This window comes from Talpa europaea (assembly GCF_964194135.1).
Source record: "Talpa europaea genome assembly, chromosome: 6".
NCBI classification, from domain to species: Eukaryota; Metazoa; Chordata; class Mammalia; order Eulipotyphla; family Talpidae; genus Talpa; species Talpa europaea.
This window is the reverse complement of record NC_140072.1, coordinates 42335203-42454496: the sequence shown is the minus strand read 5'-3', so window position 1 is coordinate 42454496 and position 119294 is coordinate 42335203. Positions and strand designations below refer to the sequence as shown.

At 42.3% G+C, this 119294-nt stretch overlaps 1 protein-coding gene across 1 annotated transcript; it reads right to left on the bottom strand.

Moving 5' to 3' along the window:
* Positions 1–435: 435 nt before the first annotated feature.
* Positions 436–100302, bottom strand: MERTK (MER proto-oncogene, tyrosine kinase; the record flags this gene model as incomplete). Its single annotated transcript, XM_084234324.1, has 19 exons — positions 436–943; positions 7295–7431; positions 8152–8311; positions 9840–9949; positions 21294–21412; positions 22728–22820; positions 25726–25806; positions 26197–26292; positions 29471–29556; positions 32329–32482; positions 35191–35344; positions 44582–44733; positions 47483–47666; positions 53128–53243; positions 55726–55812; positions 68366–68539; positions 70383–70483; positions 78377–78797; positions 100242–100302. 19 exons carry the CDS (start codon positions 100300–100302, stop codon positions 436–438), a joined length of 2994 nt encoding a protein of 997 aa, XP_084090450.1.
* Between the last annotated feature and the right edge of the window lie 18992 nt (positions 100303–119294).

Here is a 119294-nt window from a genome sequence, read left to right as displayed (position 1 = left end):
AGTCAAATATGGCATTTATTTTAAAAATAATTTCACACTTAATAGTCATGAAAAAGGGAAGTACTTAAAAAAAACAATTATGACTCTGCAAATGTTAACATCAAAGAATAGCTATAGAGACAAGACTTCAAGATTAAATTTTAAGATCAGCAAGATAAGTGAAATGGAATAAATCTTCTTTTATTAAAATATAAAATAAAAATCTGTGTCCACCATATATACACACACATATATTTCTCTTTCAATAAATATATATTAGGTATTTTTAATGATGACTGACTTGATAACATTCATTTGGTGCTTTGGGACCTTAGTGCTTGCTTAGCAGGGAAGACAAATACAAAAAACACCAAGAGCACACGGATTCTCCTAAAGCAGAACAAGTTGCTTGGTGGGGAACGTCTCTCAGCTTCCTCTCCTCAGAAGTCTGTCTCCTCAGACTTCTGAGTCTTCTGTGGAGTCATCAGCATACAGAAGTTCATCCGGGGATGGACTCCTCAAAGGCAGCGTGCTGGCTTGGGACCAGGAGGCCCCACTCCTCATGGGTCTGTCTTCTGGTCCAACACGTTCCTTTCCCGCTGTGTCTGTGGCTTGGGCAGCGGAGACCATCTCTTCCCACTCTTCACTACCCCCATTCAGAATGTATCTTCCTTCATGAAGTGTGTTCTCGTGAACTTCAGCTGTGACCACACTGATGGCAGCGCTGGGTGTGCAAGAAGCAATGATAGAGTCAGGGTCGATGTCCATGTCCAGCTGGGAAAGTGCAGGGTCTGCTGTTAGGTTCTCACAGCTCTCTGGAAACTGAGTGTTGATGTAAATGATATCTGCTTTGTCCTCAACTTTGGGTAGAAGTTCCAAAAGCTTTTCTAGCTGCAGTTTCAACACTGAAAAGGTGGGTCGGTCCAAGGGCTCAGCGCTCCAGCAGGAGTGCATTATTTCATACCTACGAAGAAAGAAGAGAGAGTTATCTCCTGGCCCCACACCCAGGTCCCTTCGTACAAGCCAGGCCTTGCTCTCACTTAAGTTTTGATTTTACCACATTTTTGTCTGTTCTCATTCCACTTTTTGGAATTTTTTTTTTTAAAGATTTATTTATTTATACAAGAACTGGGGTACAGGCCAGAGGCGTGGGGGGGTGAGAGAATTCACCGAGACAGATTGGGGAGAACAGGCAGATGGACTGAAAAACACTGCTGAAGGGAGCAGAGGGCGAGACAGGAGAGGTCTGCCACACCATGTGGGTATCTCCCTGGCTGGCCGGGAATCGAACCCGCACTGCAGAGGCTGCGGACAGCTTCACAGTGCGGCGCTCAACCTGCTGCACCACCTGGGAGGCCCCAACTTTTTGGAAGTTTTTTACTGAGGTTTTTCTTGTGGCATAATATTTAACTTTTATAAATGTTCCATGGGTATGTGGCAAGTGATCCTGTCTCTAGGAATAAAGAACATATGTGACAATTATATCTACCTTGGCAAAGAAGTGGTACTTTAGATCGTTTTCCTTAGCCCAGAGGTTGGCCAACTATGGCCCACAGGCCAAACCCAGTCCACCATCTGTTCCTTGCAAAACTGAAAAAATCTGGGACTTTACAGAAAAAGTGAGCTGTTCTATGCCATCAAATTGGGTTTGTTACAAGGAGAGCTGAGTTTGGAGGGCCCTGGGGCAAGAGCTAAGGAGGCTAGCCTTTGGGGAGAGGGGAAAGATTAAGAATGACTGCATCACTATGCTGGGTGTTTTGTGTGTGTCACTGTATCTAATCTCAACAGCCCTGTCATTGTGGTTTTGTAAGAAAAATGAGAGCAGACTCAGGGGCATCACAGAACATGCCATGGCTATGGGAAAGCAGGGGACAATATGAGACCTTCCCAGGTGTTCCTCATGACCCCTGCTGCTATGTTATGGAGGGAGGACCCTCTCTTCCAAGTGGTTTCTTTTTTCTTTTTTTTAAATTTATTGATGCATACAAGAGCTGGGGTGTAGGCCAAAGGTGTGAGGGGGGGGGGGTAGGAGGGTGAGAGGATTCACCAGAGATAGAGTGGGGAACAGAACAGGGGGATTGACTGAAATACACTGCTGAGGGGAGCAGTGGGGGAGATAGGAGAGGTCTGCTGCACCATGTGGGTAGCTCCCTGGCTGGGGATCAAACTCTTGCTGCAGTGGCTGCCAATAGCTTCATAGTACTGAATTAACTCCTTGCACCACCAGGGAGGCCCCTCTTCCAGGTAGTTTCTTCATGTCCAGTGTCCAATATAGTGACAGTGGACATTTATGTTAATACAATAAAACAGAGATGACTGAATTAGGAATGACTTGACAGAGATGAAGTGTGAGGTATACCATTATTTCATTTGGATTCTTTCCTGTTTGGAGAAGCTGATATTATGTCACTGGATAAGAAAATGACCCATTTAATCATCAGACACATATAGAAGATTGCTGATAGCTTATGAATGTAAACATACAGTGCCCATATTTACATTTAATTACATCATGTAGGTTTTTTGGCTAATTCTAACAAGGTATGTGATACATTTATTTACTTTTCCAGCATCTGTCAGCACTTGCACATGTTCTGGAAGGTGGAGATTTGTAAATCTAATGTGATGACCACGAACACGGGTCATGTTTCCCCATCTCATAATCCTGATTCTCACCTGGACTGCAGACTTAGCAGTTCTTTTAGCTTCATTAGATGATCATTAACTAACACTTGGCAAGCAATTTCTGTTTCTAAATTTTGAGGTTTTCATGGTATAAATTAATTTGCATGACTTCCTTTTTCTCTACAGGGACTTGATTGTTCTCCGTCTGAGATGAGCTTTGAGAAGTTCGGTCCTTAGAAACTCTCCTTTCATTATTCCATCAATATGCTGTGCTAGTTAACTTACTTCCATTTACTCTGAGTCTTAGGAGAAAGCATTGAAATAATCTTTTTTGTGTGTGTAACATAGTAACAATATAACCTTGGAATTTATTTTTCTCTTTATTTTCAATATTTATGAATGGGAGAATGTGGTAGTTGCCTTTGTCAGTAGTCATTTTGATTTTCTGTTGAGATTTTATATAAGATGTAATCATAAAGTCATAAGGGACAGGGGGAGGTGTTTCATAGGGACAGTTTCCGGTTTATAGGCTAAAGAGTCATGAGGATGGAAGGGATGGTGGCTGCACAAATGATGTGAATGTGCTTAAGACCACGGAACATAGAAATGGTTAAGATGGTACATTTTATCTTATGTCATTTTATCATAATTGTTTAAAAGATATAATCATACAATTTATAAATGCATGAATGTACCCATATTGGCCAAGCATTGGCTCTACACCCAGCTCTGCAGAGGGCCGTGTGTAGCGCTGCAGGTATGCCTGGTGGGGGAGCCACGTAGCTGGGCGTCTCTACAGTGCTAGTCAGGGCCTGAGCGCAGCTCTGCCACTCAGCCAAGGAGACTCTCTCCTTTTCTCAGCTGGGCTACCTTGGTGGGAAGTGGAGGGACTGATCAATGAGTGGAGTAGGGTTTCTGAGGGGGAAAGTGGATGAGCGCTATTGTCTTCAGAGCAGACAGGAGTCAGGATGGGCCTTGGGAGGCCATCGTGCATGAAATCGCAAGGCTGGTGTGGGTGTGGTCAGGTGTGTGTGTGTGTGGAGGCCAGATGGAGGGGGCATCTGGCATGGGGGTGGTCAGGTATGGGTGGGGAGTTGCCAGGTGGAGGTTGGTCAGGTTTGGGGGTGGTCAGGCATGAGAACAAAAAGGGCGGTACTACGACATGGCAGGTGAGCCTTGGCCTGTGGGAGCCCCCGACTCTGGGCACACAGCGGCTGTGTGTAGCCTGCTGTGACTCAGCCACTTGAGATTGCTTAACCAACAGCAGCTCCATGAAGGAAGAGATGCATTCCTCTCCCAGATAGGGCTGCTGAAGCTCAGAGAAAAGAGGGACTGATTTAAGTCCCACTAACTCTCAGTGGCAGCATCTGTGAGACCCCTGCTCTTGTCTGTGACCTCCACTGAAAAAAATAATGGCCAACCTTTTGCTTGGGTTTCCTAATTGATAGCCATCACATGAGGTATTTTATAGGTGGAACTTGCTCAGTCAGCATACCAGGCTCACCATACAGGTACTGCTATTCCCTTTTATAGAAGATGACCCTGAGAGGGGATTCTTTTTTATTTTTTTAAAAATAAAATGAATTATTTTATTTTATATAATTCTTACATCATTTTTCATTTTTGCATAATGTATGCATGTTCATTTTGGTTATATTCCCCATACAATTCCCACCCCATTTTTCTGACCCTAATCCCTTTTCTCCTTCCCCTACCCCCCACTGTAGTGTGTCTCTGGTCTATGGTTGCTTGTTGATTTTGATTTTTGCTTTATTGCAATTAGTCTTTTTCCTGGTCCCTTACTTAGGTTTTCTAAATTCCTGCTATGAGTGAGACCATCCGGTATTTTTCTTTTTCTTTCTGGCTTATTTCGCTGAGCATGATCCCTTCCAACTCCATCCATGTTGCTGCAGATTGCATGAGGGGATTCTTTGCCCCAGGATGAGGGCCATGCCAAGCACCAAACCAGGGTGTCTTGCATCATAGCCAGTGTTCTTAACTACTCAGCTGCCCTGCCTGCCAAGGGTCAGATCCGGATGGGTTTGGTTGGTATGGTCAATGAGGAATCATAGAAAGATTATCTTTAACTACATCCTATGATCAGACTCTAGAAAAATGGTTTTGGTTGTCACCCAACCAAACTTGGGAATAAGGAGAGCATGAGAGGAGACAAAAGGGCCACGTATCACTATTTTGTAGGAAACAGCACTAGCTTTGACCTGCCCATTCACCTATGTACACTGTGATGCCATTGCTATATCTTGTTGTATGTGATGGTGGGGTGGGAAGGTGACTCCAAGCCCTGCCCCACTCTGGGCTCTGGGGTTGGATGATTTTAGGGATTGGACAAGGGGCTGGGGACTGCTGAAGGATATATCTATTGGCTGATGGGACCCAAATGAACAAAAAAAGAAGGTGGATCCCAAATGGCACACTGAGTGAGAACCGGTGCTGTGAATGGTCAGCTGGTGAGGCGTATCTTGAGGGCTACAGCTGGGAGACCGTGTGAGCTGAGACAATGGCCCATGCTGGCAACAGGGGCATCACACAGAGCAGCCTCTTGGGCATGGTTGTTTAGAGGTGGGGGTGAGACCGTGAGATGACGTGGCCCTCAGAGCGGCAGGACTGGAGCAAAGGGCACCAGGTACTCTGTCATTTAAAGGTTCTTAAAGTTGACTTAAAAAAGCTGGAGTGGCAATTAAATACAGGAGTGAACTCGTCCGAACTAAACGTAGACAGCAAACATACATGAGAACCCAAAAGTATCTGTTTCTTATCTAAAAATTTGGAAACACAGGGGCCTTCTGTGGGAGTCTGCTGTTCACCAGTCCCTGTGTGAGAGGGGGTGGGCAGAAGGTCTGGCTCACCACAGCCCACTATGCAGGGAGCAGTCCAGTGTGTGGGGAACAGGCCTGACCACTTCTCCACCCACACACCATGCGCTGACACGGCGACTCTTTTACAGAAAACAGAGTCAGCATTCTCTCCTTTGGACACTGTGTGAAATATCTAAAAACCACAATGTGACACAGCTTAGACCTCGGTAAGACCCACGATGATCACTGCAAACATCAACTTCTTTTGGTGCACAAGAGAAGCTACGAAAGAAATGGCAACAAAGCACTGCGAAATTCAATATTGCTTGGTTGAAATTGCTTTCTCATGTTCAAAGCAAGCATTTCATTTATGTGGTCCTTTTAAAAACTACCATGAAACCCCAGGTCTAATTTAATAAAGGGCTTACATTAATTTTTCTGTTCTTAATGTTATAGCTGTATAACCACAACCACCGCTGTAATGAGTGTGCATGTGTGTTGTATGTGTGTATGTGTGCATGTGCGTGTGCGCATGACAGTCCTGCATGTGCCTCAACACTCCAGCTTGAACCTGGGAGGGCACATAGCACTGAAATGTTCTTGCTGAATACGGTGAAAATCATGCTCTCCAAGTCCACCATCTCTGTCATGTTGGGCAGAGACTCCCTATTTGAAAGGTTCAAATCACCAAGCCAGCGGTCGCACCACACAACATTATTTTTAAAAGGTCAGCCAGATGCCTGGGGGAGATCGATCTACAATACTCCATTATTAACTTGTGCTCTTATGTGAGCACTTACTCTGCATGTCTACTACTGGCTGAGAACCCCACACTCCTTCTTTAATTCCTCCAATGCCTCTGTGTATAATTCAGGCCACATATATTTTTTTGGTGGCTGCTAACAAGGCAGGGAGAGGTCAAATCAGTTGTGAGGATCTTGCATGTGGCTCGTTAGGCAGCAGAGCCTGGCATGTCAGGCTCTAAGGTCCGGGCTCTCCCCATACTGCCCACACTGGACAGAGAAGGTCTGTCAGGACGGGCTGTGCACTGGGATCCTGTGCACCCTGGGAGTTAGGGACTCTCTGCCTGGCTGAGCCTAGGGAGCATTTTTAAAACATCCATTTCTGGGTCCACTGTGTACTAACATAACCAGACAACGCCCCCAGCCTCCAGCAATTCTGAAGACCAGCCTGATCTCAAAGTCCCTGGCTTAGATATCTAAATGTTCTGATTCAAGATATTACTGTGGGGCCTCCCCGGTGGCGCAGCGGTTGAGCGCTGGGTTGCGAAGCTGCCCGCGGCCTCTGCGGCGCCGGTTCGATCCCCGGCTGCTCCCCGGCCACCGGAGGAGGGTCCCACATGGCGCGCAGACCTCTCCTGCCGCCGGCTGCTCCCCTCAGCAGTGTACTTCGGTCCTTCTGCCTGCTCTGCTCCCCGCTCTGGCTCTGGTGAATTCTCTCACCCTCCCGTGCTTCTGACTGTACCCAGTGCATGTATAAACAAAACAAACAAAAACCAGCAAACAAATAAATAAAGCATGCCTCTATAAAAAAAAAAAAAGATATTACTGTGATTGCTGTGTTTGAACTGCTGTATACAGAAAGAGGATAATTGCAGCAGAAGATAATAGGTGCTCACTCAGTCATTTCATGCACTATAAAGTCAGAGGTGCTTAAAGAACTTCAGCCTATGTGCCGTTACCTTGTTCAACAGAGCCCCTCCACTGAGGCTAAGGCCTTCGGATGTCTGCATGTCTGCACAGGCCGCCTTCCTTGACCCTCGCCCTGCCTGGCTGAGAGTATCCCCCTGCCCCGGACTGTGCCCCCAGACCTCTGCAGAGCCAACTAACTGAGCCAAGGCACAGCTCACTCACAGTTCATCCAGGCAGTCCTCGGGCTGCTTCAGCCTATGGCCATGGAGAAGATAGTCATACATCTCGTGGTTCTGGACGCCAGGGTAGGGAGTCATTCCCCGTGTTGCTATTTCCCACATGGTCACGCCAAATGCCCACTATGAACAAAGCAACAACGAGTCAGGATGTGAATCTTTTCAGAAAGCCTGAATGGACTTTTTCATTGAGAAAGGTCATTTCCTTAAAGTCCTAATGATCTTGCACAAAGCTGACAATTATGTCTGAAATACACTGCTTTCCCCACCCGACAATAACATGGGGTCGGAGAATCTCAGTCCCCCATTTTTATTAAAGCTGTTTCGGGAAATTTGACAAAGGCAGATAGAGCCTTCTCTTACATCAACACTGTTTAATGCTCTGTTCCATCATCGTCAAGTGTTTTCTCCTTCCAATCTCTGGTGAAGGGTATAATTACACAACATTGTTTAATTAGCATCTTGGTTCCAAAGAGTCATCAGATCAACTAATTCAATATAATACAAATATTAAGGATCTTTGCTGTAGTGATAGTCACCATTTTATAACAAAGAAAAATGGGGATAAATAAGGAGATATAGCTCTATCTATCTATCTATCTATCTATCTATCTATCTATCTATCTATGCAAAGCTCGGATCTTCTGAATGTAAAGATGCTCCACCAGAGAGCAGTGTTCCACCTGCACCAAATATCCAGTGATAAATAAAAAAGGTGTGTGCATGCTTTTAATCCTGAGTCTGCCAAAGAGTAAAATGTTTTGCAAGAGCAACTTCAGTCCCTTCTTTCAGCATACTTTTATCTGCACACTGTGGGACTCCAAATGAAAATTATGTACATACCACGTCACTTTTACTTGTGTAGACTCTGTCCGCAAGGCTCTCTAGGGCAATCCATTTCACAGGCATCTTAGCAATGCGGCCTTGGCGGTAGTAATCGCCACTGTAAATCTTCTTAGAGAGACCAAAGTCTGCGACACACACCGTCATGTCATCTCGCAACCTGCAAAGAGGGAGTTCATGTCCTTAGCCCTCCAAGGGAAAACTTTATTTATTTATTTTTGAGTTACAAAGGAATCTTTTTTGTAGGTGAAAGTACACACTCAAGAGTGAGTATGGGCAGTGTCAGAAAAGAATTGTCTCAGAGGCAAAAGTTTTAAATCATAGGCCTACCTCAGACTCAGCTGAAAACAAATATGATAAGTAAGCAAAAGATATGTAGATCCCATCAGCCTGTGAGGGCCCTGCTTTGGGATGAACGACAAAGCAAATGAGAGGGAGCCAGAAGGGGTATAACTTGCATCTCTTTGGGCTGTACGGGGACACGTACCAGCAGGGGCATCTGTGCACAGAGGGTGGAGATATGTGGCAGCCTCAGAGGTCTAGAAGCAGGCAGAGCACCAGCTCAAAACCAGGACTCAAAACCAGCACCCCAGTGGCCTTCCTGCCTGGTATTTGGAAGCAATAGCACGGCTCTGTGGATTAAATAAGCCTCCTCGGAGTTTGGGAAAGATATATATGCTATAAGAGGAAGATGCTGGACTTTCTAAAAGATGGGTAAGTGGTACTCGAGGAATTAATTGGAAAAAGCAAGGGATAGCCCCAACTATTAAAACATATTCTAGACAAGCAGGAGGACTAGGGTGGGCTGGAGGTAAGGTCACTATCTTGTCCCTGTCTGCCTGACATTGACCTTAAAAACTGAGACATGTCCTGAAGGGAAAACCCACCAGTGCAGGGCAAATTGGATCTTTAGCCACTGTACATGGTGGAAAAACATGGAGGAAATATTTAGAGGGGACATAGTGTTTCATGATTTTCTCTCCATTATAAAAAAATTTCTAAATAAAAAACAAAAAAATTCCTTCTGGATTATAAATATAAGGTGAAAGTAACAGGGGACATGGGAAGAGTGAGGTTGGTTAGGAGGAATAAAAAACTAATATCACATGTTTAATGAACACTCTCTTTTTTCCTAATAGTAAACTTAAAATCAAGAAATAGTTACTTTTGAAGATTCACAGCAGACAGTGGATCTGGTGAGGTAGGGTAAAGAGATGGGGAGAGGGGCTTAAGTTCAAAGTTCTTGTATAAGTCCTTGTCTCTGCTACAAAAGCAAAGTTTCAATGTAGCCACACACCCAACTTTACAAGGCAGCCCCATGAAAACTTAGGGAAAAATCTTTAAGATTTTTGTTATTTTGCATGATCAGCAGACTTACATACAACTCTGGGTCCAAATTAGCTGATGGCAGGAAGGAAGGGTCACACAGATCACCCCAGCACTCCTAGCAGAGTGAGAGTGTGAAACAAAAAAGCAATCCCGAGAGAAAATTTAGGGGCTAACCAGACTCTTGGAGGCAGATGAAGTGAAACCCCAACAAAACCCAGACATACATCAGCTTATCTCCAAAGCCAGCCACACAGTTCCCTCCCAAAGCTAGCTCTCAATATTTTAATAACAATGGGCCACCCTAACAAATATCAACCACCATGAGGTCCAACCCTTCCAGAATGGGTTAGGACTCTTACATGCAATTTCGAGCAGCTAAATCTCGATGAAGAAAATTCCTGTTGCTTAGATACTCCATTCCCTGGGCAATGTCCACCATGAACTTCAACAGTATCTGCAGAGGAACATGCTAGGGGGTAGAAGAAACAAGAAACGAGGTTAGTTTTTTAAAAGAAAAACCTGGCAAGTTGTATTTTTCTGAGGGGGTAAATGGTGTTTGTATTTCTTAAAGGGGTGGTAGTGAAACAAGGAAGCGAGTCTCTCATATCTGTGTCACTAATATCACAAAAAAGGTTTTGAAAAAAGTAATGAAAAACATATCCTAAAGCTTAGCAATAGCATATTCTCTTCTCCCCAGTGATAGAGATTAGGATTTTTTTTTTTTGCAAGTTACCAAGGCAAATGTAACACCCCTCTCCATCCTAAGTGGAATGGAGCACCCGTGCCATGCAAAGAGGCGATAAAAGGGTAATCTGGCACCAGTGGTGGCAAAGCATGTGGGGCCAGGGGTGAGGGGGAGTGCTAGTATTTTGGAGGCAACAAGTCCACTTGCAAGGATTGATTTCCAATTATGCACCCACATCTGCTATCATTTTAGAAAGGTGGAACAATTTTAGATACTTGATGGTATTGTCGAGGATAAAATTGGTAACTATGGAGCTCTCCTAACTCTGGGTTTTATCACATAAGGACCTTTATCTCCTTTTGGGAGGACATTTTGAGTTAGGTTTTATATTACATGCAGGTAATATAAATATAAATCTGAATCTGAATCTGTTGAGAATCTGTTACAGATTCTCAAAATTTGATCCCAGCTTATCTTTCCTGCTTTGTCACCCCACACCCTGCATTGTTTTGCTTTTGACGCACAAGGCAACCTGTTTTTTGCTAAGCATGAGTGTTTCAGATACCTCAGTCTTTGTTCATTCTGATCTTTCCTGTATACTTCTCCAAATTTGCCATATCATTCCTACCTTTTCTTGGAGGACAGCCATGATGGCAGTAAGGGATATTTTGAAAATTTCTCCATTCAGAATTCTTAAATGAAGTTCTAGAACAGTATGCTCCTATAATGCTTGATTTACACTTTCTGCCTTCCTTTGTACTGTCCACACCCATGAGAATGGGGTATTTGAGGGTCTGTCCTGTCATCTGCATGTTTGCCCTGCACACCTTTAGGTTCAAAAGAAGACAACATGGCACCCAGCACCCAGCACTTTGACCCTTCAGGAAAGCACATTTATATAACTAAGACCTAGTCTTGGGCCACACTAACAGGAACAAAATGTTTTTTTCCCCAAAGGAATTTGCTGAATAGGCAGAAAGAAAAGATTTGAATAAAAGCTTGATTTTCCAGTTGGCCTGTATTTTTTGACTTTTAGCTTTACTGGTGGCTACAAAGTATCAAAATATTAAAATACTTTCCTTTTTATATTATAAAACCTGGGAGTTAGTTTCCATCATTAAGATATACTTATGTTTTTGCAAATAGAAACTATTCATTAATCAGTAAGATGCTGGGTACTGTTTTTCCTCATTGTTATTTTGTTTAAAAGAACACAAAAATGATAGCAGTACTTTCAGCTGACACAGAGAAGCAGATTCCAAAATTTATATGGAAGGCAGCAAAGCTAGAATAGCTAAACCAATCCTGGAAAAGTTGAATAAAGTTGGAAGAACACGTTAACCTGATTTTAAAACTTATACTAATCAAGACAATGTGGTAGGAGCAAAGGAACAGAATAGAATGGAACAGAAGAGAAAACTAAAAAAGAGATCCATACATGCATAGCTAAGTGATTTTTGACAAAGTTACAAAAGCAATTAAATAGATTGTGGATAGTCTTGACAAATGATATTGGTCATCAATATGCAAAAAGCAAATATTAAAATTCATACTTTGCACAACAAATTAATTAAAAATGGGCCATAGATGTAAGTGTAAGACATAAAATCAAAGAATGTTTAGAAGAAAACAGGAGAAAATCTTTTTATCTGCAGTTTGGCAGATTTCTTAGACATGGCTGCAGCCATGATCTACAAAAGGAAAAACTATTATATTGCACTTTATAAAAATTCAATTATTTTTGACTCTTGTTAAGAGAATACAAAGACAAGAGAATTGGGAGAAAAATCTTTGCAAATCACACAGTCCACAAAGAACTTGTATCTAGGCTATAAAAAACTCTCAAAACTCAACAGTAAGAAAACCAATAGCTTAGTTAAAAATTAAACAAGCGGAGCAACATGGCGGCGAGGAGACGCTGCGAGTAAGATCTCCCATTAAAAAAAGTTAATAGGGAGGAAAAGCGGCAGGTCCCAGTGAGAACTGGGACACGGAAGATAAACGGACGACTCCAGCAAACTACCCAAAGAAGAAAGTTGCCATAAAAGAGGACCAGAAGGGAGAGAAGCGCAGAACCCTGCTCCCCTCCCCCGCCCACAAAGTCGCACTCTCCGACCGGCAGAGAGGAGGGAAACAACAAACCAAAACGGCCAACAAGAAAAACGGACGCAGCAAGTGGGACTGTGAGTGGAAAGGAACTATTGCAGCCAACACACCCCGTGAACGGGAGCTGTGGAGAACCCTGCAGGACCCGCCGCGGAGGTGAGCTCCAGGCGCCATTAAAGAGAGCCCCGCCCCCCAGGAGGAGACCAGCACCAGCACACAGCCCCGGCCACCCGGTAAGCTTGCGCGGAAAGCGGCGCGCTGATCCGATCGGATCACAGCTGCCCAGGTCCCCGCGCCTGCGACCTAGGCTTGCGGGGAGACCTCGGAGGCCCTCCCTGAGTGAGCAGGAACAAGGCGCCCAGGCAGGGAAGCGGGATTCAAAAGGCGCCATTCCCGCGCCACTGATCTGGGCTACAGCCCGCGTCCTGGAACTGAGGGCTTTGGAACTGAGACCCGGGGCACGAAATTAGGGGCGTGGGTTCCCCACGACGGTGGGGCACAAGGCAGACACAGCACCCCAAAGCCGTTGAGGTGTACCCTACCATCCCCGCTCTGCTCCCTGTCCCACGGGGTGGAAAATCAGCTCCCCAAGGGCTCTAGGAGAGATCTCTGGCGCCACCTAGCGACTTGAAGCCAGCACAGGCTCCTGAAGGAGCTAGTGGCCAGCTGGGGAGTTAGCCCACACCGGGCCCCTTCCAAACAAGTAGTCTGAGCCCACAGGGAGAGCGAGCACCCACAGCCGGGGCAGACCAGGCGCGCAGAAGAGTGTGCCTGAGACCAGACACGCAGGGAGTGTGTCCCACATCACCATTTTAGAACAGGGACATTTCTTCAGTAAAGACTACCTGCAGAAGGCTTCCTCAGGAGCCAGAGGTGAGCGGGGGAAGTTCGCCCACACCAGACCCCCTCTGGCCTGCAGTCCAAGCCCAGAGGGGGAGCAGGAACCCACCGCCGGGGCAGACCAGGCGCACAGGGGAGTGTGTCCCCACACCGGCATTTTAGAACAGGGACCTTTCTCCAGTAAAGACTGCTTGAAACTGACAGATGACTCCTGGAGGAACCAGAGGGGAGCAGAGAAGCCCACCCAAGATGCCGGCCAGTCCCAACAACACAGTGTCCCAACGCATACGGCAAATTAGAAAACAGACAGTAGGGAGGAGAAGAACCACACGCAACCTAGCAACTCTCCAGAGAAAAAGCACACCACAAAAAGAAAACCAGCCCCCAGATTGCAACGACAATAACTTGGAAGAATTTCTGAGCCTTCCAGAAAGAGAATTTAAAATTGCCGTGATTAAAAAATTGACAGAAGTCATAAAGGAAAACAATGATAAGGGAAAAATAATCAACGATCAGAAGAATGCAATTGAGTCCCTAGAGAGGGAAAACAATGGTCAGAAGAAAGAAATTGAGTCCCTAAAGAGGGAAGTAAAAGAAATGCAGGAGATCAAAGAATTAATGGAAGAACTAAAGAATTCTGGGAAAAGCAATGAAAGCAGAATAGATGAAATGGAAGAACGAATAAGTAATCTTGAAGACACAGAAATAAAAAGAACCAAAACAGAAAAGGAAAGAGAAGTACGAAGGAAAAAGAACGAGGAAAGACTTCGGGAACTATCTGACTCCATGAGGAAAGGAAATATAAGAGTTATAGGAATACCAGAAGGAGAGGAGAGAGATGTAGGAACAGAGAAAATATTCAAAGAGATAATTGAAGAGAACTTCCCAAATGTGAAGAAGGAGCTGAAAATTGATATACAAGAAGCAAGAAGAACACCAAACTTCCACGACGAAAGGAAAAATACAGCAAGACACATAATAGTAAAGCTCCCAAGAATCCAGGACAAGGAAAAAATAATGAAGCTGGCAAGAGGGAAGAAACAGATAACATTCAAAGGAAAGCCAATCAGGCTGACATCAGACTTCTCCGAAGAAACACTACGGGCAAGGAGAGAGTGGAGGGACATAGTCAACAGACTCCAAGAAAACAGATGCCAACCAAGAATACTCTATCCCGCAAAGCTCTCCTTCCTCTTTGAAGAAAGAATATGGACCTTCCCAGACAAACAGAAACTCCGGAATTTCATTGCAACTAAACCCCCACTCCAAAAAATACTACAAGGAGTCCTAAAGCCAGAACCTCAGAGGGATGAATAACAATGAAAGAAGGCCAAAAAAAAAAAAAGTTATTAAAAGAATAAATAAATAAAATCAAAGGAAAGACAAACACAATGGCAAATACAGATGTTAACATATCAATATTAACTCTAAATGTAAATGGACTAAACTCTTCAATAAAAAGACACAGAGTTGCAGCCTGGATTAAGAAACAAAACCCAACCTTTTGCTGTCTCCAGGAAACACATTTAGCTACAAAAGATAAAAATAGGCTCAAAGTTAAAGGATGGAAAACAATCCTACAAGCAAATGGACCAAAAAAGAAAGCAGGAACAGCTATACTTATATCAGATAAAACAGATTTCAAACTCAAAAAGATAAAAAGAGACCCCAATGGTCACTACATTATGATCAAGGGGACAATACTTCAAGAAGAAATAACACTCATTAACATATACTCACCAAACGAAGGAGCACCAAAATATATCAGACAACTGTTGTCCTCTCTGAAAACAGACATCAGAGAAAACACATACGTAGTGGGAGACTTCAACACACCACTATCAACAATGGATAGATCAACAAGACAAAAAATAAGTAAAGAAACCAAAGCTCTAAATAAGGACCTAGAGCAATTGGGCTTAACAGACATCTATAGAACACTAAACCCCAAAAAAACGGAGTACACATTTTTCTCAAGCGCACACGGATCATTCTCCAGGATCGATCACATACTGGGGCACAAGACAAACATCAACAGATACACCAAGATTGAAATCATATCAACCATCTTTTCTGACCATGAAGGCATCAAACTAGAAATAAACCATAAAAAGAAGGCAAGGAACTTTCCTACCTCATGGAGATTAAAAACCACACTACTGGAAGACCATTGGACTAATGAGGAGATCAAAGAAGAAATTAAAAAATTTTTTGAATTGAACGACAAGGAGGACACCAATATCCTAAATGTATGGGATGCAGCAAAAGCAGTAATAAGAGGAAAATATATAGCAATAGAAGCTCACATCAAGAAACAAGAAAGAACGCAAAGAAACAACCTAATCTCGAAGCTCAAAGATCTAGAAAAAGAACAACAAAAAAACCCCAAAACCAGTAGAAGAAAAGAAATAATAAAAACCAAAGCAGAAATAAATGAAATTGAAACTAAGAAAACAATCCAAAAGATCAATGAAACCAAGAGCTGGTTCTTTGAAAAAATCAATAAAATAGACAAACCCCTAGCCAGGCTCACAAAGGAAAAAAGGGAGAAAGCACAAATAAACAGGATCATCAATGAAAGAGGAGAAATCACAACGGACACAGCAGAAATCAAAAGAATAATCAGTAACTACTATGAACAGTTATATGGAAACAAGTTTAACAATCTAGAGGAGATGGACAAATTCCTACAACTCTACAATCACCCAAAGCTAGATAAAGAAGAAATAGAACACCTAAACAGACCAATTACAATTAGCGAAATTGAAATGGTAATCAAAAACCTCCCCAAAAACAAAAGCCCAGGACCTGATGGATTTACAAATGAATTCTACCAAACATTCAGAGACGAATTAGTGCCTATCCTTCACAAACTCTTCCAAAAAATTGAGAAGGAAGGGACAATACCAAACACGTTTTATGAAGCCAACATTACACTAATACCAAAACCGAACAAGGACAACACAAAAAAGGAAAACTACAGGCCAATCTCCTTAATGAACACTGATGCAAAAATCCTCAATAAAATTTTAGCTATCAGAATCCAACAATGTATCCATAAGATAATTCACCACGACCAAGTAGGATTCATTCCAGGGACACAAGGATGGTTTAACATCCGAAAATCAATCAACATTATCCAACACATCAACAAAAAGAAATATAAAAACCATATGATAATATCAATAGATGCTGAGAAAGCTTTCGACAAAGTGCAACACCCATTCATGATAAAAGCCCTTGAAATTCTTGGGATACAAGGAACATACCTCAACATCATAAAGGCCATCTATGACAAGCCAACAGCCAGTATCATTCTCAATGGTGAAAAGCTGAAAGCAATTCCATTAAGATCTGGAACAAGACAAGGATGTCCACTCTCACCACTGCTTTTCAATATAATACTGGAAGTCCTAGCCAGGGCAATAAGACAAGAGAAAGACATCCAAGGAATCCAAATAGGAAAAGAAGAAGTCAAACTATCACTATTTGCAGATGATATGATATTATACATAGAGAACCCCAAAAACTCCACAGAAAAGCTAATTCAACTCATCAATCAGTTCAGTAAAGTGGCAGGATACAAAATCTACACGCAAAAGTCAGTAGCCTTCCTATACACAAACAATAAATCTGAAGAAGAAGAAATCAAAAAAACCATCCCTTTTGTTATTGAAACAAAAAAAATCAAATATTTGGGAATAAATCTAACAAAAGAGGTAAAGGACCTATACAAAGAAAACTATAAAACACTGTTAAAAGAAATAGAAGAAGACACAAAGAAATGGAGAGACATCCCCTGCTCATGGATTGGAAGAATAAACAGACCAATGGAATCGAATAGAAAATCCAGAAATAAACCCACAGATTTATGGTCAACTAATCTTTGACAAAGGAGCAAAGAATATGCATTGGAGCAAAGAAAGTTTGTTCAATAAATGGTGCTGGGAAAACTGGGTCGCTACATGCAAAAGAATGAAGCTTGACCACTACCTCACACCATACACAAAAATCAACTCAAAATGGATTAAAGAACTAGACATAAGACCTGAAACCATAAAATATATAGAAGGAAATATAGGCAAAACACTACGTGATTTGCACATCAAAGACATCTTTACAGACACATCACCCAAAGCAGTGATAGTGAAGGCAAAGATAAACAGCTGGGACTACATCAAATTAAAGAGCTTTTGCACAGCAAAAGAGACAATAACAAAAACAAAGAGAAACCCCACTGACTGGGAGAACATTTTTGCACCCAACACTAATGATAAAGGACTGATCACAAAAATCTGCAAAGAGCTGATGAGACTCAACAACAACAAAGAAAATAATCCAGTCAAAAAATGGGCAGAAGAGCTAAAAAGAAACTTCTCTGAAGAGGAAATGCAAATGGCCAACAGGCATATGAAAAAATGTTCAGCTTCACTTGTCATCAGGGAAATGCAAATCAAAACTACCATGAGATACCATCTTACACCAGTGAGAATGGCACATATTAAAAAAACTAGCAACAACAAATGTTGGCGAGGGTGTGGAGAAAAAGGAACTCTTCTGCACTGTTGGTGGGAGTGCAAACTGGTCCAACCACTGTGGAAAGCTGTGTGGAGATTTCTGGACCTACTAAACATAGAGCTTCCATATGATCCAGCAATTCCACTCCTAGGTATTTACCCAAAGGACACAGAAACATCAATTCCAAAGAACACCTGCACCCCTATGTTTATAGCAGCACTGTTTACAATAGCTAAGCTTTGGAAACAACCCAAATGCCCAAAAATAGATGACTGGATCAAGAAGATGTGGTACATATATACCATGGAATATTACTCAGCATTCAAAAAAGATAAACACATGCAATTTGCAGCAACATGGATGGCGCTGGAAGGGATCATGCTCAGCGAAATAAGCCAAAAAGAAAAAGAAAAATACCGGATGGTCTCACTCATAGCAGGAATCTAGAAAACTTAAATAAGGGACCAGGAAAATGAATATAAGAAAGTGAAAATCAAAATCAACAAAAAACTATGAACCAGAGACACTTTTAGGGGGGCGGGGGCGGGAGGGGAGGGATTGGGGTCAGAATGGGGGGGGCTGCAATTGTATGGGGAATATAACAATAAAATTTATAAAAAAAAAAAAAAGAAAAAAAAAAGAAAAAGAAAAATTAAACAAAAATCTTGAACACTTGCCAAAGAGGATATAAATGTTTGTTTATACAAAACAGGATATTTAACAAAATTAATCAGAAATGAAAAAAAGAAAACTATGATGAGATGTCATTACACATATATCCAAACAGCTAAAACCAAAATACCATCCTCAAACAAAACTATTGTTAATACCAAGTGTTAACAACAATCCAGACCAACTAACTCTTTATATATTGCTGGTAGAAATGTACAATAGTACAGCCACTCTGGAAAACTGTTCAGCAGTAATTTATAAAGTTAAACATGTACTTTCCATGTGACCTAGCATTAGCCTAGAGAAATGAAAGGCTGTGTTCACAGAAAAGCATAGCCATGCAATTTACAGCAACTTCACTAATAATAACCAGAAACTAGAAACAACTTATCTGTCTCTCAACAGGTGAATGGATAAGCTCACTGTGGTATATCCATACAGCAAAGGACTACACACTAATAAAAGAGGAATGAACTGTTGATGTACACCACAACTTGAACGGATCCCAAAAGCATCATGCTGAATGAAGGAAGCTAGTTAAAAACTGTGTTTTGGGCCTCAATGGTGGTGCAGGGGTTAAAGACACAGTACTATCAAGCTGTCACCAGCCACTGCAGCACAAGTTTAATCTCCAGGCAGCTAACTCACATGGCACAGCAAACCTCTCCTGTCTCGCCCACTGTTCCCCTCAGCAGTGTGTTTCAGTAGATCTGCCTGTTCTGCTCCTCACTTTATCTCTTGTGAATCCTCTCACCCCCCAGCACCTTTGGCCTACACCACTGTTCCTCTATGCATAAATAAACAAATCTTTTTTAAAAAAACAACAAAAAACGGTGTTTCTATTCTCAAAAAAGACAAAACTACAGTGATGGAGAACAGATCCCATGGTCATCAGGAACAGTATGAGGCATTGCATGTGACCTCAAACCAAAGGGGTAGCAAGAGAAGGCCTTTTTGGGTAATGAAATTGTTCTGTGTCCTAAATGTGATGGTGGGAGCGTGAGTCTACACATTTTTAAAATCATAGATAGACCTGTACACCTAAAAGGAAAAAGATGTTAATTTTATTCTATAATTTAACAAGTGTTTTTATAAAGAAAATAAATGATCTCTTTACTTCTCTACAAAAATTCAAGAGAAACCTCCATGGCGAGGCTTACTACAATCGCATAAAGATCCAAAAAAGGGAGCAGAACTGAGCTTCACAAGTAAAAATAGATGATTCTTGGCCATCAAACAGCCCCATGTATTTTTTTTAACTACAGAACTCACTCTTGTGCCACATGAAATCCCCATGCCTTCCAATATTATTAGAAAAAATCATTCAACATACCAGAAAATTAAATGTGAGTAAAATTGTTCATTAACATTAAACAAAAATCCAGTCAAGAGGATGTTGTACCTCCACTCACAGCCACCTGTCTGGATGCTGTCAGGGCATCAGGCCGAGGCAATCAGAGCCCCTGAGGCCACAGGTTCTCCAGCCCAGGGCCAGTCCTGATCTGTGCCTCAGTTTCCTCACCTGAGATTCTTTTCACAATTACTTCCTGGAGTGGTTGTGCCATTTATGCATTTATATATATATATATATATATATATATATATATATATATATATATATATGTATATATAGGCTGACCTTTGCTAAATGCTTCAAGAATGTCAGCCAATATTGTTGACCAGCCTGGGAAATACTAGGTGTGGAGTAAGCAGTTGGGATGTGAATGTGTGAAGATGCCAATGACTGTTCTGAAGACTGGGAAACTGGGTAATTTTTTTCTTCTTTTCCAGGCTTCTTATAAGATTATTGTCTTTTTTTCATTGAAGGGAAAACTCGCAGTCTTGCTGAGTCCTCTGCTTGAAATTAGGCCCTTGCCCTCTTTTGGAGGAGCCTCAGTGATTTTATAATAACTCTGTGATGTGGCTACAATTTCCTGTCTCTGGTTAGTATTTGTGCTGGTGAACAACTTAAAAGAAGCCACAAGGAAGGGAGCAAAAATACATCTGAGCATGGACCACAGGGGGACCTGGAAGAAGAAAGGGGTTATGCTCCTGTTTAGATCACTTACCTTCCCTGGGAAGAAATGAATAAATGAAGAAAAAAAGAAAAGAAAAAATTTCCTCCGTCTATAACATACAAGATTATTGCATTCCAGAATATGATTACCCTGAGTTCAGTCTCTTTTTTTTTTTCAGTTTTTTTTTCAATTGCCTTATCAAATTAAACAAAAAATAGCTCTTCCTACCGATTTAACTCTTTTAGGATGGGGACTGTTTTGTTTTTTTTTTAAGTTCACTTTGCCTGTCAAGCCCGTCATCCATCTTGTGAACATTGTTTCATCACATCCCTATAAATCACCTGTGACCTCAGGGCCACCCATTGCTTGGATTGGAAACATCACTTGAAGGTTTTAATTTCAGTTTGTATTGTGTGGGTTCAGGGCAGGGTTTGACCTGCAGGGTCACTGTCCCTCTTAAGGATACCGTTGAAGGAAAGCATGCTGGCCCCCCAGTTCCCAATATGCTTTCTGTTCTGAGGATGGATGGGCTCATGGTAAAGAGAAAGATGAATGGACTGAATTCACCCTCAGCATCTCTGAAAAAGAGCTTGTGCAACTTCCCTCCGGGAACTTAAACAAAACCTGCATCCAGGGATTTCATAGTGAATGGGCCAAAGAGAGGAAACTTCAAAAGAACGAGGTCACTCTGATAATATGAGGGACCCTTGGCTGCACTGAAGTGAGGCCATGAGACTATGCTCCCAGATAGGTTCTTCCTCTTCCTCCATTAAAAGGGAATAAATAATACGACCAATGAGCAGGCCTGCTATGAGGAAAGATATATTTAAGCCTAGGATGCACAGTGAGGACTGAAAAAAGGTCAAAGTCCCTTCTCTCCCTCCTTCCCATCGTTGCCCTTCCGTAGGTGCTAATGTGGGCTAGATTGTAGCATAAGCCTGAGAGCTGGTAAGTGGTAACACACAGGTTATTACCTTTGGTCCTGTCTCTAGTCGGGAATAGAGTAGGTAGGTATGTAGATCACCATATTTCATGAAGGGTAAAATCACCATGGGCTTTGGGATGCCTTGAGAGCTCATTTCTATACACACGCCTGAAATTAAAAACAGAGTAAGTTACAAAGACCCCTTGTTATATGTGACCAGCAAGGCAGGCAGGGGCACTGGCCAAATTAAAACCATGTGCTCCCGAATGAACAGTTAAAAAAACAAAACAAAACAAAGGCCCATAACTCACATACTGTGTTTCACAATATAGAACACACTCTGTGTCCACTTCTAGGTAATTTTTTCCCTTTCAGATTCCCTGTTGCATGAAAACTCTCAAAAATTCATCCAAAATAAATATAGCCATTCGAGAAACCAATGGAGTTTTCTTATACTGAGTCTAAGTTAGGGGTAGCTGTTGCCTTAGAATTCAAGTGCAAACTAGTTTCATGTGACAGTTAAATACTTAATCATGTGAAGAAGTCCTCTGCAACCAAATGCTTAAAAAGATGAAAAGAATTTTGAAAGTCGGTAGGTGAAATCCACATCCCTCATTTTTTAACAGGAAAAAGCTTCAATGCCATTTATCATGGAATTCTAGAGCTAAAGTGTCTGTCACCTGATACAGGCTTGCAAAGCTCTTACACATTGTGGGGCACTTACAAAGTCCGATTGTTCTCAGTCAGCTAAAGTGAATAGTTGCAAAAGTTTAACAGTTGCTTCTCGGACATAATATTGTATCCAAACATTAGTTTTCACATTTCTGTGGAGTATCATAATCATATTAAAACATTAAAAGTTCCCAGATGAATTTAGCATTTTTCAAGTCATAAGACAAGAGCAACAAAAAATATGGCCAGAATATCCTATCATTCTTTCAGGTTTTCTCTCTTGAAATAGTATCACTTACATGGAGACCACACATTACCTGGTTTCTCCTTTTATATTTTTTAGCTAACAGAGCTACAAAGCCAAATTCTGACTGTTAAACCATAGCTCATGAAATTATTAATGGAGAAGACATTAGTGCTTTAAAATATGTTAATGAATTGGAATTTGTTTACTTTTCCACTTTTAGTTTATTGGTACTAGATATATGGATAATCTTAAATCAATAAAAATTATAAGCTCTCATGACTTGCCTTTGAGTGACTGGAGTCCCTTTTAATTCACCCTCACCTTGTACTCTGGGGCCACTCTAAATACTCCTGAGCACACTGGTGTCCGGGCAATCAGACCCACATTCACTCTCAGCTACTAAATGTAATAGCAGAAGTCTTTTGAGTGAAAAACTGAATGTTATAAATTACTTTTGAGGCACACAAAGTGCAAACTACTCTGAGCCAGAGATTTTTCCCTTTGGCACAGAGTGGATCTAGCTGAGTCCCCCTGGCCACCCGAAGCTGCGTTTCTCTGTGGTACCTAGGAGTCGGATGACGTTTGGGTGGTTGAAGTCCTTCATGCACGCTGCCTCACTGAGAAACTCTTCTATCTCTCGCTGAGAAAAGTTGTCCACTAGAGGAAAAGATGGAAAATGTTAGGTACAATTAATTTACCCAATGAAGGGAAATAGTATTTCTGTTCTCTGAAAGTAAAATCAGGAAAAGGCAAAACGATTAACAGATGAGTGGTCGTCAGGGATGGGTGGGGGTAGGCAAGCAGAGAGGTGAATGAGTGGTGTTCAGGGGAGTGTGGACCGTGAGACTCTTGTCAGATGCCGGAGCGGTGGATACGTGACATTATGCGTTTGACAAAACTCAGAAAACTTCAGCATAGCGTGAACTTCAGTGTAACTTACAGATAACTTCAACTAGCTAATAGTATATGTTCATCAACTGTAAAATCTGTAGCAGGATGTTAATAACGGGAAATACGAGGGAGAGGGACACATGGGAACCCAGGACCCTGCCTATTGTTCTGCCATCTAAAACTATTCTAGCAATGAAGCTATTTTAGTTTAAAAAAAAAAAAAGCTAAAATGAAATCCAATCAATCTGTTGCAGTTATTTTTGTCTTAAAAAAAAAAGAAAACATGCTTTCCCTTTCTATCAGCACTGATCTTACAAATTTAGTTGCTTAGTTACACCTTGTTAACTGGAAATACTTTCATACCTAGTTTATAGACTTAAGCCAGTTTAAAAGAGATTTAAAATTTTATATTATATGAAGTGAAGTAAGGCAGTCACAAGATTCCACTTATATGAGGCACTTAGAATAGTTGAATTTGTATAAACAGAAAGCAGAATGGTGGGTGTAGGAGGTGGGGGTGAAGGGTGGGAGGGGACTGGGGAGCTGTTGCACGGAGGACAGTTTCACCTGAGCAGTATGAAAAAAGCTCTGGAGGTAGGTGGTGGTGATAGCGGCACACAGCAATGTGCATGTGGCTCAGTGTCACTGAACTTGAAAATGATTAATATGGTTTTATGTTCTGTGTTTTATGACAATTAAACAGACCAAGTCTCAGGTGTTTTCTTTAACAGGGTATAAATACTGACTCAAATCAGATATGAGATCATCTAGCACAGTGTCTATACATCCTACTAAGGCAAATTTAAGAAAAAAATTTTTTGATTCTATGGACTTGCAGCATATCTGCCAATGTCACCCTCAACCTATTCCCCTTGTTGGAAACAACCAAGTTGTGGAAAAGAAGCAGGGAGGGTCTGCTGACAAACCCTCCCCCAAGGGGCCAACCTCCAGGTGATGAGCATGGGGTGTGAGGCTGGAAACTTTAAACCTTTGATAATTAGCTATTAATATGCAAGTGATTCTGATTAAAGAACAGCAGAGTCAAGGCCAAAAGGAAGCTTCCAGACCAGGTCCTTTCACAGGGTCCCCTCAACCTCTGCCTCATCCTTGGTAAGTGGGACAATGGCACACACACAATGTGAGGTGCAAATAGAATACAACATAAGCAGCAGGAATGATGTTGAGTGTGGTTTTGTACCAGGTTGGTTCGTATGGCGTCAGCTCATAGTGACAACTGTAACTTCACTGTGACTTTGTTGGGGGGGTTGGGGGGGTTGGGGGTGATAACAATCACTCAGCTGCACTGATTTCCTGTTTCTGTTGCACTGAAGAAACGTGGGAATAACAGGAGTGTCCTTTGCCACATAGTGAGTATTACATAAGTATGGCCCACGAACATATACGTAAGAGGCTTTAGAAAGCAAAAGGTCCATGTTAATTGTTGATTGTTACATAATCCTTTTTATAATGGACCTAAAACTCCAGCCACCAGCATTGGTTATAATTGAAGCAGCTCTGGTTATAATCTATAAACTCATACTTGTAATCTAGTTTGTTCTTGAATGCTCAGTAAACAGTGGGTTTCAATTTTATGAAGAAACCACTTTTATTTTACTCCTTGATCAAAAATAATACTAAACATATAGATGGGCTTAGTGAGAAAGCCAGTTAAGAATATTACCAAACCAAGCATCAAATAACCTCCATCCACATGAACTGTGATGAGAAGCACAGATGAAACACCACATAATCACGGTTCATTGTATGTATGACCAAGTGGGCACCTGAAGAATCAAACATAGACAATTGTGTGTGTCTAGGCCTTGGAAATGCACTTTTGGAGACAGGTATGAAGAAAATGCTACTGCAGCCAACCCTTTCTAGCTCTTAGACAAGTCACTTGTCTCTGAGCCTTACTTTCCTTACCTAGATGAATAGCTGCAGATTCTAGAGTGCCACTGTTTTTGTCAATGCTGTAATTCATTCTCCTCCACACTGCCATGGAAGTGAACTTTCTAGAACGAATCTGTTCTTTGTTCCTTATTTGGCTTAAGACACATAAAAACCCTGTAGTACTTGCAGCATAAAAACAGATTCTTTGTTAGGACTTAGAAGGTTCTTCCTGACTCAGCTGTAGGCTCTTTTCTCTCATCTTGCTTGGAAGTTCTAGCTTATGCTTACAGCTCTTCATAGGCTTTTGACCACAGAGTATTTCTTCTTTCCGCTGGGACATTGACTTTCCAGGCAGCCCATTGCTTCCTGAGGACCACACAATCATCCTTAAGGGAGAAATGGCCCTACCAAGCTAGCCAGATCAGCCACAAGGCCAACCCCTGTGGCCAGGTGCTGCCACCAAGTCAGCCCTGCCTTGGACACGATGCCTTATTTTGGGGTCATCAGATGAGAGAGGGGGTTTTTTAGGAGAGGCAGAGAGTGAGAGAGTGAGAAAGAGTACTCAAGAGCAGTGTTACTGTCTTGAGTGTAAAGAATTTATGAAGCAGGTATGAAGAGTTCATCACAGTTACTTTCCTTCAGTGACCTCTGGGTGGCCTTGTGACACATCAGAGACTGAGCTCTTGATACATGAGCTTCATCACTGACCTCATGGAGTACCAGGCACCGAAGCAGCTACCCACACCCAGAAGAGTAGGTGGAATCAGTGATAACTCACATTTCATGGTCTTCACTGCCACTTTCTGAGAGGTGCCATCTTGCTGATTAAGGTTGCCTTCCATTACAGACCCAAACTCACCTGTAAAGTCAAACAACATCTACACTGAGTCTATGCAAAATCTCCCCCAATGCAAAAAATGCTGGCATGTCAGAGCTATGTGTCAGATGGGCTGACAGCTGCCCATCTGCTGGCAGCAGGGGATGGGGCACCCATGCAGGCCACCCATGCCTGAGGACCAGAGTGCAGGTGGGCACCAGCCTCCTGCTGTCACAAGTTTGGTTGGCTCACACTTAGCTCATCACTCTATAAGGTGATAAAATAATTCCATTTTAGTTATAAAATAGGACAATTTGTATTATAACTTAAATCTACAAAATAGTGGTTTTTTTCCATAAATACACATTGTTAAAAATTACTGTAAACTGCTTACTTTTTTTACCTCAACTTTAAAAGGACTAAATTGCTCACCTTCGCCTAGAATTTTTCCAAGAATGAGAAGATTTCTGTCAATCACAACATCTTCTAGTTTATTTTGCAGTTCCTGGCTGACGCCCAAACTGCTCACTGTAGAGGAAAGGGAAGGTATGAGAATCATTCGTGCTGCCTTTTATTTGAATATAATTAAAATTATGTATAAAGCCCTATGAAATGGTTAAACATTGTTTCATATGGTATGCATAGCTCTTCCCCCAAAATGCCAGTAGTAAAATATCACAGTTAATTAGCTTCTATGATTAAAGTGAGTAAAATGAACGCTTCAGGGCAAGATTCGTTCTGAAAGATTATAAAAACCATAACCATCTCTCTCTCCCCAGTGTGTAGCAGCAGCAGGCAGCAAGCAGACTTAGGTAGCAGAGCTTTGTCCTGGACATTAGGAGGTAGGAAGACTAGTAATCGGTCCTTTCTAGTGGAGTATTTACTATTAGGTGCCTGACTACTGTATATAGAAGAGGACTAGGACCAGGACACCTCTTGCTGCCCTTCCCTGTCAGAATGGGAGGCACAAGAACCACAGGAAACAGAGAACCCATCACTCTTCCACATATGGTACATGGAACTTCATCATAATGACATCGAAAGTGCTAAATCGGGTACTCTGGAGGGGAAATAGGATCTATAACAAAGTATAGATATGCACCTCCAACAAATGTTACCCATAAGAGGCATTAGCCAGAGAGAGAGACCAATTCACTAACCAGTCAGCAAATGATTGATTTTGTGCCATAGTAGGCACATGAGCAAGTCTTTAAAAGAAAAAAATGCAGGGGGCCTCCCTGGTGGCACAGGGGTTGAGCATAGCACTGTGGGGCTGTCTGCAGACTTTGCAGTGTAAGTTTGATGCCTGGCTGGCCAGGGAAGTACCCACATGGCCCAGCAGACCTCTCCTGTCTCACTTGCTACTCCCCTCAGCAGTGTACTTTGGTCAATCTGCCTGTTCTGTTCCCCACTCTGTCTCTCACCCCCCCCCCATACCTCTGGCCTATACCCCAGTTCTTGCATGCATAAATAAATAAATCTTTTTAAAAAAGGAAAAAGAAAAAAATGCAGCTAACTAGAAACATTAGCTCTTAGAGAAAACATTTTACCCTGTGGCCCCACCAATAAAGGAATGAAAGCAATCCAAAAGAAGAGTATTTTAAACTTAAATACATAGAAGGAAACAGGCAAAACACTACATGATATGCACATCAAAGACATCTTTACAGACACATCACCCAAAGCAGTGATAGTGAAGGCAAAGATCAACAGCTGGGACTACATCAAATTAAAGAGCTTCTGCACAGCAAAAGAGACAATAACAAAAACAAAGAGAAACCCCACCGACTGGGAGAAAATTTCTGCACACAACACTAATGATAAAGGACTGATCACAAAAATCTACAAAGAGCTGATGAGACTCAACAAAAATAAAGAAAATAATCCAGTAAAAAAATGGGCAGGGGCCTCCCCGGTGGCGCAGCGGTTGAGCACTGGGTTGCGAGGCTGCCTGCGGCCTCTGCGGTGCCGGTTCGATCCCCGGCTGCTCCCCGGCCACCGGAGGAGGGTCCCACATGGCGCGCGGACCTCTCCTGCTGCCCGCTGCTCCCCTCAGCAGTGTACTTCGATCCTTCTGCCTGCTCTGCTCCCCGCTCTGGCTCTGGTGAATTCTCTCACCCTCCCGCGCTTCTGACTGTACCCAGTGCATGTATAAACAAAACAGGCAAACAAATATATAAATAAATAAATAAAAACATGCCTCTAAAAAAAAAAATGGGCAGAAGAGCTAAAAAGAAACTTCTCTGAAGAGGAAATGCAAATGGCCAAAAGGCATATGAAAAACATTCAAAGTCACTTGTAATCAGGGAAACGCAAATCAAAACTACAATGAGATACCATCTCACACCAGTGAGAATGGCACATATTAAAAAAACTAGCAACAACAAATGTTGGCGAGGATGTGGAGAAAAAGGAACTCTCCTGCACTGCTGGTGGGAGTGCAAACTGGTCCAACCACTATGGAGAGCTGTGTGGAGATTTCTGGACCTACTAAACATAGAGCTTCCATACAATCCAGCAATTTCACTCCTAGGTATTTACCCAAAGGACACAGAAACATCAATTCCAAAGAGCACCTGCACCCCTATGTTTATAGCAGCACTGTTTACAATAGCTAAGCTTTGGAAACAACCCAAATGCCCAAAAATAGATGACTGGATCAAGAAGATGTGGTACATATACACCATGGAATATTACTCAGCATTCAAAAAAAGATAAACACATGCAATTTGCAGCAACATGGATGGAGCTGGAATGGATCATGCTCAGTGAAATAAGCCAGAAAGAAAAAGAAAAATACTGGATGGTCTCACTCATAGCAGGAATCTAGAAAACTTAAATAAGGGACCAGGAAAAAGAATAACTATAAGAAAGAAAATATCAAAATCAACAAACAACTATGAACCAGAGACACTCTATGGGGGGTGGGGGGGGGAAGGAGAGCTTGGGGTCAAAATACGTGGGTTGTAATTATATGGGGAATATAAAAAATAAAATTTAAATAAAATGTGAAAAAAAGAGTATTTTAAACTTAAGAGCAGAGACTTCAGTAAGTCAAAACTTCTAGATCAGAATAACAACAATCCACATCAAATGGATTCACAGCAACTTGTATTCCATCATTCTTGTGTTTATTTTGCTATTGGTAATGTTTTTGGCTTTTTGGCAAACATCCCTAAACATGAATTTGCTAATATTTGTACATACTTTCTACACTGTTTCGGAAAGTATTCAAGAACACAGTTATCCGTTTAGTCCCACTCTTCAAAGTAGAAGATTCTGTTCTCTGATTCAGCAAAACTCAAACCATAATTGTTATAAAGTATGTTGGCATATTGGTCGCTGAGCTGGTTGCCAGGAAAAAAACAGGAAATGAGCCTGACTTTAAGTCAGATGCTTTGCTGTTTCTTTTACACCTCTGACCTCTATCCACATCTTCTCCTATCACTTCATTAGAGTTTGTGGCTAATGAGTCCTTAATCCCAGCTACTTAGCCTCATGTCCGGTTCTAGATTTCCAGCAAACTGGCAGACATGGATGGATATGGCAATGTCTGACATGTATTTGCCCGTTTCTGAAGACATTTTGGACATTAAAAATATCCATTTCATCTCCTTTGACTTTTATTAGAAATCTCAATTTGCTCTTTCTTTGCTCTCAACTACTATAGTTTTTGCCAAAAAGGTAGAAATAAAAATCAACTTACAGGTGAGTTCAATAGCTCGCCGACAGAAGGATTTTTTTGCTCTGTAATCGACCACTAATTCTGAATCCTCCTCTGTGAAGGCATTCCTGGGTAAATGAAAACAAAGACTCATGCTGTAGAGATAGGGTTGCAAAGCAGGTGCTGATTTCCTAAGGGTTCCCATAAAAGGGCTCTTTTATGATAAAGACATTTCCTAGCTGGAGAAATATCAAAATCTATTTTAGTAAGCTTACTTAGCTATATACGTAGACATATGTGTAGATGTGTGTGTATATATACCCTCTCTCTATACACACACTATATATACTATATATGTATTTATATATACTGCATATAGTATATAGAGTATATAACACTATATAATATGTACTTATATATAATATATATACACTATATATACACACATATATAAAACATCTGTTTTATACCATCAAACAAAGATGAATCATCAAAAGCATAGAATAACTGAGAAGCTCTGAATGGCCAAAGCTGTAACAATCTGAGCAAAAAATTTAAGTAGTATTGGATTATAACCAAAGTATAAAATGAATATCCAAAGCCTCTCTTTCTCTACACACACACACACACACACACATATACACACATATATGTACACACACATACATATGGTCACAGGCTCCCTGGGGGTTCAGGAGCTTTGGCCTTCATTTTCTTGGTTCTGTTTTACTGAGCCTATATGCTAGGTGATCTTAAGCAAATAAATCTATGAATTGTTCTATATTAATTACTGTTTCAACAAAGCTAACCATGAATTCCTAATTAATGCTATAAACCGCATCTACTATTAATTTTTAAGGATATCAGCAAATTAGACTCAGCACCTCTTAATTACTAAGTTGAAAGTCTCCATTCAGAATCATAGAATTTGGAATTGTAGTGACTTTGGATATCATTTAAAAATAGATAATACAAGGAAGACTGAAAAAGTTAAAAGGCTTGTTTATGTGACAGAATTAAAGCTGGAACCCAGGTGTCTTATCTTTTTTTTTTTTTGGCTTTTTTTTTTTTTGTCTTATCTTTTAATCCAGTGCCTTCCCTTCTGTATGTCAGGCTTTCTGCAACCAAAGGGCCCTTGCATAAACTTTTCTTTCTGGCTGGAATACTCTTCCCCATCTCTTTCACCTAACCATGATGCACATTTTATATTTATATACTTATATAATTATATAAGTAATTTATATATTATTACATATAATATTAATTATATAAATTTATGTTTATATACTTTCTCTTTGCTGTATTTTCATCTTTGCTCACTATCTCTTTTAATTATCCACTTTCAAAATATACTAGTCACATGGGTTAGTCATTGGGAGACAAAGAGGCAATATAGCCATTATTTTGTTAGATGAGTGTGAACTGACAGACTTTGAAAGAGGTATAGCAATTGGTTATAACCATGATGCACATTTTCTATTTATTTGTGTGATTACTATCTGATTTGTCATTAACTGAGCAAGAGCAGTGGTTGCTTTTGTTCACTGTATCCTGGGGCTCACAGATGCCTAGCAGCACCTGGTCTTCAAAACATATTAATGAGCTACTCAAGCCACTTCTTTAAGGGCTCTGTGCACTTACTCCATAGTGTGTCCACACACCACACCTAGACTCTGGGATATGTTTTAGTCAACTATATACTCTGAATTTGGAACAGATTTTGTTATTTAAAATATTCATTCTTAGAATTCACAGTAAGTTATAATAATTACAAGGATAGAGTTGTAAACATAGAAAAGACCCAAGTCCTAAGAATGGAACAGACACAAATACAGGACAGTTTAGCTTCCATTCTTAAGCCCCTTCTCCGTGTCCATGGGAAGTTTTGAAATGAGTGGAGGGTCTAACAATAAGAGAAGGCTGCTTAGTTTCCTCAAAAATACTGTCACCGGCCCCTCCTTCATTTTTTTCCCATTCCAAACTGTTAACACTTTGTCTCTTCCAAAATACTTTCGCTGCTCCATGAGTGATAAACTAGACTTCATGGAAATCCAAACTCACTGCAGAGGCACTGGAATACAAAACTTGAGTTCCAGAGACAACTTTCACCTGCATAATCTTTTCATAGGTTGCTGAAATGTGGCTTCCCAATTTTGTTGCTATTTAACCGCTATTTGGTTATAAAAGTCAGGTGTACAGACAATAAAAAAGTTTCTTTTGAATGTGAAAATACAGTTATTTTCTATTAGAAAAATATGAATTTTCATTATAGAAAATGTGTAGAGTACAGCAAAAAACCCACAGATCTAGCTATAATTACATGATTTAGAATTGCTAATAGTTTGTGAATTTTCTTCTAGTATTTTTATCTGTATATATACTTCCTTTAAAAAAGATAATTAGTAATACAAAGTAAAATCAAAATCAACAAGCAACTATAAACCAGAGACACACTATGGGGGGGAGAGGCGGGGAGAGGAAAGACTAGGGTCAAAATATTCCCCATACAATGTATGGGGAATACAATATATGGGGAACATAACCAAAATGAAAATGCATACATTGTGCAAAAATGAAAAATGATGTAAGAATTATATAAAATTAAAAAAAGATAATTAGGATAATTTTTAAGACTTCTAATAAAAATCCTTATTTATTAGCAACTCATTTTGAGTAGGGAAAGCACATTGGTACCCCTCTCTAGAAGTGAGCCCCCTTCACTGTTGGCTGTCTTTGTAGGTGCTGGCCTGAGTAAGGAAGTTGCTGGAACCAGGATATGCATAAAACAGGGTACTGAGCTGGGTACAACGGGAGGAGCAGGGCCAACAGGAGAGATATTATCACCTGGCATAACGATCTTATCAGTACCACTGGGTAACACTTTTAACTGGGAAACTTACCCAAACCTTGTCTCCTGGCATCTTTTTCTGATGGCCAGAGAAATATATAAAATTGACCCAATCAAAACAAATCCACAAAAGCAGCCAAGGAGGATGACCACAGGATCTGTGTTGCCTGGTGCTGGGGTTGATGAGGGGGCAAAATCTACCCAACCTGGAAAAATAGCAATAGAATCAGTTCAAAACATCTCTTTGGGAAAAAGAAACTCTCCTGCACTGCTGGTGGGAGTGCAAACTGGTCCAACCACTATAGAGAGCTGTGTGGAGATTTCTTGACCTACTATGTTTAATAGAGCTTCCATATAATCCAGCAATTCCACTCCTAGGTATTTACCCAAATGACACAGAAACAGTAATTCCAAAGGGCACCTGCATGCCTATGTTTACGGCAGCACTATTTACAATAGCTAAGATATGGAAACAACCCAAATGCCCAAAAATAGATGACTGGATCAAGAAGATATGGTACATATATACACTGGAATATTACTCAGCAATCAAAAAAGATAAACACATGCAGTTTGCAGCAACATGGATGGAGCTAGAAGGGATCATGCTCAGCAAAATAAGTCATAAAGAGAAAGAAAAATACTGGATGGTCTCACTCATAGCAGGAATTTAGAAAACCTAAATAAGAGACCAGGAAAAAGACTAATCAATGCAAAGTAATAATCAAAATCAACAAGCAACTATAAACCAGAGACATACTATGGGGGGGGGGGAATTAGGAAAGGGCAGGGTGAGTAAGAACTAGAGTCAAAAAGGGGGGGGGTGCAATTGTATGGGGAATATAACCAAAATGAAAAAGCATACATTGTACAAAGATGAAAAATGATGTAAGAATTATATAAAATAAAAATATTAAAAATTAAAAAACAAAACATCTCTTTGGGTTTGGAAATACATAAGTAGGGAAGAATAGAGAGTCAAAAGTTTTAGAACTTAGCCCTATCATATTTTGTGATCTACTAATGCAAGGAATTCTTACATTGATGGTGCCAACTGAGACTCTGGAGAGCGGCCCAAATAACCAATGAGAAACTCTCCTCACTTCAGTTATAAATGTAGAAGGAATTGAAACAATGATAAAACCAATACTTACCTGGTACACTGAAATTAAAAGCACTAGAAACACTGAGAGTTAAATGTTTTCTTTGTAACACTCTTCAATGAAAAGTAGTTTGAACAGTGCTTGCCTTTTGTAGTCATAACTTGTGATACAGAGAGAATACATTTCCCATGCCCTGGAGAATTGTTTGGAGCAGCTTTCAATGTTTTTATCCTTTGTGTTTTCGATGTTATAAACTATCTCTGAGAATTCCTTTGTGTGAAGATTTTTGGGGTGACTTCTGCTGGGACATCGTCATACTTTATGGAGCATCACTTCACTGCTGTGAGTAACTCAAGTAACTCACCTTCAGGGGCTTCTGTAACTGCATATCTACTTCCATCAAATGGCAGGAGTAGAGACATTGCCTCAAACAGCTATTTCCCCCACAACTCCACATATTTTCAGTTTAAATTTCACTTCCAACACTCACTGTTTCTCACTGTTTCTCTTTGTTGCAATTTCATCTTTGCTCACTACCACTTTCGAAATACATGGGTTTGTCACTGGGTGACAAGGAGGCAATAAAGCCACTGCTTTGTTATAAGAGTGTGAACTGACAGACTTTGAAATAAGTGTAGTGATTGGTACACATCTGTTACTTATATAGTGATTTACAGACAAAAGAGGTAGCAGCAAAATTTATGTTTATGCAGTTACAGTTAATAAATGATGATAACTCAAATTCAAACCATATTCTTGGGAAACTGGTATTATTATATATTTAACTCAATACTGAAACTGAAGTGTGTGCATATTGGAACTGTGTAAAGCATGGAATGCCAGCGCAGCAAAGATTTTTTAAATGTTGACAGTTTTTTTTGTGAGTATGAGGAAGAATGCTCTGTAATCTTCAACTCTGAGTTTTTATATGTGACTTAGAATTAGAAATTTATGTCTGAATATCTACCAGATAGACATGCCTTGTGCCCCATTATCAGTTGTTAATGTCTCCCAGGGACGGTCCCTGGGCTGCAGGAACTCTAATGTGACTCCAGTTCAGCAAGAAAAGGGAGAGCATGTTTGAGGGTCACTGACAGATGGACAGAAACTTAGTGATCTGCTCACAAGTCCAATCTGCATTGGGTACAAATGCCATTTTGGCAAGCATTTATAACTGTACAAGTCACACTGATATAGATACCCAGGCAGGGAGTTTATGAGTTATTTGAATCAAGGGGAGTAGAATAAAGGCCACTCCAGGTGTCTATGGAAGCACGTACAGCATTTGGACCACTTGGGCCAGTGTGATAGCACCTGCCAAAGCTCCCTCCAACATGCAAAAACCAGCAGGCAGAACTGGGTGTTTAGCTCAGCAAGACCAGCACTGTCTGAGGACAGCTTCTGGAGGACACAACTTCCTATTCTGTACTGATCAGTCACTAAGCACTTTACCAAAGGCTTGAGTGGGTAACAACAGGAAAAGCAGCACCAGAAAGCTAAGGAACACCCATACCACTGACCTGAAATTCAGTCATGTACATGTCACTGAAACTAAGTTCAATAGGCCAAGCCAAGCTTAGTATTCTGAAAGACCACTTTTCCTAGTAAGTTATTACTATTGATAGTAATAGTAGTGGGTATTGGTCACTCTGACATGTGTCATCATATCAACTACCTTTATTGTTGAAAAGATCCCTTTTGGTCTTTATTTTTCATTCTTAAACCAGCTTCTATCCCACAAATCACCCTTGCACAATCTGGGCATTGCCTGGGCCGACAGGTTTTATCAGTGATAAGGACCCCCCTCTTACCATGTGCAGGGATGAATATTTTCACCGGGTCACTGAAAGGCCCAACTCCCCCTTTTGTGACAGCTGCGATCCTCACTGTGCACGTGGCGTTGTGGACTTGAATGGAAATCTGAGCCTGGCTGTCGTTCCGGCCGACTTCTTCAGAGAGCTCTTTCTGGGGGCAGAGAGGAAAGGGAAGGAAATGAAATACTGAGGTGCCAGGGTACATTGCTTGCTCCCTACAGCTCCTCGGAGGGAGCTGTTCCATACACATCCTAGGGGAGCACAACCACATTTCCACATATCCCTTCTCATTCAGGCCACAGCCCATAGAACTCGAAGGCAGGCGAGAGTCAGCACCAGCTGGCAGCCACTGCACTGGGGGCCTCGGCCCAGTGGGCCTGGGAGGGCAAAGCACCTAAAGTGGTCAACTATGACGCCTCTGGAGAGAGGATGCAGGTAGCTGATGTGCCCAGGCTGATGAGAGTAATGCTGGCTCCTCCAGACCCCCTTTGCAGCCCCTGCATGTGATGGCCAAGAGCCATCCTGTACCTTGACACTGCCCGCTGCCACCCTCTCCTGACCCAGCCTGAGTGGGCCCCTGCTCCTTGCAGTTATAAGAATTTTGACTAAATTCTACACTTAGGAGGTGCTGACACTAGTTATTTTCTCCCCGTGAGACACGTGCTTGGTTTGCTCAGTTTTTGCTTAAATGTGGAAGATAAAGAAACAAAACAAAACAAAAACAAACTCTCACAGTGTTATAAACCAATGTTATTCTGATTACGAAAATAGGGGGAAATTTATTTTTGAACAATACCCAGAGCTAAGAGTTTTTTACACTTTCCTCTTTGTTTCTAAACCTGGACTATAATGATATTCTCTAGAGTAGGAAACTAATTTCGCGTTGGGGGTGGGCTTTTCCAGTGGGCACTGTAGAGGCTGAGAGGGCTGAAATGGCACCCTTGGAACATGTCTTTTCTTTGAATTCCTGAGATGTGATTACATACAGAGAGAAATGTCACACCATGTGGAACACAGTGGTCACGGATCACCAGCGACAGGAGGGGCCTGGCTTTGAGTGGTAACTCTAGTTCTAAACTAGAGTAACTAGGTAACTCTAGAACCTAGTAACGAGGTAACTCTAGAACCAAACACTAGTTTGCTCCTCAGTCTCACGTTGGTCACTTCTAATACTGGTACTGGGAGCTCAGCCTTTATGGAGAGGGCAGGATACAGACACAGATGATGTCACCTCCCTGGTGGGAGCTGATCTGACCTGGGACACACACACAGGCCAACCGCCTATTTCTCATTCAGCGAGTTTTCATTTTTACCAATACAGGCCCATATCCCCGAGGATTTAAAGTCTAAGAGCATTTTCAGGTAATGAAATCAGATTATAATATGTCATTTGATTACTACTTTACTGGCAAAGAAAACATGTTGGGCCTTATCTGTTGCTTAAAGTAATAACACATCTGTGGAAATGCAATTTCTGTTTTCACATGTAGCATCAGAGTTAGGCAACACAGTGATATTTATTTTCAGTGATCAAAAGACTTTACTATCTCCAACTCTGTAACAACTCACAAATAAGTGGTAAGTGTATTTAAGAATATGACCCATTTTATTGCCTCAAAGAACAGTAACACTCAATGGGAACAAAGTAGGTTTCTGTTCTGTTACAACATGGTAACTTGTCCAAAATGATTTCAAATTCACAGGCTTGGTTGCAAAACTCTCACATCCTCTCTGCTGACATGTCTTGTTCTTATTTCTTTCTTCTAAGAGGTTACACCATGGAATCTGAATGAGAGATGATGTATGATAAAGAGAGCCAGGGCATCTGGGAAAGAGTCGTGGGGTTCTGAGAAGGACTGGCTCAGGAATCAGCCAGACCCAGGTAGTTATCCCAGTGCCGCTATGTCCAAGCTCTGTAACTCTGAGCAAGTTACTCAACATCCCTGAACTTCAATTTTATCAAATGCAAATTGGGAATAATAATACCTTTCTTACAGTGTTTTTGTAAAGTTTAAATGAGGTCTTTATGCAGAACACTTTGTTCATATTCTGGCCACTGTAAGTAACCAATTCTGGCTATTAGTAATGTCCATAGCCCTACTGCACCTAGAAGGGGCTATATTTGGGCCTTTTTTTCTGTACATTTAAAACCCTTTTACAGAGTTGAACTTGTAGTACTGTTCATGTCTTGGTATGCTGACAAAATAATTAAACTGTCTAGTTACCAAAGAAGAAGCTTATTTGACCCATTAATGCAGCTCACTTTCTTTGTAGATTTCTTCTCCAGGCAAAAAATAGCATCTTTGGATTTCAGAAGTATTTCAGACCCCTAGATGGCTGATTTCTTTTTCCTCAAAATGACATCAGCTCAAATGTTCTGTTCTCTTCTGATAGTGAGTAGAGGGAGGAAGGAGGAAAGGAGGAGGTAACCTCATAGCTTGTCTGGAAGCAAAGTCTAGCCCAAAGAATCCTTGAGTTCACTATGATTTTCCTGGCTCTTTAAGGAAGTTGATTCTACATGTCATGCTGTCACTTGGTCCATAATAATCTGCTATGAAACTTTCTCCTCATTTAAGATCTCTAATCTTTCCAAACACAGTTAAGCCAGCATTAGAGCCACAGTGCCCAAACAAGGAGCTCTAAAAAAACGACACATAATTTATCTCTGTGTAGTGTTTGGCAATTCTGGGTCAAAGTAAACAGAACATTGAAGAGCCTTGAACTTGCTAGTATACACTCTGATCTTCAAGAAAGGCTAAAAAAATACCCAATATATTGTAAACTTATTTGCTCATGAATTCTTTTCTCACAAGTCTACTGAATGTATGGGAATGAAAAATACTAGCTACACTTATCAAAGACCATGCCATTCGGAGAGAAACTCTCTAGCTGGTTTAGATGTTCAACATTGAGTCCATAGTGTCATAAATGTCACTATATTCAAAGTTGTGTATTCAGATGGAAAAAAAGGAGAGCAGACACAGGTCCAACTTCAAGGAGAACGGATTGTACTTGCTCTGACCTTTGGATTTTGAGCCTTGATTTAGAAAGCAAGGGACATCAAGAAAAATAGAACAACAACAACAAAAAAAAAAAACCAAACCCCACCACCAACATCTTCAAGACATAGTAAATGTCCACAGAGCAAATATCAGGAGTTTTAGCCTGAAAGTGTATTGTAACAGTTGTGGGATAACAAAAGTATAAACTTTGAAAACTAGGTTTTCAATGTAATTGCAATAACCCATCAAAGTCTGCTTTAAAAATTTTTCTGATATTACTCAAAACACCATTATTAGAGGAATAAGTAGGAATAGCTTTCAAAAGTACCCAAGCTTTGAATAAAGATGTAGCTTTAGTAGCATTTTTTCAAAAAACAAATAAAAAGGCAACTTCAAGAGGTATAGTTGTGCCTTGTTCATAACCTTCCCAAACGAAAGGAGTTCAGGAAATTGAGGTGATGGGTGCAGAAATCATCTCAAATTTCACTTTGGGCACAGGTTCCCCCCAGGGTTGGCTTTTCTTCAATGTTTATATTTGCTTCCACTTGTGGCTCATGAGCTTGAAGTTTAGCTGCATCAGAGAATGTTATCCAAAGTCAAGTTGGCCACTAAGCCTTTTGTTGTCACAAGACCTCGATGATGCACAATGCACAGCCCAAGTACAGTGCAATGACCTTCTCACTGGGATGACCCAGCATCTCCAAGGAGGTAATGCCTGGAAAGGTCACAGCCCTCACTGTGGCCCTATTGTTCTCACCACAGACGGGATCGTTCTGAACAAAGGGCACCGAGCATGAACAGCACGGCTGAGTGTTGATGACTTTCAGTGTAGTAGGCTCTCCGGCTGCATCATTCATTAGGTTTCCTCGCTCCCACCCTTCAGCGTGCCTTAGCGCAAGAGGCCATTTGAAAGCAATGACTTCATCCACGCCAGGGGAGAAGTAGAATGACCCACAGCTATTTAAACAAACCGTTTTTTTTTTTTTATAACACTCAAGTGATGCTCATAATCACTATCTTCTGCCAACCAGAGAAGATAAAATGCTACCAAACTAGAACATAGTTATCGAACCTTCATGCATTTATACTAAGAATTTAACCTTGTGAAACAGAGCTTTGTTCTAAGAAAGACATTTGATTCCCTTGACTCAGTTAATGTGGGGATGCAGTTGGTCAGTAGACACCTTGCACAAATGCCTTGAGATAAAGACCAGGAAATGAGAGACCTCTAGAGTTACAATTCTTAAGCAGGGTTTTGACTGGTACAAATAACCTGTTATCATTTATTATGAGACAGAGGGACTGTGGCATTCTAGCTCTCATCTTTTTCTTATACTTCCATCAGCTGCTGCTTTCAACATCCTGCTTCCTGATGGGTAAACTGAGGCAAGGAAAGAAGAAAAATAATCCCAATTATCCTTTCAAAAAACATAAGTTTTAATAAAAACTGGGTGATGTGAGTTTGAAAATGGCCACACCAGCTTGGATGCCAATAGTGAGTACAGTAGATCACCTTCCTGCCAAGAAGCTGTGTTCCTTCGCATGCTAGCCCATACAAGAGCTACCAGGATGCTAAGATCTGATCTGTCACCAGGGCACATCAATTAAGAGTGTGACAACACAAAAGAAACACGCTTCCTATGATGGTGGAAAAGAACATAGCCGAGAGAAGAGCAGTGTACCCACACTCCATGTCACAAAGAAATTAGTGCACTTCAATCCTCTTCTTTTCCCAAGTAGGAAGGGGACCTGTCTGGGTGCTCCCCACCCAACCACACTCAGGCATCATCACCCAGCTGTTTGCCCTATCATGTCTTGGGCCCAGTGTTCATATCATAAGAATGATCTTTAAAACCTCATTGCAATTAAAGTTGGACATCCTCCTGAGCTTGACTAGAGTCATACCTAATCAAGTCATACCCACTGGAAGGGCACTGACTGGTGCTTAGGGAGGTAGCTCTTTTCTTGGCTCAGTTTACCCATCAGGAAGCAGACTGTTGAAAGAAGCAGGTGATGGAAATATCTGCTATATGGAAATACCCACTGTGCTTCTTATTTGATGTTGTGAAATAGCAGAGTTCTACATTAAAGAGTCACATTAGGGCCTCCCCTGGTGGCGCAGGCGGTTGAGCGTAGTGCTGTGAAGCTGTCCAAAGCCTCTGCAGCGCCGGTTCGATCCTGGCTGGCAGGTGAGGGTCCCACATGGTGCAATAGACCTCTCCTATCGCACTCGCTGCTTCCCTCAGCAGTGTATTTCAGTCAGTCTGCCTGTTCTGTCCCCTGCTCTGTCTCTGGTGAATCCTCTCACGCTCCTGTGAATCTGGCCTGTACTCCAGTTTTTGTATAAATAAATAAATAAATAAATAAATCTTTAAAAAAATGTTAAAAAAAAATAGTCACATTAGTGGGCCTCCCTGGTGGCGCAAGGGGTTAAGACGCAACCTATGAAGATATCACCAGCCATTGCAGCATGAGTTCAATCCCCGGCCAGGGAGCTACCCACATGGCACAGCAGACCTCTCTTGTCTTGCCCACTGCTCCTCTCAGCAGTGTATTTTAGTCAATCTGCCTGTTCTGTTCCCCATTGCTGTCTCTGGTGAATCCTTTCACCCCCCACACCTCTGGCCTGTACCCCAGTTCTTGTATGCATAAATAAATAAGTCTTTTAAAAAAAGAGTTACATTAGTAATATACTAATTTACATTAGAAAGTCCTTACTGAATACGACTGATATTCAATATACATTTGTTGACAATTGTGATTGTTAATTTTATGTGTCAACTTGCCTCAGTCATGGTACCCAAGTTTCTTGTCAAACATGAGTTTAGATGTTGCTATGAAGGTATTTGTAAGGTGAGAGTAACATTAAAAGTAGTATATTTTGAGTAAAGCAGATGAGTCTCTATAATGTATTTAGGCCTCATCTCATCCACTCACTAAAAGGTTTTAAGAGAAAAAGACTTGAGGTACCTGAGCAAGACAAGCTCTGCCAGCAGAGGTGCATCATCAACTCTTGCCTGTCTCTCAACCTGCTGGCCTCGTCTGCAGATCAACACCATGAGCCAATTTCTTAAAATAAATCTCTCTGCCTCCAATTCTTTCTCTAGACATACATAAAACCCCCTCTTACTCCAACTTCTTCTTCTATGTTCCTCTGGAAAATCCTGATTGACTAATATGCCAATAATGTAAGTGGCATGGTGGGTCACTGATCTTCTGGACTTCGCAGCCACAGCTCCTCTTTTCTAGCACTATCACCTTGATTTTCCTTGGGAACTTCCCTCCCCAAATCTCAGTCCAAGTGGGGTCTCTGACTGTGAACTAAGTGTACAATAAGAACCAATTAGAAAGGGAGATACCAAACTCTGATGATGTCATAAGTGTACCTGGATTCAGGTGGCCTGAAAGCCAGCCCGACACAGGAGTTCCAGGCATGGGAGTGACTTCCAGTATGTATCTATTCTTGCCTGTGTGGCTTTTTTTTTAAAGATTTATTTATTTATGCATACAAGACCCGGAGTGTAGACCATAGGTGTGGGGGTGAGAAGATACACCAGAGAGAGTAGGGAGCAGAACAGGCAGATCGACTGAAATACACCGCTGAGGGGACCAGTGGGAGAGACAGAAGAGGTCTTCTGCACCATGTGGGTCACCTTCCCTGGCCAGGGATTGAACTTATGCTGTGCTAGCTGGCTGTGCTGTGTAACTGTGCTACTGGCTGGTGCTAGCTAGCTTGATAGCGCTGTCTTTAACCTCTGCACCACCAGAGAGGGCCCCTGTGTTGTTTTTTGTGGGGTAGGGAGAGTATAGCTTGGTGATGGCAGAACCAGTTGCTGTTCTGGATATGGACACAAAGGTCTAAACCGAAATACCCAAGAGGTAACTCATAATCCTTACTTCTGAAGATATCATAAAGAATTTACTCCTTCTCAGGTACACAGTTCTCTGAATAGACATCAAATAAATACATTTTATGATATATTTTTAGTTAGAAGCCAAACTTTCAAAATGGCCAAATAGCTAGTGTTGCTATTAATCTGTCAGTGAAATAGACCTTAGGAAGGAAGTGATTTCCACTCAGGCTTTTATAGAGATAAGCTATGTTCTAGAGGCAGTTCCCAGCTTTTATGGCCAGAGCACAGTGCCACATGTGCACTCAGGGTATATGGCACATTGCTTTCTAGGTCCACACCATGGCTGACCCCGGATATATATGTGAGAAAATGATTAGGGATCATTCTAAATCAGGTGGTCTATTTCCTCAAAAGTTAAAGAAATATAGAGCCCTAAAATATTTTTCTTCAAAGGGCCATTTTGTCCATGGGGGTAAGTTGGGGAAATAAGTTTACCTAAGAAGGTCTTGAACAAGAAATACTTAGCTCCCTGCTGATTTCTACTGATGAAGCCCATGGGTGACAGCAGGCTGTCTTCAGGGCTGAGGCTGCCTCTCATGTCACCCTAGATATCTTATCACAATCAGTGCACTTCTCTTTGGAAAATACAGGTTTTCACTAAAGTGCACTGATTATCTTAATATGTACTGGGCTTATTATTACCCTTTTAAAATGAACTAATGTATAACTATTTTAATTTTGAATATGGAAAATATGAACAGATATACCCATATCAATCAAAGCTGAGAGACTCAATAACATTTTTTAAAATCAAGGTGATATTGACTTATAACACTGTGTGGGTCAGGGGTACAGCTTCTCACCTCAGCAATTGCACGTACAAACCATGCGTATCCCCAAATGTCCAGTCACTATTCACTATTCACCACCCAATCCCTTCTACTTGTCTGATTACCCCCTTCTCCTCTGGTTGCCACCACTCTGTTGTCAGGAGATGCAATGATTTTTAAGAGAGTGACAGGGTCCTGTGACAAAAAAAGTCTGATGACTGTTGCCAAACGTGATGTCAAGCAAAATGGAATTAAATTCTTTCTTAAATTAAAAGAATGGCCAATCATATTATGGGGATGGTGGGGGTGCTATCCAGGCCAGCATCTTCTATACATCCTCAGGGCACTTTTCAGAGAGTGGCAGGAGCAAGCTGCTGAGCTACCTGGGCAGCTGGCTATATGCCTGGGTGGCCAAAAGGCAGATGTGAAGGTTACACTTCTCAATAAATTTAATTTTCTCATTTGTAAAAGAATAAAATTAATAAGTCATCTTCATAACAGCTAACTTTCAAATGGTACTCCTGGGTTCAAGATTTTTACTGGCTCCCTGCCATCTGCCAAATTCTCCCTGACATCTTGGCCTGACTTTCAGATCCTGGCATACTTGGCCCATGACTCATGTTCCAGGCCTTTGACTGAGTCACATTCCCCCAAAACTGTTAAATTACGCCATCTCACATTATCATTTCCCATCTGAAATGCCTCAACCTTTACCTGTTCAAATTATTCCAAGCCCAGGTCAAGCACAGGCAGTCTGCCATGGGCCCAAGCATCGTATGCAGCCTGGCTAAGCATGCAAAACAGCCAGGCCTGTCCATCCCCTGAGCCTGAGCCACTTGTGGGCTGGTCACAAAGGCATGAAGTCTGTCAAGTGGCTGCAGCAGGAACACCATGTACCCACACAGAGCCCAGGCTTGTGGGTCAGGGGTGCAGCTTCTCACCTCAGCACCTGCACGGACACACCACGCCTATCCCCACCGCCCCCAAATTGCAAATTTGCTCCTTGCTGCGTAAGGGCCAAGTTTTTGGTTCTGAGACCCTCAGAGGTACAATAAACTAACTGGACTCATTGCATAGCATCGTGGAGCCTGCGGACAGGGAACTTGTGCCACAGGCTGATGCCCTTGAGGTCTGCCATGCAGGGGCTGGTAAACAGCCTTATTCTGGTCCATTGAGTGTTGTCCTTGTGTCCGATTTTTGGCCACTATGTTGCCGCACCAACAAGCCTTCCTGCTTGCTTGCTTAGCCCTCTGCTTTGGACACTGGTTGCTTCTTGCCATTTTCTCTTAGGCTGAGGTTCTTCAGAAAACCATCCTCTGAAGTTTCCAAGAGGCTATCAATTGCTGGACTGCTAAACCCTGTAGTCCCTTGCTCTTTTCTGGTTATCTGGGTAGTACACATTGTCTTCTTACAAAAGTCTGTTTCCTGAAGGCAGGAACCAGGTGATAACAGAGGATAAGTTCTCTACACATTCACTGGATAAGTAAATGAATGGATGGATGAGTGAGTGGAGAAAGTCCCAAAGGATCCTTGGAACTTTGTGGCTGACAGGGATTGCTATTTTTCATATTTTTCGTATTCCCTGAAAGGTGCTTGCCTAACTCAGTCTTACCAGGTTTTTTCACCACAAACTGAAAGCTTCTGAAACAGTCTTAAATCATCAAATCAAAGCAAAGACACAGCCTTTGGGATTTAGACTTACGGAAGTCTCTGCACTCTGCCACATGTGGGATATCCGGTAGCCCACCAGCTCCCCCTCCTGCCGCTTAATTGGAGGCTGGATCCATCTGACATCCAACTTATCACTAGATTCATTCAGAAACATAGTGATGTTCGAAGGTGCTGCTGATGGGGCTACAAAAGAAAAAGGAGGGAAGGCTGAAGCACCCAGAGAAAAACACACAGAGATTTGTTTTCTTCCTGGTTTTGAATGTCTGGTTTTTGAACATTCTGTGAAAAATCACTCAAATGACTCTGAGATTAGTAGCATATTTTCACTCTGTTTTCAATTTAAGACCAGTGAGGTTTTTGTTTGTTTGTTTGTTTGTATAAGTAAGCACTTTTCAAACTGAAATCACAAATAAGAGGAAGGGAGGGAAGAAGGTGGGTGAAATTCATGGACTCCTGTTAGGGAAGCAAAGCAGACACAGCTTCAACAGGGTTTCCCAATAGAAACCAAATATGGGATGGTTTCACGTAGAGCAGGAATATAGGGGAAACAAATAAAAAAAATGACAGTACAAAACACAACAAAGCAAAAACAGACAATTATAAATCAGAAACATCCTGCAGGGGAGGAGGAGGAAGAGGAATCAGAGGAGGGACGGAGGGAGGAGCACAGAGGACTGAGGTGATGGTGCACGGGTGCATTGGTGAAGGAAACTCTATGGGGACGACACCTGAGGGGGTGGGGGAAGCAAATATTGTTTAAAAATGAACAATGATGTAAAAAATAAAAATAAATAAAATTGAACTGAATAAAAAAAATGTTATAACCAAGGGGGGAAAAAAAAAAGAAACCCTTGGGGTAGAGAGTTCAACAAGGCTGAGGAGATTGGTTCTATGTGTTTGAGATGTCCAAGCAGGGAACAATCAATCAATCATTCACTGTTATTTCATTATTGAAGATCAGAGGGTCAAATGTTAATTACTTATTGAGATGGCAAAATGTAGAATACTATTCTTAAAATTAACAATATGAAAAGCAAAATAAAATATTAATAAAGTTAGAAGATAAACTCTAGTTTATAGTAAATTCTACACAAGTCATGTACCCCTTTATGTCAAAATGGCAAAAAATACCCTCATAAGGTCACAGGAACAGCACTCAAGAAAAAGAGTGTATATATGAATGTACATATGTATGTATGTATTTCCATAAAATAATTTGGGAAACTAGTCAACGTCATGGTACTTTCTTATCTGGGAAGAAGGAATTTGACTATTCCATTAAAACTGAAAATAATATGCTCTTTTATTTTGTATTTTATTTATAAAGATTTATAAGGATTTTTTGTCCTTAAAGCATAATAGCAACAAAAAGGAATAAATGTGATAGCCAAAAATCATCATATATTTTGATACATTTTCCAATGCAATACTAACAGTGAAAAGAACTAAGTAGATTAGGTATTTTGATATGAAAAATATCTACTGGGGGAAAAACCAAATTGCAAAAAAGGATATAATTGTGATCCATTTTAGAAATGAAAAAATAAGTATTTGATATTTAGAAGAAATTAAAACACTTGTGATAATGCACAAGTGCCTGTAGTTGTATTTAGGGGAGGTTTCAGGAACAGCAATCATGATGTTAAATGAATTTCAGCTTAGGGAATGTCATATAGGTAAAGTTGTGCCTATGAGTCATATACTTTGTAATCTGTTGTAGAATTTTTGAGTAAACAAAGCCAACTCAATGTGTCTTTATATTCTAAGAATTTCAAGAAAACTCTTGAAAATTGCAATATGATTAGTAAAATAAAATATTCATTAGAATTAGAAATAAATCAAGTAAATCTCTAAGAAAGTAGAATAAAAAGTCAAAGAGGTCAGTTTGAAAAAAGAAAATTGAGAAAGCAATTGAAGAGGTCCATCAGCTGTTTAATATAATTTCTGAAAAGAAAAATATGGAACATTTTCAAAGAAGAAAATGCATAAGAGAAATTTTCAAAACAGAAGCACTTGTTTCTTTCCAGGTTGAAAAGGCCACTGATCACCCATGATAATGACTGAAACAAATTCCACTTCATAGCTCATTACAACACTATGATTATAAAAGATATCTTTAGAAACTAAAAAGTAGTTCACCTAGAAAATACAAGCACCAGAGTTCTTCAGAATTCTCAAAACTATGAAGTTAAAAATCAATGCAGAAATGCTTTTAGAATCTTGAGGGAAAATAATTTCCAATGTAAAATTCTATACTAGGAAAAATTATCAGTCCAGTATCACACAATAACATGTAAGTTGTGACAGTTTGTATTTTTTTACACATGTTCTCTCAGGAGCCAATTGAGGATGTTTTTCATGCAAATGAGGGAGTAAAGCAAGAAAGACAATGCTCAGAAGACAATGGAATCACTAGATGATTCTGGAGGAAAACAGGAAAAGAACCACCTGAAAGAACTAGAGATAATTCTTTATTTCTAGTGTGTGAGCCTCAGTCAGGGCTCAGAATAGTTCTCTAACCTATTCTAATCAATCAGACTGGGAAGTCTAATGATTTCTCTGGCACACAGTAGGTTCTTGCCGAAGTTTAGTCACCTTCACAAGGAGGACTGGGTATAGAACACATAGTAGCATCATCCTTCCTAGTGTGGGCTTCCCTCATGCATGAGCTTTTAATAAACTTTGCCTGGTTCACCCAAAACACCCTGATGAATTCTTTCTTCTAGAAGGTCTCTGGACCCACATATTTTGGGAGCTCTGAAACAGAAGGAATTATCTTCTTTTTCATTTTCATTAACCACCTCAATAAGTTTCTCCTCCAGAGACAAAGACCAAGCAAAGCAAAACTCAAATCTCTAAACCAGACCATTGGGAAGGATTTGTTTAGTTAACATGTCATCAGGGCAATATTCATTCTAACCCCAGGAATTACCTCCTTCAGTCGTGGTGGCCAGAATCCAAGGGCTCAGTGTAGACCATCCGATTTCATTCATGCAGGAAACACTGATGCTATAATTGGCCAGAGCTTGCAGCTGTTCAATTTGATAGAATTGTGGTGAAGCTGAGGTGTTAAAAATCATGACTGAGCCATTAGTCAGCGGGTCTACTTCCTTGGCCTACATTAAGAGTAAATTGTGGACAAAGCATTAGTAAGGTGGCGGGATGTAGCTGTGGGCACTCACGTATTCAGTGCACGTGGTCCTTCCTCTCCACTAGGGAGGCGGGGAAGTACCTATTTCCTCTCAGGTCACACACAGATTTTCCTACCAGCATTACTGTGTGTGTGTTATTCATGCTACTTGAGCAACAGTTGAGGACCTGAGGAAAATACTTCAAATTAATGTTCTCACTATGGCAAGTTACAGCAAATAATTGTAATAATTATAATTTGTAACATCATATTAAAAAATAAATTAAAGTAGCCTTTCCTCTCTCAGAACCACCTCAGTTCTTGATTTGTTTCACAGAATATTTAACAAAGACAATAGATATTATAGGGGGTGGCAAAGTCTAAGATATTTACTATCTGGTCCCTTCAAGAAACCATTTCTCGGGGCCTCCCTGGTGGTGCAAAGGGTAAAGCACCGCACTATGAAGCAACCCGCAGCCTCCGTAGCACAAGTTCAGTCCCCGGCCGGCCAGGGAACAACCCACATGGCACAGCAGACCTCTCCTGTCTTGCCCGCTGCTCGCCTCAGCAGTGTATTTCAGACAATCTTCCTGTTCTGTTCTCCACTCTGTCTCTGGTGAATCCTCTCACCACCCCATCTCTGGCCTGTACCCCAGCTCTAGTATTCATAAATAAATAAATCTAAAAAAAAAAAACATTTCTCCTTTGTAGATGGGATACTTGATTTTTCCCCAAATCTGCATTCTTTTCATTATTTAACAGGAGGAACTTTTCTCATCTTGATGCTGATTTTTGCATGTCCTTTATTCTTACCTACCACATCCACCTCAATATAAATTCAAAAGCAGACACAGAAAATATACATGCTATGACATTTTTTTGATAGGAAGATGTAGAAAGGAATCATTTGCCTCTCACCCAATAAACTTCTCCAAATCTCTTTAAAACATATCAGCGCTCTCCTGAGTTCTCATTTTTCCCTCCATAAATTCCATCAGTCTCTCCACACCCCTCTCTAGATATCCCTTGTGTGCACAAGCAAGAGGGAGATTCCCAGCAAAACTTTAGTCTAGGTCAAACTTGCCACCCTTTTCTTTATGCACACCTCCTATCTGGGAGTGGGGATGAAGGAGAGTTGTTTTCCTTTTACTCCACTACATTTTTAAAATTCAGAATTTAAATTTAAAATTTTCTGTATTATATACTTATAAAATCAGAAATAACTAAATAGTTTTGGACAAAACAGAAGCAACCAAAAACAATTTGGGGGAAAAAAAGTCTTAAACCCACAAATTATGTTCCTGATAATAATGGACTTGCAATTATGGGATATGGGTAGACAATGCTGTCATTTCAGGAGAGATGTGTTTGAAATTTAGGGCTTGGGGCCACAAATAAATAGTTTGGAATTTCTATCCCCCTAGTGCTTATCACAAGGTGATGTTAAGGCCCGGTCTCATGTCTTAGATCCAGCAGACCACACTGAGTGACAAGACAGCACCTACTGCCTTGAGGAGCCACCAGAGGAAAAACAAAAAACTGTGTGCGTATCTGTTGGGGGGGGGGGCGGGGGGGGCGGTTGTTGGCAGACATTACTTTTTGTTTCTTTAGACTATGCACCTACTTCCTGGTGACCAACCATTGAAACTGGGGTCAAGGAAACATTTTGCTCTCCATCCCCCTCTAATTTCTGGAGCATTTCCAGCCAGAGGGACACTCCTTAAGAGCATGCTCCTGGAAGAAGACAGGGTTTCTATAACAGTCCTTCTCAGTGGGTCCTAGGGGAAAAGAGGGCATGAAATGGCTAGAAGTATGTGGGAGAGTTAAAAATAGAAATGGAGTATGTAGTCCAAAAGTGGGTGAAGAAAGGAACTACCAGGACCAAAGGAAATGAGAGGGTGTGTCCTATTAGTGCATAGATTTGGAGCTTGTCCAAAGCATTCATTTGTTACCAAGTCAGAGTTAAAAATTGTAATGAACTGGGCACCTGCTATGAAACCTTTCTTAGTCCCTTCAAAAATAGGGAATACAGTTTATGAACAGAATATAGAAGTATAACTTCTAGAGCCAGCCCTTACTAACTCCACTAGAACTGTCAGGAAAAAACAAAGCACACCCAATTATACTTGAATTTCAGGAAAAAACCAAATAATTACATGTATAGGTATGTCACAAAATTACTCATGTAATTTAATTTGTAAACAACTATTCTTATTCTTATTTTAAATGAGTGAAGGAAGGTTGAGGTGGGGCAAAGAGAGAATAACCATGTCTGACTATAAGATCCTATTTTCCAATCACAGGATGACTTTTCACATGAGCCAGAGCCATCCAGCAAGGAAAAGGAAAAGAGAGCAGGCTAAGGAAGTTTGTATGTGATCACCTTTCACCGTCAGGGGCAACCCGCTGTTCTGAGATCTACCGACCATCCTACTCACATCTACATCACCTCACATGTACCCTGAGATCCACTCTGCAGGTGGGGGAGCACTTTCCCTCGTTTTCTTTGACATGAACTATCTTCATGTGGAAAAGAGTTTCATGTCCTCTTGGACTCCTCAAGCAGCTTAGCAACTGTTTTTAAAAGGGCCGGTCCATTTCATTTATGTCCATATACAGGGATAGTTATGTCCATATATAGGGAAATAAGCCCTAGTTGTTCCCAGCGACAGTCTTGAAATACATGAAGCAAAACAGTTGATACCTTAATTCCCCTCTTTTAATAACTAGAATCACCAGCCAGAAGACCAACAAGAAAACAAAAGATGTGAACAAAAGTATAAACTGTCTGACCTAACTGACATATAGGACAATCTACACAATCATATCCAAATACACCTTTGTCCTCAAATGCACAGGAAACATTCTTCAAGATATAACATATATTAGGCTATAAGAAGATGTAAGACTATATTAACTATATTCTCCAAATACACTGGAATAATATTATATATTAACAAGCAATAAAATTTGAGAAATTTATAACTATGTGAAAACTGAACGACACACTCTGTATAATCATAGGACAAGCAAGAAATCACAAGGAAAATGACAAAAATCTTAAGATGAATAAAGAAAATATTCAAAATACCAAAATTTATGGGATGCAGCGAAGTTGCAAAAGCTCAAGCTAAGAAGAAAATGTAAAGTATAAATGCCTTTTTAAAAAAGAAGAAATTTCAACTCAATTACCTAATCTGTCACCTTAAGAAGCCTTGAAAAAAGCAAACTAAGACAGAGCAAAAAGAAGAAAGGAAATAAAGACTAAAGCAGAAATGAATGAAAAGGTGAAAAAAATCATAACAGCAAAAGTTTATTATTCATAAAATGAGCAATAAAATTGGCAAATATGCAACTAGACTGACCAAAAAAAAATTACAGAAGACAAAAATTATTAAAATCAGGAATGAAAGAAGATACATTACTACTAACCTCAAAGGAAAAAAGAGGTTATAATGGAATATTATAAACAAATATATTCCAACAAAGTAGATAAGAGGAAATGGTCAAATTCCTAGAAACACACAAACTACCGAAACTGACTCAAGAAGAAATAGAAAATCCGAGTAGCTATATATCAAATACAAAGATTGAACTAGTATTGAAAAAACTTTCCACAAAGAAAGTTCAGGAGTAGATGATTTTGCCACTGAATTCTACTAAATATTTAAAGAGTTGACATCAATCTTTCACAAACTTTTCCAAGAAACAGAAGAGGAAGGAACACTTCCCCATACATTCTGTAAGAGCAGCATCATCCTGATGCCAGAAGCAAAAAAAGCTCACACAAGAAAAATACACTCGCGTATCATTTACAAACACAGACACAATTATGTAATGGTGATGGTTGCGTAAGTCCACTAAAAACCACTGAATATGTTAAAAACTGAATATGTTAAAAAGAGGGTACTTTAAATGAGTGAATATTATTGTATGAAAGGTCTCCCAAAAAGCTGTTTTGTTTTTTATTTTTAAAAAATGATGGCCTCCATTGAGGAATTTATAGACATAATAAGAATTTCTAACACTTACCAGTACTCGGAAGGTTTGTACATAAAGTTCGGCAAGAATGAAGTAAGACTATGGGTGGCAGGGTAAGTTAAGGGTGGAGGCTATTTAGGGGATAATACATGTTTTACTCTTCAGAGAAGGAACAGTTCTTAGATGAGAGTAGGAGGCAACAAGAGCCAAGAAATCAATCCCATTTGGTATTAAAAACATCTGGTTGTCAATACATAAAATTCTTTGGAAGTCACTTTTCTCATTTGAGTTGGCATGACTGTCCTGAGTTGGGTTAGCATGTTTTAAACTAATAAGACTGGACATTTATTTAATTAAAAAAATTTATTTTTCATAGAAGAACTGGGATGTAGGTCAAGGGTGTGTGTGGGGGGGTGGTGGTGAGAGGATTCACCAGAGACAGAGTGGGGAGCAGAACAGGCAGATCTACTGAAATACACTGCTGAGGGGAGCAGCAGGTGAGACAGGAGAGGTCTGCTGTGCCGTGTGGATTAGATCTCTTGCTGTAGTGGTAATAGCTCTGAGACTTGACCTCTAGGCCCCCAGAGAAGCCCCAGACTCAACATTTATGTAACTGAGAACAATTCCTGACTGTACTGTGTGATAGAGTACAGGGCAGAATGTATTCATGTTTCTAGCATATGATCCAGTGTTCAGTTACCTGCTTCCACTTGCAAGGACTCTCCTGAGACACAGGAGCAGATGGTCCTAAGTAAGTTTTTTGGATTTGAATTCTGGTTCTGCCTTTCACAGGCTACATGAATGCTCTGCTCTGAGCCTGCAGTACTGCTATGAGTTTTAAGTAAAATGATGTCTGCTAATATGGGCATTCATTAATCAGTAATGTTACTGCTATCCTTTCCATTTCATGAAATGAATACTCAGAGCAGAGTTTACATCATGACAACGTCACATTTTAGGATGGCTAATCTATATTTCCTATAGCACTATTCTATGCCAATTTTAGTCATTTATTAAGAATGGGTAAAGACTGCAAAACTTGTAATCTCCAGGTCTCCCTGGGAGCCATGGGCCAAGGTGCTACTTTCAACAGCAAAGATAACCCATCTTGAGCTTGCCCATTTTCCTTCGTGGTCACCAGCGCAGAAGGAGACAGACTGGCTTTCTGAATTCCTGCTCACAAGCCAGTCCTCATTTAGAGACGTGTTTTGTATTTTAAGAATTAATTCTCCCTGGTCTTAGATGTTATAACTTTAGTCCTGGACTATGTACAGGGTGGAGGCAGCATCCTGGGCGCAGAACACCCTCAGTGGGTTCATGAGTGTTGGGCAATGAGCAGGGAGTAAGTTAAAGGACTCTGAACAGAGGTGCTGAACACGCTCAGTGCCCATACTCAGGAGGTAGAGAAATCAAGTAGACCCACACAGCACTGAACAGCCACTCTCCCCTTCACCCTGGAGGTTTACCTGAACACTGCAATTCTTGAATGGGGAGTATCCATCAAAACCTGGGACCCAGGAGACCAGGATGCTGTGTGCTGTAGTGTTGTAGACTCTGACTTCAGCTGGTGGGGAGGGGATCACTGTGAAAATAAACGCATACACCCCAATACAATTATATGCCACAGGAGGCCACAGCTACCAAACAAATGTATTAATACCAAGCCCGTTTCCATTTCTTAGAGTGGTAAAACCAAACACAAATTTTAAAGACAAGGCATCCTGTCTATCCAGGGATTGGAGAGCCCTCCTGGGTCAGAGGTGTGGAACACAGACCTGCTTTCCAGGCCACTACGAAGTGAGAATTTAGCTGAAAGAGGATGCAGAGCTGTGCCTGTCTTTCCCTGAGCTCATGTTCACAGTGCTTCTGTGTGCAGGCACCTTGCTTTGTGCTAGTGCCACAAATGGGGACAGAAAGTCTTGGTCCTGCACTTTTGGAGCTCTGAGTGAATGGCTGTGTGGGGGAGACCCATTTTAAATGTGAGTTATGCTGACAAGAGTGGGGTGTCATGGGAGAAAACACACGTGTGTGAATAGCTTTTCAGGTTAAGAAAACAGGTGAAAGTCAGTTCATGTAAAGGAACCACCTGAATGTGCTTCAGGGATGGGAGGGGCTCCTGTAGAGAGTGTTTAATGACCTTGGCTACATATGGGATGAGGACAGCTATTTCAATTAGAATCTAAGATCCGAAGTTTGGGGAGCTTATTTTCTGGTGCTAATTTAATTCTCACTACATAGCAATGATACACATATTAAGAAATGACTTTTTTTTTTTTTTTGGTGGGACCCTCGCTGGCGGCCGGGGAACGAACCGGCACTGCAGAGGCTGTGGGCAGCCTCGCAGCCCAGCGCTCAACAGCTGTGCCATCAGGGGAGGCCCAAAAAATGACTATTATTTTTGTGTGCTTATGATGTGCTTGCATTTTTTGTACTTTGTTTAATAATTATTATAATCCTATCAGGGAATGGGGATAAACTCAGGTCTCTCTGATCCCAGAGCTCATGTCCCTCAACAGGACACTGGAGTTTGGCTGGGGGGTGGCTGTCTGGCACCAGGCATAGTTAATGCCCTCTCCAAATCCAGTTCCCACTTCTATTAATGAGGATGGCAATAGCACTGTTCCATGGGGCTGCAGGAAGGACTCAATGTGTATGTAATTTGTGGAGGTGTGGTGGTGGTGCAGGATGGGTTGGGGAGGCGGGCCAGGACTATATTAAGCACCCACTGGGTACCGTATTTAGAAGTTTCGGTTTTACTAGGAGACACATAGCTTGTTGAATGGGAAGGATTCAGCATTTTGTTTAACTCACTTCCCTAAAGAGCTTATTTGTAGAATAGTGCTAAAATAGCAACCTTTCCAGATCAAAATTTGGCCACAGATACTTTCGTTAATAACAGATTAGAAGAAAAGGATCTTGGTTGATTGGATATAAAGTGAAAGCCACAGCAGGTTTGGAAATAGGATTTGTTTTAAAAAAATCTTAGCTGAGATTCTTTGTGAAGAACAAAATCAAAGAAGTGCATCTCACTTTATAGATTTTTAAATTTTAAAATGTTTATTCTTTATGGAAATGTCTTTCTAAATTTACGCCCACTCGTGAATTCCTGAAATTCCCAACATTGCTTTTGAAAATAGTAATAATGGGATTAGTAATGAAGGAAGTTATACAGTTCCTCCAGTAATAACTTTTCACTTACTCATTTTTTTTCCAATGAACTTTTAGGAAATGCCCTCTTATACCCTTTAATCTAGTTGATATGCTAATACTAAATATCAGTATCTTTTTAAAGTATAACTTCTGTAATTTTGAGATCCCTACCATAGATTATCCAACCTTTAGTTCATTATTAAATATGTTCTGCTTTTTCCCTTGTGATGTTTCCTCCAAAATAAGACAACAGGGAATATGGTTTGATATTTGATTCTCAATATCTGAATTAAGAACAAATACTAACACATAAAATATTCTTGAATTTCTATGAGAGAGGGAAAAGAAGATGATTTGAAAGGAATGAAAAAGATAATATTTCCTTTCAGTTTTCCTTTCTTTTCAAGTTTTAGATCTAAATACTTTTGATCCCATAAAAGAATATCTCCACTAGCCCAGGGAACCTCCAAACTACATGCCTCCAAACACATGTAACATCTGTTACAGCCCACTTCAGAGAAACCAGTTGAGGGCGGTTACAAGGAGCGATGGGAGCATGGGACCTGGGAGGACAGTGTCTCTGACCTGCTCTTCCCTTTTGTGCCTCTTTTCTTCTCAGACCAAGTAGAACTAAACTAGATGATGTTGACCAAAGACATGTGCCAGGCACGTTGTGAGTGCCTTTATTTTCCTCATCTCATTTAACCTTCAAATATTGGTAGGTTCTATAATTATCCTCATTTGACAGAGGGCAGAACTGAAGCCAAAAGAGGTTAAGTGTTACATCCAAGGTCGCAAAGGAAGTCAATGGGGGGGGTTCAGGGCTGAAACCCAAGCAGCTAGCTGCTGAGCTCAGGCTGTGTCCCCCCACCAGCTCCCACAACACAAGCAAAGGACCTGGCTTTGCTACTCACCTTTGATGTTGATCTGCACGCCCTTGGACACGGTCAGCCCTTTGTCATTGTGGGCTTCACAGCTGAAGATCGCTGTCTCGGTCAGTCCTGGAATGGAAGGAGACCGTGAGCCAAGCCACAGAGAACCCTGCTGTTGTCTCACCCCTCTTTCATGCTGGATTTGTGGCTTCAAGGCATAATGCAAAGTTAATTCTTAAAGTGTGCTGGTGTTTGGGAAACAAACCTGGTATTAAACCTTAGCTGTCAGGCATGAGACAACCATGGACCTAAATAGCTGCTGATTTTTCATACAAATCCTTGATTGACTGATTGATTGATTTATATGAGATTTTTTTTTTTTTTTTTTTGGTGAGATGTTAGGTAGTAAAGCAGTATCATTTGGATTCTTAAAGGGGATTGCTGGCCCCAATATCAAGAAAAGTAGTTTCTGAGGCTGAACCTAAGCCCCTGTTGTTTAGTGCCCCAGGATGTACTACGTCACGCACTATAGACATTTCAAAATACCAGAAATAGAAGGAAAAAAGTCACAGCTTAAATTTTCAGATAATATGTGATAATGAATCCACTTGGAATAGTAAAAATTAGGCAATTCACATATTATACAAATATAGGACATGATTATTGCTCAAAGGGACACTAGAAGTAAGTGAAGAAAAAAAGTATCATTTCAGAGGTTTGAAGAGTTCTTAAAAATAAAACAAATATATAGTTGATTCATTCATTTTGAATAGAAAGTAAGAGAATTAATCCAGATCTTGATTTATGATACCATTCTCCAAAAAAAGGAACCAGAGCACTTAAAGAAATAGCTGATTCTTAGATTAAGGTAGGGAACATAAACAATGAGCCTGGAGCAAAACACAACAGAAAAAGCATAACACACACACACCCCCACACAGTGACAGGGGCAAGGCAAAGAGACACAGGAGCAAACTGAAAGAGTTCCTAATGGCTGACACTGGAATTATTTGAGCAAGAAAATAAATGAAGTAGCATTGGATTATAACCCAAAATATAAATAACTATCCATGAGTCTATACCACTATAAATGATGAATAAATAAACGGGGGAGAATAGACAAATCTGCCCAGAATTCCAAATAAATTGCATGGATGCTCTGCCTTCAAGAAGATGGAACATAACTCTCAACTCAAGCACCATGTGCTGTGCCTAGTGACTTCTTTACAAATTGGACAGGACAGAAAGAGGGAAAAAGAAAAACCTTAGAGTGGAGAAACTGACAAATACTACCTCAGCCAGATGATCAAGGCCAAGGGATAAGTTATGTTGTCAGAATGTACCCATGATATGATGTGATAAAAGTGGCACTTTTTCTCTCCCGTCTTCCACCCAAAACCATATCACCCAATTCTAATCATGAGAAAAACATTAGACAGGTCCAGTGTGGGACATTCTGCAAAAAGCCTGATCAGTACTCCTCACTATTGCCAAGGTCATAATAACCAAGGAAAGTTTGAAAAATTGTCACATCCAGGAGAAACCTAAAGAAACATGAAAACTAAATCCAGGGTGAAATCCTGGCACTGTTAAAAGGGTATTAGGTAAACACTAAGGAAATGTGAATAAAGTATGAACTTTAATAAGATTTTTTCCTTTCATAATTTATTTTAGTTTAAAAATATATTTATTTATTTTTGTCTTTGTTCATTTTTGTACAATTTGATTTCTCCCTTTAGGTGTAATCCCCATAAGGTAAGTTGTTATTAATAGAGGAATGTGGGGGTGGGGTTTATGGGAATTCTCTGTACTATCTCCACAGTTTTTCTGTAAACCTAAAACTATTCTGAAATTTTAAAAAAGGTTATCTTTAAAAGGCACAGCCACATATCCCATCTAGTTGCAACTGGAAATGTCTGTACCCCTGGCACACATGAGCATCATCCAGTGCACGGTTTCCATCACATACTGGACAAAGATAAAATTATTGAAAATACGCCCCTGTTTGCTTCTTGCCTGAAGAGTTTGTTATGTTGTCTTCACCCATCTATTTATGTAGGAAATTTTCCATCTGTTGCTTTTAAAATTCAGAACTTGGCATTAACAGAGTAGTTAAAGATTTGAAAAATTAGGAGGAGCCCGCTGCTACGTGAAGCCCAGCCAGGCATGAGCAAGGAAGCCTGAGTCATGTGGATGCCTCCTGGCAAATGCCACAAGGAGGCTGGGCCATGTGGCCAGAGGACGGTGTCTGCAAGATGTTCTAGAAAGAAACACAGTCTGATCCAAATTTTGTTAGTACTTCTCCTGAAGGACTGGATGTGCACAGAAAAAAGGCCATGCTGAAGGTGTTTTATACTTTTCCATTCAGATAGAAGTTTGTCTTGGTGTCTGAGTTTTTTATCTGAGGGAAAAAAGAAGCTGTACACCTGAGCCACAATTCTGCAGTGACCTGTATTACTCTCAAAGAATGTGACAGACACTTCAGGTATTTTAATCTTCCAAGAGGAGGAGAATTTCCATGAGACAGGAGGGAAATCCTAAATTGGACTGCTTGATTAAGACTGTTTTGATGAGCGCAACTGCTAAAAAGTGAGATGTCAGGAATAAGCCTTCACACATCTTGGTCACCTCCCTCGAGTGAAAGATAAAACTGCCACTAGTCTGTGTGATGACTTGGAAAACATTTATTTCACTCAAGAGGAGCATTTGTCTCAAACCCACTAGTCACAGCTATATGAGGGCACCTGTGAATACCTTACCTCATGGGTATTTATTTCTTAGCCTATCGCTCATTTTGAGGTTTGTAGCTGAGTATAATTTTTTCTTTTTGGTTTTGCTTTGTTGTAGTTTTTGCAATAATCTCTACAAAGAATGTAATTTCAGTGTTCTGCATATACTGATATTTTAAAGTGAAACGCCTTTTTAAAGGGTCTTGAAGTGTGTAATATACACACTACAGGGTTGGGGACCTTCTCACCCACTGAAATAATTCCCCATCAGCAGTCAGATGTTTGTCATTAGGACTTTTCAACTTCCCCTGCAGCATTTTATCTTAATGGCATTGGTACCTGTGTTTGAAAGTCATTGACTTTCAAATATTGAAATATTGAAACTGGGGAAATTTTTTTCTTCTAGATTGATCATCCTTGCAATTATTATTAAGGAACAAATGATGAAAACACTATATATAATCTTTAAATATAAATTTTACTAGAGGGCAACTCCTTTGCTGGACAAAATTTGGAATTTTCCATGTGATCGTCTGGAAATTTCTTAGCCTCAAGCCAGCACAAGCAAGTACAAGCAGCTGTTCTCAAAGGGAGATCTAGAGACTCCTGTGTATCCCAGAAACCATTTTAGGTGTGCTCAAAAGTAAAAACTATTCTTGTGATAATAATACGCTTTATTTGCCATTTCCATTCTCATGCTCTCAGGAATGAATGATGGAATTTTCCAGAGGTTGTGTTATGTATTATGATGTCACTAGCTCTAGTAGCTATTGGAATATGGACCTGTGTATTCTTCTGTTTTAAGTTTTCCATTTTGATTTCTAATTCAATAGATCTAACGCACATAAACCAAACTTACTTGGTTCTCAATAACTTTTAAAGGCTGTAAAGGGATCTTGAGACCAAAACATTTGAGAACTGATGCCCCAGAGAATCTCCAGGTAAGTCAGAGGGGTGTTTGTTTTCTTCTATGAAATGAGAGAGGAATGTGGAGTGGTGGGAAGCAGAAGGTAGAACAGAAGAATTGGTATAGTATCTGGCCTGGGGGCACATTGTTAGGCACTGATTTTAGTAAAGAACACATATACTGGACGAGGACCAAGACCCTGACCCCTCTTTTATAGTCAGGCCTGTGACATGGGTTTTCACACTCAGTTATCACTTCTAATTTTCCAGGTCATAAGCTCCCAAATGGGATGCCCATTACACTGAGCTCCATGAACTTGCAAAACATTGACTTGTATTTAGGAAAATCATTTTTTGGCTCAATTGTATAGCAACAATTTATATATTTAAGCAGATATTTACAGATTAAGATTGACTTCAGTTACTCTCAAAACTCTTGGGAAACTCTTGAGTACAAACTACAATCACATTTTAAACAATCCCAAGGGAAAAAGCTGACCTTGATATAAAAGAAGAGGATGGATTTATTTCATTGAAATCGGTTATCCAGATAGAGATACCAAAGTAAGACGGTTCGGGTCCACCCTTGCAAAATTCTGCAAGGTTTATCAATGCTGAAAGTGAAACTGTTTATCATAGACATGATTTTAAGGGAAACAGGAAGTCATATTTCCTCTCTGTGTTCCTTTCAAAGTGCATACAAAGTCAGAAAAAACAATGTGTAGCAAATTCCCCAGCACAAGGGAACTCACACCAATTCAGAATTGCTCCAAGTACTCGAACCACCTATTACAACAGTTTTCCCTATGGGCTGAGGTGGTTAATGCCCACAGGCCAAAGGGATGCCAGCAGAGACTAGTGGAAACCAGTACAAACCAAAGTTAATTTTCTCCAAAACTAGATGCGCTCTTAAGGTCAAATATAGCCTTCCATGCTTAATGTACTCAATTGCACTTTTTGGTTAATGGCACCAGTTTCTCAACTGGAGACTCAATTATAAACCGAGGTTGAATATAGCAATGGGACTGCACTAGTAAAGATTGTTCCCTCTAACTTTTCTGTTTTCCCTCTGGATAATTGATAGCCGTCTGACTAGAATAGATCTTGAAGTTTTATAGCCCAAACTCTTGTGGCTTTCCAGGGAGAAAATCATCTACCCCCTCAAAGTCTCCACCTACCACCCACTCTCTCCCAAGTGGCCCTGGCACCCGAGTCTCCGTGTCTCTCTGAGCCGCATGCTTTTTCCATGGGCCAACCCCTTTACTCCATTACATCTTACTTAACTCCATTGTGATGCTTCATGCCCCTCTTGCTTGGTCTGCTGCCAAAAGACCTCTTTCAGAGAGAGCCTCTGATAAAAGATCTGAAAGATATTTTAAGGAACATTCGGTAACAGGATGTTCCCTTGAGGGAAGGACCTTCAGAAGCAACTTCTAGGAGCACAGTTAGACCAATTCTTTGAGTTTTGGATTAAACAATCTTATTCATTTTTTTTTTTTGTCCAGTGTCCGTCTTCCTACCCAAAGAGGCAACAAATAGAAGAATAGCCTATATAAATGAAGGAGCTTATTAACTTGGAACTCACTCTCTGTCCTGAGTTCATTCATTCACTCAACAAATATTTACTGAGTACTTACTATGTGCCAGACATTTTTCCAGGCTCTTGGAAATATATCCATGAAAAAAAACAAAAATCTTGTTTTACAGAATTCACATTCTCATGGAAGGAAGTAGACAAGAACAAATAACCTTAATTAATAAGTAAACTGCATGCTCTATCAGAAGCTGATTAGTACTAGGGAAAAAGCCAGAAGACGTGCAGATGGCCTAGGAAGGCCGGGGAAGTAGGCTGTAATTTTAAATATGGGGGTTAGAGATTGCTTCTTGAGATATGGGCTGAGGAAAGACTTGAGGTGAGGTACAGAGCCAAGTGGATGGGTTTTTGCTTTTCCCCCTGAATGGGTGGGAACTTGAAGAAGGTGCAGATGACCTAATTTGTGATTTATGGGGATTGCTCCAGCTGCCATCTAGAGACTAGTGCTTAAGCAAGTAGGTCCCGTAATCATTCCACATTTTTTCTTAATCTGCATAGTCAGTACCAATAATGTCTATATTATTGTCTAGCTATATCACAACTTGTTATGAGGTTCAAAGTAATCTGTACCAAAATACTATGAGAAATATGAACTAAAATTTTTATTATTGGTACCATTTTTGTTATAATGAATATTAAAAAATATATCCAATTAACTAAAACAAAAACTAGCTTAGCTATTTTCTAAATGTAGATTTAAATATAAAATGAACACTTTTAATTTTATTTTTAATAATTATTTTATTTTTTTAATTTTAATTATTTTTCAATTTTTTACATCATTCTTCATTTTTATGCAATATTTTCTTCCCACCACCCCTTCAGGTATAGTCCCCATAGAGTTTCCTTCACCAATGCACCCGTGCACCATCACCTCAGTCCCCTATGCTCCTCTCTCCCTCCCTCTGATCCCTCTCCCTCCTCCTCCTCCCCTGCAGTATGTCTCTGATTTATAATTGTCTGTTTTTGCTTTGTTGTGTTTTGTACTGTTATTATTTTTTACACTGATGTCGTATTTGGTTCCCCCATATTCCTGCTATAAGTGAAGCCATCCAATATTTCTCTTTTTCCTTCTGGCTTATAAAATGAGCACCTTTTAAAAATAAAACAAAGCTCAGCATAAGCCCAATACTTTTAATAGAAAGGTAGCTCAAAACAGACAATGTATTAATTGCATGTAAAAATAACACAAAAAAATTGTAACAGCACTTGAGTCATTCCTATAGGTTGCCTTGTACTGAGGGCTTTATAGTCACTACTTTCCTGGATCCTTATAAATGTCTTTTGAAGTATTATTATTCCAATCTATCCCTGTTATTATTCTTATTTTTATAAAGAAGTTGCCTGGGGGCACAAAATGCGGAAGTCTATATTGTAAAGCAAGTGATCTTAACCATTCCATCATTAAACACCAAGCATCAATGCTTCTTGCAATTCTGCTCTTTGGATTGAAATTTGATTTTGCCCATGACAAAGTGCTTTCTTTAAAAATAATTACAATAACTTGTTCTGAAATAATTTCCAGTTCACAAGTAGATGCAGAAATAGTTTAGAGGTGGGGCCTCCCTGGTGGCGCAAGGGGTTAAGGCATAACCAGTGATGCTATCTGCAGCCACTGCAGCACAAGTTCGATCCCTGGCCAGGGAGGTGACCCACATGGTGCAGCAGACCTCTCCTGAGTCATCCGCTGCTCCCCTCAGCAGTGTATTTCAGTCAGTCTGCCTGTTCTATTCCCCGCTCTGTCTCTGGTAAATCCTTACCCCCTGCAACTCTGGCCTGTACCCCGGTTCTCATATGCATAAATAAATACATCTTTAAAAAAAAAAAAAGAAATAGTTTAGAGGCCCTGGGCATCCTTCACCCAGCTTCCCCTAGTGATAAAATCTTATGTAATCACAACACAATGATCAATAATACAAGGAAAATGACTTAGGTATAAGGTACATAGGTACATATAACTATAATGTACATCGTATTCATATTTCACCAGGTTGTTTTTTTCTTTCACTTTATTTTGAGATGGGGAGGAGTGTCAGTTCTATGAAATTTTTTTACAAATACAGATTTGTGGGGACAAACACAGAACTGTTCCATTACAAAAAGGAGCTCCCTCATGCTACTCTTTTTAGGAAAATCCTACCCTAAACCTAAGCCCTAACAAGGGCTCATCTGTTCACCATCATTATAATTTAGTCATTTTGAGAATGTCATATAAATGGAATCGTATAACATGCAACCTTTGAGATTGGTTTTGTCGACTCAGAATAATGTCCTTAAAACAAATTACTTCTTTGCTCATGTCTATTAAAAGACAACTCTACGTCACAGAAGGGGAAAAAAACACAAAAACTGGTATCAGGAGGGAAAAAGTGCATGACCTTCCTGTTTACTCAAAGCAGTCTCAACAATCAGGGCTTCTTTTGAATTACTGCTCTATTAACATTTGTTCAGTGGAAGGGATCAAAAAGTTACTTTGGAATTGTTAGGGGGAAATGATGTCCTGAGCTAATCCTATACAGGCTTTGTGGACCCCACCCCCACTCCCAGGGTTGCTCTACAACAGGATCAATGTCAAGATAAAATGGCGTCTTTCTGCAAATGCTCCTGATGTTACATCAGCTTGTGATGTGCAGTTTGGGAACAGTTCCCCCAAAGGCATCTCAGGTCAGATTGACCTCAGTACTTAGCTCCCCAAACATAAATTCCTAGGAGTGCTCAGGTGTCAGGGGGAATATAGTCTCCAGACCACAAGAAGTTACAGACTCCAGGAACTTTATGGGTGTCTTTTCAAAGTAACAACGTTATTAAGTTCTTTTAGAAAACAGAGGAGGTGGGAACACTTCCCAATCCTAATTGTTTAAAAGTTTATAAGTTTTTGATACCAAAAACTCACTACAAAAACAGAATTATAGAACAATATCTCTCATGAACATTGTATAATAAGGAATTTGGCTGACTTTTGTCCCTTTTGATTTCTTGAGAGACAGGAGTGGCTTTGTTGTGCTAAGGAGGTGACTCATGATAGGTCCTAGACAACTTCAGGATGGGGACTGGTTACCAAAGTGATCAACCATCTCATTAGAGGTTGGGGCTTTGAGCCTTGGGATAGTAACCTGACCTCCTGACCTCTAGGGAGGGGACAGAAGCCTGGGGGTTGTACTCAAATTCATGGCCAATAATTCAGACAATGAAACCCCATTAAAAACCATGGACCCTGAATCTCAGTTGTTTCCTGTTCTGTGAGCACCAGGACAGTAACACACCCTAATTCCATGATAAGAGGGCATGGAAATGTGAGTATTCTTTGTAATACAATGTATTCCTAAGTAGAGCCTTTTCTTGAGTTCTATGAGTTATTCTCCCAAACTATGGAAGTGAAAGGGGGGACCTTCATATTTATAGCCCATCAGTAAAATGTGCATTTGACACAGGCCTCCTGCCCTTGATTTGTGGCTGGCCTCTGAAGTGAGAGTAGTATTGTGACAGATTTTGTCCTTTTAAGCTGTGAGATCTGCACTAACTGTGGGTAATTAGTACAGAATTGCGTTGTAATATCCTTGGTGAAATTCCAGACATATGGTGAAACAGAATAAGTATGAATGCAAAAATCATTAACTAAATATCAGTAAAGTGAATGCACTATCATGATGAACTAGAGTTTATTTCAGGATGCAAAATTGCTTTAGTATTGGAAAGTCAAGCCAATGTACTTTGCCATAGTAAGAGAATAATGGAGAAAAACCATATGATCGTCTCAGAAAACAAACTGTCAAATTTTCAGCTAAGTGGGAAAACAAGAAGCTTCTTCAATCTGATGAAGGGCGTCTACAAAAAAACCTATGGTGATGGAAACAGACATATCCACTTGCACCACTTCTATTCAGGACTGTACTACAGTCCTAACCAGTGAAATAAGGAAAGGAACAGAGATAAAAGGATAACAATTGGAAAGGTTAAAAGCAAACTTGTCTCATTTGCAGGTGACATTATTGTCTACATAGAAAATCCAAGGAATCTATACCAACAACAAACACTCTTAGAATTAATAGGTGGATTTAGTTATTTATTTTATACTTTTTTTTACATCATTTTTCATTTTTGCACAATGTATGCATTTTCATCTTGGTTATAGTCCCCATACAATTCCCACCCCCCTTGTTTTGATCCTACTTCTTCCTCCTAACCCCCCACCCCGTAGTGTGTCTGGTTTATAGTTGCTTGTTGATTTTGATTTTTACTTTATTATAATTAGGTTAATAGGTGGATTTAGCAAGGTTGTAGGATTATAAGATCAACATACAGAAATCCACTTATGTTCTATATAATAATAGTAAACAACTCGGAAGTAAAATTAAATATGCTACTTACCACCATCAAAGCATAAAATCTTTAAAAATAAGTTTAACAAGGGACATATCAACACCACTTTGAAAATTATGAAAAATTGCTAAGAGATTAAAATACATGGAGGGAATGTACTCACTGATTGGTTCCAATTCCATTAAAATAGACTTGCTTGCTAAATTGTTCTATAAATGAAACATAATTGCAAACACAATCATAGCAGACTTTTTGGTAAAATTTCCAAGCTATTCTAAGATTTAGATGGAAATAGGCAAAAAATCTGAATTGTGATCACCAAAACAGGATATATGTCAATAAGCACTTGAAAAGACACTACAAATCCTTTCTACATCCAATCTAAAAGCAGACCTGGGGGGAATGAAATGCAAATTAAAACCATTTCATACTATTTCAAATCCATTAAAATGCCTAAAATTCAAAAGCTTGACCATATAAATATTGGCAAGAATGTGGATGGAGCAACTGGAACTCTCACCCACTGTTGCTCAGAATATAACATGGCAGGTATAGCCACTTTGGAGCACAGTTTGGTGGTTTCTTTAAAAGTTTAACATACATCTACCACTTAACTCAGCAATTCCTTTCCCAGCTTTTTATCCAAGATAAAATAAAAATATACAACCTTTAAAAAACCTGCACACAAAATATTCATAGGTAACTTACTCATAATAGCCAACAGCCATGAATAAATAACCCAAATGTTCACCAAAGTGATCAACAAAATGTAGCACATTCATATAATAGAGTACTATCAGCAAAAAACATAACAAAACAAAAACAAGTTATGCACTACTGATACACTAAACAAAGATGAATCTTAAAAACATTGATTGAAAGAAGCATGACACAAAAGAATATATACTTTCTGCTTCCATTTATTTTAAGTTCAAAAACTGGCAAAACTAACCTAGGATGATGATGACAGAACAGGGTGATCTACGAGAGGTGGTGACTGGCAGAAAGAAGCATGAGGGAACTTCCTGAGGAGCCAACATATTCTTTATCTTGAATAAAATCGTGGTTACACAGTGTCTACATATATCAAAACTCATTGAGTTGTGCACTTAAGTTCTCTGCATTTAACTGTATGTCAGTTTTACTGCAGTGAAAAATATCTTTATAAGACTTCAGAGCAACCATCCTAGAGAGGCTGCAGTGTATTTTTAAAATTGATTTTGAGAGAGAAGTCACTGATTATTGATTGACTCCTTGGAGAAACTCAAAGAAAAATCAGATGAAATCAGAGAAAACCAAAATATTCCTCCTAGAGTCAGGGGCCAGAAAAGTGATGTAGAGATAATTCCCAGTGGCATTCACTTGCTGATCCATTCTTACCATAAATCTTTAGTGAGGACTGTGAGTCAGGCACTGCCTTGGCAGAGACAAAGTCCCTGTCTGTACTGAGTATATATTCTCTAAGAAGTCAGACAAGACTAAACAAATAAACAGGGTTATTACTGACCATGATGTGTGCGATGCAGGCAATCTACATGAACATGTGACTTAAAGTCAACCAAGGAGTGGGGAGGACATAAAACAGTTAAGAATGACCAGGAAGGTCTCTGAGAAGAAGTGATATTATGTCATGGGACAAAGGACAGTTGGAAGAACACTACAGACAGACACCAAAGGGAGGAGTGCAAGGGTCTTGAGGTAGAAAGGAGGGCGATGTGTCTGAGGAAATGGCAGACAGCCAGTGTGAATGGTACTTAATACACAGGGAGGAGAGAGTAGAATGGGATTAGGATGGAGAGTTGGGCAAGAATCAGGGCATGCAGGGCCTATAAGCAGGGGAAGAAAGGACTCTTAGTGACGGTCAAAGACAAAAGGAGCCACTGAAGGGTTTCCAGCACGTAGGTGATAAGAGGAGGAAGGAGTAGCAAGGACAAGGTTGGAAGCTGCTGCAGCGAGACTGACAAGAGCTGCCAGTGACAGGCACCAGGGCCCTGCAGCACAGAGGGAGAAAAGACGGATTTCAGATAGACTGCAGGAGCAGAACTGACAGAACTTGCTGATGCAATCAACATGAAAAATGAGAAAAAGGAAGGGTCCATATTTACTAAGATGGGGAATTCTAGGGTGGAGCAAAACTAGGAGAAAAGCAAGAATTTCATTTTAAGATGCCTAAGTAGCCAGCAAATAGAAATGCCTCCGAGGTGATTGTATACATGAGCCTCAAACTCAGGAGAGAGGTGTGAGCTGGAGACACCAAGTTTGAGGTCATCTTCACACAGACAAGCTATGAAGCCCAGAGGCGCTCTCAGCAGGGGGAAGGGTGGGGAGTGGGTCTCAGAATAAAAATAAGTGAGTTCAAGGCTGAGCCTTATAGTAGCCCCACATCCTGAACTCCTATAACAGCAGAGAAGGAGAAATTAGGTGGGAAGAAAGCTGGGAAGACAGTGTTCCTTGTGCTCTCAAAGCTTAGAACAGATGTTGACATACAGCAGTCCCTTGCAAACCATTTGCTGGATGCACGAAGAAAGGAAGGATTAGGGGGCGGGTGATCTTGCCAGATGTTTATTGCTAAAAATCACAAGGAGAGGAGCCAAAGAGGAGCCAATTGGCTTCAGCAGCCCAGGAAACTTCAATAGTGTTGTCTCTAAGTACACAGCCAGGGGAGGGTTGAAGAGGAGCCAGGCACTCCTACTGGGTTGGAATCAAGATGACCACTGGCTGGCCACGCAGCCACAATCCCACAATGACTCAGTCTTCCCACCACAGCCCTGTGACCAATGCATTTTCCTTACTGTCAAACCTCATTGAGGTCTTCACCTCAATGGTTCCCGAAGTTTAAGAGGAGTCAGCCCAGCAGGTCACAGCTGTAATGGGACTTGTGAGCGAGTTCCCATTGATGGGCCCCAGGATTTCTGGCTACTTGCCCAATTTGAACAGAGACCCTCCCTGACTTCCACAGCCCAGCCTGTGACCTCTCACCTGAGAGTCCGACCTGGCATCCCTCTACCTGGCTCTAACCCCCACCACTACACCTGTGTTGTCATCCTCCTCCACTCCCTGATGCTGGTGCCAACTTTGAATCCCTTTCTCTATTAGAAAGAAAACAATAAATCAGCACACAAATGAGACTCACCAGAAACAGTTAGAACAGAGGGAGATTTTTCAGGCTGTTCGTTGACACGACTGCTGTTCTGCACCCAGAAAATATTGACAGGTTCAGGCGGGCCCACAGCCTGACAGGTGAGGTTAAAGGCTGTGTTTCTGGTGACATTCATGCTCTCAGGCTGCCTGGTAAAATGAGGAAGTCCTGCAGAGAAAGAGTTAAGTGAAAGAATGTTTCAGACCCACAAGCAAAGGTAAAGCCCTAAGTGGAATGGAAAGTGAACTGGAACTTGGTAGTAGGAAATTGCTTCGATACCACCTCGGGTCAGAAATGCTGTTCTCACCTCCTTAAAGCTGGGTAAGAAAGAAATCAGAGGCTTACTCTGACTTGTCTAGTTCCAGCTGGCTTTCTAGGACACTCTCTCAAAGGGGTGGTTTTATCAGAACTGGTTTTACCAGAAGGGAGGCCTGGCAGTTCTGAAATCAGGTATTGCTCAAACCCTTGGGATGTGTTGACAGGTTTTCTGTATTCCTCATCAAATAAACAGAGTAAAAACGATGCCACAGAATAGATCTGCCCTTTTATTGAGGACAGCCTGTTATGTGTGAGATTTGAGGTGGATGATAATGAATTTTAAAGTCTTGATACTTATGTAGGGCTTGAATACTCTTCAAAGCACATTCTCATGAAAACAGTACAGGCATAGTAACATAGTTTCACAGTTATATTCCTAAAATCAGAGCCATAAGGAAGGGAACTTTCCAAATACCTCAGAGAACGTCAGTCAGTACTTATTTGGCACATGTACCCAAATTTTAACAGGTCAACCTAATTGTCCTCTGTAATTTAAACTGCGTTCTTTTGGGATTGGAAACTCACACATCTGGTCCCAGCAGAATGATGTGGGAGTATTAAAATAGAATTCTTTTTTTCTGTTTCAAAGTTTTGAATAATTCCATTTGAACCTAAAATATTCCCGCATTTTTCTGGAATTCTGACAAGTAAAATGTCTCTCTAAATATTTTTTATAGATTAGCAGTGAAAATAGGAACCCACCCCCATCCTCTGGCAATGCTGACAAACCCAGAGACCCTAGCTGTGCAAGCTGGAATGGGCCTAGAGCAAGCTCTGATGGAGACTCCTCTGAGGGGTCACCCTCCCTCAGGCCCTTCTCCCCAAGAAGTGTTAGTGGGTATCAGTATTTGTGGGTATCAGGTTCTGGTTTATAGATGAGGAATCTTTCAGTGGGATGTGCTTCTGGTTGAACTTCACTGAAAAGTTTATCGCTTGATTTCAAGTCTGAGATGAGAAAGTAGAAAAGAAATGACAGGGATGCAGGTGCCCCAGCTTGAGGTGAGAATAAAGTCCCCCCTCTTGGAAGCCTTTCTAGGCAGGCCCTGCCTTTGCAAACCCAGGTCCAGAGCATCATTTTCCAGACCTTGGTTCATCTGGCCTGGCTCCCCTGTACATTTGCTCATATTCCCCACTCATGTTCAAGTTCCTCAAGAACAGAAACTGCCGTCTCCCCACTGGAGGTCCCACTTCTCACCCCATTGAGCCTACCTCTCGTCACCTCATGGGCTTGCACAGAACCACACACCTGACCAACCGTAGGGCCGAAAAAGGCACCCCACACCGAGTTGCTGAGCCAGTGGAGGAAAACTGTACTGCCTCCCTGGTTTTACTGCTGAATAATAAGCTAATCGCCACCTGACCAAGTGAGTGCTCCCTGGTGCCAGCTCTGAGAACTGCTTCCTAGAAAAAAGTCCAGCTTTTTTTTTTTTGGTAATTATAAGTAACCTGAGAACAAGGAAGTTCTTATGCCCAGAAGAGAGTTAATACTCTGAGAATTGAAATTATTTCATTACTACCTGAAGTCTAAAAAGAAAACTGCCTTGTAAACTTTCAGTGTTTATGGATTTGCAAAGTTTGCATACAGTTTAAGATGGGGATGCTGAAATCGAAAGTGTTATACACAAAGAAATTGATACAGGCTCCAAACCAACAGTCCAATGGTGCCCAGACACATTGTGGCCTATGGACTTACCTTGCACTTCGATGTAGATGGGATCAGATACAATTTCCTCATCGTTTATTTTCATCTTACAGATATATGACCCATTGTCTGAACGCTGCACGCTGGTTATGCTTCAGAGAAAACACAAAAAGATGTTTATAGTGACTACCTGCAAGGTCCTTACGTAGGAACAAAACATTCTTCAACTTCTTTGTCAGGCTGTAATTTTTAATCTTATATGTCAACATAGCAAGGGCTTGGTATCCAGATATTTGGTTAAACATACCAGATGTTCTATGAAGGTATTTTTCAGAAGTGACTAACATTTGAACAGGCAGACTCTGAGTAAAGCATCTTACCCTCTAGAACATGGGTGGGCCTCGTCCAATTAGTTGCAGGCCTTCCAAGCAAAGGCTAAGATCCTCCAAGGAAGAGGAAATTCTGCCTCCAAACTACCTTGGAACTCAAGACTGCAACATCAACTCTTCCTTCGCACTCCAGCTGACAACCTCCAGATTTCAGATTTGCCAGCTCTCACAATCACATTCACCAATTCCTCAAAATAAATTCTCTCTTTCTCTACTCTTTATTTATAGATCAATATAGACATATCAATAATGGTTCTGTTTCTCTGAAGAACCCTGATGCATATGCTACCACTTGTCTTGATTTCTACAGTAGACTTTATTCCAGGGGACTCTCTATTGGGGTACTGTTCCCTCAAGGCATTTTGCAAATCTGTGGAGTTGTTTCAAGTGATCATAATAAACATCGCTTTTAGGGGTTGGGGCAACTATTTCACATCCCAAATGACCTTCTGAGCTTAGACCCCAATTCCATTTTACATACACACACAGTATATTTTGCCTGGTTTTAATTTCTTTCTTTTTTTTTTTTTTTAAGTTTTTATTTATTTTTTTTGCAAGAACCGGGGTATAGGCCAGATGTGTGGGAGGGTGAGAGGATTCACCAGAAACAGAGTGGGGAACACAACAGGCAAACTGACTGAAATACACTGCTGAAGGGAGCAGCGGATGAGACAGGAGAGGTCTGCCACGCCATGTGGGAATCTCCCTGGCCAGCCAGGAATCGAACCGGCGCTGCAGAGGCTGCAGACAGCTTCACAGTGTGGCGCTCAACCACCTGAGCCACCAGGGAGGCCCTGCCTGGTTTTAATTTCCATGGAATTCTCAGGACTGCAACTACCATGAAAATGAACAGCCTGCTTGGCCTTTCTTCATGACTCAGTGGGTCATTGACTGCACTGCTCCATTGGCAGCTGCCATATACAAAGGGGTGCACCAGGGTGCAAGTCCCTGCACAACCTATTGTCTTTCCTGGTACAATCAGGCCCAGCATTTCCATGGTCACATTCACATGACTTTATTATAAATCTCCTTCTTTGATATTAAAAAGGTGGCCTTGGCTCTGAGAGGTTGAGAATTCTTCCTTGCGCCTGTCCGTCATGCCCAGGTGGGGCCTTGCAGGGAAGGGGTGAGAAGAGGGGCACTTTGAAATGCTCTCCGATGTTCTCCAACAGAGGATACCTTTATTGGTCCAAAGGCACTGGGTTTCCTATGCTCATCAGACACAGCAAAAGAGACCATAGCTAGAGGAAAATGAAGAGTGAAAAATGGAAGGCTCCACCTCCCTTCCTAGCACCTTGCTCCCCTGACACAACTAATTTATCCCAAGGCATAATAGGCCCCTCTCTCAACCTGGAAAGGGCTGAGGTTTAAGTCTTCCTTGCCAGGAAGCTAACAAGGTCAGAAGGGGCCTGGCCTAGTGGTGTGCCCCCAGGCGATGGTAGCTCCTGGGGGGGGGGGGGAGGGGGCGTTTAACACCGGTGGTTCACATGTAGGGTAGTGAGGGCCCCCAGGCCCAAAGAGTCATATTTCTTTTAGGTTGAACATATAGTTTTCAGAACAAACACTGAATATTTTAAATACAACTTCTCCCCAACAATACCAATTTTCAGATCCCTATTAGCCTGTGATAAACAGTAACTAAAGTATATATCAGGAACTGTATAGATCAGAACTAGGGTGTGTTGCTTGGGTTAATGTCACCTCCCTTATTGTTCCTAAGCCACAGCAAGTGCCTATCTGAGCTACATCCCATGAGTTGGAACATGCATTCTTTTACTCGCATTCCTGTGTAGGAATGGTATAATTCTGGAATGTACCTAAGAGGTAAATGGATGTTGGAGAGGGAAGAGCCCAGGGGCCAAGGAAAGGCCAGATACCTCTATCTTTAGGTCAGGAGTTAAAAGTCACAATGCTTGAGGTCACCAGGACAAGATGGAAAGAGACCTCGGAGAACAAATGTCTCCAAGTAGTTTTCCAAAAGATTAAACATGGGTCTGCCATGAAACCCCAAAATTCTACCTTTAGGAATAGACTCAAAGAATACAAAAACACTAATTTGAAAGGAAACTTGACTCCTATGTTTATTGCAGCACTATTTAAACAGCCAAGCTATGAAAACATCCTAAGGGCCTGAAAACAGATAAGTAGATCAAGAAGATGGGGGATATATATATATATATATATACACACACACACACACACACACACACACACACACACACACACACAATGGAATACTACTCAGTGATCAAAAAAGATAAACTTGTGTCATTTGTGGCAACATAGATGGAGTTGGAAGGGATTACACTAAGTAAATAAACCAGAAGGAGAAAGATAAATATCAATGGTTTCACTTATATGTCTGACCAAAGGGTCAGAAAAAGTCAGACTTTTAAACCAGCCCTTGAAAACTGATCATAGAACTGAGATATCCAGAGAGGGAGAGGAGAGGAAGAGAAGAGAACAGGGTGGGGAGAGAGCACAATGTATAATGTAGAGGACTATGGGTACTTTGTTGGGTTAGGTGCTATGTAACCACCCCTGAAGAGGGAGATCCTGTGCTTCCAAAATACTAACAATCATGTAAACCAATGGAACTTCAATTTTAAAAAAAGTCTCCATAAAAGGGACTACCTAACTTTTCCCTATCTCCCTTTGCCATTGTAACAGGAAGGGGCTAAAGAACAAGGAACAGAAACACATGTCTAGGATGGTGCCCTGCCCATCTTGCCTCCAACTGGTGGTATTCAGGAACTCCTGAAGAATATGCACAGCTAACCTTCTTTGCAGTTCCAAGGAAAACCAAGGCTACTTTAGAGGCATTCTTTCTATATATTCCCCAACTTCACTGTAGAAGAGGCATCATTTTCTTGTAGCAAGGCCCAGGGATTTTGCAGAGTAGACGAGATCTGACAAGCCAAGGACAGAGCCTTTGAAGACCTGGCTCTGGCTCAAGGCCTGGACGCTGGCATGCTTGTTGTAGAAAAAAAAGTGAAGACCAGAGAGGGATGCACAGGCACAGGAGGGATGCCAAGATACAAAGCACACTGGGTGCTCAGCAGTGGTGCTGAGCAGTGGTCAGGCACAAATAACTGGTTAGCAGCACACCTTGGGCTGCAGTCAGACCACACAGAAAGTCCAGAGGTGCTTTAAACCGATCAGCAAGGAAATTGCAGACCATCAGATTTTAGGGAAGACTGAGTGACTGAAACTTTAAAAATGAAGCAGAGCAAGGAAACTATGAAATTCAGGAAAATCAAAAAGGTATAAAGAAGCAAAATATAATTACAGTGTACTTTATGATTCAGCTGGAAATAGCATTTATATAGTCACAGTGATGTGAACCTTAGGCACTGATTTAACCAAATATGTAACACACCTAACATATCACACTTTTAACAAATCACACTTAACATATCACACACACTCTTTCACACACACAAACACACACACATGTGCGTGTGCCTCATATGGGATTAAATATCTCTGGAAAGATATCCAAGAAATGTGTAACCCCAGGTCCCTATTGGTAAGAGCTGGGTATTGGAAAGGGAGAGAGATTTTGCGCAGTTGGAATATTTTATTTTGTGCACCCTGCTTTAAAAAAGAAAAAAGGAATTAACAATCTCATTTTGGTCAAATACAAACATCTGAACCAGGGAGGATCAAAGAAACCATACCAACTCAGTCGTGGTGTCTAGATAGGAGTCCCCTGGACAGAGTTCACAGGCCAAAAGTTGCATAAGTCCATCCTCCCAGGGCGGCTTGGGTGGGGTTAGCCCCAGGTCAGCTACAAGGAGACACAGCATAGCTCTGGCCCTCGGGCCCATGACTACTGCACTGGTCTATTCAGAATGGTATGCGAGTATCAGATAAGCACTAGAGTCTTCTTAAAAGAAATAAAAAAAGAATAGTATTGGACAATTCTGCTTACGAGTGATCGAATCCATAAAAACAAGAAGTAGAGATTAACAAGGACTGGTTGTAAAGAGGAATGGGAAGTTAATGTTTTATGGGTATAGGTTCAGTATGGGGTGATGAGAAAGTCCTGCAGATGGCAGGTGGTGATGGCTACACAGCAATATGAATGTAGTTAATGCCACTAAACTGTAGATTCAAAAAGGGCTAAAATGGTAAACTTTAAGTTATATATTTTGTACCACACACAAAAAAGGGATGTTAAAAAGTTCTTTAAAGTAATACAGAGACCCTTGGGCCTCCCCTGGTAGCGCAGCGGTTGAGCGCCGGGCTGCGAAGCTTACCCGCAGCCTCTGCAGCGCTGGTTCAATCCCCGGCCACCAGCGAGGGTCCCACATGGCGCGCAGACCTCTCCTGCTGCGCCCACTGCTCCCCTCAGCAGTGTACCTCGGTCCTTCTGCCTGTTCTGCTCCCCGCTCTGGCTCTGGTGAATTCTCTCACAATCCCGCGCTTCTGACTGTACCCAGTGCTTGTATAAATAAATAAATAAATAAATCTTTTTTTAAAAAAAAGAAAGAAAGAAATACAGAGACCCACTGGTAAGTGTCCTGCCACAGTTATGTTGTCATTTTTAGAGTCAATGGGTTTGGAGTGCGGGGTCCGTGGGTTCACTCTGGGAAAGGATTCACCAGAGCTCCCCTTTCAATGACATGCGGCGAGTTTTCCCAGGAGAGTTTCTCCACGAGCCAGAGACATTAGTCATATTTAAAGAGCAGGTTATTAGAGAAAGGGACAGAAGAATAAAGGACACTTGCATAGACACCAGCAGGCAGGAAGAGCTGCCCTGAAAGGGACAGGTTTGCTGAGAGAGGCATGATTGGTTGCATGAGGGCGGCCTTGAGGAGAGCTGCCTCCACTGAGGGAGCTCAGTGAGGAGAAGTCCCGGCAAGGTACAGGTCACAGGCAGGCAGGGAGGCTGCTGCCCTGCAGAGGGAGAGAGTTGGTGAAAGGAAGCACTTGCATAGTCACAGGTGGGCAGTGGGAGTGCTGCCCCAAGCCAGTGCAGAGACTGCACTGATAGAGTCCTTTTCTCTTTGGGAGGGGCTCATTCCTCCTCGGAGTGGCCTGTTTTGTCGCTGATTTTGGATAACTAGGCAAAACTAGAAAGGGACCAGAGATTCCAGAATGGGTCCAATCTCCATATCTTTACCCTCAGGCCTGTGCTCCACTCCCTACAGCAGCCTGCTCCTGCTTGGGTCTTATGCCTTGTGATAAGGCACTGGTGCCTAAGGGTCCTGACCTCTACAGCTGGGCTAATGGTCAAGTTACTTGCCTCTACCCCCACCTCCTTGTGTGAGTCAGGTTCTGGTCTTGGGGCACCTCCTTTCCAGTCTTTCTATTCTTGTCCTCCATCAGTAACTGGTGCGATGGGACACCATGGATAACAGACAGCTGGAATGCAGGGGGCTTTATGTAAACTCTGAGCTGAAAGGAAGTCTTTGATCTGTGAAACAAGTCAGAGTATCAAGGATCGGCTGGGAATTATAATTTTTCCAGCTGATGCCTTGGCTAAAGAAATGCTGTCCTTGTTTTCTAGATATTTGGCTAATTTCTCAGGTCTGGGTCTACTTTTGGGGTCACCAAAAGCTGCAGGATAATGAACAAACCATACACATCAGGCAGAGGCACACAGGGCAGGCTATGGGCCAGGGGCTCAGCACACAGCACCTACAGACCCTACAAACACAAGCATCTCACCTGAATGGAGGGTGGGGGAGTGCCTTAAAGGGTACAGCATTTTTGGGGACCCAAACTAACCACTTAACATATTTATAAAGAAGATCTACTAAGAAAGTAAAGTCCTGCCAGCTGCTGGGCCCTGTGCCAGCATTTAAAGAGCCCTGGGAATCCCTAGACTAAACAGAAAGCAAACAATGAGCACTTTGCTTTCACCACAAATCACCCAATAACTAAGTCTGCACAGCCTTCCAGCCTACACGAGAGTCAGCTTTTGATAGTGGGGGAGAATAAGTCTCCCTCATCTTCCTGCAATGTTTTCCTTGACAAGGGGGCATTTCCAGCTGAGCTGAGCTCTCTATACTCTATTCCAGGCTTTAGAGGTAAGCATGTCCCACAATTATACTCTCCTTTAGACTCCAGGAAAAGGTCTTGATCAAAGGCTCAGAGAAATGGATGTGCTATCCTTTTGAACTGATATCAGGTACAGATGAGACAGGTGACTGGTTGGAGTGACAAGGATGTCCAAGTCCAGTGACTTAAGTCCTATCCAGGAGGTGTTGCAGCTATCAGGAGGTACAGCCTGAGCCGTAACACCCAGAACTAGGGTGAGAGTGGAGAGGACAAGGCGTGGGGGTGGGGGAGGGTAAATGATGGTACACATTTTCAATATTAATCACCAAACTATCAATTAGGAGTACTCCAACCCACTAGCAGGCACTGAATGTTTTCTACACCTCTTAAGGAAAGATGGCTTGTCTCCATCAATTATTTGTTAATCCAAGCCATCCAAGCGAGAGAGGAAAGAAATGTGAATTATTAGCCCAGAATGGACCCAAAAGGGTCCAGTTCAAAAGATTGGAAGTGTGATATTAGTTTTCTTCTTTTGTACATGCCCCAAGCTTTGGCATTTTGAAAATAAATTTTAATGTTTTCCTTATAATTTCATTTGCCTTCTCCTATATTTGTTTCTCTTTTACAATAGCACATTATTAGCATATTGCAAACATTAAAATATTTTGTGGATTTTTAATAATATAAGGAAATGTTCATAACATAATGTAAGTGAAACAAGATATGCAATCACTTGGGGTCTATAATACTCTGAAAGGCGATGGTTCAGTATAGGGCACAGGACCCATCCCAGATCTATGTTCTGGTTTGAATCCTCTGTCACTCCCCTAACTCATTCTGCTTGACCTCACCAAAACAAAGGCGAAAACAGCGACAGTGACCCAAATGGATGAAGGTGTGTATCATTTCCCCTGACTTTAGATTCTGTTTCCCAACCCCAGTTTGCCGGAGGGCTTTATTTGCACCACCATTTATAGCAGCAGGGAGTACTGGAGTGGGGAGAGACATAGGGAGGGTAGAGGGCTACTTTGTTTTAAAAGTGCCACACCTGGGCCTCCCTGGTGGTGCAGGCAGTTGAGCACCACGCTATGAAGCTGTCTGCAGCCTCTGCAGCACCGGTTCAATCCCGGCCAGCCGGCAAGGGTCCCACATGGCATGGCAGACCTCTCCTGTTTCACCCGCTGCTCCCCTCAGAAGTGTATTTCATCAGTCTGCCTGCTCTGCTCCCCGCTCTGTCTCTGGTGAATCCTCTCACCCTCCTGCACATCTGGTCTGTACCCTGGTTCTTGTATAAATAAATAAATCTTTAAAAAATAAAATAAAAAAATAAAATAAAAGTGCCACACCCAACAGGTTAGTGAGGTGTCTCTTGGACCTGATAATAAACACTGCTCACTGGGAAAGGAGGACTTGACAGGTGAGGTGGAAAGTGCCCCCCCCCCCCCCCCAGAACCCAAGGCTTGTGAGAACCAACAGTCCCAGTGGAGCCAAGATCCGTTGAAAAACAGTCACCAATACAGACTGTCAGCTATTAATCTACACCTTGTATGGACTAATACTGCTAACACAGAAAACAAAAGCAGCTTTTTATTTTCAAGGCTTTGGCTTTTGAGTTAGCAATAGCATAACAGGAGAAAGAACACGTACCTGAAGGAAGCGATGACTGTGGTAACTTCAATGTCTGTATAAAACTGAGTAACTGCGTGATGCGCCCCAAGTAATTCCTTCCCATCTTTCCACCAAGAAATAACTGCGATGTCCTGGTACATATTAGGGATATTGATCGAGCAATTAAACTTAACATCTTTATGTTCAGAAAGTATTATATGGCCAACCGTGTGATTAAACGCGAGAGGCGGCAGAAGTTTTGACCCTGGAGAGGTTGGCCTGGGGAGGGCTGCATTTCTTGGATATGGTCCTCCGGGCTGAGCTGGTGAGGTCAGCAAGTCAGCCTGGTACCCACGGGTGTGAAGAGGGGGAAATAGTGCGTGGTCAGCTTGCTGGCTTCTTGGGAGAGGCCCTGGAGATGGTAGGTTGGGCTTGGTTTCTTCTTTCACCTCAGCGATAGCTGCAAAAGAGAACATCTGATGTTTATAAAGCCTTTTTAAATAATGGAGTTTTCCAAGTAGGTTCCCAATGTATTAGGCCGTGGAAAAAGAAAATCAGGTCATCCCCAGTGTCCTCAGATAATGTGAGCAAAATTTATTTCACACACATGTCTGGACATATATTCTCATTCACAAGTTCATTCAGGGCCTCCCCTGGTGGCGCAGCGGTTGAGCGCTGGGCTGTGAAGCTGCCCGCAGCCTCTGCAGCACTGGTTCGATCCCCGGCTACTCCCCGGCCACCGGAGGAGGGTCCCACATGGCGCAGACCTCTCCTGCCGCCCGCTGCTCCCCTCAGCAGTGTACTTCGGTCCTTCTGCCTGTTCTGCTCCCCGCTCTGGCTCTGGTGAATTCTCTCACCCTCCCGTGCTTCTGACTGTACCCAGTGCTTGTATAAATAAATAAATAAACCTTAAAAAAAAAGTTCATTCATTTGTTCATATACCACCTTCTAAAGGGTACTTAAGAAATGTAATTAACAAAATCAAAATTTTTTGTTTCAATTGTGGCTCATTCCAAGTTCTTTACACCCAATTCAACAACATAGTAGGGAGGTGATGGTGCCTGAGGTCACATTTCTCACTATCAACTCAGTCAGAAGACTATGCATGGCTGCTACAGCCATGCATTACTTGTCCCAGTCAGTGACAGACCACATATACAATGGTCGCCCTGTAACCCCACCATCTAGTCTAGGTGTGTAGTAGGCTCACCCCATCTAGGTTAGTGTATATACCCACAAAGATGTTTGCAAAAAGACAAAATTCCCTAATTGCATATTTCTCAGATGGTATCCCTGTTATTGAGCAATGCATGACTGTTTATTTTCAAAGGCTACTATTAGTCAGAAAGAGACACATTTATAATTCTTGTGCCTCAAATGTCCCACCCCTAGGTGTTGGAGTAATAAAATCAACACGTGCTTAGGTCACCAAATGTAGAATGATTTGGAACTTCCAACAAAATTCTTGCCTGCTGAAAAGGACCTGGAGTGGTTTTGATTTCATTGGGCTCACAGTATTTCCAAAAATATAGTTGTGCTTTTAGCTTTCTCAATGACCTTTTAAGAACATACATTCTATGCTGGTTGTTATTTATTCAAACACATTAACCATGAGTGGTGAGACAGGCAAGCGAGAGAGACACTGGCCTGGTATTTTGTGGGTTAGTGACTGGGGGTAGACAAAGGCACCCTGTCTCTGCTCAAGGGCCTCCTACAATGCTCAGGATGTCACACCCGCCTGGGACGCTGAGTGTGTGTGTTTGCAGGGAGGAGGTTGGTCTCTTTAGGGTTGTACCAGATTTATCAAACAGAACATCCAGTTAAACTTGAATTTCAGATAAACAACAAATTATTTCTGCTATTAACATTCAGTAAGTACTTATCTAGAAACAGGATGGAGGGTCTGAGAAGTTATTCCTCTGGCTTCCTCCCTGCCAAGTCACTCTGGACTACACACAGCCCTCAACTGAAGGCCACAGCTCTGACAAGAGTTCTCTTTGAGCTTCTGCACAGCAAAAGAGACAATAACAAAAACAAAGAGAAACCCCACCAACTGGGAGAACATTTTTGCACCCAACACTAATGATAAAGGACTGATCACAAAAATCTGCAAAGAGCTGATGAGACTCAACAACAACAAAGAAAATAATCCAGTCAAAAAATGGGCAGAAGAGCTAAAAAGAAACTTCTCTGAAGAGGAAGAGGAAATGCAAATGGCCAACAGGCATATGAAAAAATGTTCAACATCACTTGTAATCAGGGAAATGCAAATCAAAACTACCATGAGATACCATCTTACACCAGTGAGAATGGCACATATTAAAAAAACTAGCAACAACAAATGTTGGCGAGGTTGTGGAGAAAAAGGAACTCTTCTGCACTGTTGGTGGGAGTGCAAACTGGTCCAACCACTATGGAGAGCTGTGTGGAGTTTCCTCAACCTACTAAACATAGAGCTTCCATATGATCCAGCATTTCCACTCCTAGGTATTTACCCAAAGGACACAGAAACATCAATTCCAAAGAGCACCTGCACCCCTATGTTTATAGCAGCACTGTTTACAATAGCTAAGCTTTGGAAACAACCCAAATGCCCAAAAATAGATGACTGGATCAAGAAGATGTGGTACATATACACAATGGAATATTACTCAGCATTCAAAAAAGATAAACACATGCAATTTGCAGCAACATGGATGGCACTGGAAGGGATCATGCTCAGTGAAATAAGCCAAAAAGAAAAAGAAAAATACCGGATGGTCTCACTCATAGCAGGAATCTAGAAAACTTAAATAAGGGACCAGGAAAATGAATAACTATAAGAAAGTGAAAATCAAAATCAACAAAAAACTATGAACCAGAGACACTTTTTGGGGGATGGGGGGCGGGAGGGGAGGGATTGGGGTCAGAATGGGGTGTTGCAATTGTATGGGGAATATAAAAATAAAATTTATTATTTAAAAAAAAAAAGAGTCCTCTTTGCACAACTCTCACCCCTCATGGCTGCTACATTGGGGAGTTATCTCCAGGGTGAATGCCAGCCAAGAGATTTCACTATAAGAAATCAGGGAAAGGGCTTCCCTGGTGGCACAAGGGTTAAGCACTGCACTATGAAGCAATCCGCAGCCTCTGCAGCACGAGTTCGATCCCCGGCCGGTCAGGGAGAAACCCACATGGCGAGGCAGACCTCTCCTGTCTTGCCTGCTGCTCCCCTCAGCAGTGTATTTCACTCAGTCTGCCTGTTCTGTTCCCCACTCTGTCTCTGGTGGATCCTCTCACCCACCCCCTCATCTCTGGCCTGTACCCAGCTCTTGTATGCATAAATAAATAAATCTTAAAAAAAAAAAAAAGAAATCAGGGAAGGCTCACTGCTTGTCCTTAGCCTGAGGTCTTAGCGGGTGTGGGAGTGCGGGAGCCTTCTGCATGCTTTGGGGGAGGGCTGGCCTTGCACCCAGTCATCCAGACAGATGAGGGTGCAGCGATGGGAGTGTTCATTCTTTCCAGGGAGTCCAGGTCAGGCTGACCTTACAGAAGAGGAGTTCTCCCCCGTCAACCCCCACATCAGGAAAACCTAATGCACAATTGTGGGAGAGGCAAAGCTCAGTGCCTGGGTCTCATCCAGCTCCCCATCTTCCTCTGATTTCAGGATACATAATATAGTAATGATGCCTGGGCTGTTTATCTTATGCCAGCAGAGACCCTGAAGAAGAGTCTTTTTCTTAGGCTTCAAAGCACTTAGATTTCACCTTTGCCTCTTACATGGGCAAACTGAACTCTGTTCAGTCCTTCCTACTCATCCAGCTCCGTGGGTCTGGGTAGTCAGAGGTTTTGTTCAAATAACTATTTTTTTCTTTAAATGTATGTCCCTCTCATAGAAGGTAAAAAGTGGAGTGAGAATAGGAAATATTTTCTTTGGTTTGTTTAATGTACTAAAAACATTTAGATTTTCTAATTATGAAGACGGCATAAGTTTGCTGTGAGAAATTCAAAATTTTATAGACGCACAAAAAGCATAACATGGACACCTGTCTTGTAGTCCCAACCCTGCTAGATAACCTTCAGTTTCCTATGAGCTAGGGTGCTAATTACACTAATGACAAGGCCACCCACTCAGATGACGACACTGAAGCCAGGGAGCAATCAAACCAAACTGTAATCACCACGGATGGTTTAAACGGTAACTAATCTAGGATTTAGTGTCAAGATTTAATTGCCGACAAATATTCAATTGATCTAATTAAATCAATGATGGGCTTAATTGTCAACAAATATTTTTACAGTACTTCCTGGCTCTGAGATTGCATGTGACAGTCTAACGGGATCAAGAAAAGCACTTGCCTCTGGAGAAGAGCAGCAGGGGATCCCAGCAGTTAAAGGGGAGTTGGGAAAAGCCCATCTGGGGGTAGAGAGGGATGTCTACACTGGTAGCATCTAAGAGGTCTTCCCTGATCTCTCCCCACCCCAGACTAGCTAGCCCCCTCAAGGAAGGTGCTGGGGCCCTCCCCCTTTGTTACATCTCTTGTGGTTCCACATTCAGTTCTCTCCCTTGCTGGACTGCTGAGAGCCCTGTGAGGCCTAGCACCTCTATGGTCAGTTCATAGATACGCTCAAGATAATTTTCTGAATGAAGGAAAGACATGAATTAGAGGGATGGATAGGACTTCAAGGGGCAGAGGTGTTGGGAAACTGGAAAGAAGGAAGAAACCCTAATAACTTGGGAATGCCAATTTAAATGCACCGCTGTGCTAGGTCAATAATGGGAAATAAACTGGATTACACTAAATGTGGAGAGCCCTGAATCCTGACTGAGGAAGTAGGGATTCCTGGGAGGTTCCTGAGTAGGGGAGGGAGAAGACCAGAGTTGTACTTGGCAAGGGCACCAGCATCTGGCTGAGGAAGAGGAAGAGGAGAGGTTCCCAAGTGGGAAACCTGCCAAGGAGACACTTAAGACCCAACTATGGGGGTGGCCAGGAAGTAGGGAGGATGCGGGGGTAGATGAGGGGCTGATAGCAACAGTCTCACTACTGCCATCATGTCACAAGAAAAAGATTCATCTGACACCAAATACTTAGGAAGGACATCATCTCAGAACACGGCATAGTTCTCAGGAGTGACTATTTCATGGTTTTATACTGGCTGTTCCTTAAAGAACCGAAACCAGAATGCTGTTTCTTAGGGTTCAGTTTCTCGTGGGGAAGGTAATAATGGTGGGAAGGGTAATAATGGTGCCCGCAGGTTACCACCAGGAATTGTTTTGGGGGCAGTAATGGGAGTAAAAGGTAATCAGACCAAAAAGATATTTTAAAGCAAACCTTTTCATTCTCAATATGTGTTCCTGTTAACTTATCATCCAGATAACAAAAGCAAATGCAGTGGGTCTGTTTGATGGTTGCCATTTTGGAGACAATGTTATTTAGTGGGGGTGTGAGAGATGTTTTAACAACCCATACTCAGAGACTTAATGAGCATTTGGTCCTTTCTAATTTGGTCCTAAATGAGAATTTTGGTCCACAGTGCACACAGAAAAATGGGTTGTCTCTGACTGCAATTCACAAGAAATCTTCCCCTTCTCCTTTCTACCTTCTTTTGGGTTGTTTCCTTGTGTGGACTGAACAACACCTAATGTGGAATGTTTAACCTTACAAGCTAATGCCGCTAAGCAACCCTGGAGAAATGGCCTCCTGCTCAGGGTCGAGTCTGTTTAGGTGTTCTAGCCGTGGCACCTGCTGACTCTGGGAGCCACTCTATCCAGTCCTGGACTTGTGTGATGGGCCCCCCCCCTACCGTGTGCCTATTTGTTTCCAATTACTGCTGAGTCCTTGACCAGACTCCAAAGTCAGCTTCTTAAAGACAGGGATTTTGCCTCCATCATCTTCCGCCAGTGCCTAGCACAGGGACAAGCCTGTGGGACATAGTAGCCAATGTTTATTCATCCAATGAATACACTGGTTAGGTCTACTTCCTATTGTTCCATGTGGGCTTGCTTTTCTTTTTTTTTCTAGAGAAATTTATCTGGATCTTCCTCAAAGACAGGAGGTGGCATCCTCTGAATTGGCATGATGCATGGGTATGATATGCAGTGAACTTTTGTAAAATAAATGGTGTGATGCAGGCAGGTTCTGAGAGTGAACAGGGAAGAGGTGGTACAGGCAGCGATATTACTCAGGCTGAGTTGGGACTGTTGGTGTGCATTGAAGGAGAACCTCTCCCCTTAACCATGTATAGCCCCAGTATATCAGACATTTAGGGGACTTTGGTCTCATAGACTCAAATTCATCAGAGTATGGTAGTGAAGAAGCTGTTTTTTGGTACGATCAGCTAGTGCACCCCAGCCTTAAATCCACAAATATTTGCTGAGTGCTGGCTGATGGTCCTCCCAGTTCCTTGCTGCATGAGATTTGACCTCTGGATAATTCTTTAACCTCTCGGATTACCTGCAAGGTAAGAGTACCTTGGTGGTAGGGAATGATGGGACATATAGGTCTACCAGTGTAGCTCCACAGAGAGGCTGGTGTTATTGGATTCTGAACCCAAGCCTGTGGGAATAAGTGCTAGGACTTATCACTGAGGTTGGCCTGAGCAACACTGGAGCAAAATAACTGCCAGCCAGGAAAGAGGGGGAAAAAATGCTTCAGGCTTGTGCTGGCCAAAGGGCCTTGTACTTTAAGGGAATTTCTCTAGGATGGCCTCCCCAACATGTTTCCAACATGAGCCTTTTTAGATTTTCTTGAAGCCCAAAGTGGTTAAAGGAAGTGGCAACTGCTGAAATTGCAGAGCAGGGTAGAGGGTGGAGTGGCAGGCTTAAGCAGCCTCCCTGTGTCTGGAGTCCTTCCAAGTTATGGGAGGAGGGCTGAGCAGGGCGGCAGCCCTGCAGGATAGAGAGTATACGTGGGTCAACCCTGTTTACTTTATTTATTTTAAGATTGATTTATTTATGCATATAAGAATTGGGGTACAGGCCAGAGGTATGGGGGGTGAGAGGATTCACCAGAGACAGAGTGGGGAGCAGAACAGGCAGACTGACTGAAATACACTGCCGAGGGGAGCAGTGGGAGAGACAGGAGAGGTCTGCCACGCCATGTGCATTGCTCCTTGGCCGGATGGGATCAAACTCATGCTGCAGAGGCTGCAGATAGCTTCACAGTGCTGTGCCTAACCACTTGAACTACCAGAGAGGCCCGGTGAACCCTGTTTAATTCAGTCCCACCCCTTGGGTGTTATGTGCTATCAGCCTGTTTTACAATCCTGAGTCTCTGGGAAGGGAGAGGGGAAGCCCCTTGGCCAGAATGGTGGAATAAGAGCAGGGCTGAGTGCCAGCCTGTGGGATCCACTGCCCATCTCTTTCTACTCTTTCTCAAGCAACAGAACTGACAAATGGATCAGCTGAGCTCTGATGTTCAGCTTCAGAATCGGAGACCCAGAAGAGGTTGCAAGAATGAGGACTAAATCTTGGACTCTTAGGAGTGCTTTGCTTCCCTTCCTCACAGCCAAAGTGGGGATGAGGTAGGATACACTTCACCCTAAGATTTCTTTTCCAGCCTTGTTGCTTGCCGAAATTTGCTATCAGGCAGCTCCCCCCACCCCTGCCCCCAAGGTTGGTTGGAAAAAGGTCCCCCTTCTGGGGTGGGTTTGGGGTTCACAGAAAAGTTTTTGGCATCCAGGAGCCCATATGTGCCCCTGTCTTCTTACCCTACAGCCATGCCTGATGCCTCCTCCAGCAGAAAGGGTTAGATCTGGACCACTGCTTACCCCCATTCCATGTATTATTAACCCCCAAGGTTGATATTTGAATTAAGTCCCCTGAGCAGCTTCCCAGTCACTCAGGTTAGGGATTCTCCCTCCTTCCCACAGCTATCTGAGGCCAAATCCAGAACAAACAAAAACTGTCTGTCTAATATTGTTTAACTTTATGCAAACTGGAAGGATTCACCATGGATTAAGAGTAGCAATAATATTTGGAAATAAACCAAACTTCACCCTGAAATCACTTATTTGATTGACCCCAAGTTGCAAGTGGTAAACATTAACTTTACTGAAGTGAATGCCTCTACCACTTGAAAATGCTAAATAGGGGGAAAAAAGTCATTCCTGGGATGAAAGTAATTCCTGGGCTCTCATCTGCACCAAGTGTAACAAAGACCTGCAGCAGAAAGCATGTAGCTGACCCTGGCACAGGCTTGAGGGAAAGGAAGGCCAGTGGTAGGTGCCTCCACTTGGAGGGGGACAGCTTCTGGGTAACAGAAGAAAGATGTGGGCACCGGAGAAAACCCACTGAGATGTCTGTGGTGTTGGCAGGCCAGATTTCCATACATGCCCGGTGGACATAGGGTTTCCAAATAAAAAAACAGGATACCCCCGTTACATTTGCTAAATAATGGAAATGCATGAATATGTACAATAAACTTAGTCAATGATACACTTTGTATTATTTAACCAAAATAGACCATTTAGTCAGAGCCAGGAGCACCAGGCACTTCATTGTTACCCTTCCCACAGGCTGGACTCCTGGGGTGAAGAATGGGTTTGAAAGGGTAAACAGGGACTCCAGGACAACAAGTAAGTCATGCAACTTCTCTGAACCTTCACCTGGAGAGTGTGAAGGGACTTGGACCTCTGAGCAAACAATGAAAATTAACGTGACCTCCCCATTTCCTCTGGTCCCCAAAAGCCGAGCCACATGCATACACTTAAGCACTGTAAGCCTCAGAGGCCTCAAAAGGCTTTAGATAACCTCATGATCCCTTCCAGTCATACTTCAATTTTTGACTTGTGTATTAGACTTTTTCTTGGTAGAACTGCCTTGCAAAACCAACTTTCCATGCAGACTGTGACCTCTTCCCCCACTCAGATCCTTTCTGTATGGGGCACCAATGCAATCAGAAAAGAGAATTCCAGAATGTGACTGGGACACTTCATCCTTTTCCAACTCTCTGTTACGCTTTCTTTTTTTTTTTTTTTAAAGATTTATTTTTTTATTTATACAAGAACCGGGGTACAGGCCAGATGTGCTGGAGGGTGAGAGGATTCACCAGAGACAGAGAGGGGAACAGAACAGGCAGACTGATGAAATACACTGCTGAGGGGAGCAGCGGGCGCGACAGGAGAGGTCTGCCGTGCCATGTGGGACCCTCGCGGGCTGGCCGGGATCGAACCGGCGCTGCAGAGGCTGTGGACAGCTTCACAGTGCTGTGCTCAACCAACTGTGCCACCAGGGGAGGCCCTCTCTCTTATGCTTTCAAACCTAACAGAACATCAGAATCTCAGGGAAGATTTTTAAAGTTCTCCATGTTCTGGTATCACCCAGAGCTTGAGTTTATGTAGCTTGGGCATTGGGATATTTTTAAAATCTCCTCTAATAAATAAAGCTACTAAATAAATAAATAAAATCTTTTCTAGTTATTTTAATGTGCAGCCTCCTCTAGTGAATGGCTCCAGTAGCCCAGATCACTTTGGGGGAAGAGGTTGCTGAAGACCCAGGCAAAGAATCCCACACAGAAGACCCATGTTTAAAAGTGTATGGCTTGGGAGCATGGTAAGAACAAGAACTCCAGAGTCAAGGGGACAAGGCTTAACCCCAACTCATTCAGAGGCCTGATGACCTTAGGCAAATCACTGGTCCATCTGAGATGCAGTCTCCTTTATCTGTGCAGTTAAATGATAACTCCCACTTCTTTCAGAGATAAGATTAAATTATTGCATGTAAATCACTGTGCACAGTGCCTGGCATGTACAGACATGCAATAAATGGCAGTTATGATTTTCATAACATGAAACATCTGATCCGTCTTGTTTCAAAGGTGCAACTAGTCATGCCTGGACTATCAATGCCAAACATATGGAACTGATTATACTGACTTAGACCATTTCAACCTCTTGCAGTGAAATATGAATATATGTTTACTTAACCAAGGGTTTTTCTTCTCTTTCCCTCTTGGCAGCACACCAAGTGTCACAGAAAGACTGCAGGAACATTTTCTGGCCAGGGTCATGAAGCAGCTTCCCTGCCCCACCCCCCAACCCTTGCTCCCCAACCCCGCCAGTGTCTGGGTTAGGCTTGGGCTGTTGATGCATCTTTCACAAGACCCAGGAGAGACTCAGTCGCTGAGTTTAATTCCTCCATCATACCATCCCCAACACATATGCTCCAGCCCACCAACACCTGAAATCCTGTTAGTGAAGTCTTTCTTGTAAGGAAAAAGATGATTTCCTTTAAAACTATGACATCCCTGGAAGACCAAACACCTAAGCAAGAATAGTTTGTCAAAGTTTCTTCTAAGTGACAAAGGGCAAAGAATTCCCTCCAAAAACAGAAGATGCACTTTTCCCTGTCCCTCCCACTGACAATGATGTAGTAAAGTGGAAAGTAGTAAGGTACTATAACCTCCAACCAGGGGGATACCAGCGCAGACCTAAGTGGCAGTAAGAATTCCAGCCCCACTTCTGACCATCCTTAATAAGTTATCAATGGAGGCTGAAGGGGAAACCTAGAATTCTGTACTGACCAGGCAGTAAAGAGGCAATATATTCTATTCCTCTCCCAGAGCTGTTCAGAAGAAACCAGACAGAATGAAAGATTTAAATAAGATCCAGAGGCTCGTAATATAATATCCCAACTTCCTAAGCAGATTATCAGGCAGTGCAATAGACTTTCCTCTTCTTGAGTTTTCTAAATTATGAAGAAAAAGTGTAACACTGTCTGATGTAGCCATATATATGAAAAGGATACATTTAAGATAGTTATGTTTTAAGTGGACAAGGTAAGGGATTTAAAAGGAGGCAGGAGTTTTATTATTCTCTTGAATTGGTAAAACATTAAGACCTAATACGTCAATACTTAGATTAAATGTAAATGATCTCTTAAAAGACAGAAATTGGCAGAGTTGATTAAAAAGCATGATCCAACTTGGTGATCTTTGTGAGCCTATTATTACTACACAAGTAACTATTTCCAAAGATTTGGTTGGATCTATTAATGGCAAAGGTGGTCAAAAGATTAAACAAATCCATCATGAATCAGTAGCTTCAATCAAAGATGATTAAGTCTTTAGAAGAGTTAGAAGACTGAATCATTGCCATTGCAGAAACAAAGACCAGACACGGAAAATACATTCTTTGCTGCAGAACAATGCGAAGCAGTAGTCTGGAAAGTTTTTCTAAAACTAATGAAGAACTGAAGTTCTGCATCTAATTTTTAAAAACCTGCTTCTGTTTAAAATAACAACATTCCTCTGCTTCACATAGGTATTCTGAATTTGAGGTGTAGTGAAATCTTGGCTATTCACCAGATATAATGCTGTATAGTTCTTTACAAACACTGTATAGTGAGGGTGTGGTAGGGGGAGTGGGATGCAAAACTAGTATTGAAATTTTGAAACAGGACAAAACGGTGAGTTTTAGTTTGTTTTATTGTTGGTGGCTAAAAAGAAAAATTGCCCCCAAGTAATTATTGTGAACACCTTGCTTTATGGTTATGTAATATTTGGGGGTGGGTCAAATAGGGAAAGAGAGTAACAATCATCTGCAAGTTGCTTGTATCTATTCAGAGCAGGGTGTAGAATATAATCTTCTTTTGAAAGAAACATTTTATGATTTGACAAGTAAATTTAGTGGACCTTTCAAAAATGACCCAACTATTGGAGCCTCCCCTGGTGGCACAGCGGTTGAGCACTGGGCTGCGAAGCTGCCCGCAGCCTCTGCAGCACCCGTTCGATCCCTGGCCACCAGCTAGGGTCCCATATGGTGTGAGAGACCTCTGCTGCCGTGCCCACTGCTCCCCTAAGCAGTGTGTTTCGTTAGTCTGCCTGTTCTGTTCCGCGCACTGGCTCTGGTGAATTCTCTCACCCTCCTATGCTTCTGACTGTACCTGGTGCTTGTATAAATAAATAAATAAATCTTTAAAAAAATAAAATAAAATAAGATAATAAAAAATGTCTCAACTATCTGCTGTATATATGAAATTCACTCCAAATATAATGATAAAATCAAGGATTAGAAAATATATAACATGCAACCTTTATCAAAAGATAAGAGAATGACTGTATTAATATAAGATAAAATACACTTCAAAGCAATCACCAGAGAGAGAAAGCCACATTATATATTGATAACACAGCCATTCTGCCAAAAAACAGAGTAGCCTTAAATGAATATTCACCAAAGCAAAATGTTACAAAATTTGTGAAGCAATGTGATAAAACTGAAAGGAGAAATAAATCAACAACTACAGTTGGAGATTCAACATCTCTCTCTCAATTGATCAAAGAATTTAGAAGAAAATAAGCAAGAATATAGAATTCAATGACACTGCCAATGAAAAGAATCTAGACTACATTTATAGAACATTCCACCCAACAACAGAATACACATTCTTTCCAAATGACGATGGCATATAAACCAAAATAAACCATATCCTGGGTATAAAACAAATCTTAATAAATTTAAAAGAACTGAAATCATATAGTTTGTGTTTTCTGACAACATTGAAAGTAGTTAGAAATTAGTATCAGAAAGATATAAGAAAATAGTCTAAATACCTGCAAGCTAACTTCTAAGTAAACTACAACTCAAAGCGGAAGTCTCAGGGAAAATAAAATAACCAGTTAACAGAATACAAATGAAAATGAATAAAACTGAATAAAAAATAAAAATGAAAATACAACATAACAAAATCTGTGAGACATCTTATACAGTCCTAAAGGGTATGCATATAGTATTAAATGCATACCTTGGAAGATAGGGAAAATCTCAAATCTAAACTCAAAACGTAGAAAAAGAAGAGGAAAACAAGCAGAAGGAAGAAAATGATAAATGTGAGAAATGAAATTGAAAAAGAGAAAAACAATAGAGAAAATCAATGGAAAAAAGTGCTAGTTATTTGAAAAGATTGATAAAATTGAGGAATCTCTAGCAAGGCTGACGGAGAAGAAAGGAGAAAACACAAAATACTACCACCAGAAATGAAACAGAGAGTATCACTATAGGCCTTCTAGCCATCAAAACAATAACAATTAAATACTATGAACAACTCTATACACAAGTCTGACAACATACAGAAAATGAACAAATTCTTCAAAAGCCCCAAACTGACCCAGTATGAAATAGAGAATTTCGATAGTCCTATAATTATTAGGGAAATTGAGTTCATAATTTAAAGAACTCCCAAGAAACAAACTTCCAGCCTCAAATGCTTTTACTGGAGAATTATCCCTAATGTTTAAAGAAGAATTAATACTGACTACATAATCTCTTTCAGGAACTAGGTGTTTCCCAATATATTTTATGAAACTAGTATTTCCCTGATACCAAAACCACACAAACATGGTATAGAAAAAGAAAGCATTGATCAAGATCCTTCATCAGTATTGATGAAAAAGAAAAAAGAATTAAAAAAACCCTCACCTAATCATTGGAAATTTAATTCAACAATGTATATATATATATATATATATATATATATATATATATAATTATATGCCATGACCAAGTGGAATTTATTGGTTGGTTCAATATATGAAAATCAATGTCATGCACCATATTAACAAGCAAAAGAAAAATCACATATTTATATCAGTCATTTTGCTACAGGGCAGGGAGAGGAGCAGCCCAAACCCCACAAACCTGCCTATTCTATATAGGGTTCTGCCATCCACTGCATTAACACAAAACATGAGATTTTAATGGGAAGGAACTTTAATACAATTAGGAAACAATACAGGAAAGGCAAAGAATATAGTTTCTAAATCAAGAGCCCAAAGTTACCCATCCCCTCGTGGGTAAAATTCCATCCAAATGGGATTGGCCCAGAGCAAGGCCCCAAAGCCTGCCACAAGTCTAAAGCATCTTCCAGTGGGGACCCACAGAAAAGGGTCAGAAACAGCCAGACAAGCCCGGAAGGAAAAGAGCAAAATCAAAATCAAGATAAAAGCTGCCATTGTCACTTCCCCACGGGTCTCACCCACATCTGTGTCACCCCGTCCACGACTAAAAGACAAGTGCAGTTTCTTCACGTGTCTCTAGGCTCCATGTGCCTCCTCCAAGTCTCTTCTGGCTCCATCATGCTTCCTTCCTCAGTCTCCTCTGCAGCTTCTTCTCTCCCTGCTCAGCTCCACCCTCCCTTTGGTGGGGCAGGAAACCTGCAATCTCCCCCTTTCCTGGGGACCACCCTGTTACAATTTAGCAACCTTCAACACCCATCCATGGTTTAAAAACTAATAAACTCTTAAGAAAAATAGGAAGAGAGAAGAATTTCTTCAACTTGCTAAAGAGCATATATAATACCCCAACAGCTCTCATTGCGTTTTATGAGAACAGAATTCTTTCCCCTTTAGAGTGGGAAAAAGCAAGGGTTTCTATTTTCCCCAATCTTAACAGTACTGATAGTTCTAGCCAACCTAATAAAGTAATAAAAAGAAATAATAGGCATCAAAAAGGAAGAAATAAAATGGCCACTATTTACAGATAGGCTTATGTATACAGGAAATCACATGGAATCTACAAAAAATTTCTTAGAACTATTAAATGATGTTATAGAAATTACAGAATACAAGGTAAATACACAAAATTGTTTTACTTCTACTAATTAAACAATGAGCATACAGAGATCAAAATTTAAAATATAGTAACATTTATAATCACTTACAAATAATGGCATACTTAGGTATAAATTTTGCAAGGCTCAATCTGAAAATTCCAAAGCACTAAGAGAAATGAAGGAATATCTAAATAAATGGGGGGAGATTCAATGTTCATAAATTGTAAAACTCAACAATGTAAAAGATATCAATTCTCTTCAAACTGATACATGGATTATGGCATATAATAAAAATACATATATTTGGTCTTTGTTCTTTTTCTAGGGCAGAGTTCCTAAAACTCAGAATTTCCTTAATGATAGAAGTGCAATTTGTTATTTGTGATGAGCTCCTGTGGAACACACCTGAATCTATGCTTAGAGGTGTCTTAGGGTAGGACTCCTAGGTTGCCCCGCAATGGGAAAAGATCTCTGGAAGATCCAAACAATGGGATTAGAGAGTTAGAACATTCTGCCCTGCCCCCACCTCCAACCTCAGGGCTAGGGGTGGGGGTGAGGGTCACACTCCTGCTGAGGTAGTCTGTTTGGAACCACATTTAAAGTGTCCCAGCCCTCCTCTCCCTTCAGAAGGAATCCATTTTCTGTGCAGGAGTCCCAGAATCACCTATCTGTCTGGTCACTTGGCCAAAAGATATTTGGAGTTTCCAAAAGGTAAAGTACTACACCCCAGGTGCCCCTGAATGTTAATATCAAAACTGGGATGAGAATTTACATCTTTGGACTCCCAAAGTGGTTGTTTTTTCAACTAATCCTTTAGCTATTATGCTCAATCTAATGAGTCTCCTTTTATCCTTTGCTCCAAGACTTTTAAAGAACATTGTTTTCATCAACAAATCTCTTCAAATCATGTGCCAGAATTGTAGAAAGGCATAAAGGCTGGTTTTACTTCCTGTGTGGAGGCAACCAGCCACGGAAAGGCAGCAAGTGGAAATCCAGCTCCTAAAACAGGCCGGCTCGGGAGTCATGAATATTTATCACCTCACTGTGCATTCACTAAGCAGTGTCCTGACAGAAAACTACTTTCAGGGAGTCTGAATCTATGTTCTAATATTTTCCACAAAGACAGCCTGTTCGTACTTGTGAAAAAGATCATTTTCAAAACCCATAATGAGGCCAGTCTACTATTAGTAGCTTTAACAAGCCCTAAGCCTTAAAATAGCAAAACAATCCTTTCTCCAAAATAAACAAAGCTTTCCTTTGTGTGTCTAATGAGAGGAAAGACCACAGCTAAGGCAAAGTCTAAGATGTTTACTGTCCCTGAATGCTGAGGTAACTGGATCCCCCCCCAACACACAAACACATACAAAAAACAACAACAACAAAAACACCCAAATAACCAAAGAAGAATCTGTTAGAAGCCATCTACCTGCTTGATTGTCAAGGATCAATCTGAGACCTACTTCCTGAGGATGGGGCCGTCCCAGAGTGAGCAAGGGCAGGGCACTAACCCCTTGATGGTCTCAGCTTGCCTGGGTCTTGGCTGGCTCCCCAAATGCTAAACAGCACTTCTGAAGGGACCTGCTGAGAAATATCTAGAAGACACTGCTAACAACGAATACACAGAGAAACATAAAGCATAAAATTTACTGCCACAAAAAATCTGTGCATTAAGATTATGAAATAAAATGGATTTTCTCTAAGCATGGATCTCAAATATTTTTAGGTTTTGTTGTAAAACTTCTCATATGTGATCTTGGCCCAAATATAAAGTCAACATCTCAACCTGCCCCTTTTCTCTCTCTCCACCACCCCTCCCCTTCTGCTTTATTGCCCCCACTCCACTGCCACAACCAGGACTCAGGGAAAATCCATCTAAATTTTAAGCAAAAGAAGCACTTGACGATAGATGAAAAGGGTAAAAGGATGAAATAAAATGCTTTAAATTGAGTTTAGGTTTCTTGAAGAGATTTGTAAGATATATTCCACATTCTTCCTTCATCATTTTAAAACACGGGTACCTCACACTTATAACTCAACTCCTGAAGGTCAACTAGAAATAAAGGTTATCTAAATTCCTACTAAAATCATCAGTAGTTCAGTGGGCCAGGCCCACTGGATCCTGATCCCTGACAGAAAACTCGAGAGTGGGGGTGACACAGTGATAGGGAGGACAGGGCTGCCCCTCTGCTTGCGGCACTGTTGGGGGCCAAGCTGCTAGTTCTCACAAAACTGGGGAAGACACCGCACCCTCCCTTGTCTTAAGAATTTTCCATACAGTTCAATAGCCAACGAAACTAAGACCTATGAGGGAGAAAATAATGGATGGGCAGGTATTCTCAGCAAGTTTTCTTACTCCTAAGAAGGACCCACAGATCCTTAATGGAATTTTCAACCCCTGCTAGCCTGCAATTTCAGCAATTTATTCGGAGGCAGGAGAACCTGAAGTAGGAAGGGGTGAAAAGAGGAAATAGGTTATGTTTAGGTCAGGGGTTAGCAAATGTCCTAGGGCTTCCCCCAGGGTACCTGGGAGCTGGCTTACATCTGTCACTAAGCAGAAAGTATCTGGAAGCCAGGAGTTTACTAGGTACTAGGGCTCCATTTGTATATACAGGACTATCCTGCGTACACACACACACACACACCCCTCTCAGACAAGTACAAAGAGTTCGATCTAAGAAAGAAAATCTTTTTCTTTCCACTGCAGGCAAAACACTTCATTTGTAAAACCTGGCTTTAGCTGGTTAAAAAAAAAAAAAAGAAAAGAAAAGGAATTATCTGGATGTTTATGCTCAAAAAACCCCAAACAAAGTAAATACAAAAACAAAATAAAACCACACCCACTTCAGAGTAGAGTTCTGTGGGAAAAGTTGAGCAGGAATTGGACTTCATTTTTATACCTTCCTGAGTGGCACATGACAGGAAGCTATTCCTGTAAGTATAGTAAGTCTGAGTTTAACAGTGAAGGCAATAAGGGGTTCATGGGGGGGGGCAGTGGCAGCCAGAGCAGGTCCTTCCTCATCTGACATAGGGTAAGTGTGGGTTTTGGTAGCAAAACAATCAGGAGACAAAATCCTAAAAGCTGCAAAGAATTCCGTGCATTTGGAGAAACAGCCATGTCCCCTTCACGTAAGTGCTCCAAACAGTGGAGAGTGGTTCACAATACTTCCATCCTATTTCAAATTGCAATTTTCATTTCAATGAAAAAAGAAGAAGCCCCCCAACACCTTTTTTCTAGGAAAAAATGATTTCAGAATTTGAGTTCAAAAGAATGGAGGGAACCATTGGTAACAATTGCTAATATTTTTGCAGCACTTACCATGTGCCATTAGCTCATTTCATTCTCCCAATAGCTCAATGAATAATAAGGAGTCCCATTATACCAGAGAGGAAACAGAGGTTCTGAAAGTTACTGTCTCACGCCTCCCTAGAGACCAGCTGGCAGGACATGAGACCCAGTTTCAAGGATACCTGGTCCCTGGGTCAAAGCCCTGTGAACACTTTCATTTCAGTCCCAGGAAGCACAAATGGTAAGCCCACCCCCCCCCTTTTTTTTGTTTTTATAATAATTAACCTCCTGCTGAGATGCATACCAACTCAGAGCTACATGCTTTGGGTTAATATTAAACTAGTGACAGTGGGCCTAAGTCAAGCACAGGACCCTAGTTACCTGGGCATCGTGCAACCAAACCATGGACAAGGAGCTGCTCAAACTATGTTTTTAATATGAAAAATCAACTTTTGATTTTTTCTATTTGGAATAGTTAAGAGAATAAAAAATAAGTTAATACTGCTACATTGGAATTAACATAGTCCAAAATCCATTTTCTTTCAATGTTCTAACAACCAAATAAGAGACTATGTTTGATTAACCAGATCCCAAGCACAAGGGCAGGCATGAGAGCTAGCACAATTCTGTTTCTGGAAAAGGCAGTAGGAAGAGAGAAGGAGGAAGAACATATGGTGAGACTTCAGAGGCCTGGTTCTTTGATAATAGCCACAGGCGCTAAGTCAGCCTGAAATGGGCCAAGCACTGGGCTCAGGAAGTAAATAGGGACCCATTGGTGAGTGATCATTGTTATCAGGAAATTAAATTTAATGGAGGGTGTGTGTGTGTGAGTGTGAGTGCACGCACACTTGTGTGTCTAACTTTGGCTGGGGTTGGGAGTGAGAGAAGGCCTCTCCAGAACATTTTTGCTGAAACCAAAACAACTAGAAGGGGCCAGCATGCAGAGATCTTGGTGAAAAGAGTCTACCTGGAGGGAACAGAGACTGCAAAAGCACTAGGAAGAAGACAGGTGTGGCTGCAGCAATGAGAACAACTGGGGAATATTTAGCAGTGAGTCAAAGAGGGAATGGGAAGCCCTTTCCAGTAGCAAACCCTGGTAAGGAATGGGAAGCCATTGCAGGATTTTAAATAGGGGGACAACATAATTGGATTCATTATCAAAATCTCTTTTTGTCTATTATGTATGATCCTTTGCAGGTGCTGAGGTGGAGGGTTGGAGAGTGGGGGGGATCCCATTTAAACCAGGCTCTGACTCAGCTTTTGTACCTGGAAACATATTCCCAGTTCTCAGGAATCTATAGATTCAACCAGCTCATCACCAACTCTGGCTAGTAATTCACTGCCACTGTCCCTAGGGTTATCTGGAAATTATTTCTAAAATTAGGACTGGGCCTCCCCTGGTGGCGCAGGTAGTTGAGTGCCACACTGCGAAGCTGTCCGCAGCCTCTTCAGCACCGGTTCGATCCCGGCCAGCCAATGAGGGTCCCACATGGCGAGGCAGACCTCTCATGTTGTGCCCACTGCTTCCCTCAACAGTGTATTTCCTCAGTCTGCCTGTTCTGTTCCCCGTTCTGTCTCTGGTGAATCCTCTCACCCTCCTGCACATCTGGTTTGTACCCCAGTTCTTGTATAAATAAATAAATAAGTCTTTAAAAAATAAAATAAAATTAGTACAAAAAAATAACTATGGGGCCTCCCTGGTGGCACAAGGGGCTAAGCACTGCACTATGAAGCTATCTGCAGACTCTGCAGCACGAGTTCGATCCCTGGCCAGGGAGCAGCCCACATGGTGCAGCAGACCTCTCTTGTCTCGCCCACTGCTCCCCTCAGCAGTATATTTCAGTCAGTCTGCCTGTTCTGTTCCCCACTCAGTGCTGGTGGATCCTCTACCTCCCGGCACCTTTGGCCTGTACCCCAGCTCTTGTATGCATAAATAAATAAATCTTTAAAAAAAATTGTGTTACATTCAGCACTTTAGGAGTCAGAATGATATTTTAAAAGTTCAATTTGTTTTAAGGGTTGAGTTTAGCTGCAGGCACAGCTTCATCATCAACTAAGTCCTTTGCTTTTATTTACTCTATTTCTCCTCTGTCCTCTCCCTGGTCCTTTAGAGATCCACCTTTTGTCTTGTTTTGCTTCTCACTGGCACCCCCGTCAGAGATTGAGCAGAAAGGAAGGATTGGAAAGTTTCAAAATGCCCCTGGTTCAGCAGTTTCAGTTCTCTGAGAACGTGTCTTTGTGGAATGGTGTTTGGGGGAGGGGGGTAAGGGTGGGGGTGGGACAATTCCTGGGTTAAAGTGATGCATAAATTTTAATTATTGTTCATTCCAACACAGTGGAGTCTCTACATACACATTCCTCCCTGTCTGGTAAGAGAACATTTGGACCCACAATGTGCAATATGCAAATCTCAAAAACTAGGTGAACAATCTAATTTTTATTTTTAATTTCTTCCCACCACACTCTTACTCTGCTCTAATTCTGCCAGTGCAGATGCCATGCGCTAAGTTTTTCACAAGGTAAGATGTAATGCTGTCTGACATCTCTCAGGTAAATTCAAGACAAAAAGCAAAAAGCAGAAGAAAAATTGGAGAAATAGTTCATTCATCCTGCTGACTGGAATTTAACAGACTGCTTATGTGAGGAAAGTTGATTGTCAGCTATAAATTTTTGTTAATTACAGCTTTAAATTTTTTTAGAAAAACACTCAATTTTTAACCTTACTCTATTATTTCCACTAGTTTCCCCATAATTTTCACTACATTCACTACCTATTTACCTACAGCCAGTTCTCACAAGGAGTAAAATACAACAGATTTATAGCAGATTATGAAAAGTAGATCTGGCAGAAATGCTGAGGAATTTTTATGTTTGGTGAGTATGTGGTTGGGGTGTGTGGAGAACAGAATTATTTTGGTTCTTTGCTTGGTTTGAATGTGCAAAAAGGGGGTTTACGCTTTAAGAATTTTTTATTTGAGTAATTGAGCTTTCAAAGAAAAGCCTTAAAAGGGATTTTAAATAAATTGCTTAACCATAAATTTGACTTTCTAGATATTTTTAAAAATATCTTTGACTATAAGAGGTGAGAGCTACTCAGTCATATTCATGATTCAGAGACCAAAACCGCATGCTGAATGAAAACGGAATTTTTTAGCTAAGAGAAAATGCCTGGGAAGTGTTTAGCTATCAATAGTATAACTTTCCCTCGCTTTTACTTTTTCCTGAAACCTGGTTACATTCTTGCAGCTTACATTCCAGCTACATTCTTACATTCTCCCTCAAGAAATACATTCGTGATCAAACTTCTACCTTGTTAATCACCTACCAAACAAGTTGTTGATGTAACATAGGCCTGCCTTGCCTCGCCTCCACTTAACAATCCAGGATCTCCCCCTAGCATGCTGTTACAACACTTGACGCAATTGGCATAAACCTAGACGCTCTGCAAGCATATTAGATTCTCTTTGGCAATAATGAGGGTGAAAAGAAGGCATGCCCTCTTTTCCAGACCCCCACTCTCAGAGGGTGTCACTGCACAGGGACGCTAATATTACCCCTGAGGGCCTAGCGGGGTGAGCCAGGACCCGCGCGCGTCCCGCTCGGGGGACTCCCGGCCTGGGCTCAGCGCGGCACCTGAACTGCGAGGCCAACCCCCGCAGGCTGCTCCTCTGCGCTCCCGGCCCTCGGCAGAGCGGGTCGTCGGCGTCCAGAACGCGCTCCGGAGACGGATCCAGCCACGCAACGACATCTAGGGCCAAGTTTTCGGCTAACTCCCTGCGACGAGCCGACCTGCCACTAACTTTCCTCTTGGCGAAAAACTCCGGGACTTGCAGCGCTCCCGGCCGAGCTCAATTTCCTCCTCATCGATAAAGGGGACCCTTTGCCGGGTCCACCGAGAAGCGCACCCACAACTAAGCCTCATACCCTGTCAAAGGTGGGCGCTCCTGCCCCTACTCCCGGGCAGCGCTGCGGCGGGGGAAGGTGTGTGCAGACCCGCCCGCCAGCCGCAGGCGGGGCGCTGCCTCGCCCCGAGCTCCGGGCCGCGCGCCCCCGGCCCCCAGTGCCAGGCCCCCGGCCCCTGCACTCACCTCCTCTCCAGAAGGCGGGGAGGAAGAGCCACGGCAGAAGTGGCAGCAGGGCCCGCCCCATCGGGCCACCGATCTGGGAAATCTCTTAGGACGGACAGAGATCAACGTCCCGAACCTGCCCTGGCGCGGGCCGAGCGCGCCGGCCAAACAGCCCAGTCCAGGCGGCCCCGGCAGCGAGCGCCGGAGTGGCGGAGCCTGGACGAGCGGAGGCGCGAAGGGCTAGAAGGGGCGGGCCGGGGGCCGAGTCCCTGCGGACCCGAGAGAGTCGGGGTGGGGAGGGGGCGGGAAGGAGGACGGGAGAGGCGGGTCTCCAAGGGAAGGAAAGGGACCGGGCAGGCCTGGAGGGGCGGGGAGGGGCGGGCCCCAGGCAGCTCCGGGGCGGCCGGGGAGAGGGAGAGGAAAGGACAGGGCTGAAAGCGAGGGGAGGGAGTTGGAGATCTCCGAAGAAGAGGGACGTCCCGGCAGGAGGTGGGGACTCTGGCTTCCCGAGCTGGCCAGGCGTCGGACACGTGTGGGTGGGGGGGGGAGAGCAGGAGGGGGAGGGAGTGGAGGGTGCCAGGGGCAGCGCCAGAGCCTACAAGAGGTTCCGAATCCGGGGCACGGCGGCGACCCGGCCATCTAGGCGTGGGGAAACTCAGAAACCTTCGACTGTAACGCTCCCGAAGACTGAAGCTACCTGGGCGGCACTCTGCTCAGCACCTGCTGGCTACCCGGCCAAAGGTGTGAAGCCCGGCCAGGCATAGGCTTGGAGGGATTCTAGCGGAGAACTCTTCACTCCCCCACACCCCCACCAAGTGACCAGTCAAAGAGGGGTGATGCTCGTGGAGGTGTTACAGGGCAGGGAGAGGGGCAGCCCAAACCCCGCAAACCTGCTTATTCTAAATGGGTTCTGCCATCCGCTGCATTAACACAAAACATATGAGATTTAAATGGGAAGGAACTTTAATACAATTAGGAAACAATACAGGAAAGGCAAAGAATCTAGTTTCTAAATCAAGAGCCCAAAGTTACCCGTCCCCTCGTGGATAAAAGTCCATCCAAATGGGATTGGCCCAGAGCAGGGCCCCAAAGCCTGCCACAAGTCTAAGGCATCTTCCAGGGGGGACCACAGAAAAGGGTCAGAAACAACCAGACAAGTCTGGAGGGAAAAGAGCAAAATCACAATCAAGATAAAAGCTGCCATGGTCACCTCCCCACGGGTCTCACCCACATCTGCGTCACCCCGTCCACGACCAAAAGACAAGCACAGTTTCTTCACGTGTCTCTAGGCTCCATGCGCCTCCTCCAGGTCTCTTCTGGCTCCATCCTGCTTCCTTCCTTCCTCAGTCTCCTCTGCAGCTTCTTCTCTCCCTGCTCAGCTCCACTCTCCATTTGGGTGGGGCAGGGAACCTGGAACCTCCCCCTTTCCTGGGGACCGCCCTGTTACAGAGGGAGAGGAACACCAAGGAAAAGGTGCAAAGCAGGAGTGGAAAGAGGCACGAATAGAAGGTCCAAGAGGCAACCCCACAGACCGTTAATCGTAAAAGGAACGGGAGCCACTATTTCTCATAATCGCAACAATGGCTTACATTTATATACATATTTTCTTAAAGGAAACACTTTCACAATAAATGTGTCTTAACGTGATACTTCCACATCTCAAGGCAAATCATGTCATTCCTCTGCTCAAAACCATGGTAGCTTCTGCTTTTTTTGTCTGCAGAAGAGCCGAGTCCTGCCGGTGACCTCCAAGATCCTACCTAACTGATCCCCTTTCCACTTTGACCTCATCTCCGCACTCCACTTCCATTGGTGCTGGTTACTTGTCAAGCAGTCCCTAACCCCTCGGCTGACTCACCATCTCTGGCAGAGTGACTGTGGGCAGCTAACCAGACCAAAGGAATTTGACAGGTTATTACTTACACTGAGAGCAACAGCAACTTGGTGTCAGCTTCACGTGTTCTGAGTCCTAGGGGATGACACCAAAGGGGGCGGGGGAGGGTGTCAAATGAAGAGAAGACAGCAAACCACTCCCAGTTGTAAGGTGCAAGTGAGCAGTTTTATAGACTTAGGAACCTGCAACTGAGACTATTGGGGAAGAGAAAGAGCCTTGCAGCTGTCACTCTCAGGATGGGGAATAGGAAACTGCCCCCCAGTAGCTGCCCAAAGCCTCCTATTGCTCCAGGACGATTCACAGGGCAGTTCACCAAGAGTAGGGTAGATTGCAGTCAAATCTTGTCTATCTGCCTATGTGGAGGTATGCAATGTCACCAGGGAATCCCCGTAGAGCTATTCTTCTCCAGTCTCCTTGTCCTATCTCCTCCACCTCAGGATTTTGCACTGACTGTTCCCTCTACCTGGAGTACTCTTCCTCCAGACATACACCTTTTGGTTAACTGTCCTTCAAGTTTTTCAAATCTCTCTTCTAAATGAGGCATATCTTGTACAAAATTGCTCTAGTTATCTCTTGCTTTCTCTAGTTATCTCATACTACTCCAGATACAGTGTGGGTAAACAACAGTTGTTGCATTAGATCATAGACTCTGAGGGGCAGAGTTTTGGCCAGGGTACCTGGGAGATAGTCATTTTTGCACATGTATTTCTACTGGGATCTTAGGCTAAAATTACTGGAGACTAGAATCATCTAATAGAGGGGTCTGCAGGTTTCCTGCCTCTTTTGTAAATTGGACACAGTCGTTTAGGGGCATATTACCTTTATCTCTTTTTGTACTATGATAGAACAGTTGAGTATTTGTGACATAGATTGTGTAGCCATAAAGACAAGCATCTGGACTCTTACAGAAATAATTGACTCAACCCATGATCTGAAGACTTGCTCCTGTGTATAAGTGGCACTCGCACTAGGATGACTTGAAAACAAGGACAGCAGAACAGAGCAGCTAAACAAAGCATCTCCATGTGGCCTTGAAGAAGTCTTGCATAACAGCTCAAGGCTCCAAAATGAGCATTCATTCCAGTGCATCACCTAATCTCAGGAGTCACCTAGCTCCACTTCACCACACTCTCTTGGTAGAAGCAGTCACAACCCCACCCTAAAGGACAGGAGCCTCTTGACAATGAAAGTATCAGATAATTTGCATCTGTGTTTTAAAAGTTCCACAAATACTAACACATAGCTAAAGTGTGTTGTCAACCTTACTGTATTCATTTCATACTTGTCATACATCTAAATGACCTTGCAATTTAGTGTCAGTTATTCCAGTGACCAAAATATGTGAAAACAAATGTGAGGGGGAACACCTAGATCCACATACTATGCAAATATTTCTGTGCTTGAAGGACCTCTGCCCCAAGAAGCTGTATTGTGTGGAGCAACATTAACTGTGAACCCCCACTCCACTGTCCACTGTATCTCCTGTGTCTGCTAAGACGTCTCTGTATATTACAGACAGGAGGACCTGTTTGTAATTACCTAAGAAAGTGGGGGAATGCCAAGGACCTAGGTGTCTGATAGTCATAGAAGATTATTTCTGACTTCTGAGTTTCTGGTCCTTTTCAGAAATAAAGTTTGAAGAACATGGCTTTCTCTCTCTTTCTCCCAAAAGAAATTATTAAAGAGCTCTCCAAAATATTTGCATGAGTCAGTTTAATATGTAAAGAAGAGCTCCATGTGCCAACAATAAAGTGCTATTAAATCTAAAAAGGCATGCTCCTAATTTGAACCACAATCTGCCTGGACAAGTACTATAAAAATGTGCATGTAACAAAATAGCTGGCATTAATCCAGCTATTAACTCCTCTGGAGGGTCCTATCTTGCCCAAGAATAATTGGTCTTCTTCAAGGAACATCAAAAGAGCCAGTTGAGGGCTCTATAGATACAGTCTTTCCAGAAAAAACCTGACATAGCCAACACAGACTGCTATCAACCTGTACTAAAGGTCAGAGGGAGAATTCAGTCTTTAGTTAAGAAGCAGCAAATTCATAAAAGTACACCGCTTAATCCAGGAGCACAAACCTACTTTGGATCTAATTATGGATAATAACCTATTTAATGTGTAATTAAAAAGCATTTATTCTTTGTCTCTAGTCATTTTTCCTACTACACTTGTTCAAACTGGAACAAGAAATCCTTTATATAGTATCTTGGCCAAGATCCCTCAGAATTCAGAATAAGCAATGTCATAAGAGATTATAATATAAACAAAGAAAAACTTAATGATCGATGACATATATTTATTATTGTTGCCTATAAGACCACTCTGAAAAGAGAAATATTGGCTAAATATTATATAAAGTGTTATCTGCTTTTTCATAACTATAAATTTTTTTGGGGGGGGGAGAGGATAGCTTCAATATGAGTCAGTCAGGATATAATTGGATAAATCAATTTGAAACCATGATCACAACACAGTTACCTTTTAAGCCTGATAAGGACATGATTAAGAAAGAGGGTTATTTGTTTTATTTCTTGAGTTTGGGAATTCTGGAGAATATTTTGGAGAAAAGTCATATTTAAATTTCATGATTTGCTATATTTTCTCCTAGTCTGTGGACATTTTTTTGTTCTTCAGAGTGTGTTTAGAAGAGCATAAAAAAATCTCTGGGTTTTTTATTCTTTTATAGATTGTGCTTTTGGTCTTTAATCTAAGAACTTGAAGAATAGCTTAATTCAAATATATTTCACATAGCATAAAATTCTCCTTTTTAAAGTGTACAATTCAGCAGTTTTTGGTATAATCATAGACTTGTGTAACCAACACCAAGATCTTATTCTTTTATTGTTTTTCCTTTGTGGTTACTATGAGGCTTACATATAACAATTTATATCTACAGTCATCTTTTAAGTTGGTAACAATTTGAGTTTGTTCCCATTCTAAAGCTTAACATTTTTACTCTCCCTGCTCCATGTTTTATTTTTGCTATTACATTTTACCTCTTTTGATTTTATGTATTCTCTAACTAATTTTTGTAATCATAGTTATTTTTTCTATTTTGTCTTTTAACTTTCATACTAACCTTAAGAGATTAATTCACCACTTTGTGATATATTTACCTTCCCTGTTTTCTTGTTGCTAATTAGCACTCCTTCTTTTCTGCTTAAAGATATTTAATATTTTTCCCCTGTGTCCCTTTGTCTCTCTCCTTCCTTCCTCCCTCTTAGTCTCAAAGTCTTCAAGTATGTAAATTCTAGTATGTAAATTCTAGTCTTCTAGTATGTAAATTCCAATATTTGTTTTTATTGTTCTGATTGACTTTGCTGCACATAATTCTCTCAAATTCCCTCCATTTTGTTGAAAATGGTTATATTTAATCCTTTCTTGAGGCTACATCATACTCCATGATGTGCATATACCACACCTTTTGATCCATTTGCCCTTGAAGGATATTTAGAATGCTCCATGTTGTAGCTATTGTAAATAATGCTTCTGTGACTATTTGGAGCAGATAGGTTTTTTCACTGGTGATTTTATAATGTAGATATATGCCCAACAGTGGGATTGTCAGGTAGTACAGTATTTCCATTTCTCATATTTTTGAGTGATGGGTATGTGTCCAAATTCTAGTAAGTTTGAATTGCTGTGCCACACTGACATTAGTCAGCCAGCAATGCACATTGACAAGAATGGGTTCTGGGAACTGTTCTACACAGAAGTCATATGTCTTATTTTTTACATAATATATAATATTCATAGTATTCATTTTCTAAATTTTTATTTTAACCATTATTTGACATCTTTGTTAACTTTTCCACAATATAAGATTTCTACCCTCAAATGTGGCCACCTTAGTTCTCCTATAACCAAAGTACCCACAGTCCTCCACTATAGTCCATTGTGCTCTCTTACCCCTCTCCTCCTCCCATGCTGGATGCCTCAGATTTATGGACTGCTTTCAAGGATTGGTTTAAAAATTTGTCTTTGGAGTGGACCAAGAAGATGTGGTGTATATATATAAATACACACACACCCATATGTAAAGGAATACTGCTCAGCAATCAAAAAAGATAAACTCATGCCATTTGTGGCAACATGGATGGAACTGAAAGGTTCGGCGTGGTAAAGAAAAGGAGAGCCAGGCTACATTTCTCAAAGGGAGGGAAAGTTTATTGCGCCCCGGGCGGACCTCACAGACCCAAGGCAGGGGTCAGTGGAGTCGCGCACGTTGTTAGGGGGAAGCAGGGTTTTATAGGGTGAGGAGAGGTCAGGTGGGTAGTTGGGCTCGTATGGTGGGAAAAGTTTGTAGGGCAGGTAGAGGTTCTTTGAGATGAGACTCTAGGGGGAGGGGGGAGGCTCATTGTCTGAGTCCTCCAGGCAGGTATCCGAATTCCTGCCCCCCAGGTGGGCTTCCGGGTAGGTTTTTGCATTCCGGCCTGCTGCATGGACCTTTCATACCAGCCTTTTGTTGATAGGAAAAGGGGCGATTGATGGTTCTTTCTTTGGCTACTTCCTGCTGAAAAGGGGCGAAGATCAAGGGGGTGGCTCAGGCCTGGTTATGAGGGTCTTCTGCAGGGATGCGAGAATATGGGTGGAGAAGGAGTTGGTTAAAGGTGGTAGGAGACATTTCCCGAATGCGAGCCTGTATGAATTTTAGGAGGCAAGGAGCGAAAAGAAAAAAATAAGGTTATCATTAGTATTGGCCCCAAGAGTGGGAGGAGCCATGACACTATAGGATTTTGAAACCATGTCAGCGGAGAGTTGGAGTCCCCGGTTTTACTAGTAATAACATTCTTCCCTGAGCAACAGGCAGGTACCCCCTTTATTAGCTGTTAACAAGTCCAGAGCCTGCCGGTTTTGGAGAGTGACCTGTGCCAGGGAGGTGAGCTGTCTTTTTAATGATGTTGAAGACACATAGGTTTTTTTCTAAGGAGGTATCAATTTGTTCATAAAATTCCTGGGCAGAAATCAGGCTGTGTCCCAGGGCCCCACCTGCCATACTTGCAGCTGCTATCGATGATGCCAGGCTGATTCCAACCATGATTGGAAGAAAGGCTGCCCGCTTAGTCCAATGTGGTGAGAATAACTAACCTAGCTCAGACCGTCTGTACAGAGCTAACTGTGGGACCGCGAGGACTTGGATATGTGGGCCTGGAGTAGCAGAATTAATACACTGAGAGAGAGAGCCATTGCACCAGAAAAAATTTCTCTTTGCTGTTGTTCGGAGTACAGAAGTAACCGAAATGTTAGAAGCACAGGAATGAAAGCTGACAAGGGCATCTGTTTGATAGCAGGGGTAGCTGTGATTGGAGTCCCATAGGGGGACTGAGAGTTGGGGAGTCTGGCAAGCAGTGTCCGTTATCTTGGTCGTAGTGGTATTGAGATTAATTGGACCTGCTGCCAGTAGAGGCCTCCGAAGGGAAGCACAGAGGAAACAAGAGGAGGTGTTAGTCCCAAAAGAGTCATTTAGGAGGGTTATGCGTTTTGGATTATATGAATTTAGGTTGAGGGTGTCTCGGTCTTTTCTGATGATGTTAGCTAATTTTATAGGATTTGTTCTGAATGGAGGATGTCCTGGGAGACTTGGACTTGGCATTTTGTGTCGGGACATATTCCCTTGAGATGGACAGTGTTGCCACTGGATAGGAATGCCAGCCAGTGTACCCTGCGGCTTGGACTCCCTGTACCCAACGTTGGTCCCAAGGATCTGAAATAGCATAGTTAACTTGATTCATATTGAAGCCCGTATTATGACGGACCAGAGAGAACATTTGGCCTTTGTCTGGAAGGTGCACTGTGCATGACTGGTAAGGGCACCCCCCATATTCTCTATAGGTATTTTTGTAGTGATCTAAGGTTTGATGGTAAAGAAACAAAACAAGGTGTTTATAGGGTTATTAATCGATAGAAGAGTTAGGGTGAGAGTGATAAATGTTGTGCATCCGGCCTGTGGGCACTCCCCAGTACCCACCTAGTGGGTGGTCTCAGTGGATCCTGAGACAAAGGTCTCCATAACTTTGAATTTCCATACACAGGACACTGAACTAGGGGAGATTTTGACAAGAAATGTACATTCTCGTAGGAGCCAGGTTATAACATACATACTGTTTGTCTTCAGGGGCACGTTTGACCCATGATAGATGGTGCCAGGAGGGGTGTCCCAGAAGTGTTACCGCTGTAGGCGTGGTGAGAATAACCATGTGTGGGCCGGTCCACCGAGGCTGCAGTGTCTTTGGCTGAAGCGATTTGAGCAGGACTTGGTCTCCTAGATGCAGTGGTAGGGAAGGTTGGTTGAGGAGGTCGAGATCCGAGGCAGGACTGGGTAAGTACCGGTCTGCGTGTTCCCGGAGCAGTTGGCTGAGTAGGGAGAGGTCAATCCTGTCCGGGTAGGTGTCCACGCAGTTGGTGAGCTGCAAAAGAAGGTGGGCGAACTCCCCTTTGAGGTGACATGCAAGCACAGGTTTGACGACAGGAACCTATTTGTCATACTTTTGCACTCAAGGAGGGGTGGAAGAAGAGCAGACTCAGGAATTGGCGTTCATTAGGCTCCTAAGTTAGAGTGATGGAGGGGACTGATAGAGAATAGGGGAAGGGTCTGCAGCAGAGTCAGTTGTGAGAGCAAAAGCCCTTGCATCCGCCTTGTTATTCCCTTTGGTAAGGTAAGAATTGTCAGTTGGTGTCCTTTCAGTGGAGAATGGCGACTTCAGTTGGACGCTGCAAGGCTATTAAAATCTTAAGGATAAGTTTAGCGTTCATGATGGGGGCCCCTTGGTGGAAAGGAACCCCCTTTCCTGCCAAATCGCAGCATGACTGTGAGCAATAAGGAAGGCATATTTTGAATTTATATAGATGTTGACTTTTTTATGTTTGCTGAGGGTTAGGTCCCTGGTTAAGTGCTATGAGTTTTGTTTTTTGGGAGGTGGTTCTTTCAGGCAGTTTTTCTGTGTCAATTACCTGATCGATGGTAACAGTGGCCTTGGTGGCCCTCCGCTGACCACGCGCATCTTCGCAAGAGCTGCCAGTCTACAAACACAGGAGGCATCTGACAAAGGAGAGTCAGTCTGGAGGTTTGCATTTTTTTTAGGATTTTAGGACACAAATGAATGGCAGAAGGTGGCCAGAGACAGGCAGGAGAGTGACTGGGTTGAGAGAATTAGACTGAGTGAGACTCACTAGAGGGTTTTCGATAAAAAATATATGGAAATTTTGTAAGAAGGAAGTAGTAAGAATGGAGAGCGAGTGGCGAGACAGGAGGTCCTGAAGGCAGTGCGGGGAATATACTTGGACAGGTTTTCCCAGAGTAAGTTTGAGGGATTTTCGGGTGAGTTGGGCTGCCACTGCCAGGGCTCTAGGGCAGGGTTGCCAGCCCCTGACAGTGGAATCCATCTGCTTGGAGAGATAAGCGACAGGATGCAGAGCTGGGCTCAGAGGCTGGGAAAGGACACCTACCGCCATACCCCGACGTTCGGCTGTGAACAGGAGCAAAGGCTTTTCTGGATCAGGAAGGGTAAGGACAGGTGTCTTCAGAAGGATATGTGTGACCCTGCAGACTTTTCGGGGGATTGGAGAGATTTTTTAGGAGGCTTTTGTTGCGTTGTGCAGTGGCTTGGCTGGGAAGCAAAATTAGGGATCCAGTGTCAGAAGAATCCAACCAAACCTAGGAAAGAAAGGATTTGTTTTGCTGATTTAGGGGAGGGAAGGTCCCAGATAGCCTGTTTGTGGTCCACCGTTACCTGTTTGGAGGAAGGAGTTAGTGGAAGACCCAGATAGATGGCTGTGGGAACTGAAAGTTGAGCTTTGGATGGGGAGACACAGTATCTTTTGGAGCACAGGAAGCAGAGGAGTTGTGCAGTGTGTTGCTGAGACAGTGGCAGAGAAGGACGGCAGAGGAGGTCAGCAACACACTGGAGGAGAGTGCTGGGTTGAACATTACATGACGAGAGGTCACTAGCTCATGCCTGACCAAACAGATGAGAGCTGTCCCGGGATCCCTAAGGCAGGACTGTCCAGGCCAGTTGCTGGGAGGTGTGTGACTGGATTTTTCCAAGTAAAAGCAAATAGTAAGTAACATTGAGGATTTAGAGGGATGGTAAAAAAAAAATACCTTTGAGGTGAAGTACAGAGAAGTGTGTGGTAGAAGACGGTATATGAGACAGAAGGGTGTAAGGGTTTGGCACTATGGGATGGATAGGCACCACCACTTCGTTAATGAGGCGAAGGTCTGGAACTAGGTGATAAGAACCATCAGGCTTTTTTAATGGAGAGAATGGGAGTATTACAGGGCGAGTTGATACGAGTAAGGAGTTTATTTCCCAGGAGTCGTTGGCTAATGGGCTTGAGACCCTGACGGTGAGTGAGGGAAATTGGAAACTGGGGGTGAGAGGGAAAAGAAGAGGGATCCTTAAGGCAAATGAGGAATGGGGTACGATGGGTGGCAACAATTAGGATAGAGATATTCCAGAACATGGGGTTGACAGTGGAGGGAGACAGTGGGTAGTCCTGAGAAGAATTAGGAGATGTTTGGAGTCGTGGGAGGATGAGAGCAGCACTAGGGTGTTGGAACCATGAGAGAGTAGCCCTGAGTTTGGTCAGAAGATCGTGACCCAGGAGTGGTGTGGGGCAAGGAGGCATGACTAGGAAAGAGAGGACCAATGGTCCTGGGCTGAGAAGGAAGGCCGTCAACACCCGTAACCAGGACCTGAGAAGGATAAACTTGACCGGAATAGGAGGGGAGGACAGAGAAGGTAGACCCCGTGTCAACCAGAAAGGAGATGTACTTACCTGCTACCTTGACCGTTACCCTGGGCTCCTCAAAGGTTGTCGGAGTTGATAAGTCCGGGCCTCTTCAGTCCTCAGCCGCCAAACCCAAGACCGCCGGTGGCAAGAGTTGCAGGGGCTGGAAGACTGGCCCACCACAGCCAGGTGTGGAGGGACAGTCACTTTTCCAGTGACCCTGGACTTTGCAGATGAGGCACGGTCCTGGCGGAGGGCGGGGGTTGGGGCATTGTCTGGACCAGTGGCCTTCTCGGCCACATTTGAAGCAGGCTCCCGGTGGCAGTCGGTTGGGGCCCATGGGGCCCATTGTCGTCCTCTGTTGGTCTGCGGTCGTTGGAGGAGCAGGGCCTGGCGGTCTCAAAGCAGCTACTGGGGCCTGAGCTTGAAGCTCAGCCTTCTGGCGACTGCGGAGTTCCCTCTCTGCCCTGTCCTGTTCCTCCCGGTTGTTAAATAATTTAAAGGCCATTTTCAGCAGATCCTGGATAGGGGTTTGAGGACCATCCTCAGCCTTTGGAAGTCAGGAGGGTTTTTTTGAGGGAGACAGGCTAATATTTTTGAGTTTATGAAAGTTTATAGGTTTAGGCGCTGTCGGTTGGAGACCAGCTAGGGGACAGGTCAGAGGTCAGGGTGGAAGAGAAGATAACATGTAATTATGACATGTAAGGTCATAGGCTTGGGTAAGGTAATGAAATTTAGGTGTCGTTAGTGGGATAGTTTGTGAAAGAGCCAAGACGCTTTTCAAGTTGGGAGAGATCAGACAGAGAGAAAGGAACATGGACTCTAACTCCTCCTTCAGTCCCACCCACTTACCTGCGGGGAGGGAGAAGAGGATCAGCAGGGAGAGGGTGTGGCAGCTGGGAGGTGAAAAGAAAGGGGGGAGGGGCTGGATTGGGTAGCTGGAGGAGGTGAAGACTGAGAATTTAGAGAATTAGGGAATTTTGAAGAGGGGTCTGGAGAGGGCGAAGAAGAGTGAGAGGAGTCTTGAGACTTAGAAAGTACGGCAGGTTTTCAGGAGGGAGGGAAGGGGCGGAGCACAAGAGAAAGACAGCCTGGCCCTAAGGATCTCTGACCATTTTCCATTGCGGTGACAGAATTGTTTAGGTCTGTATGGACCAAGAAGTCAAAAATGTTATGTTTGGGCCAGTGGGAGCCATTGTCCAATTGATACTGAGGCCACGTAGTGTTGCAGTGAAAGACCAGACGCTTAGGGCATTATTTGTTGCAGTAAAAGACGAGACGCTTAGGGCGTTATGTGGCCTTAGTCCCAACGGACCGAGGTTTGAGAGAAGGCATCCCAGTGCAGTGGTCGGAATTTGGCTTGGAATTTGGCGACCCCATGACTAAGTCGGCTCCTTTCCCAACTAACGGGGGCACAGAGTCAGGACGCAGCGTCCCACGAACCTGAACTGGCCGTCGGGGGCGCAGGCCCCGAATCGCGGCGTCCCCCGATTCTGTCCTGGCCTTCGGAACAGAGGCAGACAAGCGAGGGGGACGTCTCCACCGCTCGGTTGCGCCTAGGATTCGGGCACCTAGTCTGGAAGGGCGTCCCCAGATCTAGGGTCTAGGTGTAACGCGAGTTGGCTGACGTGGGCCCACGGTTTACGGAACAGCCAACCAAGGTATAGGGGTCAGGAGAGGAGCCGAATAGCCAGAGGTGAGGGCCTCCCAGGAAGGAGGGTCAGGCAGTGACTTACCCCAAGGATGAAGGCCAGTGGTGGGTGTGAGATGTCTGCAATGGAGAGGAGAGGTACCAGGGACGAGAAGGCGGCCCCGGCGCCAGGGGACACGGCCTTCCCGGGTTTCGGCACCAAGATGAAAGGTTCGGCGCGGTAAAGAAAAGGAGAGCCAGGCTAAATTTCTCAAAGGGGGGGAAAGTTTATTGCGCCCCGGGCGGACATCACAGACCCAAGGCGGGGGTCAGTGGAGTTGCGCACATTGTTAGGGGGAAGCAGGGTTTTATAGGGTGAGGAGAGGTCAGGTGGGTAGTTGGGCTCGTATGGTGGGAAAAGTTTGTAGGGCAGGTAGAGGTTCTTTGAGATGAGACTCTAGGGGGAGGGGGGAGGCTCATTGTCTGAGTCCTCCAGGCAGGTATCCGCATTCCTGCCCCCCAGGTGGGCTTCCGGGTTGGCTTTTGCATTCCGGCCTGCTGCATGGACCTTTCAGGAACTAGAAGGGATTATTATTTTTTTTTAAAGATTTATTTTTATTTATTTATTTGTTTGTTTGTTTGTTTATTTATTTATTTATACAAGCACTGGATACAGTCAGAAGCGCGGGAGGGTGAGAGGATTCACCAGAGCCAGAGCGGGGATCAGAGCAGGCAGAAGGACCGGACTGAAGTACACTGCTGAGGGGAGCAGCGGGCGGTAGGAGAGGTCTGCGTGTCATGCGGGACTCTCCTCAGGTGGCCGGGGAGCAGCCGGGGATCGAACAGGCGCTGCAGAGGCTGCAGGCAGCTTTGCAACCCAGCGCTCTACCGCTGCGCCACCAGGGAGGCCCAAGAAGGGATTATTTTAAGTGAAGTGAGCCAGAAGGAGAAAGATATCAGGTGGTTTCACTTATACATGGAATACAGAGAAACCTAACAAAGGATCAGACAAAAACAAACTTTAAAACCAACACTTGAAAGTTGGCCATAGAACTGAGGCATCCAGGAGGGGAGAAGGGACAGGAAGGAGAGGAGGAAAGAAATGGGGAGGTAGGAAAATAGAAGGGGAGGACAGCACCATGGATTATGGTGGAGAAATATGGGTACTTTGGTCATGGGTGACCACACCTAAGGGGAGAAATCCTATATTGTGAAAAAAGAAACAAGGATATAAAATAGTGGTACAACACTAAAAAAAAAAAAAAAAGATCCTGGGGATCCCTTAAAAAAAACTCAATAGAATAATGACAAACTCATGGCATTGAGGTGTCCCTGTCAGAATTCAAATTCCCAGATATTGTCAAAGCTCATTTTGCTTCTCTGCTATTTGACCTGTTTCTTAATTCTCTTGGGAGGGGCTGTGACTTTTAGAATGATTTGGTGAAATAAATGGAATTTATGAAGATGCCCTCTCTTCTAGGGATAGATCCTATGTTGAGGAATTGAGCAAACTAAAACTGGAATCAGGATTAGGAGTGACATGGGCACAAGTGAAAAACTCCCATGTAAGTAGTGCCCAGATGGTGCCATGTTCTGTGATCTCTTGCTGACTGTGGCAGACAATGCTACACACTCACCAAAACTGGTCTCATTTGCCTCCTGGGTGCAATGTAGACTAGCTATACCAGCTTCTTTTGCTATTAGAACTACTCAGACTACCGAGTGTGGGTGAATGGAGAGCAAATGATATTTGCCACATCTACTCCTGAGCCAAAAAGTGAACTCTTTCGCCATCTCCTGGCTGAATGGACAAGATGTTGTGGCAATCACCTGAAGGAGGATGCAAGCATATGACAAGTGGACTGGGTTCCTGAATGCTCCTCCCTGAGGACAACTGTATACACTGGACTCTGCACGAGTATAAAGCTTTTGTTAAGTGACCTGGGCTTGGGGCATTGTTAGCACAACTTGCCTCATACACCCTAGCCAAAGTGAGTAATTTAAACCACATTTGTTTCTCCATTTGTAAAAGGGGATTTTCACCTGTCTTTCCACTTAGCACAGTTTGATGAGCTATTCAGTGAAAGAATAAAAATATGAAAATATGGGCCTCCCTTGTGGCGCAGGGGGTTAAGCACTGCACTATGAAGCAATCTGCAGCCTCTGCAGCATGAGTGTGATCCCTGGCCAGCCAGGGAGCAACCCACATGGCGTAGCAGACCTCTCTTGACTTGCCCGCTGCTCCCCTCAGCAGTGTACTTTGGTCAATGTGCCTGTTCTGTTCCCCACTCTGTCTCTGGTGAATCCTTTCACCCCCATCCCCGCATCTCTCATCTGCACCTCAGATCTTGTATGCATAAATAGGTAAAATCTTTAAAAAAATAAAAATATCAAAATATTTAAAAATGAAAAAAAGTTTGTCATTGTCTATATATTCCACATACAAGTGTAACCATTTAATATTTACCTCCCTCCTTCTGGCTTATTTCACATAGGCTAATCCCTTTCAGTTCCATCTATATTGTTGCAAATGGCATGAGTTTATCACTTTTGACACTGAGTTGTATTCCATTGTTCTGGGGCATTTAGGTTGATTCCATATCTTGGCTGTTATAAACAGTGCTGTTATAAACATGGAAATGCTGGTTCTATTTTTAATTTTTTTTAAAGATTTATTTATTTATGCATACAAGAGCTGGGGTACAGGCCAGAGATGCAGGGGGTGAGAGGATTTACCAGAGACAGAGTGGGGAGCAGAACAGGCACACTGACCGAAGTACACTGCTGAGGGGAGCAGCGGGCAAGTCAGGAGAGGTCTGCTGCGCCATGTGGGTTGCTCCCTGGCTGGCCGGGGTTTAAACTCATGCTACAGAGGCTGAAAATTGCTTCATAGTGCGGTGCTTAACTCTTTGTGCCACCAGGGAGACCCCATTTTTAATTTTTAAAGCTAAATTTGCATTACTTTCCCTAGTGGTTTCTTCTACCAGTTCACATTCTCATCACTGTATAGTATGGTTCCTTATTCTCCACATTTTCACCAGCACTTGTTGTTGGGGGTCTTATTAATACATGCCATTCTCACACGTGTGAGGTGGTTTCTCATTGTAGTTTTAATCTGCATTCTTATTAGGAGTTATGGTGAACATTTTTTCCTGTGTCTTTTGGCCTTCTGGATATCCTTTTGGTGAATTGTCTGTTCATGCCTGCTGCATATCTGTTTTGATATTTGTCTTTTTATTGTTGAATTGTATGAGGTTTTAAATATCTTAGATATTAATTCCTTATCAGTTATACATTGCATAGATATTTCTCCCATTCAGTAGGATGTCTAATGTTTAATCATCTGGTATTTTCTTTTGCTGTATAGAAGTTTTTTTTTAACTTGAGGTCATCCCAATTACTTACTTTTGTTTTTAATTCCCTTGTCATTGATATTGAGTCACCAAAGATATCTTTTTGTTGCTATCATGGAAAGTTTTGCCAATATTTTCTTCTATATATTTTATTGTTGCAGGTCATATATTTAAATCTTTATACTTTTTCCATTTTTTATTCCTTTCTCTCTTTGTTCTATTCTTGTATTTTCCAACATAGCGTTTTCAAGCTCGTTTATTCTCTCCATGCTTCTCTTTGTACTGAGGTCCACAATTGTATTTTTTATATCTGCTATAGTATTCCTTGACTCCATTATTTCTGAATGTAATTGCCTCATATTTTCATTCTGTTTTTTTTCTTTTGTCATTCATGCTGCATTCTTCTATCTCCTCATTTTTGATTTTGTATACATTTTAGTAGGGATAGATTTTCAACTGTTGTTTTTCTACCTATTGGAGTATTCTAGGGTCTGGTACTATGAGGGGTAGTAGGTATAAAAGAGGATCAGGGCAATAGGCATCAAAGGATCAACTCCAGGAGACTCAGAAATTTGAACTTCCCATTGTGGAGTGTTTGTGGTGTTACAAGTGTTTTGGATCTCTCAGCCTGGGGTGTGGGGTGGCACTGAGTTGGTAGCCTGCAGGTGTCTACTCCAGGGCTTTTGTGGCCAAGCCTAAATGGAAGCCTCAAATGCTAGGCCAAGAGAATTGGAACATGAATGGAGATAACAGGAAAAGTTTGTTCTCTGAAACTCCTGCATTTGTGATTTGGACACCCCTGAGCAGAGAGGTTAGTGACAAATGCAGAAAGACTTGCTTTTTTGAGAGATTTTGTCATATTGAGTCCAAGCGGTGCTATTAATGACATCAGCATGCTGGTGGGGGGTGGGGTGTGGGCAGAGGAATGTGTTCTGTTACTCTTCAGGGAGTACAGCATTGCTCTGGCACTGTTTGAAGGTTTCCTGGGAATATTATAAGGGAACTATCAGCGTAGACCATGGTGTCCTCATAAAGAACATTGTCTGTTGAGGCCACAAGGAATGCCATGAAATAATTTATGGATAGACAAGGGACTACCCAGAAGGGAGATCTGGGTGGACGCTTTCTGTGACTCTACTTTACAGATTGGAAAATGTGTAGCATAAGACATTCTTTGTGGATTATACCACCTGGATCTCTAAAAAATAGAGCCAGAGGCAAGTTTGATAAGTGCTGAGGCATTAATCCAAGAGAAAAGGAAGGAAGAAAAGTAAAGTGAATCAGGGAAGGATGAGAAGTAGTGTAGTGGTGCTGTTTTATAATAGGCTGCCAAAACTCAGCACGCTGCTTGACAGCTGTGCCCCCTCACCCACATGAGTTGTCTCTTGACAGGCTGTGCAGAGAAACCACGACTTGGAATTTGCCATCAGAAGGAGAAAAAAAAGTTTTTTGGCCCCTTCTGTTAGGGGGAAAAGGCGGTCCCAAAGCAAATTCCATACAGGCTTTGTGGACTCCACCCCCACCCCAGGTCAAAGCCAAAGACACTGGGAACTCCAAATCCCATCACCACCAAAGGGAAGGTGGCTGGGACCTGAGGGTGGGGTTAAGCAGCCAGGTGGATACAAAAGGCAGACACGTGGGCTTTGGGGGGCTCTCCATTTTTGGGCTCTCGGCCAGCTCTGAGAGGGACTTTGGGTTTCCAGGTCGTCGGATCGGGTAGGACGCATTAAAGACTTTATTTCCCTATTTTCTCCCTGAGTTATACATTTTCCTTATTTCCTTTCCTCTTGTAAATAAACCTTTTATTAACCCTTTTGCATGTGTCTGTAGTAGAGTATTCATAAGTCTCTTTAAAGCGCGCGGGTGAGGACCCACAGCCAGGAACCCGTTTAATATCGGGGCTGCTCTATAACACTTCCTGCTTTGATCAAAATTCCCACAGAAAATTTTGCTCTCTGTATCCTCATATCAGGGAAGTCTGGGGTTATATTGGTTTCAGTGAAAGGCATGTCTACTCCAAGTTCTAAAAAAAGAGGGTAGTTCTTAGTTGGTTTGAGCTGTTATAACAAAAAATACCATAAGTTGTGTGGCTTATAACCGACATTTATTTCTTTTCATAGTTCTGGAGACTTGGAAGTCCGCAAATGACAATGGTAGATTCAGCACCAGAGAGGACCCACTTACTGATTGACAGCTGTCATTGCTGTGGTCTCACTTGGTGGGAGGGGGTGGAGAGTCATGTGGGGCCTTTGCGAAAAAGAGCAATAAACTTGTTCATGAGGGCCCCCATCCTCATGACCAAATCCCCTCCTAAAGGTCCTACCCTCAATACCATCACATAGGGCATTAGGTTTCAACCTATGAATTTTGGGGGCGTATAGTCAGCTCTCAGCGACCCATTATTGCTAGAGTGACGCCTTCTGAGAAATATTTAAGCTAATCCCAGAAGGTGGCCATTTCAAATAAAGGAACATGAATGGACAAAGAACCAAGACACAAAATGCAAGGTTTGTTTACCATTTTAGCGCAGATACAAAGTTTCCGACATGTTTACATTTCTAGATGAAGAATTTGAACTTTACTTATTAGGCATAGGACGCCAATACTTTAAACCTAGAGATAACATGCAAAGGGAGATTAGATTTCAAGAAAAAGTTTTCTAGTTTGCATAAGGGACAGCAAGGAGGATTGAAAAATGGGGTTCTTTAATCTGGCTTTATGAGTCGCTTGGGGACGTGTCCGTGAAGGTCAGAAACAGCAGGCAACGTTTTCATGAGGGCCTCTATATCTTACAGCAATTTTCAAAGGTACCTAATTCCTAAGAGTTAAAATGCACGGGCAAAGAGAAAATGAACAGCCCTTTACTCCCTCCGGAAGCTGGAAGGAAATTAGTGAAACAAAACCTCCTGATTGAGTGATAGGAGTCAGTTCAGGGTCGCAGCGAAAACCTGGAGACCAGGATGCCCGGAGGGACCTATCCTAGCAGAGATTCTGGCAGACACAGTCCCACAGCACAGCTCCCTTCAGGGTAAGGAAAGGCGGAGAGAGCCTACAAGACCCACCAGCACTTTCTTCCAGCATCTGCGCAGGCGCTAGGCCCCGTTGGCCAGCGCGCGCCTTCCACTAGGTCGCGGCCCGCCCGGCGCGGGGCAGGACGGGAAAGCCAAGATGGACGCGTCCATTTGAACATCTCGCCTGAGTGGCTCTCCCGCACGCCTGCCTGCCATTAGCAGTAGCGTCCGCAGCTGCTGCCCATTCTACCTCCAGAATTGGGAGGGAGAGGGAATGAGAAGCTGCAGCGGCCGAGGAATTACTGTGCTAGACCCCGTCGCTACCCTCGGGCCCCCTTGGCCCTCGCGCCTCCGGGAGCAGCCGGGGTTCGCCGCGCCTGACGCATCCCGAGTTACACGGGTGCGGACCAGGGTCCGCAACGCCTGGTTGTTCGTCGCACGTTCGGCTACC